The sequence below is a fragment of the Microcaecilia unicolor genome, chromosome 8, assembly GCF_901765095.1.
Source record: "Microcaecilia unicolor chromosome 8, aMicUni1.1, whole genome shotgun sequence".
Taxonomy (NCBI): domain Eukaryota; kingdom Metazoa; phylum Chordata; class Amphibia; order Gymnophiona; family Siphonopidae; genus Microcaecilia; species Microcaecilia unicolor.
The window spans coordinates 196,135,267-196,274,452 of record NC_044038.1 but is presented as its reverse complement, the minus strand read 5'-3'; the positions used below and the strand labels follow the sequence as shown (position 1 = coordinate 196,274,452).

The following is a 139,186-nucleotide window of genomic DNA, read 5'->3' as shown; positions in this document are numbered from 1 at the left end:
TTTAATAGAGTGAGCCATACTGGCATGTAAACTAAGAATTCCCTTTGGTGTCTATCATGCCTTGTACCATTCATAAGCAATAAAAAAAAATAATTTAGCTGAAGAGGAAGCAATATAGATGGCATAATGAGACACACTCCTCCTATTAATATCAGTGTAGATTTGTGAAATCTGTCTGCTTATCCCAAGAAAACTGAAGAAATGCTCTGTTGCTTAGCATCCTTCCAGAACAATCCAGACACGTGGGTTTACACACTCCAACAAGAGGGCAGGCAGCCTCATTCCCCAAGATATTTGAAAGGTGGCTAGCTGGTTATCTTTCGTGAAGCACTACTGGTGCATGTACAGGCTCGCCAAGGTGCAGATTTGGGAGCAAGAGTATTGGCAGCAGGGTTGCCTGTTTTCCAATCATAGATGACCTAGGTCTCTTCAGAAAGTATATCCTTTCCTGGCTTTGTCTGTAAGATGGTTCAAGCCATACCTTTCAGATTTAGAGACAGAGGAAGAACTTAATTCAGAACACTTAGAGGTTCTGGATTATGACTGTCCTCCTAGAGAAGGAATCACTGTTCCACTTCATACAATTATGAAAAATACCCTAATTAAAAACTGGGAGACTCCACTGACAGTTCAGGTTGCCCTGAAGAAAATGGATACAATGTATAAGATACAGAAATGTACTGGGTTTCAGAAAACAGTTACCTCATCATTCCCTAGTTATGGAATCTGCTTTAAAACGCACTCGCAGTGCAAGATCTCATGCTTCTGCTCCTCCAAGAAGAGAAGCTAGAACATTGGACTCTTTTAGTAGAAACACTTTGCAGGCTTCAATGCTAACCATTCATATATTACCGATTGTCAACATTATTCCACAATTTACTTAAAATGTTTAATATAGAGTACTCTATCCTTTGCAGAATTCCTTCCCCCTGAGGTTGAGGAATTCCATAAGCTTCACAGGAAACTTATCGACTGTCGTAAATATCTGGCAAGGCATGCCTTTGATGTCTCTTCAGTAGTAATGTGATTTCTCTCATGGCTCAGGGTCTCTGACCTTGAATCTGCTGTCCAGGAGCATCTAGCGAATGTCCCTTGTTGTGGAGAAAACTTGTTTGGTGACAAAGTCGAGCAGGTGGCCGACCTAATCAAAAAACATACAGATACTATAAACACTCTCTCCAGGCCACAAACATCTGCTACCTCTTCTACCAGAAGATTTGCAGGAGGATTTCAACTGTCCAATTACTATATGCTTAAGCGTTGTTATACTTCTCCTCCTACTCCTCCTCTACCTCAAAGGACTACACCTCAACACTCACGTCCAAGGCAGCAGCGGGGTCAAAAATCCCAGACATCCTCTGTCTAAACAGCCCAGTTTTTGACTCCTTCCTAGAGAGCATTGCCACTGCACAGTTGTTCGTGCCAAGTGACCTACTAGTCGGAGGGAGACCCAACAGAGGTGGCCTTTTATAACCTCTGACTTTAGAATTCATAAGGGCTTACCTCAAAACTACTCAGGGTTGAGCCCCCCTTCCTCAACCGAGAGCAAACATACTTCATCTCTCCATTCAGGTGTTCAAATCTACCTGAGGATCTGCTCCGTCTACTCAGTCACATGGCCTCAACAATCCATGTAATACCATTAGCTCGACACCACATCCACATTCCTCAGTGGATGCTCTCTAAGTGGTCCCAAGCCATGGGATTACTCTTGGCTTGTATTTGAGTCACTCCACAGCTTCACATCTCTCTATAGTGGTGAATGGTGTCCCAGAATCTAACCCAGGGTGTGCCGTTTCAGCCCCCTCCATATCACAAGGTCCTCATCACGGATGCCTCCATGGTAGGTTGAGGTGCTCACCTCGATGATCTCTGCACACAGGGTTCTCGTTTCCCACAGGAGAAGTGACATCATATCAATCTTCTGGAATTGCAAGCTGTTTGGACTGCCCTCAGAACTTTCCAGCACTGCATACTTGATTAGATAATACTCGTTTGCACAGACAACTAGGTTGCAATGTGTTACCTGAACAAAGAAGGAGGAACAGGTTCTTACCACCTCTGTCGACAAGCAATCCAGATACGGATATAGGCAGCTTCTCAAAATATGTAAGAGCTGTTTACCTAGCTGGCAAACAGAATGCTGTTGCAGACAAACTGAACACAGTCCTTCAGCCTCATGAATGGTCCATTAGCATGTTTGTAGCTTGTCAAATATTCCAGCAGTGGGACCCCAACAATAGACCTGTTTGCTTCTCCTCAGAACAACAAGCTACCCTGCTTTTGTTGCAGATTCTATGTTCCCAACTATGTAGCCTCAGATGCCTTCTTGCTTCACTGGGGAATGGATCTTCTGTACGCATTTCCCCCAGTACCTCTCATAGGGAAAACACTTCTCAAATTGTGTTTGAGACCAAGGGACCATGATTTTAATTTCTTCATACTGGCTGCGTCAAATCTGGTTCCCTCTTCTCCTAGAGTTATCATCCCAAAAAACATTAAGGTTAGATCCTCCAACCCTAATAACACAGAACGAAGGGTCTCTCCTCCATCCAGATCCTCGCTGTCTAGCTCTAATGGGTTGGTTCCTGACGACATAGATTTACAGTCCTTAAATCTTCCTGAAGAGGTCTCTAGAATACTACTAGCCTCTAAGAAACCTTCTATGCAGAAATGTTACCATTTCAAGTAGAAGAGAGTTTCCTTCTGGTGTGTAGACAAAGCACTCGACCCTGCTAGGTGCTCTCTTCCCACTCTTATGGAGTACCTCCTCCATCTTTCTGATTCTGGCCTCAAAACAAACTTAAAAGTACACTTGAGTGCCATTAGTGCATGTCACTTCCAGGTTGATAACAAACCAGTTTCTGTCATCCCTTGTGTTAGAAATAGCTCCTAGATAACCTGAGAACCTATACCAAGAAAGAACTTCCAAACACAAATTGGTGAAGCAAGTGTTAATTAATTTACTATTTAAAAATACACTCTTGCAAGAATGGGTGTCTCTGTTAAGAAGCAGGTACACCAGCTCTCATGCCTGACTTACATTCTCAGCCCTCAAGCCTTCTTGTCCTTGAGAATTTCATACATTTATGCATCAGCAGTTTGGGCTTCCTTCCCCCCCTCTCCTCCTACTGGTTATCTTGCTTCTCACATTCCTTATTAACTAGCACATCATGTCCTTTGAACTGCCACAGTTCCTTTTCTTAGTAATTGTAAAGCCATCTTAAAATGTTATATTAATTAATGTGGTGATCCTTATTAGAAAGGGCCTGCAATATTAGTACACACACTCACACAAATATAGTTATACCTTTATCCCCAAAGATTTCCTTTCTACAAGGGCATAAGCTATGTATTTTACCTTTGCAGTTTTGTTAAGTGAAAAAGCAATATATTTACACATTTCTCACACCTTGATAGTAAGATTCTTGTTCCTTAAAATTCCTCACATATAAAGAAGTGTTCTTAATAGCTCTGACTTCTGCCAGAAGAGTAAGCGAACTTCAAGCCCTAGTGACAGACCCACTTTACGCGAGGTTCTACCACAACAGGGTTGTCCTTTGAACCCACCCCAAATTCCTCCCTAAAATGGTATCGGAGTTCCACTTCAATCAGTCCATTGTATTTCCTGTCTTCTTCCCTCAGCCACAATCTTATCCTGGAGAAGCAGCACTGCACATCATAGACTGCAAGCATGCTGGAGCGTACAGGACCTCATAGGAAGTCCTCCCAACTTTTTGTATCCTTTCATCCTAACAGATTAGGGATTCCTATCTATATGATATCTATTTGGTTGGTTGATTGTATCTCCTATACTCAGTCTGGGCTGACCCTTCATGGCCAGGTCTCTGCTCACAGTGTAAGAGCCATGGTGGCATCAGTAGCCCATTTCCACTCTGTCTCCATTGAAGACATGTGCAAGGCAGCTACGTGGTCTTCTATTCATACCTTCACTGATTATTATTGTCTAGACCAACATGCTAGGTGGGAAAGCTATTTTGGATAAGTAGTACTGCAGAATCTTTTTACTACTTTGTTAACTCCATCCTCCAGCCCTTTTTTCAGCCAGGCTCACATGCACCATAGTTGTAAGGTTCATTATTATATTGTGAGCCTGGCAGCTAGTGAGTCCCATATGTGAGAATATCATGCCTGCTTGTCCTTAGAGAAAGCTAAGTTACTTACCCCTAGCAAGTATTCTCTGAGCACAGCACGCATATATTCTCACATCTATCCTGCCTCCTCTTGGGGTTGTCTTATTAGCTGTAGTACTGTACTGCTGGTCCCATGCTCAAGCGTTGGGTGGGAAGGCACCTGCACACATGGCAGTGTCTGCACTGGGCTCCGTGGATGATGTCATCAATATGTGAGAATATATGCCTGCCGTCCACAGAGAACACCCTGCTACAGGTAAGTAGCTTAGCTTTCTGGACTAGATGGACCTTTTGACCCAGTATGGCAATTCTTATTTTCTTATTTCCATTTTTCTATTATGATTTGGATTTTCAGTCTTCTTTAACAGGACTGTGTATAGGTTGTTATTATTAGCTCTTTATTCTAAAGGGAACTGCTACCATCAGACATTTTACATACTGGCTAAAGGGAGACCCTTGGGTAAACTGAGTTTTAACCACTTAAGTATCAAAATTAAGTCCTGAAATAGTTTGAAATGGCTGCATGTAATATCCCTTTTCTTCCTCAGCTATCAGAAGCAGATGCTCTTCTTAGAATAACTAGTTTCTATCATAAGGAATTTGTCCATTACAACATGTTATAGAAAGAAAAGTATGTGGCAGAAGCATAGAGAATATGTTTTGTGCATTCATATTATAGAGAGGTACATTTCTAATGTACCTATAATTGTATTATTATTAAATGATGGCTGATAGAGACCAGCATGGCCCGTTTAGATTGCCCAGTAAAGCAGTTAGGGTTGTAGCTGGCACTCTGTGCAGGCTATCCCTTCCGTCATGTCTTTCTTTAGAGTTGTAATAGCTGCTGTGTACAGTTTACCCTCCATACCATGACTTTGATTGATGCTGTAACTTCCACTCTGCAGGTTATCCTCCCCCATGTCTTAGTCAGGGTTGCCAGATGGGCGGTTTTCCCGCCCAATTGGGTGGTTTTCCGCTACCCGCCGCGGGAAACTTTTGCCCGCGGCGGGTTGCGGTTTTTTTGGGCTTTTTTTTTTTGCGCGGGTTTTGGGCGGTTTTTCGGCCGACGGGGGGGTGGGGCTAACGGCGACAGAGGCGGGGTTTGGTGACATATTGGGCGGGGCGATGGCGGGGCGGGGCTGATGACGGCGGGGCGGGTGATGACGGAAGGGGTGGGGCTGATGACGGCGGGAGCGGGGTGATGATGGAAGGGGCGGGATTGATGACGGCGGGGGTGGGGGTGATGACGTCGGGGGTGGGGTGTGTGCGGTTTTTGGGTGGGTTTTGGGCTGTTTTGGGTGGGAATTTTTTTTTTTTATATGGCAACACTGGTCTTAGTGTTGTAACTTCCACTCTGTGCAGGTTACACCGCTCTCCCCCATGCTTTGATTAGTGCTGTAACTACCACTCTGCAAGTTAACCCCCACCCACCATGCCTTTGATTAGGGCTGTAACTGCCACTCTGTGCAGGTTCACCTCCGGCCTTTGTTTAGGGTTGTAATTTCTGCTCTGTGCAGGTTATTCTACCCCCATTTCTTTGTAAGGCTTACCTGACATGCTCTGTGACTCCACCTGCCCAGAGCAGCTGCACTCAGGGCCAGATGCACTAAACTTAACAAGCCATTAACGAGCAAGTAGTAAACCGTGGCATACACTAAATGCTTCTCCGAGCCATTTTCCAATCACGGTAGCAGCTAACGAAAACGGAATGCAGATGAGCAAAATAGTATTATAATGTGTAGAAATTGTATTGTAATATGATGCACTACCATTTTCCGATTCCCTTACCGTGGAAACCCTAACAGGAGGTCTGGACCTCTCGTTGGGGCTGCTGTGAGAGAAGGAAAAAAAAAGTGCTTGTCAGGGACTTCCTTCTAAAGTGCCTAACTTCGACGTCCTTCATTCACAAAAACAAAAAAGGGCGTCCCGGTCGAGCACTTGGACGTTTGCAGCTTAAGAGAAGGGCTACTACTCTGCCTTCTCTCTCCAAAACACTCACGGGAAGCAGTGATCAGACGGGGCTACGAGGATGTTCTCTCTTCCTGTGCTGCTTATTTGTCTTGTCCCCTGGAAATCTGGGTAGTTTGGAGGGTTTGTGTGCCTCGGATTCTGCTGTCCCCACACAGGGTGGTGCTGCGTGGGAATCGGAAGGAAAAAAAACCATCCAAGTGCTCGTCAGGGACGTCTAACATGAGCTGGACGTCTTCCTGCAGCTTTTGTGATGGGCGTCCTTCTTGGACGTATTTTTATTATCTGCAATTAGGAAGGACTTCTCTGAAGAAAAGAAAAAGGACGTCCCTGTTTTTCTTACTTGCCTAAACTGACCACAAGCACAGTTCTCTCAACAGTCCCCTCCAAGGTTGTTTTCAGCTTGCGCCCCCCCCCCCCCCCCCCCCAAGATTGGAACGTGCGAGGACATCCAAATCAAAACTTTTTGGATGTCCCTCCCTGCAGGTCTCTCTCAGCCAATCCAAGCGCATTTAGCTAAGGAATCGGTAAGGGAAGGGCATTAACGATTGTTTTAGTTCATCTTCCCCTCACTTCTCAAACCACAGTGACCCCACCCCCTTAGAGGTGTGTTGTGAACACTGTCCTTTTGCAGTCTTGCACCTGCTGTAAGCTCTATTTTTTTTTAATAAACTTTATTCTAGACCCTCCTGACAAGGCCTCCTGCACCCCCCCCCCCAAATGTTGGGGAGGTACAACAGTAGTACAATGTACTACCTAGATTGTGAGCCCAATTGGGACAGACCCAGTACCTGTAAAGTGAAGCTATAAACTGCTTAGGACTAAGCGGTATATAAATGAATGAATGAGAAAAGGAGCCACAGCAGCTAACTGCACCCAAAAAGAAAAGGAGATTCACTGGGTCAGCTGAAGAGGAAGGAGGGTTGAAGGGAGGAGAGACCTGGAGCTACCTGTTTCTGCACCCTCAGGCATCTGTTTGACGGGCCTTTGCTCCTAAAATGTCCATTGTCACTTCCAGCAAGAAGGAGTAGTGAAGGTAGCAGGGCTCTTCCACAAAATACCAGCGGACAAAGGTTCTATGGTCAAAATCTTTATTCTTCAAAACCCGATACAGTACTGTGTTTCGGCAGAAAGCCTACATCCACTGGTAGTTTGTGGAAGAGCTCTGCTATCTTTACTACTCTTTCCTCCGCTTCTGCGGTACCCCATCATTGCCACTTCCAGGCCAGCCTCCATTTGCTGGAGGTCTACTTAACTGTATTTGCCAGAGACTGAGAAATACTGCTTAGCTGTGATGGCATCAAACCAGTGGTTCTCAGTCTCCATCTGCTGGTAGGAGAGTGTAAACCAATGTGTCTGGAGTGGGCTGGAGGGACAATAAGGAAATAATGATTGGAACCTTTTGTATCCTGTGCATGACTGGATCGCTCTAGTTCTGGGATCTCTAGGACGTGCAGAAAGTTTCCACTGTAGACAAAAACCTTCCTGCCTGCACTGAGCTCCCTGTCCTCTGGCATCCAGTAGGAAATGCAGCACGCTCTAGCATGATGAAAGTTATTTACAGATTTCAAAGTGAGAGTGTGCTGTAAAGGCCCTGTCCAGGACCCCAGTTTTTGGATCACTATCCTGTTTGCTTATCCTATTTTTGGCTAAGTGCATTATCAGAGTTATTAGACTTGACAGTACTTTCTTAAACTGGTGACACTGAGAGCTGTACACTGGGTGGTTAACACACTACCATGCTCCCCCAGGCCGAAGCAGGAGGATTAAACCACCTGATTTTGAAAATGTACTGCCCTGAGAAATTTTGCTGAATACTATTCCCAGAAGGTTATTCAGTTGTATTTCTCTGCACTTCCTCCTCCTGAAGCTAACAAGTGTGAACAAAATTCACTGGTAGAAGAAGGGCAACAAATTGGATTAATACAGAAAAGCTGTTGCTCAACAGGATCCCAAAGGAAACATGGAAGGAGGAGTTGAATATCTATCCTCGAAGTCCCACATAAGTGAGTCTTTTAGACTGTCTCCTTTGCCCTCTGTTCATTCCAGTAGTTTGCAGTGGTCCTGATGACTGGTATGTTTAACAGCTTTTGCTCAGTATAGTTAGAGGCCGTGATGACTATCCCATGTATCCAGAGCTCTATAATGAGAATAATTTTTATTAACTGTTTTCATGGAGCTACTGGGATACTTCATGGAAGCATGAGTTACATATTGTAAATGTTTTAAATTAAAACCTCATTGTTGTGCTTCTGGTTTCACTGGATTTGGACCATAGCATTTTCCAAGGCTCACTGCAAGAAGCATGCTATGGCTGTTACTAGTTTTTCTAAGAAAGATGTAGGCACCAGACATATGCTTCGCAGAGGACAGATGCACATGTTGTATGCTTCTGCAGTTTACTTTGGGTCCGACCTTGTCCCTTTTGTGGTCAGGGCTCACTATGGAAGCTTAATCGAGACTAGCTCCAGCCAGGCTGGTTGGAAATCAGAGAGATGCTTTTGCTGGCAGTTAGGTAGTGGGTTCACTTTAGGGCTTCCTACCTGCAGTCTGCTTCTGATCCCAGTTCCTGGCCTTTGGTCTAACTCCTAGAGAACTAATATGCTGTCCCTTGCTGGTGCTGTCTGGTTACAGCTGAAAAATTTTATACTAGCTGTTTGATGCTTCCTTTACTAAAACTGTTTTTATGATTAGCATCTTGAAGCCAGGTCCTGATAAAGGTGATATAATTTTTAAGTACATTTTGCAGAAAGTATGATGGATTTTGACCCAGATTTGTCAGCCAGAGGGGTTAAGCATTTCTTTGAAGGCCCTGCCTGGATTGGTTACTGCCCAACGAATGAAAATGTGAGTTTCCTTATTAGTCATAAAAACACTTTAGAATCAAATTACAAATCTAATACAATATTATTTTTTTAAAAAATGTTTATTTGCAAATGTTTTGAAAGTCAAATATGTTATATCTATGTGGAGATATGTTCCTGTTTTAATCACCAATACATCCTGGCCAGTGTGGATTTTACTAAATGTTTATTAACAGCACCACTGAATACTTAGAAGGAATGATCTATGTGTAAGTATTTAAAATACTGTATCAAATAAATGTTTATTGAAATTGTTTTTTTCATTTTGCTTGGTTAAGTTTTTTGGGATTATTAGAAACAAAAACTATATCGAAGTTGTGGATTTCCATGAGCCTTGTCAGATAACTCAATGTGAATATCAAACAACACAAAACAGGGGTTGAAGGGTGCTTATTTGATAGTGTAGGAATGGCCTAGTGGTTAGGGTGATGGACTTTGGTCCTGAGGAACTGAGTTCAATTCCCACTTCAGGCACAGGCAGCTCCTTGTGACTCTGGGCAAGTCACTTAACATTCCATTGCCCCATGTAAGCCGCATTGAGCCTGCCATGAGTGGGAAAGCGTGGGGTACAAATGGATCAAATAATAACAAATAATTATAATGATCAACCATGGTGTGAAGACAGGCAAAGACAATGTTTCTGGCTGGGAATGTGGCAAAGTGAGACTGCTCTCTACAGCCTATGAATTTCTGGGAATATTATGTGTGAGCAGGGATTGATCCACATGGATTCCCCCCCCCCCCCCCCATACCTGCAGCAACATCTTACAGATATATTACTGAGGTCACAAGCAAATTCTAGCAGGGAAAACCAACACAATCTTCTTTACAAAGATTTACAAAGAAGGCATGTATGTAGTCCCCAGCTAAAATATATTCACCTAACCACTTTCTTGGTTTGCGTTTAACTTGGGGGGGGGGGGGGGGAGTCTGTTTGCTAAGCTACATTTGCCAGTAAAGCAGCTTAATGCTCACCTTTTCACTCTACCATATGGTAAATAATCAACTAAGTAAGTAGATGCATGCAAAGCAGCTCATTAGAATGCAAAAGATTTGTTATTCATTAAAAAGTTAACTCCTCAAGAGGTATTATTAACTTTGCCCCAGCAGCATCAACTTGTTAATGTGGAAGATAATGCTCCCAGGTATGCTAGGAGTACTAACTGTTTCTTTAGATCTCTCTGCCACATTTGATCTGGTTGATCATGATTTACTGCTCAAACACCTTTCCTCCCTTGGTGTTTCTGGAGTAGTTTTAGCTTGGTTCCAATCTTTTCTCTCTGGCCGGACCTATAAGGTCAAAACTTCTACCTCCTCTGCTTCTCCGCGCTCACATGTGGTTTTCACAAAGGATCAATATTGTCCCCTCTTCTTTTCAATCTTTTCCTAAGCCCTCTTGCTGTAATATAACTGGTATTTCTTCCCATTTTTATGCTGATGACATCCTTTTTACTTTATCCCACTAGCTCCACCAGTCCTTCTCTTGGCCCACTGCAAAACTGTCTGGATTTGGTCTCGAAGGCTTTTAATCACAAATTGGTTCTCAACAAGCAAAAGACTGTGGTCTGTTGGCTCTCTGGTGGTTTGACTGTTCCTACTTCTCATCTCTGTCTCTTTGGCATACTCATCTCGCCAGTTGATTCCTTTCGGTATTTAGGAGTCATCCTAGATTCTCACTTGACTTTCTCTTCTCATGTATCGTACCTATCCAAAGCTAGTTTTTTTGTGCTTTGACAATTATGCACTATACATTGTTATTTCAACCAGAATACCTTCCACTTGGTCTTGTCCCTCCTAGTTTCAAGACTAGATTATTGCAATATCATTTACCTTGGCTGTTCTTGTACAAATAATAAGAAGCCCCAGACATAGGAGCCGGCTCTGTGGGTGCTTGAGCACCCCCAATATTGAGAAAATTCCTTGTATGTGTCCAGGGAGGGGTTATTTCCAACAGGCTTAGCACCCCCAATAATTTTGAAAAGTTGCCTCCTATGGCTCCAGACACTTCAGAATATAGCTGTTAAACTGATTTGTCATTCTAAAACATATTATCATATTACTCCCCTTTTGCAAAAATTTTATTGGATAGCTATTATACAGCAAATGTTTTTATTTGAATTTCTCACACTGACTTTTAGGTCCTTTAGAACTGGAACTCCTGACTATCTTGCCATCTCTGATCATTCCCTATTCTCCTGTACTTTTACTTTGCTCCATCAATGAATTTTGCCTAGTACTTCCAGGCCCTAAATCTGCCCAATTTGAATTTTCCTGCCACCATGCTTTCTTTTCCACACCTTTCTTTTGGAATTCTCTCCCTCTGTCTGTTAGGGCTGAATCATCTTTTAAAAGTTTTAAAATTGCATTGAAAACCTGGCAATACCAAAAATCTTATAACACAAACTTCTGAGCGGGGGTTGTTGCTTGCAGGGCTATCACTGACCTTTTTACCTTTTACTTTCTATCTTCCCTTTCCCCTTTTCCCTCCCCTCCCTTCTTCTCGGTTATGTCCTTCCCTCTTCTGCTTTTCATAGTTTGTATGTTTGATTCCTTGTTTTTATGGTAGGAATGAGGCACATCTTTCCTGTCTAATGGAGTTCCTTTCATACTTTTATTTTGTTTTGTTTCATTTCATTGTACACTGCTCAGGTCTGCCAGTTCGTTTGAGCAGTTTATTCAATTCTAATAAATAAAATGATGTAAAAAGGACCAGGGCATGTTTCAAAATAGCTCCTTCTCATCCCTGGTCTTTTTTTATTGTTTGTTTGTTAAATGTACGTGTCCCCATGCTTTTCCCCCACCAACTTTCATTACCTGATCCATGTTGAAATTTGAGCATCGTGCCAGGATCACGTACCTACTGGGGTATCCCTGGTGGATAGTGGCAGGCAGAAGTTACCCACGGTCATTGCTGCTCTACAGCTGTCTCTTCACAAATGGTGTCCACAGGCCCCTAGTGGTAGCCTTGCAGTGGCTAGTGACTCAGGTTGCCAAATAAGGGGATGCTCCAATTTAATTGTTCCAGATTTTAAACAGGTTACATTCAAAATAAAGAGACCAAAAGTGGGCATTATTCCATAAATTAACCTAGTAGCGTGGTACAGTAGATGGGAGAAAAAGACAACCTCCCCCATTTCAGTTAATGCTATTAAAGATAGATCCAGGCTGCCAGCTATAATGCATAAGAGATCAGCCTTTATCCAGGCTAGTTTTTGATGCCTTCTTAGCACTCTACCGTCTTCAGCATTTTAAATTGCAGGTTTTTACTTTTGCAGGGTGTTGATGGTACTGGCTAGTTATGATTTAAGTCCATCATATAATTTTTTTAAGAAAGGGAAGGGGAAAAGGGATTTGATATACCACTTTTCTGTGATTTACAATCAAAGCGGTTTACATATTATATGCAGGTAATGTTCATTGCTTTGTTTTTTAATCCATTGAGAACATATTGGATTGATGGGATTTAAATTATTTTAAATAAATAAGCATACAACATTCCTCACTTAGTTTACATCCAGTACTCTTCCAGATGTTGCCTAAACGGCTGATTTCACAAGTCCCATGTATAGCCTAACAGACAGGCCCTGCTATGTCAGCAGCTAAATTTGCTCCAGCATTTCACCATTACTGTACTTGGTGCCTGCCTAATAGATTCAGCAGTTACTTTAGTTTTACAGCTTCTGTGTGACTGTGGAAGCTTTCATTTAAAACCAATTACTACCTTTAAAAAACGGAAAGGAACAGCATTAAGGGGGAGAGGATGTTATCAACATGGGCTACCATTAAGATGTTATTTTACTGCCAACCCCAGTTATCAGTAACTAGGTCTCATTGCAGAAAGTGGGACCTGTGCTAAAATTGCATGAGTTAATGGTAAAATAACACATCTTAATGGTAGCCCTTGTTGATAACTACACCCCTTAAGAGCTGTCCGCCTGATATTCACACTATTTAACTGGCCAGGAACAGGTCCTAGTTGGTTAAATAGCACTTAACCGGCTATCTCCGAATATATCAGTGGAAGATAGCCGGTTATCTCCCCCTGAATATTCGCGGTCAGTGCTTAGTAGATAACTGGCTATATCTCATGATACGCATAGCCGGCTAAGTGCAGCAGCCAAATTTGGCTGCCAAAATAGGCCTATCTTTGGCCAGTTTCAAATTAACTGGCTAGTACTGACTATTGACTTGGCCGGTTAAGTTGAAACTGGCCAAAAATAAACCGGATATTCAAAGCCGGTCACTGGAAATGGCCAGGAATTGAATAGCCAGGCTCAGCGCCGAACGTGGGAGTCAGCCCAGCCATCTCCCGCAGTATGAATAGTGGGTCGCTTATGTCTATTTGTTGACAGAAGTTAGATTGGGTAATATTACTTCTGAAATTGTCTTTGCTAAGAACTTTTATCTTTAGTTCAAACAAATGAAGATTGCAATTGAAAATTCTAAAGTCTTAAGGAAAATAAAAATTAAAAGAATTGAACATGTTGAAGACAGATTAGAAATATGACAAATATTTAATAAATATGGTTCAAATTTGGCAACCAATATATGAGTGTGTTGAAAGAGAATATGGATATGAAGGAGAGATTTGAATAATTTGTAGGTATAAATAATGTATGAGAAGCTAACTTTTTTCAGAGAAAAGGCTCTAGATCAAAACAGAGACCATGGTATGAGACTCCAAAAACTAGAACAATTTTTGGCTTGGATACAGGACAATGGATTTCATTGTCTCAGCACTATCAGTAGCTAAGATTATATTGAGAACTGTCTTTGTATTGCAGATATTATTTTTTTTCTAGCATCTGTAACAGACTGGTCCAGAATATATGGGTTATGTCCAGTGACTAGCAGATGGAGACAGAAAAACAAAGTAGTTCTGTTTGATTTGCCCCTTGAAGGCACCATACAGTGTTAGCATGCTCAGGATTACTGTGTCTCCAGTGGATGGTGATGACTTCTCCAGTGTTTCTGAGAAACTCCTGACCCAACTGGAGAACAGGGCATCAGCTGAGCAGAGAGGTATCCTCTAGATTGGTTATTGAGGCTGCTCCTGACCCAGATGGAACAAGATACCTCACTTGAGGTTGTAAGTTCTATTGAAACAATAATTAAAAAAAAAAAAAGGCATAAAGCAATTGAATTGGACGTGGAGTAGGGATAACACTCGGAGTTGTCCACTTTCTCACCTCTCCTCCCTGGTTCATCGCTGCTTTTTTCCTTTCCATGAAAAGGGTTTAAATAATTGGATGGGAAGTTACTTCCTTACCTCAAGACATCAGAAGTAAGGCTGCATTTTGATTGATTAATCGCACAACAAAATTTTTAAAATCACAATTGCATGATTAAAGTTTATTTATTTTCTGCTGCAGCTCCTTGTGACTCTGGGCAAATCACTTAAATCTCCATTGCCCCAGGTACAAAATAAGTACCTGTATATATGTGAACTGTTTAATTTTAACAGCAGAAAGGCAGTATATCAAATCCCACTCCCCTTCCCTAAAGGACTGATTATCTCCCTCCCATCCTGCCCCCCCCCCCCCCAGATCCAACATATCTCTCTTTCTCTTCCTTCCCTCTTCCCCCAGGTCCATTATCTCTTTCTCTTTCCTTCCCTCCTATTGTTCAGCACCTCACCCTCCCTCCCTTCCACCCTCATGATGAGCAACATAAAGTACTTCTCGTGGCTGCTAGAGCTTACTGCCTTGGCAATAACTTCCATTGGCTACCCCTCCAGTTCTGCTCGTGGGCCTGCAGCTCACTCCATTCCCTCCACTCAGGGTATAGCATCTGCCTCCTCTCAATTACCCTCCCCCCAATCTTCCTTCAAGGTGGTCTTCTATTGGTCCCTGGCAGTGGCTGCAGCCTGATCCAAAGCTTTCCCTCTGACCCATTCCGCCTGTGCAAAAACAGGAAGTATATCAGAGGAGGCAGAACGAGCTAGAGGGAAAGCTTTGGAGCAGACCGCAGGCAGCATATGTACAAAACCGCTGCTGCTGGGGACCAACAGAAGACCACTTTTAAGATATACCAATGCGCAGTGGGGTAGGGGAGGGGTTGATGTTGAATCCTGGATGGAGGGAAATATGTTGGATCATGCTGAGGACAGGGGTCAGGAGTGGAAGGGAGCAGAAGAAACATTTGGAGAAGACAGGAAATGCTGCAATGTGATTACATTCTTTAATCACGATTAATAATTAATGCATTAATTACATAGGTAACTGTGATTAATCAGAAGAGCTTTAAACTCTGGAGCGTTTGTTCCAGTGGAAACAGGTGGGGTATGCTGCACCCATTCCACAAGAAGGGAGGGATGGGTTCTTTTCTTCAGCTAGACCTGAGAGAGCCTGGGCTAGAGGCCAAATGTTAAGACCAGCAGCAGAGCTTTTTCCAGAGTAGCTAAGTCAAAGCACCAGTCTTTCCTGCCAGCTCAACCCACACAGCTGAAGTAATTTTCAGGTCAAATTTCTGGATGTAGGCCGCAGTGGAGGAGGTGCACTTCTGGATGCACGCTTCAGCAGAGGGGAAGTAACTCAGAGGAGTCTGAGCCTACTCCCCACCCCAGTTTCTTTATTCTTCAAGCAAGAAGGGGCAGAGGTTTAGCACTTAGTCAAAAGTGAAGCAGGACAGGTTCCCCAGATTGAGCTGAGACCTGTGTGGTATATGTGGCATAAGACCTGACACTATTCCCTTTGAAGGACCCATTTCTTCAACCTTCTTATTGATGCTTTGCTTAACAAAAAAAAAAAAATCAAGTAAAGCATGCTGGGACCTTTATCTCTCTCTCTCTCTCTCTCTGTTAGAGAAATGGGAAAATTAATGAATGCTACATGTCTACCCTAAGGCATGGCAGAGCCTGCACCATTCCAGTTCTCTACGGAGTTAATATTTCAGCAGGTGACATCACCTGCATATCTGAGCACCTTTCTCCTCCCCACTCCCACCCAGCTAGGGCAACAATAGTGGGAATAGCTTGCAGAACTGGCTCTCTGACCTTCTACACACCTGAATCTTCCCAGAGTACTTGTAAAGCCAGATAAGGCTACTTTAGTTATTCCCAAACCTAGACCAGGAGGCACCCAGCCAGTCAGGTTTTCAGGATATCTAAACTATAAAGTATTTTTATACCACAACCGCCTTGCTGGTTCTGTGCAGTCTTCATCAAAAAGAACCAGGCATACCTCAGAAGTAACAATCAGAAAAAAGATAAAAATCAAATAAATTAAAAAAGAGAATCCAATATGAAACTTATTTTTAAACTAGTCATGAATATTCACAAAAGATTTACATGCAGTGGAGGTAGTGCATGCAAATCTCTCATGAATATTCATTGTGGATATCCTAAAAACCTGATTGGCTGGGGTGCTCCATCAGGACCAGGTATGGGAACCACTGGGCTAGTTGCAACTCCACTACTAAAGTTAACTTATTAAGGGGTCCTTTTACAAAGGCATGCTAGTGTTTTAGCATGTGCTAAAAATAAGCATGTGCTAAGCGCTAGAGATGCCTATATATTCCTATGGGTGTCTCTAGCGTGCACTAAAAACACTAGCACACCTTTTAAAAGGACCCCTTATTGCCTCTAAGCAATTCACCTAAGGCAGTGTACACCAAGAATAAGCTAAACATAGGCAATAGACACAGCAGTAAAAATATTCAAAATAGCAATACACATTATAACAGAGTATGCTACTTACAACATCAACACGATAAGCATTAAAACATCTTCATAGACAGCATAAGGTATAAGCAGAGGTGGAACATATAGATTAGAAATCTTTGCTAGTTAGGAAAATAAAAACTGAAATCTTCAATGTGAGAGCCAAGACTATCACTGGACAAAGCAGCAGACACCTTTTCAGTCTTTATTATCTTTTCTCCACCCCTATCCAAGCTGGCTTTCCTACCCAGTCAGTATTTAATCGCCATTACTTTTTCTGGAAGCTTATTTGAACAGTTATGCTGTTTTCTTCCAGCACCATACAGCTTACAATAAATTTGAACTCAATAGTGTTCTTTATCTTCAGAGAACACAGTGGAAATTTGGGTAGCACATAGCTCAAACTGACCAAGACCTGTGTGGTACAGGTATTACAGATCATGTTCAAGTACTCTGGCCCATTATCTTTGTGCCTTGAACATCAGACATTTAGCTCTGAATTGTACTGGTAACCGGTGAAGGTTTCAAAGATGACCTAAACGAAATAACCAACAAAATCAACCAAAGCTTCCAAATCATGCACTCCTGGGCAGATGCATTTCGGCTAAAACTCAATGCAGAAAAAACACAATGCCTCATACTCACTTCACAACACAACACAAATAACTTCACCACCATAACCACCCCCAACCTTTCGCTCCCCGTCTCAAACAATCTGAAAATTCTGGGAGTTACCATGGACCGAAATCTCACACTTGAAACTCACGTGAAGAATACAACTAAGAAAATGTTCCATTCCATGTGGAAACTCAAAAGAGTAAAACCTTTTTTCCCTAGGGCCATTTTTCGGAACCTGGTGCAGTCAATGGTTTTAAGCCACTTGGACTATTGCAACACACTCTATGCCAGCTGTAAAGAACAGACCATCAAGAAACTTCAAACAGCTCAGAATACCGCAGCCAGACTCATATTCGGTAAAACAAGATATGAAAGTGCGAAACCCCTAAGAAAAAAACTACACTGGCTCCCACTCAAAGAACGTATCACATTCAAGATCTGCACAACTGTTCATAAAATCATTTACGGAGATGCCCCAACCTACATGCTAGACTTCGTGGACCTTCCACCCAGAAATGCTAAAAAATCCTCCCGCACCTTCCTCAACCTACACTTCCCCAGCTGTAAAGGAATAAAATACAAAGTAACACATGCGACCAGCTTTTCCTATATGAGTACGCAGATATGGAACGCACTTCCAACTCACTTAAAAATGATCAACGAACTAACTTCCGCAAATCTCTAAAGACCTTTCTCTTCAACAAAGTGTACCGCGAGAACACATAACCAACTATAACACAACACCTAGCCACCTTCATTTAGAATGTATCTCTCTAAAACTCCTGACCAAAACTTCTTCTTGTCTTCCTTGACATCTTTGTAACATCAACTGTATTCTTTATCCTGGCATAGCTACGCCATAACAGGTTTTTGTAAGCCACATTGAGCCTGCAAATAGGTGGGAAAATGTGGGATACAAGTGCAATAAATAATAATAATGATGTGATCAAATTGCTTACAAGCTTCTATCAGTCAATCTGCAGCATTTTTTAATTAACTGAAGCTGGTGCACTTTATAGACAGAACAATGTACAGTGCATTATAGTAATCCAGCCTTGGTGTTATCATGCTATGGACCACTGTGATAATACTTGACTTTACTAGTAATCGTATATTGAAAAAAAATGTAGAAACCACCCATCAGTTCTCGTTGCTTTACATCCAAAAGTTTCACAAGACAATGCCCTTAAGATTTATGAGTGGAGTGGAACGGGTAGACATGAATCGTCTGTTTACTCTTTCCAAAAATACTGGGACTAGGAAGCATGTGATGGAGCTACAAAGTAGTAAATTTAATACGAATCGGAGAAAGTCTTTCTTCACTCAACATGTAATTAAACTCTGGAATTCGTTGCCAGAGAATGTGGTAAAGGCAGTTAGCTTAGCGGGGTTTTAAAAAGGTCTGGACGACTTCCTAAAGGAAAAGTCTATAGACCATTATTAAATTGACTTAGGGAAAATCCACTGCTTATTTCTGGGATAAGCAGTATAAAATGTATTGAACTCTTTCGGGAGTATTTGAGACCTGGCTTGGCCACTGTTGGAAACAGGATGCTGGGCTTGATGGACCTTTGGTCTGTCCCAGTGTGGCAATACTTATGTACTTATATGAGAGGCTATAAAGATGATGAAGTCTTAATGCATTGGGGGTTCTTTTATTAAGTTGTGGGGGAAAGGGTCCTGGTAGTGGCAGGGACCGTTTGTTCCGCACCAGGGTCTTTTTTACCGCAGGGGGTAAAAAGCTCCTAAAAGAATGGCCATGCAGTAAGATAACTCTTACCGCATGGCCAGGTAGCGGGGAGCACTTACCACCACCCACTGAGATGGCAGTAAGGGCTCCGCGGTGACCCAGCAGTAAAGATGTCCAATTACTGCCGAGTTAATGCCGTGCTATAAAAAAAATTTTCTGGTGCGCTGGAAATGGCGTGCACTTAAAGCGGATCTATCACCGATGGCCATGTTGGGCCAGCAATAGTTCTGAGTTAGCGTGCAGTAAGCCCACATTGGGCTTACCAATGCTTTTAAAAGAACTCTTGGATTCAGTGATGTAATGGCAGTAGCTTAATGTTTAAGCTTTGGCAAGGATGATGCCAAAAATATACAATACTATACTGGCTTAAAGGGTTCACTCAATTCCTCAAGTGTAGAGGACAGTAGGAAATCCTCCATTCACCACTATACATAAATGTTTCAGGAGCTGATACTGTTAAAAAAAAAAAAACTAAAATGATTTGAATAAAACATGAGTATGGCAGTTAATATTGAATGCAAAATAAAAAAAAAAAAGTGAAAACTATATATTTATAGTGGAGAAACACAGAAAATCAATACAGAATAGTTACAGAAATGCCCCAGTTTCAAATGTTTTACCCCAGTTACCTCTCCATGGCACATCTTGTTTGGTGTTTCCATAGGGTCAGACATCCTGATCAAGATGATCATCCACAGCTCTTATACCCAAACTGAGAAGAAAAGGACACATCATAGTGCTAACCATGGAAGTCTGGCTGAATCAGCATAATATGATGAAATGCAAACCCCTTTCTTCTACAGTGGTTTTTTTTATTCATTATTATAAGCAGCATTCAAAAGGATCTTTCAGTAGAGCAGGAGTTTTCAATCCAGTCTCAGGACACACTCAATCCAGTCATATTTTCAGGATATGCCTTGTGGACAAATGCAAAGTGATGCACATTGGGAAGAACAAATCATAGTTGCCTGATGCTAAAGTGCACCTTGGAGGTCAGCACCAAGAAAAAGGTCTAGGTGTCACTGTAAACAGCATGCTGAAATCTTCAGCCCAGTGTGTGGTGGTGGTGGTGGTGAAAAAAGCAAACAGGATGCCAAGAATTGTTAGGAAAGGGATGGTAAAGACCGAGAATACTATAATGCCTCTGTATCACTTCATAGTGCAACCTCACCTTGATTATTGCATTCAGTTCTGATCACCATATCTCAAACAAAATATAGAGAAATTAGAAAAGGTTCAAAGAAGAGCAATCAAAATGATAAAGAGGATGGAGCTCCTCTCGTATGAGGAAAGGCTAAAGAGGTTAGGACTCTTCAGCTTGGAAAAGAGATGAATGAGGACAGATATTATTGAGGTCTACAAAATCTTGAGTGGTGTAGAAGTGAATTGATTTTTTTTTTTTACTCTTTCAAAAAGTACAAAGACTAGGGGACACTCAATTAAGTTACATGGAAATACTTTCAAAACAAATATGAGGAAATATTTTTTTCACTCAATGAATATTTAAGCCCTGGAATTCTTTGTCGAAGGATGTAGTCACAGCGGTTAGTGTATCTGGGGTTAAAAAAGGTTTGAACAAGTTACTGGAGAAAAATTCTTTAGTCTACTATAGAGACAGACATAAGGAAACCACTACTTGCCCTGAGATTGGTAGCATGGAATGTTGCTACTATTTGGGTTTCTGCTAGGTACTTGTGACCTGGATTGGCCGCTGGGCTAGATTAACCATTGTTTCTGACCCAGTATGGTATTCTTATGTTCTTATATTTTGAATATGATAAAACTAGAGACTCTTTGAAAAAAAAACCTCATTTCAAACTGTACTGTCCTTTAAATATCTTGGAGTTGCAATCTATCAATGTTATATTCTTTTAACTATGATAAACTACTATCTCAAGTTATGACAATCTTAAAAAATGGCACAATTATCCTTCCTAACCAAGATACTGAATTAACACCTTAAAATTAATGTTTATTTTTTCACCAATTTATCTTTTTGTCAAAATCTTTTTATTTAAGAAGCCAGAAGATTTTTTTTCAAGTTTTATATGGTAGGAAAAGAAAAGCCAGATTCAAATACGATACAGTCACTTTTCCAAAGTCAATGGGAGGTCTAAGAATTCCAAATTTAGAATTATATTATTGGTTAATGTCTTTAATCTTTACAAAATCTATACAGACTATCTGAACAAACTCACTGGATAAGATTAGAAGCTCTCATTTTTGCCCAACTTACTCGAAAAGAAGGCATATTTAATCTAGATACTGTTTTAATAAATAAATGCTTGATCATCCTTCTCTTTCCTTCTTTCAGTATTTCCAGCTGAGAAATGTGGAGGACCATTTTCGATAAAATGTCTAAGTCCAATTTTGAACATTTTGCTAAAAATGTCCAAAAATCGAGTGGCAAACATAGCCGTTTTCAAGTCTGAAAAATGTCTTATCTTTTTGGTTAAAAAATCGTCTTTTTCTAGACATTTTATGCTCAGTGCGTTTTTCTTTTGGGAACATTTTGGGGAAAAAAAAGGCCAAGAGAAAAATCCCCAAAAACCAGCTGTTGTGATGTCTGGGTGCCATCATTCTTAGTAGACTGGCTACACAGACATCCCAGAACAGCAGTGGGGCAGTCTAGGGAGTTCTGCAGTGGATTTCACTTAAATGGTCCCAGATATACATCTCACCATAACCTCCTTATATTGTACGGTGAGCCCTCCAGGAACAGAGAAAACCCTATGGTGCTTCACTGTACACCATTCCAATAGCCCTCATGCTTGCAGGTGTCACCTATATGTAGGTATAGTAGGTATTTAGTGGTTTTTGGAGGGCTCACATGTTCCACCACAAGTGTACCAGTTAGAGTAGGATATGGACCTGGGTCCCCTTTTCTACAGTCCACTGCACCAACCACTAGGCTACTCCTGGGACCTGCCTATTGTTTTAACAAGAATGGCCATCATATCTCAAGCTGTCAAACAGCCTGGTATGTACTGTCATTGTCACATCTTAGGGTGGTGGGAGGGGGTCTGTGACTACTGAAGAAGTAAGGTGAGGTTATGCCTTAATCATTCCAGTGGTCATTTGGACATTTAGGTCAGCTTTTGGTCACTTATTCGTAATTGAAACAGTTCTAGCCAAAAAGTCTTAATTTTGGCCCTAGATGTTTTTGTTTTGTTTCATCTGTCTTTTGGTGCTGCCCATGTCCTGCACAAAACACACCCCCTTGAAATTTGGACAAACTGTGTAGGAAAAACGTCCAAAACTAGAGTGTCAAAAATCGCAACTTAGACATTTTTTTACAGAAAAACGTTCATCTACCACCTTATGACGTTTTTTTTAGTGTTTTTTGTTTTGAAAATGAACTCCTTAATCTCTCTTAAAACAAATAAATATAATATGTTAATACCTGCAACCAATTAGGAAACCATATTTTTTAGGAAGTTACATCAAAAGAAAATTATCTTAATTATAGTAATGTTTATACACAAATATGAATACTAATATTATTCATATGTCCACATAGGGAAAAATCATTAAAACATTGTGTAGATGATTCTGGCAAAAAACATATAGCAAATATTCCTTTAAGCGATCTATATCACTAAGGTATTAATTTTCAAAGCACATAGACGTCTCAAAATGGCCAAAAAAAGTTCCATCTTCCAAAGACATCTAAATTGAGATTTTTGAAATGCAAAATTAGGCTGTTTTTCACTGCAGCTCACCCAAATAGTAAAGGGGTGTATTTTAGGTGGGACTAGGGTGGATGTCTTTCAGCAATAATAGAAAAGGAAGAAACGTCAAAGGCAAAAAGGGACTTTTTATCTAGACCTATTTCAATCACATCTAAGTTCCAAAAAGGTGTTCTGATGGATCAGCTGACCAGAGGAGGGATTAAGGCTTGACTCCTTAGTTCCTCAGTGGATGCTGTCCCCCTCCCAACCCCATTAAGAAGTGAAACTGAAAAAGGATACCAGGCTGTATGACAGCTACAGGTATTATGGGCATGCCCAACAGAGCAGCAAGCAGGTCCCACGAGTAGCCTAGTGGTCAGTGCAGTGGACGGTGAATAAAGGGATCTACGTCCAAATCCCCCTCTGCCTAGTACATTTGTCTTCGAAATCATGAGCCCTCCAAAACCACCAAATTACCTACTGTACCTAAATATCGGAGATACCTGCAGGGTGGAAGGGGATTGTAATGGTGTACAGTCAGGAACAGTAAGTTTTATTCTGTTCCTGGAGGGCTCACAATAAAAAATAAAGGAGTTATGGTGGGAATTGTACCTGAGTGCCGTTGTTTAAAGTCCACTGCATTGACCACTAGGCTGCCCCTCTGATCTGCAGGAGCATCTATGTAGCCGAAACAAGGCCTGTGTCGAGTCCCTCAAGCAATAATGTGTTTTCCCATGTATGTTATGTGAGCAGTTGTTAATAAAAGACTCTTATTGAAGATACCTGTGGCTGCACGCTGGTTCTTTGGTCATCTCCGCTGTTCTGTTGCTGCGCTTTGAGTTGTGAAGACTGGTCCCTTTTCTTTTTCTCTTCCAGACATCTGTGTAGGCATTTTTCTCAAAATGATGCCAGACAGACATTCTTGTGCCTGTTTTTTTGGCATTCATAAATTGGATGTTTCATTTTAGAAAATGGCTTTTCTTTTCAGACATCTTCTGTGCATAGACATCCATCTTTGAGCCATTTTCGAAAGGGAAACTCAGACATTGTTCCTGTGCGACAATGCTTTTTCCAAACATAAGGAGAAAAACATCCCAATTCAGACATGGACGACTTATTGAAAATTCCCCTCTAAGTAAAATAAGCACTCAACTAAAAATATTAATGAAATTACGTACAACTCCTCAAATTATTCATAAAAGATTAACAGAAAAATCTCCTTTACATTGTAATGTTTGTCAATATGAAGGAACATTTATTCATACAGTATGTAGTGGAACTGTATATTCATTAAAAACTCTTGGGAATCAGTACACATATTAATATAAAAAACTAAAAAATGCGGATATTAAAGAATCTCTCCATCAGTTTTGCCAACTGGGAATGGATAAGGCCTAGCTCTCTGGATCGGGACTGAGAGAGGATTTCCCCTAGCTGCTCTGAAGATAGAGAAGATAATGAGCAGGTTAATTTGCTAAGCTTGAGCCAAAGGTTAAAGGATGTTTTAAAGATTTGCAGGCTGAAGGAGAGGAGAGGAGAGTTAGCCACGTGGATTGATACCTTACATAGGGACATGTGAGACTTTGGGGTCCAATGGAAAATATGAAGGCTCATGTTGAGAAGCAAGGTGAAACTGTGCTTGATTTACAAACTAAACACACTTCTTTGTAGGCACACTATGAAGAATTGCAATATAAGATGGATGATATTGAAAATAGGGGCCACAGGAAGAACCTCTGCTTTAGGGGAGTGCTAGAGAATAACAACCAGGAAGATGTTGCAAAGATCTTGCAGACATGTCATCAATTGCTGGATTTGGGGAATACTGCACCTGACATTGAATTAGATTGGGCACATCAGGCCTTGGGGGCTGCAGTTGATAATCACCCATGTGACATAGTAGTCCAATTTACCTGATATGTGGACAAGGAACTAGTTTTGCAGAAAGCCCAATCCAACACAACCTTGAAGTTCCAAGATGCATTGGTACTCATTTATCAAGGAATTTAAACCAGTGATTGAAGTATTACAGAAAGACCAATTAAAACACTGCTGGGCATTTCCTTTAGTGTTGTGCTTTCCAGTGAAAGGATCTCTCCACCCTGCCAGGAGACCAGATGATGCATGGAAGATGTTGAGAGAAGCTGGCTTGGGGTTGGATATAACACCTGGGGCTAAATTAGTCCCTTTCATCTGTGGTAAAAGCACAACAACATTGTACTTTTACTTCTCCCCACACATGTAGTACTTACGTATTGACTATATTTTTTTCAGATTCTTCCCTTAGTGGATGAATGGGACTCACAGGTATTCCGAACATAACATTTTCTGATCATGAGCCTTGTTGAGTAGGATTATTAGACATTCGGGATGAGCCCATTTCAAGGCCCTTTTACTGAGTCACGTAGGTCCAATGCGCGCCAAATTGGAGTTACTGCCCAGTTACCAAGTGGCCCTTGTGGTAATTTCAATTTTGGCACGTGTCCGCTACGTGCGTGTGAAAAATATTTTTTATTTTCTGGGGCGTGGCAGCTACGCACGTCAAGTGGCATTTGACATGCGTAGACCATTACCGCCCAGTTACCGCATGAGACCTTACTGATAGGTCAATGGCTTGCGGTAAGGTCTCAGATCCAAAATGGATACGCGGTCATTTTCATTTTGCCGCATGTCCATTTTTGGCAAAAAGAAAAAAAGGCATTTTTTTGTAGATGCGCTAAAAAATAATTCTGTGCACGCCCAAAACACACATCTACACTACCGCAGGCCATTTTTCAGCGCACCTTAGTAAAATGACCCCTTAGTATTTTTGGACCATTAACATTGGCTTATTGAGAAATGAGGAAGTTGTGCAGGAATGTAGAGTCTTTTTAAGGGATTACTTGGAACATACATTAACATCTGGCCCTCCCCTTCATCTAGGATGGGATGCACTTAAGGCAGTAACAAGAGTTTTTTCTTAAAACATGCATCTAGGAAAAAGAGGAAAAGAGAGTCTCTTAAACGTCAGTACTTGAATCAGATATCATTTCTAGAAGGCCAACATAAGCAACCTGGATCGAAACAGACTTTAAGTGTTCTTAGGGCTGCTAGGCTATCACTTAGAGTCTGTTTCGATCCAGGTTGCTTATGTTGGCCTTCTAGAAATGATATCTGATTAAAGTACTGACGTTTAAGAGACTCTGGATGAATCTGGATGAATGTATCTGGATGAATTACAGTTTGCAATGGATACGGTTAAACAGAAACATTATGAATACTCAGGAAAAGCAAGTTAAATTTTGACATATACGTTACGAAAAGCCCATGTTGAATGGGTGGTAGGGAAAATTAAGGGTTATGATAGGCAGTTAGTTACTCTATAAGTCATCACAAATTAGGGCTCATTTTAGGGATTTCTTAGAACAATTATATACTAGGGATCCTACTATTAATGGTGTTGTGATTAGTAAATATCTACAGAGTCGCCGCTTAGCCAGTCCAACTAAGTAGACTGTAAGGCTTGAGCTCGGCGTGCCATCATATAGCTTCAAAAAAACTCCACTCCTTCATATGTGTTAAATTTCAAATCACCAAATACACTTCGTGCACTGCTGTCTGCTTTGTGTGTCCACTATAACTTATATCAATGTACTGTATGCTACTAGTGGAATTCTCAAATCAACCAATGTTCTGTAGAATGCAAATAACAAGTCTATCGAGAAGGTGTCACCCGAAGCCACTTAGCTCGGTACTATCGCTCTAGTGTTCCTCTCCAGGTGGCACTGGATTAAGCTGTTAACTGAGTGGGGGTTCCACATTACAATTACACAGGGAGTGTGAGCCTGTGTTAAGAATTTCATTTATTATATTGAGCTTGCGTGTATTAATATTCATTAGTAAATATCTGCCTACCTTTCAATTGTGTATAGGGAGGGCTTAGAGGCATTGGTTCAGACTGAGAGGAAGTAATGCGTGCTATTCAATCTATGGCGGCTGGAAAGTCCCCAGAGTTGGATGGTCTTCCAGTGGAATATTATAAGACTTTTGCCTCTGAGCTGTCTCCTCTGTTAGCAGAAGTTATGAATTGGACTAGAAAAGGGAGCTTGATTCCATCCACTATGCTGGATGCATGGATTTCTGTCATATCAAAGGAAGGAAAGGACAAAGCTGAATGTCAATCTTACTGTCCAATTTCTGCATTGAATGCAGATGTAAAGATTATAGCTAAGTTTTTGGAGGTGAGGTTGAGTAATGTCCTACCTACTCTGATACATCCAGACCAGGTGGAATTTGTACCAAGCAGACAAGCAGCAGACAATATTCTTAGGATCATTAAGCTGAACTATGTATCCTATCAAAAAGCTCAACACACTTTCTTGTTAGGGATTGATGTGGAAGAGGCCTTTGACAGGATACATTGGAAGTTTTTAGTCCAGGTGCTTCTTAAGGCCTTTCATGGTTGGATTGGAGAGCTGTATTCTAGACCTAAGGCATGGGTCAGAGTCAATGGGGTAACTCCTCAATGTTTTTGCTTGCTTGAGGTACAAGGCAGGGTTGCCTTTTATCTCCACTTTTATTTGCTCTGGTGATCGAGTTGCTAGCTTCGGCCATACATTCTAACCCAAATATTAGAGGAGTAGTGATAGGGAATAATGAATATAAGATTAAAGGTATAGGACTTGATATACTGCCTTTCTGTGGTTATAATCAAAGTGGCTTACATATTATATACAGGTACTCATTATATACCAGAGGCAATAGCAGGTTAAGTGACTTTCCCAGAGTCACAAGGAGCTGCAGTGGAAATCAAACCTAGTTCCCCAGGTTCTCAGGGTGCTGCACTAACCATTAGGCTACTCTTCCCTACATCCTCAGCCTTTTTGCTGATGATTTATTATCATTGATGTCCCCTATCATCATACTGCCAAATTTACTTGTAGAACTTAGAGCTTCCTCAGTGTCAGGATTTAAGGTTAATATGGGAAAGATGGAAGCACTTAACCTCAATGTAGATGGCCCTACCTTACAATCTTTGAAGGCCTCCTTTCCCTTTTGTTGGGTAACTATAGGGTTACAAAATTTGGGTGTCTGGTTGCAGGCCAATTATAACAAACTTTTTGAGGCTAGTTATCCTAAGCTAATTTCTAGCATTCAAGCGGACTTGGAGCACTTGAAGGGCCTATCCTTACCTGGTTTGATAGGATCTCTACAATTAACATGAATGTCCTGCCTAGATTCCTTTATCTTTTCAGGTTTTCCCAGTTGTGATACTAAGAAGCATTATACGCTCCCTTCTAAATAGCCTCCTGAAATTTATTTGGTGTAACATAAAACCTAAATCCTCTAGGAAATTATTATTTAGAGATGTGGAGAAAGGGGGATTGGGGATTCCTGAGCTGTGGTATTACTATAGAGTGGTGCAGGCTACAGCAGCAATAGAATGGTTCCAAAATCGTACCTATAAATTGTGGATCCATATTGAGCAATATCAGATTGGACCAGTGCCCTTGGATTTCTTAATGTGGCTTCCTAAGTGCTATTGAGAGATTAAAGAGGGAGCTTTCGCAACTATTTTTCACACTTTTAGCATCTGGGATACCTTGAATACTAAGCCTGACTTTCAATTGTCTCAATATACGCCTATTTGCTATTATCCTTTGTTTCTGGGATGTTGCTGTCTATCTACAGAATGTGGAGATGACATGGCTTGACAAATGGGTTCAATTATGTGATGAGGTTACTTTGATTCATTTTCAAACAGTGGCACAGGAATATGATTTGCCACAAACCTATCATTATGCTTATTTGCAACTAAAGCACTTTTTGTCAGCTAAGGAATTGAAGAAGTGTTTGACAGGGGACTATACCTTCCTGGAAGATGTATGTGAGGACTTCAGGTTTACTAAACACTTGGTGGGTAGGCTCTATGTTTGTATGAGGGATCTTATATCTTGATTTAGGACATAAGCAAAAATGGAAGCAAGAATTGGGTATCTAATATAATAAAACGCACCGTGAACGTTCTGAAGTCACTCAAACACTCCCTGTAGGGTTCGTGGATTCATGGTGTGAAGCCAGCCAGCCGTCTCTGCCCCGCCCTCGCGTCAAACGTCATGACGTCGAGGGCGGAAAAAAAACCAAACAAACGGATCGCACCCACGCACGGTGCATTTTATTATATTAGATTTACCTCCGTGGTGGCGGTTCCGGCAGCGCAGCGTCAGGGAAGGAGGCGGCGCTCCAGACGTCTCTAGCCTTCCCTTCGCTGTGTTCCGCCTTCTTCTGACGTCAAGGATGACGTCAGAAGAAGGCGGAACACAGCGAAGGGAAGGCTAGACGTCGGGAGCGCCGCCTCCTTCCCTAATGCTGCGCTGCCGGAACCACCATGGAGGTAAATTTAAAAAGAAAAAAAAAAAAAGGGATGTTGGGGGGAGAGAAGAGGGTGGGCAGTAAAGTTGAACAATGGGAGCGGGAGGGCAGGGGAGAAACGACAGCATGGATGCGAAGGGGGGGGCATGGATGCGAAGGGGGGGGGAAGAGGGCGGGCCAGGCTGGGACATGGGAGAGAGAGGAGCATGGATGCGAGGGGGGGTCATGGAAGGGAGAGAGGGGAATTGCTGGAAAAGGATGAATGGAGGGGGCAGGGGCCAGAGGAGCATGGATGGGCATGGATTGGGAGGGCAGGGCTCAGGGAGAGAGGGGAATTGCTGGATAGGGATGAATGGAGGGGACAGATGGGCATGGATGGATATGGATTGCAGGACAGGGCTCACGGAGAGAGGGGAATTGCTGGATAGGGATGAATGGAGGGGGCAGGTGACAGAGGAGCATGGATGGGCATGGATTGGGAGGGCAGGGCTCAGGGAGAGAGGGGAATTGCTGGATAGGGATGAATGGAGGGGACAGATGGGCATGGATGGATATGGATTGCAGGGCAGGGCTCAGGGAGAGAAGGGAATTGCTGGATAGGGATGAATGGAGGGGGCAGGTGACAGAGGAGCATGGATGGCCATGGATTTAATTTGTGATGTGCTATCTCTCACTGTTACCAATAACCTACCCTTCAATTATGGGCTGCTCATGTCTTTGTCAGTGGGCAAACTTACAAAATCAGCAAGGGATCAAATACTTATTTCCACCACTGTATACAATGTCTTTCTGACTCTCACTCTCACACACTCTGTCTCACACTGTATCACATTCACACTCTATGTGCCATACAGAGGGGCATAATCGAACGCGAACGCCCATTTGTAAAAATGTCCATCTCCGAGAACGGGTCCGTGAAGGGGCGGGCCGAACTGTATTTTCAAAAAAAATGGACGTCCATCTTTTTTTTCGAAAATACATTGGATTAGGGCATTTTTTGAGCTGGGCGTTTTTGTTTTTTAGCGATAATCGAAACCGAAGCGTCCCAGCTCAAAAACGACCAAATCCAAGGCATTTGGTCTTGGGAGGGGCCAGCATTCGTAGTGCACTGGTCCCCCTGAGATGCCTCTATGCCAGCCTCAAATATCATACCTAGCTCCATGACAGTAGTATGCAGGTCCCCAGAGCAATTTTACTTTAGTTGGTGCTGCGCGGGACCCATGCAGAGAGGAAAAATCGGAAGAAAAAAAAAAAACAAGCAAGCAAGCAAGTGCAGTCAGGGACGTCCAAATTAAAAGATAGTAAAAGGGGGAATTGAACCAGCAACCTTTTGATTACAAGCTCAGTGCTCCAGCCAGTGCACCACTGATTAGAGGTCCTTCCCTTTCCATTAAGTCCCTCCAAGTTTCTGTCAGCCAATCACAGCTCATTTAGCTGACATCTGTGTCAGCTAAACAGCGGTGATTGGCTGACAGAAACTTGGAGGGACTTAATGGAGAGGGAAACACATCTAATCAGTGGTCCACTGGCTAGAGCACTGAGCTTGTAATCAGAAGGTTGCTGGTTTGATTCCCCCTTTTACTATCCTGGTAATTTAGACGTCCCTGACTGCACTTGCTTGTTTTTTTTTTTCTTCCGATTTTTCCTCTCTGCATGGGTCCCGCACAGCACTAACTAAACTAAAATTACTTCATGGACCTGCATACTGCTGTCATGGAGCTGTCATGAGTCATTTAAGTTGCTGAGACGCTCACAGAGGGTCCTGTGCTGGACTCATGATTCCTAAGGGAAATGTTCCTCCTGAAGAAGGAGTGTTCGAAATGCGGTCTCGCATGGAGGAACAAAAGAGAGAAGGTGTGAAGAGTTAGAAGGTGCTTAAAGTCTGGAAACAGTATGTAAATTCCAGGAAGCCCTTGACACTCTGCACTGATTCACTCTGCTGAACTAACACTACTCCAAGAAGAGTGCTGGAGAGACTTTGTTGTGAACACTGTGCTCCTGCTTGATGTGATTTAGAAGATTTTTATGATTTATAAGGACTATAATTTGAACCTTTAAGGACAATATCTAAGACACAAGTGGAAGATTTGAAATTGAGGAAACAACAATTGGGGAGCATGTACACAGATTATGGATATATAGAAATGTGCCCACACAAGGTTTATGTGAATGGGTGGTGAAGTGAAGGGTGTGACTGGGCAAGTTCCGGAACTTACACAGCATAAGTGTTTTTATGTGATATATGTGTTGTAATAAAAGAAATTAAATATTTTAAAGGAAGAACGTTTTTTGTGATATAGTTATGGAGCTGGGGATGACATTTGAGGCTGGCTTACAAGTTGGGAAAAAAGTGTTTAACATTCGTTTTTTTTTTTTGTGGGAGGGGGTTACTGACCACTGGGGGAGTCAGGGGAGGTCATCCCCGGTTCCCTCCGGTGGTCATCTGGTCATTTAGGGCACTTTTTTGGGACCTGTTCGTGAAAAAAACAGGTCCAACAAAAGTGACCTAAATTCTCTGAAAACGCCCTTCTTTTTTCCATTATCGGCCGAGCACGCACATCTCTGCTCAGCCGATAACCACGCCTCAGTCCCGCCTTCACCACGCCTCCAACACGCCCCCGTCAACTTTATGCGTTCCCGCGACAGATTGCAGTTGGAAACGCCCAAAATCGGCTTTCGATTATACCGATTTGGGCACCCACAAGAGAAAGACGTCCATCTCCCGATTTAGGTCGGAATTTGGGCGTTTTTCTCTTTCGAAAATAAGCCTCACAGTCACTCACACACTCGCTTGGTCTCATACACTCACTCTCACAGAGAATCTGTGTCTCACACACACTCTCTCTCGCACACACACACACACTCTCTCTCACACTGTGTCTCACATACACACTTACACACACTCTCATTCTCACACACACACTCTCTCACAAACACACTCACACCCAGACTCTCTCTCTCACACACACACACACTCACACTTTCACTCTGTCTCTCACACAGTCACTCTCACATACACTCTCCCAAACATACACACTCCGAGGAAAACCTTGCTAGCGCCCGTTTCATTTGTGTCAGAAACGGGCCTTTTTTACTAGTATTGTATACATCTGAATAGTGAGATTCTAAGGAAAAACCATTGGCTAACATTGGTCTCAAACGTTAAAGGGAACAAGTTTAAGATTCTGTATTGCTGATATTTAACTCCAGATCGAATCAGCCATTGGTATCCTCGGCATCACCAGCGTACTGGCGGAGATGTGGATCTAAGGGCATCCTGGGTCACTTGTGGTGGACTTGTCCAAAGGCTGGCTATGGCTTTCTGGAACAGCATACAACTCCAGACTTTTTGGATTACAGGACTGACAATATCCTGAGACCCTGGAATTTTTCTTCTAATTAGGGATATACCAGGTTTTTGTAGGACTCAGATCATCTTGATCAGACATTTACTACATGCAGCCAAGTTGACTCTCGCATCTGCTTGGAAGGACCCAGGAGGACCCTTTTTTTTTAAATAGCGAGCTAAATTATATCATGTTTACAGAATGGGAAGTTGACCACTATAAGACATAACAATGTGGGGAGATGGGAAAAGTTTGGGGGCTCTGTATGTAATTTGAATTTTTCTGAGTGAGGGGTCCTTTCTTTTTATTTATTTGTTGCATTTGTACCCCACATTTTCCCACCTATTTGCAGGCTCAATGTCGCTTACATAGTACCATCAAAGGCGTTTGTCCAGTCGGTGGATAACAAATACAAAGTTGTATAATGATCGTATGAGGTATAAATGGAGGGTCGGAATGGATGAAGATTGCGTGATGTCCTGTTCGATCATAGTCATGCTGTGTTGGTAGGTGAAGAGGGTTATGTGGGGTCGTTGGGGTAGGCCTTTTTGAAGACGTTGGTTTTTAGTGATTTCCTGAAGTTCAAGTGGTCATGGATTGTTTTCACAGCTTTTGGGATCCCATTCCATAGTTGTGCGCTTATGTAGGAGAAGCCGACTGTGTAAGTTGTTTTGTATTTCAGTCCTTTGCAATTTGGGTAGTGTAGGTTTAGGTAGGATCTTGACGAACCATTGCAATAATCTGCATGGCTTAGGACCATTGATTGTATTAGGTATCGAAAAGTTGCTCTTGGGAAGAAAGGTTTTAATCGTTTGAGCTTCCACATTGAATAGAACATTTTCTTTGTTACAGAGTTTACTTGGCTCTCAAGGGTAAGGTTGTGATCGAGTGTGACACCGAGAATACCCGGATGTTACTAAGATAACACAAGATAGAAGGAAAATGTTTCTGGCTCTCAGGGAAGAGACTAAGGCATTAGGAGCATCATTCTTATTAGCATATTCGTGTAAACGCCTTATAAGATTCAGGGGTAATAAATATGTATTTTTAGAGCCAGAACAACTTCGAACTTTTTTGGAAATGAAAAAAGTGACCAAATAGACTCTATGTATGAATGTTAACTGATTAAAGTAATTGAAAAAGATGGAAAATTCAGGCTAGACATGCTCTTTATTGTTCTCTTTTTCTTTAAAATACGATCTCCTCATCTAATATACCCCTCCCCTCATTTTTCTTTTCCTTTCATTATTGTGGTCTACGAAAGAGAGCATATAATAATGTAATAATGTACAATTTTTCATAGTACGATTTTCTCTGTATTGAAACTTGCAAGTTAATCTTATAATGTTAAACAAATATTAATAAACAAATATAACATAAAAAAAGATTTGCATGCAGTTGAGACTTCATGCAAAGCTATCTCATGCATATTCATCATGGATATCCTATAAACCTAATGGTGTATCCCAAAGACTGGGTTGGGAATGGCTGCAATCTGGAGACTTCTAGCTTGAATCTTTCTCTGCTGTCATCCACTGATATCACCACTTATGGAACTGAAATCAAGGAGGTTTTATGACAGGAGATGGCATGAGCCTATGGTATATCAAATCTATGACCCTTTGCCCAGGTGACTATCTGGCCATTATGTGGGCTAAAGGCAGGAGGCAGAGCTTGCCGCCATATTGAGTGATCCCAAACATTTGAGGATGCTATTGAAAACAATAGCAAATTTGTGAGGTTTATATTGTTTTAGTAAATCTCCATGGTTTTTGCATTCTTTCTGTTATGAGATCGTTGGGGGCATGTGTGGGAGTTTTCGAGGGGTCAGTGAAGGGGGAGAGGTTTATATGCAAAATGTGTTTGCTAGTGTTCCAGAGCTTGCTGTGGGAGCAAAGGGTCCTGCATATAGCACTATATGCAGCACTATATGCTAACATGGCACTGTTCAGCACTTCCAACCTGAACTTTAAAGTATAGACTTTAGCTAACTCCATCTCTCACTGTTGAAGCCTGTTGCTAAGGCCTGTGAATATGTGTGTGATCAGCAAAAAGCCTTGCAATACAAAAATCTCATCAAGGACTACCAGCCAACTAGCCAATGATTCCCGAGCTGACATAATGGATAGGGAAGCAGAGTGCAACAATATGTTGTTGCTGTGATAACGCACTTCTCGGTCAGAATGGCATGAATGTGATACAATGCTCTGGTTCTTTAAAACAGTATTGGAACCAGCAGAGAAATCCCTGGAAAGTCTCTGGGTATTACTAACTTGGGTAAAGCTATATGCCCTCAAATTCAAGGTCTTGAGTCCCGGGTAAGGAAAATTGAAGAGAAGGCTGAGGGTTTGGAATTAGAAAAAGAAGAAATGCTGGCTAAGATAAATTCAGTGATTGAAAACTCAGAGAAATCACGAGATTTGCAAAATAATATTGTAAAAGATGTTTCTAATTTGAGAAGAAAAATTGAAAACCTGGAAAATGCTCAAAGATCTAAAAATCTGTGGTTTTTGAATTTCCCTAGGGTAGTTACTACTACTCCTAGAGAAATGATAAATATATATTTGAAAGAAATTCTGGGTTTTACAGATGACATTTTACCTCCAATGACTCAAGTATATTACTTACCTAATAAAAATTTTGATGAACTTGAACAACAGATGGATCAATCACTGGACGTTTCTGCAATTTTAGAAACACCAACAGCAGATTTAACAAGTTCCGCAACTTTACTAGTTACTTTGGCTTTAGCCATGGATAAAACCTTAATCATGAAAAAATTCTTTAAAAGTAGATAGAAAGATTTCCTAGGACTTAAGGTCTGTATATTTCCGGATGTATGTAAAGATACCCAAAAGAGGCGTAAACAATTTCTTTTGTTAAAACCAGGGGTGCTTCAACTGGGAGCTACTTTTATGTTACGATTTCCTTGTAAATGCATAATTTGTCATCAATCGGTTAAATATGTTTTTTATGAATCTGTTCAATTATCTGAATTCACAGCCGCCAGAAGTTCTATTAGGTAAAGCTCTTAAATGAAAAAGGACACCGTCAAATAGACCGGCTCTTTTTTTCCCTTTATTTTAGTTGTAATCCCTCTTAGTAGTAAATCTTGGATCAGACGTTGTGGACTGGAGTGTACTTAGTCATAAAGTTAATTTTGGAATGAGATTTTCTTTGTAAAATTGACGAAGGTACCTTTTCTGTTTCAAATGTATTATTTGTTAAAAAATTTTTGAAACTAATAAATAATTAAAGTAAAACAGTATTGGAAAGTTCCAGGTCTATTATTCCAGACTTAGTGGCACCTTTGCACCCCAGAAAATAACTTGTTTACCTGACCTCATGGTTAAAGTGCCCTTCACTGTGGTGCCAGTGGGACAATATTATGACCCCTAGAGCCACAGCATTGGAGACAAACAAGTTGTTGTGCATCGACAGCAAGGCCAAGAAGGTATATCAGCCCAGCTTGCAGCTGGGTTCTTTCACTATAAGAGGGGCTGCAAGTTAGGATACAGGGGTTGAATTCCATCTGAAGTGCGGCCCACCTTCACGTCTGTCTGAGGAATAAGCTGACATTGGACATCTGCTGGATGCCTGTATCATCTACCAAGGTCGAATGTATGCCATATACATTTTGTGTAGTACTGTGGGTTTATAGTAATAGACCTCATTAAGAGCCTTAGGGAAATCTATGCTGTTCTAGTGATAAAATCATTGCTGTTTTATGACTTACATGTTCATTCTGTTCTTGCTGCTACTGTAAATAAATGAGCACTCTATCTTTTTTTATAATACCCTTGGGTGGAGTTAGTTCTGTTTCCCAGAGTGTCTTATCTTTGTGAATAGAATACTGGGAACACATTCTATAAACATCCATACTTGGGCAGTTTTGCCAGAATTTAATCCTTGAAGACAGAGTTTTGTTCTCTCAGCGATTGAACAGTCTAATAAACTGCTTGTAAATGAGAGATCTTGGATTTAAACCTGGAAACATACTGTTTTATACAGCCGTAGGCATGGGTGTCTAATTCACTGTAAAACATACTGTGTAAGGGTTCAAGATGTCCCCTAGAAAAGTGCTTAATTATAGTGACTAAATTAACACTAAACTGAAGTGTGAATGATAGCAGCAGAAGTGTTTTATTATTGTGAGCAGAGTAGAAGCACAAGAACCCCTTTCTGTTCATAATGAGACAGTGCAGCTGATCTTTTATTTCACTGCTGTATGTTGTAATTAGCTTTCCACAGCATTAAATCATATCAGCTGAGCACAGCAACCCTTTTGGTTTTGACTGTCACTGTGAATTATTAGTGTAACAATTAAAGTCAGGCAGACATAGCAGCTATTTTCATGTGGTGGTGTGTCAGCCATGTTTCTCTCCCCTCGGAAGCCTAGTGAGGCCTCTGTGGCTATATGGAGCCTGCAGAAGTGAAAGCCCAGGTCTTGAGAAGACTGCTTGCCCAGAATATCGGTAGTAGTAAAGCATACGAGCCACCTTTAGCCGCACTAAAAAAAATGGCTATCACTCTTGATGATGTGTTGTCTGGCAAATGTGAACTCCTCGAATAGGGAGGGAGGTAATGGAGTTGGAGAGGAGGAAGTTCCCTCTCCAATTCACTTATAAGCACCTTTGCTGCCCTCAATGCGTCCTCTAACTGGTCAGTAGCCACCATGTAGGCCAGCCCAATTTAGACACAGCCCCTATGGTGGTGAACTTGAGGGAGTGAGACGTGACCTCACATACAGACCTGAAAGGGATGTGTAGGTAGTGTGAGGCCCTCCGTGCTTCAGGGGAGCAACCTGCGGATGCATTGAAGGATTCAGCGAGATGAGAGATGTGTTGGCATAGTTTGCAGCTAGGTATATTGCAGGGAAGTGTGCCATTCTCTTCTTTTTGAGATTGTATTGGGAGTTCGCTTTTCATGTCTTGGTGACCTCACCTTTACTAGGTGAAAACATCTCTGCACGACTACAAGCAGTCCTTATAAGCAGCCCCTCCAAATGACAGAATGTTTACGATTTAGATTACTACTCTAACCGATGAAAGTACCGATACTTCCTCTGTGTACCCGTGTTTGAAAATATAAGTGTGATGATAAATAGTACCAACTGTAAAAAACGACAACATGGATGCAGAAGCGGGGGGGAGGGGAGTGTACGAGAGATTAACCTAATTGGCTTCAGTTTTTTTACGTCATGCCACTCCTTGATCACCACTGTCTGTGGAGATGGAGAACGGTGTGTGCCCTGGGAACCGGAAGTGGTGCCTAGCCTACTGATCGCTCCTGTCCTGTCCTGGCTGTTTCCACAGAAATCAAGATTCAGTAGTTTGATGCGCATTCACTTAAGAGTGCTGTCTGTGTACTCCGTAGTTTGTCCATCTCCGGTAATCGCAGCAGGTGAATGCAGAAGCGAGGGGAGAAAGCGGAGGGGAGCCGGGGTTCGCTGTCGGTGAGGTAAAATGAATATAAAAAGAGAGGAGGGTAAAAGACAGTGCTTCTGCATCCTCGCGCTAATCTGCCGGGTTAATCTTAGGGTTCCGGGACAGCGTCGAGGAGAGCCGCAGACAGGGCCCGGCTATCTCTCCCCCCCCCCCCCCCCCCCCTTATTGCAGAGCTCTGATGCCTCTGTCCCGTGACCCGTCTCTCCTGTAGGTTGTGGCTCAGCTGCCCTCCCATCCCCAATGTGCCATGTGATTCAGGCTGGAGGAATAGCTTTTCAGTACTACCGGAGAAACATTGTGAAGGATCATCTAATGGTGAAAGCAGGGGACTGAAAACCAAAATCCCAGTGTGGTAACTTGTGATCTTTATGGGCGAGTTACTTGACTCTTCCCCCCCCCCCCCCCCTTCCCTCATGTACAGACAGATTGTAAACCCTATGGGGAAATGCCCACTGTATCTGAATGTACATCAATTTGTAACCCAATTTGTGTTACTACTGAAAAAGGTGTGAACTAGATCCCCCTTCCCCGCGTTGCAGAACTCTGATGCCTTCGTCCTGTCTCTCTTATAGCAGTGCTGGTGTGGAGACTATGGACAGGCTCCTACCACCCATGAACACAAGTAAGTCACCACGGAAACGAACTACAAGCCAGTGCAAATCAGAGCCGCCCCTTCTTCTGACCAGCAAGAGGACAATCTACACAGCAGGGCGCCCACCATGGTATAATGAACACGGCACCCAATCCAAAGAGGCATTCGTCATTGGTAAGGTATCCCTTTGTAGACGGATGGGTTCTCCTGCTGTCACTTTTCTTTGGTGTGGGGTGCATGCACAGTTCCTGGATTACTACTGCTACGTTTTTGCAAATAATTTGAGATGGTGGTAAAGTGAAAACAGACCAATAAGAGAAGTGTAGTCTTATTCTCTGCCCTTGGAAACATGAGAGCAGCTCATTATATTTGCTAGAAAGTGCATTTATTGTAGAAACTCAAATCTTACAGAACAAAAGATGATGGATTTTGGTCTGACCCAATTTGTCAAAAGTCCAGTATCCTGTCTCCAGCAGTAGCCAGTGCAGGTGGTATGACGTGTTACTTATGCAAACCTGCTAAACAAAAAATGGCACATGGCAACTTTGAGAAACGTTTGTTCGTTGTTGGCTAATTTAAAATAATGTATTGCCTATCTGTCACAAGCTGGATTACAATATGTATATTAACTATAAGTGGTAGTGAACAATTTGCTATTTCCTAGTTTACCTCTTTATTCTGTTTATGCTTAAGTTTTAGGTTAAACTGCTGTACAGCACCATGGGTGAATCTCTTCATAAAGGCAGCTAATAAATCCCAATAAATAAATACATATGATAGCACAAAATAAGAAAACATTAAAACAGTCATGGCAGAACAATCTTATAAAACTCCAGCATATAAGGTTGAGAAGACTAACCCTCCTGTTTACTAAGCCGTGCACTAATGCTGACACAGCCCATTCTTATTACGACTTTGTAATTATTTATATTGTTGCTATGTAAGCTGCATTGAGGCTTCCATGTGTGGGAAAGCGCTGGGTACAAATCCTATATAATAATTCTCACCTCCAACGTTCTAATCTTGCTGCCTGTGTCTGTGGCTCCTTCGGAGTTGCTGAGCTAGGCACTGTAGTCAGGCTGACGTCACCGTTGCAATTATGCTGTAAACTTCAGAACCCGCAAAAAAAGAAAAAAAACATTCCATGCCTCACAGCTGATCCATGTCCAGCGACCCTCCTCTCCCCCTGCCCCCCCTGCAGCCACCCATGTCCAATGACCCTGCTCTCTCACCTGCCTCCGCTCCAGCCACCCAGGTTGTGTAGCAAATTCTTTGGGGCAGGTAGGAAAGATCCCCTGTCCGGACTTGGGTGGCTGGAGGGGGGGCAGGGAGAGAGGAGGGTCACTAGACATGGGTGGCTGCAGGGGGGGCAGGGGGAGGGAAGGTTGCTGGACGTGAGTGGCTGGAGGGGGGGCAGGGGAGAGGGAGGGGGTGGAAGGGGGTCCTCAGACCATAAGGGGGGGAGGGGGGTCCTGAGAGAGGGGGGCACACACTCTCTGTCTCTCACATACACTCTCTCTGACACACTCTCTGTCTATCATACTCTATCTCTCTGTCACACAGACACTGTCTGTCACACACTCTCTCACACAAACACACACACTGTCTCTCTCTGACACACAAACTCCATCTCTCACACACACTCTCTCTCAAACATACACTCCGAGGAAAACCTTGCTAGCGCCCATTTCATTTCTGACAGAAACGGGCCTTTTTCACTAGTGTAATAATAAATAAATAAAAATTAATTTTGCGGAAGATCTAAAGAGAAAAAAATGAAACAGCTTTAAAAAAAAGTTGGAAAAATTGAATATGAAAAAGATAAAAATTTTCCATTCCTATAGACCAATGAGAAGGTGGGTGTATAAATCTTACTGATTTGCAAACCTAAGTTCAGATTATTATTCCAGCACATGGGCAGATAATGTGCCGATACAATTTATTTCTGCTCAGAGCTATACTTAGCTCTAGCTGCCCAGCACACATCCCATGTTTTTTACCCCATGCTCTTCATGAAGACCACAAAAAGAAAGTTGCAGGTCTTAAAGAAGAAATAGATATTAAGAACTAGATTCAGCAAATAGTGCCCAAATTTAGGTGCCAAAAATAAATCTGCTGTGAGCGCTATTCTGTAAATGGCACCCAAAGTTGGGCGCTGTTTGTCTAATAGCGCTTAAAACCGATTTCCATGCAAACATTTGTGTGCAAGGATTTACACCAGCTGAAACCTGATGTAAATCCTGGCAAGTAAAATTAGGTGCAGATCCCCCAAATTCTGTAATACTGTGTGCATGTTTAGTGAATGCCCCTGACACACCCATGGCCATACCCCTTTTCAACTGCATGCTAAAAGATTTGCGCACAGAGCTTTATAGAATATCACTTAGCAAGATGTGTACACAGATCCTAATTGGAGCCAATTAACTGTAATAATTGGTGGTTGGTGCCCAATTATTGGTAGTTAACATCTCTTTACTCAAAATGAGCAGAAGAATGAAGTAACCCTTCAATGCCTCTTCAGATTTGTAATTAAAGCCCCCTCCTCCCCCCCCCCCGTGTTGTGCTCAGCCTTTAAGTCATTTGCGTAGTTTTCTGCATCTGATCAGAATAGCTAATAGCCTTGTTGCCATTGATTTAATATGCTGAACGCTGGTGTTCAAATGCAGGCCTTTGTTCAGGGTTAGTTTGTACAAAGCATCAGTGTGTCCACAAAATTGTGTGCTAAAGCCAAACCCATGGTTCACTGGCCCTACAGAAAGCTTGTGCACTTACCACATCAGCCCCCGAGTGAGTAAAGACTGTGGTATACCTTTGTTTGATATACCATTACTTATCTGGAGTGGTCTGGCAGGAGGGTTAGGAAGGAGAAATTTAATCTTGCCTGTTAATTTTCTTTCCTTGAGACCTGTTAGACCCCTGAACTCACCTTGGAGGACCTCGGCCCATTTTATAGGATAAATAACATGGCCTGGAGGTGGTTGAGGGACAACTGTGTCTTTCTAGGATTAGCCCTCCTATGTGGAGGGCATAACATTTGGCCGCTGCTGGTATTACTGAGTAAGTCCTCTTGCATTTGATTTCAGAGCTGGCTGAATCATTAGACTAGGCAGTTGCCTAGGTGGCAGCATGTGAAAGTTGTGAAATTGTAGCTCAGTCAAAATAAAGTACTAGGTCTAAGTGCTGACAGCCATACAAACTCAAAGAACCATCAGAACTTTTACCTGCAGGGAGGATAAGTAATATTCAAATAGCCCATATATCTATGCAAGTGTGTTTTATATATATATATATATATATATATATATCAGTATTTAATATTAAAAAATATGGTGTTATGGGAAAGATCGTGGTGGGGTTCATCATTGTTGTTTATCAAAATCTCAGGGGTTTCTGAAAGTTAACTGAGAAGCAATAAGGCCATAGGCGGTCGGTGGCCCAACTGTTTTGGAAGGCTAAAGGGGGTGGGGCCAGGGGAGGGGCTTACATCCATAATTGGAAGAGTTATGGAGCAATTCAACATCAGATCCTCCAAAATATTCTAAAACCATGTCTGATGTTATGAAAAAATTAAATTAAAGTGTTGATGTCGCCTTAGTAAGGCCACACACAATCCCTCAACCACAAAACACTATGCACAAACTTGTGCAAAAACACACTCAAAACCTTACTGTACCATAAATATTACACCGGGCAGTGGTCTAGTGGTAAGGGTGGTGGACTCTGGTCCTGGGGAACTGAGGAACTAAGTTCAATTCCCACTTCAGGCACAGCTCCTTGTGACTCTGGGCAAGTCATTGCCCCATGTATAAATAAGTACCTGTATATGTAAGCCGCATTGAGCCTGCCATGAGTGGGAAAGCGTGGGGTACAAATGTAACTAAAATAAAAAAAATAAACTATACCACTCATATGGAAAACACAGACCGCCAACAATATGAAACAAGGGATCATAATAACACAATTCTCATGTACAGTCACAAAACAACCTTTTAGGGTGGATAGTGTTCACAATGAACTCCAACGACCAGATAGAGATAAGAGTTTTTAATTTGGCATAGTATAAGTCATCACATGAACAAAATATAAGAAAACCAATAGACTGTGTTAGGGGCTTATAACCCGTTTAGTTATGTTTAAACAAAAGAGATCTGCATGAAACAAAATATTTTTATTTTGACTTATTAAACCCCTCTCTCTCTCCCTGCCACAATCCAACATTGCCCCATTATGCCATTAAACTGGCATCAGGAAACAGTAACATAGCCAATCTGTTGCCTTTACCAAAATCCACATAATATCAGTGTCTCACTGTGTATATAGCACTGAGTACTCTAATTTAGAAAAACTGGTTTAATATGTTTAATAATATAATATTGTACAGTAAGAAGTCTAGTTGTTGCATTTTAATAATTTATAAATGTGGATGTAGGTGAAAAGATGTCTGAAAGATCATGAAAGTTGCTTTTCATTTACATAATTAAATTCATGCTTATCTAATCTAATGGGTTAAAAATGGATTATTTTCCCATTCTCAGCCACATTAATGTGAATTATTGAGACTGTTTGCCAAGTGCATAATTAGCATTCAGGAAGAAGCATCTTCTTTGAGATGGATCTTTCTAGGGGAAGAATTTGAGACACCAGTTTTCCAATTAGCCCTGACCAAACAGAAAATAGAAAGGCAAAACCTCCTTCAGTTACTGCATATTCTGAAATGTACAACCAGTGTCACAAAAAGGTGTGAACCAGATTATTCAGATCAACAAAAGCAAACACGTAGTGCTTGCTCGATCTGCTGCCTCCCTCCCTGGCTCGGTGACTGACTGAAAATTAGAGCCGCGTGCTACAACATTCACAGGCGCACAGACAGTCACAGCCAAGCTCTGCCGCCAGAACGGCAGGAATTGTGTCACAGGGGGAGGTTCTGGCAGACTGCTAAGGAAGGACTTGGAGCCTTAGGGAGATAGCGGGAGTCAGGCAGGCAGCCGTTAAAAAAAAAAAGAAGTGAGGAACCGTGAACAGAGGGTGGGCGCTGGTGCCCGGCAAGGAGAGGAAGATATAATTTTGTTCCATCCTGCCTCGAATTCGAGGAGGCGGCAGGGGAAGGTCGTGATTGGGCTGGGGAGGCTTAGCCTCCCCAAGCTTCTTATACAGGGCGCCTTTGAATAAGGCTGATGGTTCATCTGTGACACATGATGCCCTTGCACCAGGCTTGTTTGATTCAGTTTATATTTGGATTATTTTTTCTAAGTTTAGCTTTCTCATGGGATTACAGAAATGCTTCTTGCTTCTCCGCATCCTAATTTTTAAACAATATTTTATTTGTATTGGAGGTATGGGAAAAACAAAAATAAGAAGATTACACACTTCTGATCCAAATGAAAATATTACATCTTCTAACAATGTGGGTGAGAGACAGGGAGAGGTGGATGGGTGATAAGAGGGTGACAAAGCAGTATAATTTTATGGTTTATAGTGGAATAGAAAGCCCAGATCTTTAAGTCCTGTCTGGTGGGTGTCAGAATATTTCATTATTTTGACTTCAAAGGTTTTACATTTCTAGATTGTCATAACATTTCCTTTTAGTATTCTCAGCATAAAATCATTGATGCAATGTTCTGGTTTTGTAAATTGCTGTCCCTCAGAGGTGACATCCTGGTTGGCATTGTGATGTGTAGTATTATGTCTCTGTAAATTGATCCTTGTCTTTAGCATCTGGCTTGTTTCTCCAATATTGCATCCTTCACACTTTTTGCATTGAATGATATATACCTCATTTGAAGGTGAGCTGGTGAAGGATCCCCTTATGCTGAACGTTTTCTTCCACGTGAGTGACTGTGAGAGGTGTTCTGTTGGCACAGTTTGCAGCTTGGTATATTGCAGGGACGTGCCATTTTCTTCTTTTTGAGCTTGTGTTAGCTTGCTTTTCACTAATTTGTTTCAAATTAGGTGTCTGACGGCAGATCAGCACTGGTGGAGCTGGGAATATCTCTTTCAGCAATTCATCCTCCTGGAATAGAGGCTGTAGATCTTTTATGATGTTTCTCAATTTTTCCGGGTCTGGAATGTATGTCACCACAAGAAGGATTCTCTCTGTGGCTTTTTTTTTCTTTGCATTGCAATAGGTTTTCTCTGGGTATTTTAAGGGAAGAGACAGATATTATTTTGGGGATGTAGCCTTGTTGCTTGATCTCTGTCTCTTGGGTCAGAGCAGATACGATGGTATTGTGTGGCTTGGCTGTGTATAATGGATTTTTTTTTTTTGTATGTGAAACTGGAGTTGTGGAAGTAGCTGCATCTGTTGGTATGTTTCTGTAAACAGATGTTTGTCTATAGCCATTGCTGATGGAAACTGTGGTGTCTAGAAAGTTTACTTTTTCTGGGGAGTAGTCAATTTTGAATTTGTCTTCTATCTCCACAGACAAATGCCTGGTAAGTTCATGCAGTGTCTACCAGAAGGGCTGCATGCCCCATCGCCATCTTGTTCGGTTTACTGCAGAGTTGTTTTCAGGCTGATTTCGCTCCTCTTTGGCATACCTTATTGGCAATCTCTTCAGTATCAAGCGCTTGGTTTCTTCGTGCTCTTATAAACCCAGAATATTAAAGTATTCACTCTTATAAGTAGTATGTTGCAAAAATTGGAAGGCCAGCCCAGAGCTGTTCCTCATGGTGTCCATCTAGGTCGGAAGCATCACATTGTGTATATGCCCCACAGTCACCTGGCCTTATGCAGATGGCAGGTAATGAGGAAACTTACAAAAAGTGACAGTTAGTAACAGCACTCTGGAATTGGATTGGCCACAGACTTCCCTTGCTTACAAGAACCAAGTTCTTTACACCGAGAAACCCACTGAAAAGATAGGGTACAAGGCTCAGATGTTATAGAAAAATAAAAGCTAATTTATTCATTGGTAGCAGTAAAACAGTGCAAATCAGAGACAATTTACCTATGCTAATATACTCAAAATGATGATAAAGTACTGAGTATTTATGTACCTTTTAAGGCAGGATAGAGAATGCACACATATGCCCTAGTCCTAAAATGATTAGGACCTCTAACTCCCCAAGGCACTAAGAGAAGAGACAGATACAACCTGACTGGAAGGCAGATGGCTCTCTCTCACTCAGGATGTTGTAGATGGAGGCAGTCGGACTGTAGGATTTCTTGGGAGAATACAAGAACCGCAGCTAGCAGGAGGGCTCTCACTCAGGCAGGCAACACCGGTAGGCAGGTGAGCAGGAACAGGTAGGCAGGAGCCACGTTTTACAAGCCTCAGATGCTGTTCATCATGTGACTGGCTCGGATCTGTCCCACAGATGGCAGCTCATGCACGAACTGCTCACCCCAATGATATTATGCTTAAGAAAGGGTTTCTTGGGTTTAGAGAGCCATTCTGTCCAGAATAACAAATCTGGGACTTTCCATTGTTGTGGCTTGAAGGACCAAACAGGGCATCAGCGCCAAGAGCAGGTTGGTCTGAACATGAAGAGCCAGTTTCTGTTAACAATGAGAAAATTATAAAACTTCGATCCACATTACCACTCAACACCACTGATCATGTAAAATTTATGGACTGCTTGGACCCTACTCCCGGTGAATACCCAGCAGACCGAATCTGGAATGATTTCGAACTGATAACCAAAGAAAACATCTCTCAAGCACTCAACAAATTCTCCAAAACCCACTCCAAACTGGATATTTGCCCCAGTAACCTATTAAGGCTCGCCCCCAAACGCTTCAACTGACCTTACGTCACATCTGAACTTCATGCTACAACATGGACTTTTTCCCAAGGACAAAGGAAACATATTACTTACACTCATACCCAAAGATTTAAAGAAAAAGCTAAATGATACAACCAACTATCGACCAGTTGCATCTATCCCCCTGATAGTAAAACTAATGGAAAGTATAGCAACCAAACAACTCGCCAATTACCTAAACAAATTCACAATACTACATGAATCGCAGTCTGGATTTCGATCCAACCATAGCACTGAAACAGTGCTAACCACTCTAATATCCAAATTTAAACAACTAATTGCAACTGGAAACAATGTACTACTACTACAATTTGATATGTCCAGTGCGTTCGACATGGTCAGCCACCAAATACTCCCGAACATACTAGACTACTTCGGGATTGGAGGAAACATTCTCAGATGGTTTAAAGGCTTCCTAACAACAAGATCCTATCAAGTGATCTCAAACTCAAAAACGTCAACACCATGGAAGCCTGAATGTGGAGTACCACAAGGCTTACCGCTCTCACCAACCCTGTTTAACTTAATGATGACATCTTTAGCCAAATCACTATCCAACCAAGGACTTAACCCATACATCTATGCTGTCGATGTCACGATATACATCCCGTTCAAACAAGACATAACTGAAATCACAAATGAAATCACACAGAGCCTTCAAATAATGAACTCATGGGCGGATGCATTCCAACTAAAGCTAAATGCAGAAAAAACACAATGTCTCATCCTAACCTCCCAATACAACACAAACAAACCCAATACCGTAAACACCCCAGATTATACACTTAAGGCCTCAGAGAGCCTGAAAATTCTGGGAGTCACAATTGACCAAAATCTCACATTGGAAGACCATGCGAAAAATACAGCAAAGAAAATGTTCTACTCAATGTGGAAACTTAAAAGAATCAAACCTTTCTTCCCAAAGGAAGTATTCCGCAGCCTAGTACAATCGATGGTGCTAAGCCATCTAGATTTCTGCAACGTCATTTATGCCGGATGCAAAGAACAAATCATCAAGAAGCTTCAAACCGCTCAAAACACAGCAGCCAGACTCATATTTGGGAAAATGAAATACGAAAGCACAAAACCCCTAAGAGAAAAACTACACTGGCTTCCACTAAAAGAAAGAATTACGTTCAAAGTTTGCACCCTGGTCCATAAAATCATCTACGGGGAAGCCCCAGCCTACATGTCAGACCTAATAGACTTGCCTACTAGAAATGCAAAAAGATCATCACGCACGTTCCTCAATCTCCACTATCCTAACTGTAAAGGACTGAAATATAAATCCATATACGCGACCAGTTTCTCATACATATGCACACAGATATGGAATGCACTACCGAAGGCCATAAAAACAACACAAGACCTAACCATCTTCCGAAGGCTACTGAAAACGGACCTTTTCAAGAAGGCATACCATAAACATCCATCTTAAATACTAAATATTAATATTATACTTGATCTATACAAGATGAACTTTTATCGCTCGACTGCCTAATCTCTATGATACTAAAGATCAAGCATTACCACTCTAAACTGTATGTCGAATAGGGTCTCCCTATAGTTGACGATCTAATGTATGGTACAATCTAATCTATTACTTAGAGATATTATTACATCACATTAATGTATTTTTCCTTATCATGTATGTCTGCAAATAGTATTTACTTACACCATGAGCTATCCCATTCAAATCATGTTCCATGTATGTCTCCACGTTTGTATGCATCCTAACGCAATACCATTTGTAATCCTGTTACACGGAAATGGCAACCGCCATTCCGGCAAATGTAAGCAACATTGAGCCTGCAAATTGGTGGGAAATGTGGGATACAAATGCTACAAATAAATAAATATTGTTATTTTTGCCTTTGCTATGTCAGCAGTGTTCCTTTTCACTGCTCAGTAGGACTGAGCCTACTGAGCCAACCAGCATTAGCCTGAGAGCTGACATTGGCCTGAATCTGTAACTTGAAAATCGGGTTCACAGTATAACCTTCTTGTAAGGGCCTCTTTTGCTTCTACAACGTGACCCCCACCACATCCTAATAAAAGGGAGTAAAGTCACCGGTGAACTTGGTCCTTGCCTCCTGGTAGAGGGCAAATACCTGCTTATTTGGACTGGCCTGGCAGAAGGCAAGGAAAGGAAATTAAAAAAACAGGATAAATTTCTCTATCATGACCGTTACCAGAAGCCACTGGCGTTTGATTGTCTCCCTACGTTATTGCTAGAAAATCACACATGCAAGTGAATTTTGTGCAATTTGTAGTTTCTACATAAACCCCAATGGGAGACCTAAATAGAAGAGTTTACAGTAATCTAGAAGAGACTTCACAAGGTCTGGTTCACTGCCCATAGTGCCTGAGATGGTAAATGCTCTTGATCTGGCAGCTCCTTTCTAATTTATAGCCTACTTTCTTTTAGTAGAGCAGAACTGTTTGTGATTATCTTTGAGCACTGTCAAGGCTTCCTTCTCTGGTTGGTACCATAGAAAATACACAAACAAGTCTGCATGAGTGATGTGCTGATGCAGCCTCCCAGTGTCTTGCAGCTGGTGGAAGTGGGTTGATAAAAGAAAACCCTCAATAAGAAATGCCAGCACAAGGCTGGTTGGTGGTCTCTGTGGGCTGACTGATTTCTGATACAGTAACTTCAAATAAATCATTTGCCATTGTCAATCGGAGGTACAGTTAATGCTTAAAATCACGTAATGGATATCACAAAGGATAAGGTAAATGAGTTTCTTTGCAGCTTTTGTCTGATTGAATGGCTCCAGTGTAGTCTCCTCTGATAATTTACAGTTAGTTCCAGCTGACTATTACTTTGTTAACCCTTTAATTGTTGATACAGGTCATGGTGCCATTCTTCTTTCATTTAACTCAGAATGCAGAAGGATCCCCTTACAAGATGAGGGCAGATTCCCTTGAGTATTGCTAGAACATGTGCTTATTTGTAATACAGTTTCAAGTGATGAACTAATGAGTAAACAAATATTTTATTTGCTTCCTATCTTGTGTGGATCAGGGCTGGGAGGCGGCAGTGCCTCAGGAAAAACCACAGTAGCCAGGCTGATCATTGAAGCTCTGGATGTGCCCTGGGTGGTGCTGCTCTCCATGGACTCTTTCTATAAGGTGAAGAACATGGGTGTTTTATGTCAGGGGTGGGAGAAGTGCTTGGAAAGAGGAAGTATGTCTCAAGGGTTGGAGAGGGGTTGGGTTTACTCGGATATATAAGAGAAGAGGATGGGGTGTATGAAAGAATATATTCCATGAGGAAGAGGAGGGAGCTCATTGTGTGGAAGAGTTTGTACATCCATGGGAGGTGGGATTTGAATGGAGGGATGAGCATGTATGTCATGATGGAGGATGTATATATCTGTGGGAGGTGGGGTTTACATGGAGGAGTTTGTATGTCATGAACTCCTTTTTCTCCTCATGACATACAAACTCCTCCGTGCAAACTCTGCCTCCCACAATGTACATGCTCTTCCCTATGAGCCCTCTCTTCTCCCTCACAGCATATATGCACATCCCTCCATGTAAACCCCACCTCCCACAGATATATATGAACTGGCAGAGAGATTGTGTGGTGGATATGAACATGTTTATCAGTGTGGGTGTGCATGGTGGGCGGTTGAGTGTGTAAATTACATGGAATATGGTTGGATAATGATGTGGGATGTTCATCCAGAGTTATATAAAAAAAAAACACATGTAGAATAAGCTGATCAAACTTAGGAATGGGGCTCGTTCTTTCGTTTGAGGATTGTTTCTGCGTTTCAGGTCAGTTTCTCTCAGTTTGGTTCTTTGCATCTGCCCTTGCTTCTCTTCCACAGCCTCATTCTTCACTCCCTCTGATCTTTCTCTTTGGCAGGTGCTGACCATAGAACAGCAGGAACAAGCAGCTAACAATGACTTTAACTTTGATCACCCTGATGCCTTTGACTTTGATTTAATTATCTGCACTCTGAAGAAACTAAAGCAAGGAAGGAGCGTGAAGATTCCTGTCTATGACTTCACCAGCCACAGCCAAAAGAAGGACTGGGTATGATGAGGCTTAGGAAATGAATGCCCAGATAAATGAATGGGTAAGGCAGGAGCAGGAGAGGAGAGAGGTGGCAGTGGAAGAGGGCAGCAAGTATGATAGAGAAGACAGCTGAGGCCTCGTGTAAGGAGGTTTTTATTTATCTGAAATCGCCACCTTGGTCAATGCAGGTTGCATCCAAAAAGACATGAAATGATAATAGGCTGTCTGAAAATGTCATCAAACAAGAAATGATAAAACATTATACATAATAAAATTAGTAGGGCCTATGTTGCCTCATACAAAGAAATAGAAGAAGTGTTTACCTTTATAGCAGAATGACTTACCTGGATCAAATACTCCTTTCTTCTCTACAGAAAACGTTGTATGGTGCCAATGTCATTATATTTGAAGGGATCATGGCATTTGCTGATAAAGAACTACTGAAGGTAAGCAGGGACCTGAGTGTTCTGTGTAGCATTAGCTTTGAGTGAGCAGACAAAGCCGCATGCCAAATGAGATCCATCCTCCGAAAGGCCCTGATAGCTCCACTGACATTTCTCTTATTGGAGCAGGAATAGTCAGATGTTGGGCAACATGTTAATGCAAAAAGCAGTGGGTGGCACAAATTCACGAGCAATACAATGGGAAAAGAGGTGAGGTGTTAGTATGGTTCATGCATTTGTTATGTACATTACTTGTGAAAATCCTGAGAACCAGACTGAACAGATGCTTCCTAAGGACTGGGCTGAGAACTGCTGGCCAGGGAGAAGTGTGGGGGGGGGGGGAGTATGACAGGCCTTCAAAGTTCAAAAACTGCAGGACCAAATTCTGGGTATGACAGTAGCAGCAGGTTATGATTTAAGCTTGGTGATTCTTGCATGGAGTAGAATAGTGGTTAGAGTAATGGGCTGAGAACAAAGGAAGCTGGGAAAGTAATTTTCAAGCCTATCAGCTTCTTCTCAGAGAAAGTTGATTGTGACCCCTGAGGCAGGCGCTTTGGCACCGAAACACGGACTGTGTCGGGTCCTTGATATTGATATGAATATTCTGAATAAACTGTTTTTGAGATTATCTCCCTATTGGTTTGCGCATTTGTCAGCCTCTACTTTTGCTGTTTTGCTTAATCTGACCCTGCCCATGCAACAGTTGCTATATGGCAGTACATGTTGTAATTTATTAACAAAGCTATTGGGCAGAGGTTATCAACCATTTTGGTTATTTGGACCTTTTATTAACCTCTCAAAAATTCAAGGACACCCAGTTCATCCCCACCACACTTCCTAATCCCTCCCCCCCCCCTCCCCTTTGGCAGGATGTCAGCCACACAAATGTGCCCTCCATCCCTTCTCAGGTGAACCTGCCTATAACTGGAGAATGCACTGGAAAGGAAATGAGCGGGGCAGTGTGCTGCTATGTGGTCTGCACATGCTTAGTTCTTTCCAGGTTTTTTGAGCTCTAGCAGAGCTAATCCTTCCATGGTACATCAGATGACATCACTAGTCAGGACAGCAGAACACCCTTTTGATTGGAGGGGCCAAAGAAACCATTCTCTAGCGTTCCCTCCACGTCTCTATTTGTTGATGTTGTGTTGAGCTGGTGGGGCCATGGTCCTAGTGCCCACACCATTCCTCTGCCTATGCAGTGTGTGGTCACCTTATCCTGCTGTCCACAGAGAACCCTTGTTACAAGTAAATGCTCACTTTTATAGCCAAGGGAAGAGCAGTCTGCCGGTTTAAAGACACCGATGGGCTGATGCTCAGAACCAAACGTGGGTGCTAGAGGTGATTTAGTGCCAGACTAGTTCCTTCATTAGTGAGCACAGAATGCTCAGAGGCTCTAGTGCGGGAGGCAACATGTGCACCAAAGATAAGCGCAAATAGCATACTAATGTAATCAAGTTGGATGTTAATGAGGTCATTTCCTATTCCCTCCCAATTCTCAGAATAGTGCTCAAAACAAAGCTGCCTTACTGCTGAAAAAATAAGCCAGCTTGGAGCAGGTGTTAAGGTGTTAGAATCATAGGAAATCCTCTCTTCATTGCGTCCCTCTGGACCGACCCAGCAAGTGGAGACAGAGACTTCTGACTCATCAGAGGTAGCCAATTAGAGCCCTTGCCAGATAGAAGACTCCAGTATTGTCAGTCTCCAGCAGGTGGGAGGTGGGAGGTGGTGAGCCCTGTCAATCTGTCTTCTTCCATAGCGTCCCCAGATCAATCCAGAGACTTGTGGGTTATGCCCCTCCTCTAGCAGGTTAGATAGAGAGAACTCAGAAGTTTCCCTCTAGAGGGCATGTGCAGCCACAGTAACTTAAGTATTCTCTCTATCTAGCAGGTAGAAGGAGCATACTGTGCAGTTCTGTGTTCCAAGGCTCCTATCCCGTTCCCTCGGGTGTGTTGAGCTATTGGTGGGGTTGAGGTGCTGAAGCACATTTGGGATACACCTGGTTGTGCCAGGTCCCTACCCTTCTCCCCCTGTCAGCCTGAAGATTTCCTGGACGTCCAGTGTTGGCTTTAACTGTGAGTCTCCTGACTCTTTAAAAAAAAAAAAAAAATTCTCTTTAAAACGAGCCTCGCTCCCAGCTCTGCAATTGTTTAGCACTGAGCAGCCTTCAGTTCGGCTTGCCTGCAGCGTGAGCAGAGCTAAGTCTGGGACGTAGTTCAGGCTGTGTTAAGATGTCTGTGCCGTCGGAGTCGGTTAAGCACTGTTCGCACTGTGGAGCTTGTAAGTCGCCGGCGGGGGTTTGCGAGGCTTGTGCTTCTTCTTTTACTAAGTCCGGGATGGATGTGGAGGACCGCGCTGTAGTCGCCGAGCCCTCGGGCGTGTAACACTAGGGGGCGCTGTGCTTATGACAACACAAAAGCCACCAGACACAATATGCGGTATATCGCTTTTATTGGTGATACATATGTGAACACATACACCAAGATACTTACAGCACCCGCAATTCAGTCAGCATCTGGGAAGACCACCAGGGAAACACTGGCTCTCCTCAGAGATTGCAGGGAAATACCCTTCACTGAACAAGGCGTCCCTACGTTCAGGCAAGCTTCTAAAGAAGGTCCGTGCTCCCCCCTCTTTTATAGTGTGAAACAAAGGTGCCTTTCCCAGACTTGCACAAGCTGGCATCCCTTAAACAACCAGCCTGTTTCCCATAACAGAGAATAACTCCCCCAGACTTGCACAGGTTGAAGGTGCCTTTCCCAGATGTGCTGGCATCCCTTAAACAACCACCATAACAGAGAATAACTCCCCCAGACCTGCACAGGTTGAAGGTGCCTTTCCCAGAGGTGCTGGCATCCCTTAAACAACCACCATAACAGAGAATAACTCCCCCAGACCTGCACAGGTTGAAGGTGCCTTTCCCAGAGGTGCTGGCATCCCTTAAACAACTAGCCTGTTTCCCATAACAGAGAATATCAACACATAATTACAGCCAAAACATTCCACTCATTCCATCCCTAGCTGACCTTCAATCCCATGTATTACAGGGCGGCGAAGCAGTTTTGGCGGGAAAAGCGGGGATTGGGTTGACGCGGGCCTCCGCCGGCGCCATTTTCTCTCAGGGGCCAGGGCAGGAGAGTACTTCAGCGGGACTTGCGGCAGCCCATTCCGACCCAGTTTCGGGGTCAGAACTGTCTGCTTTCGCGGGCTTTTCTCCGGAGTTCGTTCTCCTCATGCATGACACGTTTTTGATGTGCGCGGAGGGCGAACGTCACCCGGCGGCCATCTTAGAGGGCCCGGTGCCCTCGTGCTCGCAGCTCCTTCAGAGGCCTTCTAAGAGGTCGCGGGTGGAGCTTCCGGAGCCCTTGAGTGAGGATTCAGGCCGCTCAGAATGTGAGGATGAACAGGGTACAGGGGAGTCATGTACAGAGAATCTGCAGGAAGGAGAGCTCCCCGCGGCTGAGGGGGATGATCCCACAGCGGCGAGACTCTTTAGAAGAGAAGAACTGCTTCCTTTAATAGTGCAGACGTTGCAAGTTTTGAACCTGTCTGTGCCAGAACCCTCGGTACCGGTTGCGGTGAGTTCTTCAATAATGTCAGGTACTAGGGCCCCCCCCCGAAGTCCTTTTATATCCATGAGGCCATGCAGGTGCTCATTCGGGCTCAATGGGACTTACCTGAGGCTAGTCTGAGGGTGGCTCGTGCTATGGTTAAGCTGTGCCCGTTGCGACAGGAAGATTTGGATTCCTTGTGGCTGCCGGTCGTGGATTCGCTGATTTCAGCGGTGGCTAAGAAGACCGCATTGCCCGTAGAGGGCGGGGCGGCCCTTAGGGACCCTCAAGAGAAAAAGCTCAAGGCTTCAGTTAAGTCTTCCTTTGAAGTAGCCGCTTTGACTTTACAGGCTTCGGTATGCGGTTCTTATGTGGCTAGAGCGTGCCTTTCGTGGGTCCAGAAGGCAACGTCCCCGGCTGAGCTAATTGAGGTCCTTCCCCTATTGGAGTCAGGGCTGGCATATTTGGCTGATCTTTTGTATGATATCCTTAGAGCTTCAGCCAAGGGGGTCTCATTAGCAGTCTCAGCTAGGAGGTGGATTTGGCTCAAGCATTGGGCCGCGGATTTGCCTTCGAAGTCCCGGGTAGCTCGGTTGCCTTTCAAAGGTAGGCTACTGTTTGGTCAGGAGCTAGAACAGATTGTTAAGGATCTTGGTGAGTCCAAAGGGCGGCTTCCGGAGGAAAAGGCTAAGAACCAGGGGAAAGCCTTTCGGCCACGTTTTAAGGAGGCAAAGAAGTACAGGCCTGGTAGGCTCAGGGGTTTTGCAAAGCCCCGGTTTTCTCAGAAACAGCAACAGCCCTTTCGTCAGGAACGTAGAATCACTCAGGCAGCTTCCAGAGAACAGCCTGGGGCCAGAGGTCCGCAATGATGGGGCCCTGGTCCAGCCCTCTCCGCCTATAGGAGGACGGCTGTCCAAGTTCGGAGAGGAATGGGCCAGGGTGACTACAGACGATTGGGTCTTGAGTATTATAAGAGATGGGTACAAACTGGAGTTTGCTCGCACTCTAGGAGACAGCTAATGGTGGTTGTTGCGGCGTATTTGCGGACCAGAGGGTTACAGGTTCACCGTTATCTCGACGATTGGTTGATCCGGGCGCCATCTTACTAGGAGTGCGTGCAGGCCACTCAGCAGGTGGTAGATCTTCTGCAGTCTGGGTTGGGTTATCAATTTTCAAAAGAGTCATCTCGTACCTACTCAGACATTGGAGTACTTGGGGGTGCGCTTGGATACCGCTCAGGGCAGAGTTTTTCTTCCGACTCAGAGACAGTTCAAGCTAGTCGAGCAGATTTCGTCCATTCTGCAGAATCCGGCCCCAAGGGCCTGGGATTATGTCCAGGTGCTGGGGTCAATGGCGGCGACGCTGGAGGTGGTGCCTTGGGCACGGAGTCATATGCGTCCTCTTCAATGGCATCTTCTCAGTCATTGGTCTCCTCTGTCCGAGGAGTATGCGGTTCAAGTTCCCTGGTCTCCGCAAGCTCGTTTTGCGCTCCGATGGTGGCTCAAGGCAGAGAATTTGCTTCAGGGAATGCCCCTGTACACGCCCGACTGGTGTGTAGTGATGACAGATGCCAGTCTGTCGGGTTGGGGGGCTCACTGTCTCGGACATTCGGCACAAGGGATTTGACCTTATCGGAAGCAAAACTGCAGATCAATCTTCTGGAGCTGCGGGTGATTCGACTGGCGCTGATGGCGTTCGAATGGTTGCTGGTGGAGAAGCCAGTTCGGGTCCTTTCCGACTGCGACGGCGGTGGCTTATGTCAATCGTCAAGGGGGGACGAGGAGTGCTCCACTGGCGAAAGAAGCGGCAGTACTGTGTCGTTGGGCGGAGGTCCACCTTTCGCAACTGTCGGCGCACATTGCAGGGGTCTTGAATGTGCAGGCCGACTTTCTCAGCCGGAACCACTTGGAGGCCGGAGAGTGGGAGCTGTCCCCGTCAGCCTTTCGGCAGATTTCGGATCGGTGGGGCACGCCTGTGATGGATCTGATGGTTCGTCCTTCCAACGCCAAAGTGACTCGGTTTTTCAGCAGAACTAGAGAGGTCGGGTCCGAAGGGTTGGACGCTCTGCTTCAGCAGTGGCCGTTGGAACTTCTTTACGTCTTTCCTCTGTGGCCGATGATCGGTCGGACGGTGGGCAGGATAGCTCGTCATCCAGGACCAGTGGTTCTGGTTGCCCCGGATTGGCCACGGCGTCCGTGGTATGCGGATATGATTCGTCTCCTCATCGACGACCCATTTGGGTCATCTGCTGGAACTCCTGTGGCAGGGTCCGGTAGTCATGCAGGATCACGCTCACTTTCGGCTTACGGCCTGGCTATTGAGAGGTCGCGTCTGAGAGCTAAAGGTTACCCGGAGGAGGTGATTACCATGATGTTGCATGCGTGTAAGCGATCTACTTCCACTGCGTATGCTAGAGTTTGGAGAACCTTTGTAGCCTGGTGTTCGGCGGCTGGGATTTCTCCGCAATCGGCTTCTCTGGGAGCTATTTTGTCGTTTTTGCAACAAGGCATGGACAAGCAGTTGTCGCTTAACACGTTGAAGGTGCAGGTTGCGGCTTTGGGGCCGGTTGTGTGTTTTAGGGGCCGGTTGTGTGTTTTAGGGGCCGGTTGGGGACGCATTCCCTGGCCTCCCATCCAGATGTACATTTTCTGCGCAGAGTTGGGCGTTTGAGGCCTCCGAGAGTGCCGGTGGTGCCGGGGTGGAACTTCAACTTGGTACTTCGAGCACTGCAGCGCCCTCCCTTTGAGCCTCTGAAGAAGGCATCTTTGAAGGATTTAACGTTAAAAACAGTGTTTCTTGTGGCTATGGCGTCCGCTAGGCTGATATCGGAAATTCTGGCACTCTCGTGCAGAGATCCCTTTCTTCGTTTTTCGGAGGCGGGAGTTTCAGTTAGAACAGTGCCGTCTTTTCTGCCTAAAGTGGTTTCTCGTTTCTATGTGAATCAAGAGGTAGTGTTGCCATCTTTCAAGCGGGAAGATTATCCTGAGGATTTTTGAGTTCTCCGGTATCTGGATGTTCGGAGGGCTCTTTTGGAGTATTTTTTTTTTTTTTATAACTTTTGAAAATAATACATTCATATCACTATAAATGCAAAGTTTAAGATTAAATTAAACAATATTATCATATCAATGAAAAAAGGAAATTAAGTCATATATATAGTGACCACCATAATTGGGAAAACAAGATATCGGCAAAAAAGATAGGAAATAAATTCAATCAATCAAGGTGGAGAGCGTTATCCACACACTAGAAGGCACTAACAGTATCATTTCCTATGTTGTCATTCAGGGTTGAACCTTCCCCTCTTCCTTGGCTTTTATGAATACAGCCATTTTTTGAGGGTCTAGAAAAACATAACTAACATTTTCAAGTGTAACCAAGCATCTACAGGGATACTTCAGCATATACAATCCGCCTAGGGCAATAACCCTTGGCTTTAAGATTAGAAACTTGCAACATCTTTTCTGGGTGTCCCTGTTGAGGTCTGGATAAATTTGAATTTTGTCCTCCATAAATTTGGCTTGCATATGCTTAAAATACAAACGAAAAATATTATTTCTATCCACTTCGAAAGCAAAGGAAACTATAAGAGTCAATCTTTGTGTCACCGTCTCTAAAGAGTTCTCCAAAAAAGCGGATATATTTAAGTCAGGTGGAGATTCTGGTAAAACAGATTTAACTCCAAAAATATACTGCGCCTTGGCAACCGGTGGTAAAGCATCCTTAGGAATATTTAAGACTTCTTCCAAATATCTCTTAAACATGTCGACTGGAGGAATTAAAGGTATTTTAGGAAAATTAAGAAGTCTAAGGTTATTCCTTCTTGCTTGGTTGTCTAGGTATTCCACTTTTTTAACCAGTATCTCCTTATCCTTGAGCATTATAGTTGTTAAATTATGGAGAGATTTAATTTCACCATTCATTATCCCAATTTGTTCTTCATTTTTCTGTGCTTGGGAAGCGGTAAGAATTTGGGAAGTTTTAAGGGAAATTATGTCCTCTTTCATAACGTCAGTTACCTGGAGTAGGTTGTTGTTCATGCCCTGGATGGCGTCCCATTGGCTCTCGAGAGTGAGCACTGCAGGTTTTACAGGTCCACGAATACCCCCGGAGGCACCTCCCGATTCACTGGTGAAGAGAGGGTTTTCTACCCCTTCTTTCCAGGTAGTAGTTATAACTGGGGTCGCCATTGTAGAAGGCCCTCCTCTCACAGCCTGTCGGCTTGACTCTTCGGGCAGCTCAACAGGCTGGAGTCCCGCTGCAAGCAAACTGCTTCCGGGTCGTGGAGGAGCAGTGAGTAGAGGCGGGCTTAACGAAGCCCCCTCGATACTGCAGTCCGGCGATCCAACGTCGGAACTGGCCTTCGTGTGTGTCTGCGGCTCAATTCTCTGTACTCCACAACTCTCAAGCGTCAGCTGCCGGGGAGTAGAGCTTACGGGAGCTGAGGAGGTTAGCATCACCGTCTTCCCTTTCCTCTTACCCATGATGTCCGTCGGGTAGGGAAGTGTCGACCTAGAGCTTAGCGGGAGTCAGGAGCTCAGAGACCAACATTCTCCTTGAACGCCATCTTGTTTTCTTTAACCTTTTGGAGTATCTTGAAGCGACTAATGCGTTCAGGAAATCAGATCATCTCTTTGTTCTGTTTGCAGGCAGTAAGAAGGGCAGTATGGCATCGAAGGCGACCATTGCTCAATGGCTGAAGGAGGTCATTTCTTCCTCGTATCTGTTGATGGGAAAATCTTCTCCACTGAACATAAGGGCACATTCCACAACAGCTCAGTTGGCATCGTTGGCAGAGTCTCAACTGGTGCCGTGGGAAGACATTTCGAAGGCAGCGACTTGGTCGTCTCTGCATACATTCACGAAGCATTACCGGATTGATGTAGCGGCGCGTCGGGAAGCGAATTTCGGGGCTTCAGTGTTGGCGGCTGGTGTAGGTCGGTTCCACCCTGATTGAAGTGTGCTTTGGTACATCCCACAAGTCTCTGGATTGATCTGGGGACGCTATGGAAGGAGAAATTATGTCTTACCTGATCATTTTCTTTCCATTAGTCCCTCAGATCAATCCAGAGGCCCTCCCTGTTGCTTGCCTACATAATTTCAGATAAGATCAGGATGTTAGCTACTGCGGTTTGTCTTCGTGATTTCAGATAAAGTTGGTATAATCAGATAGTTCTGTTCACGTTCTGGTTTGGGTTGAACGGTTGCTTGGTTAATGTGGATTTCAAGTTAAAAAAAAATTTTTTCTAAGTATATCTGTGGCAGCGTGGAGGATTCTCCTGATTGAGGCTGCTTTTACAGAGGCAGGAGACCATGATTTGGGCTTTTCATACTGCTTTGGTATCGTGTATACTGAAGTTACTGTGGCTGCACATGCCCTCTAAAGGGAAACTTCTGAGTTCTCTCTATCTAACCTGCTAGAGGAGGGGCATAACCCACAAGTCTCTGGATTGATCTGAGGGACTAATGGAAAGAAAATTATCAGGTAAGACATAATTTCTCCTTTTTTCTCTTTTTGTGTGTGTGTAAAAAAAATTAAATTAAAATTACACTTTATGTTCCTTCCCTTCTGTTCACCTACTGGTTGGGAACCTTGTTGAGGTAGTGGTCCGCAGGTCCTTGAGATACCTCGGGAGTGTTACACCCGGGCGGCCGGGTCCCTCCCCCCACCCCAGTCCTCCCTTCTCTTTGTAGGCTCACACTGTGGGTCTTTCAGCGGCTCAGACTCTTCTAGGGAAGAGATTCTGGGAGAGGCAGCCGCATTTAGCTGGGTGTAGTTTAAAAAAAAAAAAGCGTTCCCAAGAAAGAGGGCTCTTTTTGGCCGATTCTGGATCTCAAGGCGGTCATTCAGGCTCTCAAGGTTTGACGGCTCTAGATCTGACAGAGGCCTATCTGCAGATCCTGATCCATCCCTTACATCAACTCTTCCTACGCTTTGTCATTCTTGGGCAGCATTTCCAGTTTTGGGCTTTGCCGTTCAGTTTGGCGACAGCTCCCTTTACGAAGGTGATGGTTGTTGTGGCAGCAGCTCTCCGGAAGGAGGGCATTCTGGTTCATCCTTATCGGGACAATTGGCTCATCCGGGCCAAGTCGTTTCAGGAGAGTCAGCAGGTCACGGACAGAGTAGTCCAGTCCCTTGGGTGGATAGTCAATTTCCAGAAGAGTCGCCTGCACCCCTCTCAATCCCTGGATTACTTGGGGGTGCGCTTTGACACTCTAAAGGGGTGAGTGTGTTTGACGGAAGCCCAGATTCTCAAGTTGCAGACCCTGGTCCGTCAGTTCTGATGGTCAGTTCGACCATCAGTGAATGACTATCTCCAGGTCCTAGGTTCTATGGCAGCCACGATAGAGACGATGCCCTAGACCAGGGCCCACATGAGGTCGCTTCAAAGATCCCTCCTCTCCAGATAGTCTCCACAGAGGGATTATCTTTGGAAAAAGCTACCGCTCCCAGCTTGGGAGCATAGTGCCCTACTTTGGTGGCTTTGGACATCCCATCTCTCCAGGGGAATGCCGCTGGATGCTCCACAGTGGACCATGGTCACCACAGATGCCAGTCGGAAGGGCTGGGGAGCCCATTGTCTGAGCCAATATGCACAAGGTCTGTGGTCACCGGAGGAGGTGACCAGTTCCATCAACCTCTTGGAGATGCGGGCAATCCGCTTGGCGCTTCAATCCTTTTGTCCGCTCCTGGAAGGCGGTGGCTTATGCCAATTGCCAAGGAGGAACAAAAAGTCTTTGGTTAGAACAGGAAGCTGCTGAACTGCTGGAAGGTGGAGATTCATCTGCTAGCGCTTTCGGCGGCTCAAGTAGCAGGAGTGGAAAATGTGCAGGCGGACTTTCTCAGTCGCACCACCCTGGATCCCAGGGAGTGGGCTCTAGGCGAGGACGCATTCCAGATTCTCGTGCGTCAATGGGGTCTTCCTGCCATGGATCCTTTTGCATCAGCGGCCAACGCGAAGGTTCTGAAGTACTTCAATCGCTGGAGAGACCCCAAAGTTCAGGAACTCGATATTCTCCTTCAGCCATGGCTGGAGGGTCGTCTCTATGCCTTCCCTCCTTGGCCTCTGGTTGCTTGATCCAGAAGATAGAATCTTACAGAGGTCGAGTGATTTTGATAGCTCTAGACTGGCCTCGAAGCCCTTGGTAATCCAATCTTCACAGTCTGTTGGTTGGTCCTCCTCTGCGGTTCCCTGTTCTCCCGGGGTTATTGGTGCAGGGACCGGTTCTTCATCCAGACCCTAGTTGATTTTTGTCGTACGGCTTGGCTATTGAGCAGGTGAGGTTGACTAAGGTTATTTGGCAGGAGTGATTTCCACCGTGCTCAGATCTAGACATCGTTCCACTTCTCTAAATTATATCAGAACTTGGAGAGTTTCTGAGGATTGGTGTGAGGACAAGGGTTCTTCTCCGTTTCATGCTTCCGTATTACAGATTTTGGATTTTTTGCAGCGAGACTCAACAAAGGTTTAGGCCTGTCCTTGCTTAAGGTCCAGGTTGCGGCTTTATCTTGATTTAGGGGTCGGGTTCAAGGTAAGTCCCTGGCCTCACATCCGGATGTGGTGCATTTTTTTGCGGGGGGGGGGGGGGCAGGTCTCGTACAGCCTCCCTTTCGGAGTATTTTTCCTTTTTGGGACCTCAGTTTGGTACTTTCGGCTTTGTCTCATCCTCCCTTTGAGTCTCTCTTGTCCTGTACTTTGAAAGACTTGACTCTCAAAGTGGTTTTCCTTGTGGCTGTTGCTTCAGCTAGGAGAGTTTTGGAGTTGCATGCCCTTTCTTGTCGGTCACCGTTCTTGGAGTTCGCAAAGGACCGGGTAGTTTTGTGGCCGGTTCCTTCCCAAGGTCTTGTCGCGTTTTCATGTTTCACTGTCATCTTGCCAGTCCTGGAGTCTTCCTCAGGTTCGGACGAGCAGCACTGTCTCAAGTGTCTAGATGTTAGAAGGGCGTTCACGTTCTATTTGAGGCTTACAGAAGATTTTCGGAAGATGGATCGCTTGTTTGTCCTTATCGGGGAAGCCCGGAAGGGGCTGGCTGCTTCTAAGCCCACCATCTCTCGTTGGCTCAAGATGATTGCTTCTGCTTATCTTTTGACAGGAAAGCCAGTTCCCTCGGGAGTTGAAGCTCACTCTACCAGAGGTCAGACTGTGTCTTGGGCCGAGCGGTGTTTGGTACCTCCTCTTGAGATATGCAGAGCAGCGACTTGGTCCTCGTTGCATTCTTTTTCCAAGCATTACCGGTTGGATGTGCAGGGTCGACAGGATACCGCGTTTGGGGCACAGGTACTTACAGCGGGGCTGCTGGGGTCCCGCCCTTGACGTCACTGCGTTGTTACTTCCTATCAGTCAATCACTGGGCCGGTCCGGAGGGATGCTAAGGAAGGAGAAATTAGGCCTTACCTGCTAATTTACTTTCCTTTAGTCCTTCCGAACTGGCCCACATCCCTCCTATTCAGCAGTTTGTTTTCTATAGTGGTATTTAGTCTTGTTGACTCTGTTGAGGAGAGCTGCGTTGTCGATTTATGCCTTTTTTTTTTTTTGCGATTAAGAAAAAAAAAAGACATGTTCCTTTTGTTCCAGGTTTGCAGGCATTTCAGGCTATGCCTTGGGGCCTAGGGACAGTGCAGCACCTTCTGCTTTTTACGCAGACCTTTGATTAACCTGATGTTCCCGGGTGCATGGAATGTAGTTTTCTTTCCTTTTGCTTTGGTACTGTATACTGCAGTCTTCTACCTGGCAAGGGCTCTTATTGGCTACCTCTAATGAGTCAGAAGTCTCAGTCTCCACCTGCTGGAAGGTGTGCACAACCCATCAGTCAATCATTGGGCCGGTCCAGAGGGACTAAAGGAAAGTAAATTAGCAGGTAAGGCCTAATTTCTCCTTCATTTTTTAAAAATCTGCTAGTTTTTATATAATTTGGAAGCAGAAGGAAGCCCATGCAAGCTCCTAAGCGCTGGTAGTGAGAGACAAATGTGTGCGAGTCAGAGCAAACCCAAAAGCGAAAGTACACATTGGCACCTGTTTCCTGCGTTTAAAAACCTGAAATGTTTATATTTATGTTATGTAATGTGTTTTCCGGGCTCCTTTCACCATGCGTGCCAGCATTCCCCCAGGCCTATCTCCGTATCGCTTTAGGGCATATTTCCTCATTATTGTGGATCTCATAGTTCGTTCATGCAGTAAACTATTTAACTCAGTTCTTGCACTCATTAGATTTTCAAATGACCCCTGTTGGGAATCCCTACTATATTGTCTTCTCAGGAACCTAACCCGTCTTTCTAATACTATAATTTTTTGCGCCATTTTCTTATTCCTGAAACTAGTGTAGGCTATCACGTCCCCTCTAATCACTGCCTTTGCCGTCGACCAAAATAGGCCAGGCTCTTCCTCATGTTGTATATTGTTTACTGCAAAATCCTCCCACTTGTCTTTTAAAAAGGATTTAAATTCAGGCTCGGTAAACAAGTATGCCGGGAAGCGCCATCCCCTCCGCTCCTGGTAATATGGCTGCATCTCCAAGTCTACCCATATTAGCGCATGGTCTGACACTCCCTCTACCCCGATTTCTGTGTTATGGATCTGGGGGATCATGTCTTGTGTTACCAAAATGTAATCTATTCTCGATTGGGTTCGGTGGGCCCGTGACGTGTGCGTGTAATCACGCTCCTCCTCATGAAAGAGTCTCCACGGGTCCACCAAGCCCAGCGAATCACAGAACCCTGCCAGCAACGTGGTTTCTTCTGTCACTCTTCCTTCTCTTATTTTTGACCTATCTAACTGGATGTCCATTACTTGGTTCATGTCTCCCGCCATTATTATAGGGTCTTTTCCATGTCTCTGGCACTCCGCCATTATTTGGCCAAAAAATTTTTTCTCCCCTGTTTGTGGGGCATAAACCGCCACCAATGTACGTGTCTTCCCTTGCAGATTCAGGCTTATCCCCACATAGTGGCCTTCTGTGTCTGCAAATAACAGTTTAGCTTTAGCCGCAAGACTTTTATGTAGCAAAATTACTACTCCACCTCTTCTACCTCTGGAAGGGGAGCCAAAGATTTCTCCTACCCAATGTCTTTTTAGTTTATCTTGTTCCCCTGTTGGCAAGCGTGTCTCTTGTATACAAGCTATATCTACTCCCTGTCTCTTCAGAGTATCTAAAATCTTTGCTCTTTTTATCGGGGATGTGATTCCCCCTACATTCCAGGAGGCTATTCTTATCACGGGGTTTGTCCCCTTACCCATATTCATGTTTTATGTCTATTTTTATAGTTAAATCTATTTCAACATCCCTCCGGGAGCCCAGCCTCCCCCTTCGGGTTACTATCCCCTCCAAGCATTCCCTCATATGATTTTTAGCGGCATGTTCTCCCATTCCTTGCCCCTGTTTAAATATTTTCCCTATATCCTGGATCTCAGACTTTCCTCTGCTTTCCATTCCCCTCCCCTCTCCGCTGTTCTTAACCCCCCTCCCTCTACCCTTCCCTTCTACCCTTCCCTGTGTCTTCCCTTGTACTCCGCCCATCATACAAGGATAGGCTCTGGGGGCTTTCAGTGTCTCCGGGCCCCTGCTCTCACATTAACATTTTTATCTTCAGTTTTACATTATACATTTCAACAACATCTTACCATAACTTTCTAACCTTCAGTTTTTAGTTTCCATAAAGGTATCAGACGCCCCCTTCTTCTTGCTCCATGTTTGATCTGTTCTCCATTATCTTTTGTGCACATTGCTGTGCGTCGGCAGGATTTCCAAACTGCTGCCATGTTCCTTCTATTTTGATCTTTAGTAATGCTGGGTATAATAACATAAATGGGACATGTTGTTCATATAATTTCTGACAGATAGGTGTAAATTTTTTCCTCTTTTCCTGTAGCGCAGCAGAGTAGTCTTGAAATATTCTAATTTGATGCCCATCATAACGCACTTCATTGCGCTTCAAACGATATCCTCTCAGGATCTCAGTTTTGTGTACATAATTGTGTACCTTGATGATTACTGTGCGGGGCGTCCGCCGGCCATCTTGGATTCGTCCAATTCGATGTGCCCTTTCTAAACAAATTTTCCCAGCGTGGTCCGATAGTGCAAATTCCGCTGCCAGCCATGCTTCTAATACAGAAGCAAGTACACGATCACTCACAGATTCCGGCAATCCCACTAGTCTTAAATTTCCTCGCCGCGATCTATTTTCAATTTCGTCAAGTTTTGCTGTTAGCGCTTGCACTGTGTCTTCCAGCCCGCGCATTTTCCTCGTGGCGGGGCCTATCTCCTCTTCTACTGCAGATACTCGCGTCTCGAGTTCCGTTGTTCTTCTGACTGTGTCCGTAAGCAGCGCTTCAAATTCCGCACTACGCTCACTTAATTTCTCCAATTTCGGCATTAACGCTATGCCCACCGCCTCTGTTAGTTGTCTCAGTTGTTCTTCTGTGAACTGCACACTGCCATTTTGCGTCGGGCCTTCTCCTCCAGTGCTCACAGCTTTCGTTTTGTCTTTCTTTTTTTGTATTTCTGCTTGCCATATTTGTCACTGGCGTGCCCAGATATTTTTCCATGTACTTTCTTCTATCAGGTGAGATGTTTTAAAAGCGTCTTCTTTCAGCTTTGCAGGTAAGTAGTTGTTTTATTCGAGCAGGGGCCTCAGAGAACACAGAATCACGTCTTCTCCGTTCAGAGCATCACGTGACCCCCCAAATGTTTATATTTAAAGGCTCAGAAAACAAATGCCCATGTGTGCTTCACTTTTGGGTTTGCCAGATGCATGTGCATAAGAGATGAGCTTACCGCAAAACTCTTCTATGCATGCACCAGGCATGTTCTCCCACCCCCCCCCCCCCCCCCCTCCACTTTCGCTTTTACAGCATGCATATAATTTTGAATATCATTTCCTTTGAGCATTGGTGAGCTAAGTTTCTTTATTGTTCCAGTGGTATGATTTCTGCACTGTTGGCGTACAGCAAGAATTCTGAGCATCGTCCCATGAGAAAGCAGAGTCCAACAGAGTTTAGGATCGAGGGATATAGGAAATTTGCCCAGCAGGCCCAGGGCAGGCTTTGTGACTAGGGCTTTCTATTACATTTTGGGAATACTTTTTGGTGTTTGTAGCAGGAACAGTTCTGACTTGCTTCTCGTGGTCTTTCACACCATCTTTATGTGCCTAGTGGCTGAATGCTGTGAACACAGCTGTGATTCTAGTATAATTTAGACAATTTTATGCAAAAGCAATTATAGTTGAACCCACAAGAGAGACCTTGCTAACAGACAGGAACAGATCATAAGAAATAATACTTAGATTATGAGCCCACCCATTTGGGACAGAAATTACCTGTACAGATATTTGTGTGTGAACCGCTCTATGCCTATGTGTAGGCTTGAGTGGTATATCAAATGCAATAAATACAATTTTTTTTTTTTTACAGATCCTACCAGTAGAAGTTGTAGAATGTCCTAGATATAGGAACTAAGGATGGTTCTTTTTTTCTTTTGGCCAAGATTGAAAACTTGTACGCTGACATGTTAATGTCCTCATAAAGAGGGTTAAACTTGTTGGCAAGGGATTATGGAGAAGTACCTGTTTGAGTGTGCACACACTGGATGAAAGGCAGGAATGTATTGTGAAATCTGGCATATACAGCAGGCTGAGACACTCTCTGGGATGAGACCCTGAAATTCTCTTGTGTGTACATGGCTGACCATAAGGCTAAGTCTTTGTGTGTGTTTTTAGCTATTGGATCTGAAGATATTTGTGGATACTGACTCTGATATTCGCTTGGTAAGACGCCTGCGGAGGGATATTGGTGAACGTGGCAGGGAAATCGAGGGTGTCATTAAGCAGTACAACAAATTTGTGAAGCCAGCCTTTGATCAGTACATACAGCCAACGATGCGACTGGCCGATATCGTTGTCCCCAGAGGTAAGGCATGAGATCCTCAGTGCACATGTGCATAGATCTGCTGAAAAGGACCTCTGAACTGCATAACCTCATCAGTAGATTAGCTGATGTCATAGCACAGTGTTAATAACTGTTCCATTACATAGCTTCCCAGTAATCCAGAACCTGTGGGATAATTGAGTTCATCAAGCAGCAGGTGGAGATAGAGAATTGAAAACTGAGCTGAGCCATATCTCTCTTGGCAATTCAGTCCAGTTTGTAAGTATTTTCTATCTCCAACAGGTGGATGGACACGCTTTTCAGCATCTAGTTCTGAGTGATTTGTCCCTGGTCCAGTTGGTTCCTAGTTGAGCTTTGTGGGTGGTTTGAGTTTAGTGTCATGTCTGGAGGTCTACAGATCCCTGTCTGTGGTGCCCAGTGAGTTTACTTCTTTCCTCCCTTTACTTTAAAGATAGAAAACAGAGTGTAGGATTAAATGGTCAGTATTCTCAATGGAGAAGGGTAGTTAGTGGGGTTCCCCAGGGGTCTGTGCTGGGACCGCTGCTTTTTAACATATTTATAAATGACCTAGAGATGGGAGTAACTAGTGAGGTAATTAAATTTGCTGATGACACAAAGTTATTCAAAGTCGTTACATCGCGGGAGGATTGTGAAATATTACAAGAGGACCTTATGAGACTGGGAGACTGGGCATCTAAATGGCAGATGACGTTTAATGTGAGCAAGTGCAAAGTGATGCACATGGGAAAGAGGAATCTGAATTATAGCTACGTCATGCAAGGTTCCACGTTAGGAGTCACCGACCAAGAAAGGGATGTAGGTGTCGTCGATGATACGTTGAAACCTTCTCAGTGTGCTGCTGCGGCTAAGAAAGCAAATAGAATGTTGGGTATTATTAGGAAAGGAATGGAAAACAAAAATGAGGATGTTATAATGCCTTTGTATCGCTCCATGGTGCGACCGCACCATGAATATTGTGTTCAATTCTGGTCGCCGCATCTCAAAAAAGATATAGTGGAATTAGAAAAGGTGCAGAGAAGGGTGACGAAAATGATAAAGGGGATTGGACAACTTCCCTATGATGAAAGGCTAAAACGGCTGGGGCTTTTCAGCTTGGAGAAAAGACGGCTGAGGGGAGATAGGATAGAGAGAGAATAGATAAAATAATGAGTGGAGTTGAACAGGTAGACATGAAGCGTCTATTTACGCTTTCCAAAAATACTAGGACTAGGGGGCATGCGATGAAGCTACAATGTAGTAAATTTAAAACGAATCGGAGAAAACTTTTCTTCACTTGACGTGTAATTATACTCTGGAATTCATTGGCAGAGAATGTGGTAAAGGCAGTTAGCTTAGCAAAGTTTAAAAAAGGTTTGGATGGCTTCCTAAAGGAGAAGTCCATAGACCATTATTAAATTGGACTTAGGGAAAATCCACTATTTGTGGGATAAGCAGTATAAAATGTTTTGTACTTTTGTGGGATCTTGCCAGGTCTTTGTGACCTGGATTGGCCACTGTTGGAAACAGGATGCTGGGTTTGATGGACCTTTGGTCTGTCCCAGTTTGGCAATACTTATGTACTTCTCCCCTGTTCCTTGTGGAGCTTTCTTTTTCCAGCACAACAACCTAAAAAAAAAATAGGAGGAAAGAGGTTTACTGGAGAGCATGGGACAGAGTATCAGTCCTGATTCTTTCTCATCTAGGGTAAGACTTGTGGGAGAGCAGTTGACCGTGGTAAGTCCAACTAAATTTGATTTGGAATCTCTTGAAAGGCTGCAAGTTCTGCTTGGTGCAGGGGAGGGATCCTGACTCAATGCTTGGGACTGCGTTGTGCTGCCTTTGTGCCAATTGGGGTGAGTGGTGACTTCTGTAGAGACAGTTAAGCGGTTTTCCCGTTGTGGGACCCACCAGCCAGCATCGGGGCGTTTCATTTCTTACAAGCTGGGAATCCAGTAGGACATGGGAGGAAATGATTGGCAGTAGAACATCTTCGCACTTGGCGCAGCATCCGAATACGCCATGGACGAGTCTCTCTGGCAGGGCCGGTGCACAGTTTCAATCAGGAGAGTGCGGGAAAAGACGCCATTTTTGGGGGGCCGACTGGCAGTAAGGACTAACTTCTGTCTGATCATGCGCAGAACACAGCTGCCGTTTTACAACTACAGGGTCCAAAAGAGCATTCAGCTGCATCAGAATCTTTGTTTTCTCTGGAATTTATATTGCTCTTACACCAACCCTATTTACTGAAGCAGGGGCAGTCAGAGTTGCTGCAAGGTGCTTCAGTTTCTCGCCCTGCTGCCCCTCCGTATCCTATGAGATCTTGTTTATTTAGCCTCATCTGCCCTCTCCTGGAGGTCTATCTCTGTTTCTCCTTCCTTATCTGATGTGGCCTCAGTCTGTTCAGAGGAGCCATCATTGAAGGAGCTATTAGAGGAAGGAGATGACCTGAAAGTATTGAGGAGGTTTCATAAAGAGAAGGTCCGTAATCTCTTATTTTTGAGGCATTGACAGTGTTTTCCATTGAGGAGCCTTCTGCTTTGTCGATCATGACTGGGCTTAAAGGGCCTTCTAAGGCCTTCCTGATGCATCCAGACATTCAAGATGGGTCTCACCAGATGTGGGGCTGAGAGTGGGAAGAGCCATAGCTCGCCTCTACCCGTGGTTCCAGAGGAGAAAGAAAAATTTGCTACTTCCCAAAGTGGACTCCCTTGTTACGGTGGTGACTAAGAAGGGGACGTTACCCTAAATCAGCGTTTCCCAAGTTGGTCTTGAAAACCTGACTGGCAAGGGGGTACTCCAGGACCATCTTGGGAAATGCTGTCCTAAATTACCTTCAGGATAGGAAGCTAGAAGGCTCACTGAAACAGGCTTTTGAAGTGGCCTTTTTGGGCCTTCAAGCGACAGTGTGCTAATCATTGTGGCTAGAGCATGCCTGAAGTGGCATCAGCAGTCTGCAACACAAGACGGGCGCCATAGCACCCAGCTGTAAGCAGGGTTGGTCTACTTGGTGGATGCTGTTTATGACATATTACAGCTCAAAGTATGTCTTTGTCTGTCACAGCACATTAGCAACTCTGATTGCGACATTGGGCAGGTCTAATTAAATTTCCCTTTCGGGGCAAGTGTCTATTTGGAGAAGGTCTCAGTAACTTAGTGAAAACTAAGCCACAGAGGTTGCTGGAAGGTAAGCTGAAAGACTCTGGTCATCTATCTTCAGGGAGCTCTTGATCTTGATTTCAAGACAGCAGATGATATTTGCCTTGTCATCAGCAATGTGGTCAGAAGTCCCACTTTCAGGCATGTCAGTCCTCTTTTCGTCTGGAAAGGAAGTCCTCCTCTAAGTCAGCTAGAGTACACAATATCTTCTATCAGTCAGCTAGAGCACCCAATGACTTCCGAGCTTTGCAATGAAGCTAGGCTGGTTCACTCTTCTTTTGGTGGGAGGACGTCTTCAGGATTTTCAGAAGGTGTGGGCCAAAATCAGGTCGGACCAGTAGGTTCTGGATATTCTTATAGAAGGTTACAAGTTGGCATTCATCCAGTCACTCCTCTCTTCTTGAAGTCTCCTTGTTGAAAGGGAACCAAGGTGGTCAAGGTTCAGACTACTGTAGATTCCTTGCTGGCTTTTATTCTAGTTCCTCAGGCTGAACAGGAACATATGGAAACACTAAGAGCAGTCATTGCTTCATTTCAAGCTGGAGAATTTCTCACCGTCCTCGATCTCTAGAAGGCATACTTGTATATACCCATATGACCGCTGCATCAGAAGTTTCTAGATTTTGCGGAGCTGGACTGTCACTTCCAGTTCAAGGCTTTGCCCTTAAGTCTTGCCACAGCACCAAGAACGTTTACCAAGGTTATAGTTCACGGAGAGGGTGGTGGATGCTTGGAATGCCCTCCCGCGGGAGGTGGTGGAGATGAAAACGGTAACGGAATTCAAACATGCGTGGGATATGCATAAAGGAATCCTGTGCAGCAGGAATGGATCCTCAGAAGCTTAGCTGAAATTGGGTGGCGGAGCAGGTGGAGGGAAGAGGGGTTGGTGGTTGGGAGGCTAGGATAGGGGAGGGCAGACTTATACGGTCTGTACCAGAGCCGGTGATGGGAGACAGGACTGGTGGTTGGGAGGCGGGAAATACTGCTGGACAGACTTATACGGTCTGTGCCCTGAAAGACAGGTACAAATTCAAGATATGAGTTTATCTTGGGCAGACTAGATGGACCATGCAGGTCTTTTTCTGCCGTCATCTACTATGTTACTATGAGGCATATTTTCAAAGCACTTAGCCTTCCAAAGTTCCATAGAAACCTATGGAACTTTGGAAGGCTAAGTGCTTTGAAAATATGCCTCTATGTTACTATAGTGGTGGTGGCACACTTCTTTCACAGCCAGGAAATCAGTGTTCACCCATATTTCGATGACTGGCTCATTCATATGCCATCCTATTTGGACATCATGGTGGCGATGGACAAAGTTGTCTGTCTTTTGCAGCTGGTGGGTTAGGTGATCAGTTTCTAAACGAGCAGACTAACTCTGTTGCAGATGCTGGAGTATCTGGGCATTCTATTCAACAAAGCAAGGGAGATGTTATTCCTCAAGGAATGCAGGAGGTTCAAGCTGGTTCAACAGATTCGTCTTCTCCTTAGTCAAGGCAGGTCTAGGGTCTGGGACTAAGTCAGTGAGATGGAAGTGGTGCTATGGGCAAGGGCTCATGTGCGGCCATTACAGGAGTATCTTCTCAGCTGCTGGTCTCCGGTGTCATGGAAGTACAACCTTCATCTTCCTTGGACACTGGTTGCCAAATGGAGTATGCAGTGATGGTTGTTACCCAGCAATTTGACAGTTGGAGCTTCCTTTCTGATAACATAGTGGGAGGTGGTGACAATGGAAGCCAGCAAGTCAGGTTAGGGAGCTCATTACAAGTTCCATCTGGCACAGGGCACCTGGATGGAACAGGAGTCTCAGTGGTCGATAAATTGCATGGAGATCAGGGCATTGAAAAAATGCCTTACACGACTTTGTTCCCTTTCTGGCGAGGACCCTGGTCCAAGTTTTCTCCAACAATGTGATGGCCGACCAGTGGCTTATATCAACAAGCAAGGTGGGACCTGCAGCTGTCCGGAGACGATCTTCTTCATGAATTGTATGGAGAAAAATCTTCTCTGCTTGTCGGCAGCTCACATCGCTGGGTCCTTGAATGTGGAGGTGGACTTTCTCAGCAGGCAGTCCATGGACCCTGGAGAAGGGGAGCTATCTAGCCATGGTTTTCAACTGATACTGGACTGATGGAGTTCTCTGCTTCTGGACTTGATGGCAATGAAAAGGAATGCCAAAATGCCCAAGTTCTTCAGCCATTGGAAAGAACCAGGCTAGATGGGTATCGATGCCCTACTCAGCCCTGATCGGAGACGCATCTACTGTATGTCTTTCCTCCTTGGCCCATGATGTAGGTCACATGTTGAAAAGGATCGCATTGCATGGAGGTTGAATAATTCTCATAGCCCCATATTGGCTGCAGAGGCCATGGTATGTGGACCTGATTCAGCTGCTGGATGGGGATCCTATCTGTCTTCTGCAGGTACATGGCCTACTGATTCAAGGTCCAGTACTCATGAGGGATCTGTGCCCCCTTGGTCCAACAGCTTGGCCATTGAAATAGCTTGGTTGAGACAAAATGATTATTCTCCGAGGACAAGCAGGCTGCTTGTTCTCACTGATGGGTGACGTCCACGGCAGCCCCTCCAATTGGAACACTTTCTAGCAAAGTCCTTTGCTAGTCCTCGCGCGCCGATGCGCACCGCGCATGCGCGGCCGTCTTCCCGCCTGAACCGGCTCGTGCCGGCCAGTCTTCTTTTGTCCGCGCTCGGTACGGTCGTGTTTCGCCGTTCGCGCCCCAAAAAGTTGACCTCGCGCATCGTTCATCGACTTTGTTCTTTAAAAAAAAAAAAAGGTGTCGGGAGGAGGCCTCTTGGTTTTCTCCCTTCCCATACTTCGAGTTTTTTGCCCCGGTAAGTTTTCTTTCGTCGTCGGGGTAGGCCCTATTTAGGCCTCGGTCGAAGTTTTTCTTCTCTCTATTTTTGTGGTGCCATTTTCGCCATTTCGAGTTTTGATCTCGCCGGCGTCATTTTTCCGCCCATGACATCGAAGTCTTCCAGCGGCTTCAAGAAGTGCACCCAGTGCGCCCGGGTAATCTCGCTCACTGACAGGCACGCGTCGTGTCTTCAGTGTCTGGGGGCTGGGCCCCGCCCTCAGGCCTGTAGTCTGTGTTCCCTTTTACAAAAGCGGACTCAGGTAGCGAGGTTAGCCCAGTGGAACATTTTGTTCTCGGGCTCTTCGTCGGCATCGGGAGTATCGACTGCCTCGACGTCGTCGGCGCCTGGACTTTCATCCTCGCCCCCGATTGCATCGAGTGCATCGGGGCGACATCGGAAGGCTGCGTCGGTGTCGGTGGCATCGGACGGTGGTGCTTCGTCTGGAGTGCAGGTGAGGGCTGTCCATTCCCCTGTTGGTGGCGGTGAGCCTTCGGGTGGGTCTTCCCCTACCCTGAGGGCTCCTGCGGTACAGCCCCCCCGAGACCGACCGTCTTCGGCCTCGGCCCCGAGGAAGAGACGGCTGGATTCTACGTCCTCCTCGTCGGTGCTGGGAAGCTCCGGTGACGTGCTTCGCTCCAAAAAATCGAAGAAGCATCGTCACCGGTCCCCTTCCCGTGTCGGCACCGAGAGCTCTGGGTCGCCGAGGGAGTCGGCACCCAGTAAGCATCGGCACCGAGAGGACCGCTCGCCCTCTGTTCAAGAGGTGTCGATGCGCTCCCCTTTGGACAGCCCGGAACAGCCTCCACGGCCGGAACAGGTTCTGACATCGACTCCTGCATCGGCTTCCATGTCTTTTTCTACAGCCGCTCTGCACGAGAGCCACGGAGTCGAGTCAGGCACGGTTGCAGACACAGGTCCGTGAACTTGTGTCTGACACCGGTGGTGAGGCCTCGTGGGAAGACGAAGGAGACATCAGATATTTCTCTGACGAGGAGTCTGAGGGTCTTCCTTCCGATCCCACTCCCTCTCCTGAAAGACAGCTTTCTCCTCCTGAGAGCCTGTCTTTCGCTTCCTTTGTCCGGGAGATGTCTACGGCCATCCCCTTCCCGGTGGTTGTGGAGGACGAGCCCAGGGCTGAAATGTTTGAGCTCCTGGACTATCCTTCTCCACCTAAGGAAGCGTCCACAGTACCCATGCACCATGTCCTCAAAAAGACATTGCTGGCGAACTGGACCAAGCCTTTAACTAATCCCCACATTCCCAAGAAGATCGAGTCCCAGTACCGGATCCATGGGGACCCAGAGCTGATGCGCACGCAGTTGCCTCATGACTCTGGAGTTGTGGATTTGGCCCTAAAGAAGGCCAAGAGTTCTAGAGAACATGCTTCGGCGCCCCCGGGCAAGGACTCTAGAACCTTGGACTCCTTTGGGAGGAAGGCCTACCATTCTTCTATGCTCATGGCCAAGATTCAGTCCTACCAGCTCTACACGAGCATACACATGCGGAACAATGTGCGGCAGTTGGCGGGCTTGGTGGACAAGCTCCCCCCTGAGCAAGCCAGGCCTTTTCAGGAGGTGGTCAGGCAGCTGAAGGCGTGCAGAAAATTCCTGCCCAGAGGGGTGTATGACACCTTTGATGTTGCGTCCAGGGCCGCTGCTCAAGGTGTGGTGATGCGCAGACTCTCATGGCTGCGTGCCTCCGACCTGGAGAATAGAATCCAGCAGCGGATTGCGGATTCGCCTTGCCGTGCGGATAACATTTTTGGAGAAAAAGTCGAACAGGTGGTAGAGCAGCTCCACCAGCGGGACACTGCATTCGACAAGTTCTCCCGCCGGCAGCCTTCAGCCTCTACCTCTACAGGTAGAAGATTTTTCGGGGGAAGGAAGACTGTTCCCTACTTTTCTGGCAAGCGTAGGTACAATCCTCCTTCTCGACAGCCTGCAGCCCAGGCTAAGCCCCAGCGCGCTCGCTCTCGTCAGCAGCGTGCGACTCAGCAAGGCCCCTCGGCTCCCCAGCAAAAGCAAGGGGCGAGCTTTTGACTGGCTCCAGCAGAGCATAGCCGACATCCAAGTGTCAGTGCCGGGCAACCTGCCAGTCGGAGGGAGGTTGAAAGCTTTTCACCAAAGGTGGCCTCTCATAACCTCCGATCAGTGGGTTCTCCAAATAGTCCGGCAAGGATACACTCTCAATTTGGCCTCAAAACCTCCAAATTGTCCTCCGGGAGCTCAGTCTTACAGCTTCCAGCACAAGCAGGTACTTGCAGAGGAACTCTCCGCCCTTCTCAGCGCCAATGCGGTGGAGCCCGTGCCATCCGGGCAAGAAGGGCTGGGATTCTATTCCAGGTACTTCCTTGTGGAAAAGAAAACAGGGGGGATGCGTCCCATCCTAGACCTAAGGGCCCTGAACAAATATCTGGTCAAAGAAAAGTTCAGGATGCTTTCCCTGGGCACCCTTCTCCCCATGATTCAGGAAAACGATTGGCTATGCTCTCTGGACTTGAAGGATGCCTACACGCACATCCCGATACTGCCAGCTGACAGACAGTATCTGCGATTTCGGCTGGGCACACGTCACTTCCAGTACTGTGTGCTACCCTTTGGGCTCGCCTCTGCGCCCAGAGTGTTCACCAAGTGCTTGGCTGTAGTAGCAGCGGCACTTCGCAGATTGGGGGTACACGTGTTCCCGTATCTCGACGATTGGCTGGTGAAGAACACATCCGAGGCAGGAGCCCTGCAGTCCATGCAGATGACTATTCGCCTCCTGGAGCTACTGGGGTTTGTGATAAATTACCCAAAGTCCCATCTTCTTCCAGTGCAGAAACTCGAATTCATAGGAGCTCTGCTGGATTCTCGGACGGCTCGCGCCTATTTCCCAGAGGCGAGAGCCAACAACTTGTTGTCCCTCGTCTCGCGGGTGCGAGCGTCCCAGCAGATCACAGCTTGGCAGATGTTGAGATTGCTGGGCCACATGGCCTCCACAGTTCATGTGACTCCCATGGCCCGCCTTCACATGAGATCTGCTCAATGGACCCTAGCTTCCCAGTGGTTTCAGGCTGCTGGGGATCTAGAGGACGTGATCCACCTGTCCACGAGTTTTCTCGAATCCCTGTATTGGTGGACAATTTGGTCCAATTTGACTCTGGGACGTCCTTTCCAAATTCCTCAGCCACAAAAAGTGCTGACCACGGATGCGTCTCTCCTGGGATGGGGAGCTCATGTCGATGGGCTTCACACCCAAGGAAGCTGGTCCCTCCAGGAACGCGATCTGCAGATCAATCTTCTGGAGTTACGAGCGATCTGGAACGCTCTGAAGGCTTTCAGAGATCGGCTGTCCCACCAAATTATCCAAATTCAGACAGACAACCAGGTTGCCATGTACTACGTCAACAAGCAGGGGGGCACCGGATCTCGCCCCCTGTGTCAGGAAGCCGTCAGCATGTGGCTTTGGGCTCGCCGTCACGGCATGGTGCTCCAAGCCACATATCTGGCAGGCGTAAACAACAGTCTGGCCGACAGGTTGAGCAGGATTATGCAACCTCACGAGTGGTCGCTCAATTCCCGTGTAGTGCGACAGATCTTCCAGGTGTGGGGCACTCCCTTGGTAGATCTCTTCGCATCTCGAGCCAACCACAAAGTCCCTCAGTTCTGTTCCAGGCTTCAGGCCCACGGCAGACTGGCATCGGATGCCTTCCTCCTGGACTGGGGGGAGGATCTGCTGTATGCTTTTCCTCACATACCTCTGGTGGGGAAGACTTTGTTGAAACTCAAGCAAGACCGAGGCACCATGATTCTGATTGCTCCTTTTTGGCCGCGTCAGATCTGGTTCCCTCTTCTTCTGGAGTTGTCCTCCGAAGAACCGTGGAGATTGGAGTGTTTTCCGACCCTCATCACACAGGACGAAGGGGCGCTTCTGCATCCCAACCTCCGGTCCCTGGCTCTCACAGCCTGGATGTTGAGAGCGTAGACTTTGCCTCTTTGGGTCTGTCAGAGGGTGTCTCCCGCATCTTGCTTGCTTCCAGGAAAGATTCCACTAAGAGGAGTTACTTCTTTCTATGGAGGAGGTTTGCCGTCTGGTGTGACAGCAAGGCCCTAGATCCTCGTTCTTGTCCTACACAGACCCTGCTTGAATACCTTCTGCACTTGTCTGAGTCCGGTCTCAAGACCAACTCTGTAAGGGTTCACCTTAGTGCAATCAGTGCATACCATTACCGTGTGGAAGGTAAGCCGATCTCAGGACAGCCTTTAGTTGTTCGCTTCATGAGAGGTTTGCTTTTGTCAAAGCCCCCTGTCAAGCCTCCTACAGTGTCATGGGATCTCAATGTCGTTCTCACCCAGCTGATGAAACCTCCTTTTGAGCCACTGGATTCCTGCCATTTGAAGTACTTGACCTGGAAGGTCATTTTCTTGGTGGCAGTTACTTCAGCTCGTAGAGTCAGTGAGCTTCAGGCCCTGGTAGCCCAGGCCCCTTACACCAAATTTCATCATAACAGAGTAGTCCTCCGCACTCACCCTAAGTTCTTGCCGAAGGTTGTGTCGGAGTTCCATCTGAACCAGTCAATTGTCTTGCCAACATTCTTTCCCCGTCCTCATTCCTGCCCTGCTGAACGTCAGCTGCACACATTGGACTGCAAGAGAGCATTGGCCTTCTATCTGGAGCGGACACAGCCCAACAGACAGTCCGCCTAATTGTTTGTTTCTTTTGATCCCAACAGGAGGGGAGTGGCTGTGGGAAAACACACCATATCCAATTGGCTAGCAGATTGCATTTCCTTCACTTACGCCCAGGCTGGGCTGGCTCTTGAGGGTCATGTCACGGCTCATAATGTTAGAGCCATGGCAGCGTCGGTAGCCCACTTGAAGTCAGCCACGATTGAAGAGATTTGCAAAGCTGCGACGTGGTCATCTGTCCACACATTCACATCTCATTACTGCCTGCAGCAGGATACCCGACGCGACAGTCGGTTCGGGCAGTCAGTGCTTCAGAATCTGTTCGGGGTTTAGAATCCAACTCCACCCCCCTAGGCCCATGTTTGTTCTGTTCCAGGCTGCACTCTCAGTTATTTGGGAAATTTTTTAGGTCAATCTCAGTTATGTCCTCGCCATTGCGAGGCCCAGTTGACCATGGTTGTTGTTTTGAGTGAGCCTGGGGGCTAGGGATACCCCATCAGTGAGAACAAGCAGCCTGCTTGTCCTCGGAGAAAGCGAATGCTACATACCTGTAGAAGGTATTTTCCGAGGACAGCAGGCTGATTGTTCTCACAAACCCGCCCGCCTCCCCTTTGGAGTTGTGTCTTCCCTTCTCTTTGTCTTGCTACATATGAGACTGGCCGGCACGAGCCGGTTCGGGCGGGAAGACGGCCGCGCATGCGCATCGGCGCGCGAGGACTAGCAAAGGACTTTGCTAGAAAGTGTTCCGATTGGAGGGGCTGCCGTGGACGTCACCCATCAGTGAGAACAATCAGCCTGCTGTCCTCGGAGAATACCTTCTACAGGTATGTAGCATTCGCTTTCTGATTCGGTCAGTGCTATCTTGCTTCAGACTTGGAAATGCTCTACATCCATGCTGTATGTGAGGGTGTGGAGGACATTCAAGGGCTGGTGTTCTGACTGTTGACTTTATCTCTTCTCTGCTCACATCCTAGCATTTCTCCAGGCACGTCTTCAGAAAAGATTAGCATTGGATCTCTAAAAGTTCAGGTTGCAGCTTTGGCCTGTTTCAGGGGCCAACTACAGAAAATGTCTCTTGCAGCTCACCCGGATATCATTTGATTCTTGTGGGGAGTGGGCGCTTGCAGCCTCCCTTTCCTAAGCCACGTCAAGAGTGGAACCTTAAGAGTCCTTTGAGCTCTTCAGAAGCCTCTTTTTGAGCCACTCCAGAAGGCCTCCTTGAAAGACCTTATGCTAAAGGCAGCATTATTAGTGGCAGTTGCATTGGCAGGTAGGGTTTCGGAGCTTTAGGTTCTCATATGTTGGGATCCCTTTCTCCGCTTTTCAGAGGCTGGGGTCTCCCTGTGCATGGTTCCTTCTTTTCTTCCAAAAGAGGTATCAGCATTTTATCTCAACCAAAATCTGTGGAGCTTCTGTGTAGTGTATGGTGGATGTTGTGGCGCACTCGGAAGCCAGTTTTAGTGCTTTTGTCTCTAGGGATTGCTTTTAAACATCCCACGGTTTCTTGAACAGTGGGAAGCTACGTAATGGAAAGAGAAATTAGGTCTTTATTAGGCCTTCCCGCTATTCCAGAGACTCACCCAAGGTTTCTGATATGTTTAGTCGTTGCAAAGTAATGGGTCAAATGACTGTCACCTTGCATGGTACTTCCTGCATAGCTCTTGTTTTCTACAAGTTGTCCAGAGATGAGAGAGGTTTAGTTAGTGTTAGGTTAACGAGTTGTTTAAGGTTGTATTTTATTCTGAGTTTCTTCTTACTGCTATCACGTAAATACTGAGAAGCTGGACTGAATGCCAAGAGATGTCTTGGCTCAGTTTTCAGTTCTGTATCTCCACCTGCTAGATGATGGACACAACTATCCCGCAGGTTTCTGGAAGAGTGGGAAGGACTAATGGAAAGAAAATTTAGATAAAATCTATTCTCAGAGGACAAGCAGGCTGTATTATACTCACATGTGGGTCGGCGATCCGCGCTTGCCCGGTAACCGTCATTTTGCATAGCAAAAAGTTTGCTAGAGCCTTCTGAGCGCACCACGGGTCGGACTGTGTATTCATTGAGCATCTTCCCGCCCTCCTTAGTTTTTTTTTTTTCTTCACTGAACTGAGGAGCGTGGCTGTGCGGTGGGCAGGAAGATGCTCGGCGCATGCGCAGTTCGGCGCACTCAGACGGCTCTAGCAAACTTTTTGCTATGCAAAATGCCGGTTTCCAGGCCGGCGCGGATCGCCTGCTGTCCTTGAAGAATACCTGCTACAGGTAAGTATCTTCACTATTTCTGCTTCTTGATGGAGCAAGCTTTATAGGGAAAAGTGGTTCGTTCAATAAAATCACAGTGGCTTTATTTCAGGACTGTTTTATGCATGTGAAAGTAGTTTTATCAGCTGAATATAATTTCCTGAAACATTTTGACTTAACTTAATCTCTGTTCCCTTGATTAATAATAAGGAACAGTAAAAGGTTTTCCATTTTTCACATCTAATATCCATTGCAATATCAATAACCAGTGTAAAAGACACATACAAGGAATGTAGTAAAGGCTTTCAAACCTGCAGTTGCTAAAATGCTTGGTCTGCAGTAAGATAACATTGTCCTTGAAAGAAGTTACTTTTAGAGAATTTATGTCCATTGAACCACTTACTTAGGTACTCTTCCTTCTCTCCCCTCTGTGTGGCTGTGATACAGGCAGCGGGAATACAGTGGCCATTGATCTGATTGTACAGCATGTTCACAGCCAGCTTGAAGAGGTACGTAAACATGAATGTACCAGAAAAGACTTCACTCACAGAAGGCTGAGGGAGCTAGTATACCAGTATCCAGTAATACTGTTTTCCATTTTCCTCCCAAGTCTTACTGAATCCACTTCTAGTTGCTCAATTCTTGTGAGTAACAGCCAAGCTGTGTGTTTAATTTATCTGCTGTTTATAGATAATGGCCTGTAACAGGAAGGCCACAGTGAAACGAGGAGTTAATTCGTTTTTCATTGAAATTCAGAATTTGCAAAGGAAATATTTGTAACACCATTCTGTCCCAGAACAGAGCAGAGTTTGTTTCTTTGGTGAGTGGTACACAAAATCTTTTTTTGAGATATTTACAGTGAAAACTTATGGGAAGGGCTGCATAAGAAGGTTGTATGGGTAATGCATTTGATATACCTCATTTATTTGGTACAACCAAAGTGGTTTTCATATTATGTGCAGTACTTGTAGATTCTGTAGCAGGTTGTCCCCCTTCTCGTACACTTCATTACTGGTCCTGCAATGTCTCCTCATCCCAGTCTTATCAATCTGGGAAGTGTCCCCTAGCAAGAGGGAGTTTTATCATTCAACAGGCTCACTGAACTCATCTTCTATACTTGCCCTCCTCAGCCAGAGCACCACATATGCTTAATGAGATGTGTGTAGGTAATTTTGTGCCAGAAACTTGGGCAGCTACAAGTGAAGCTGATGGCTCTGTAGCTTCAGTTGGCAAATGTTCTGATTTTAGTTAGAAAATGAAAGGAGCAAGAAGGAATTTCCAGTTAGGCACAAAATAAAACTATGAAGCTATTTTGTAATATGGTACATGGTAAATTCTACATGGAAGCGTACAATGATTTTCCTAATACAGGACATATTTTTAAAATACTTTGGGCAGGAGTGAGAAGAATAGTCTGTATTTGAGCGAAAGATAAGGAAAAATCTTTTTGGTTTGGTTATTGAGCACAGAAGAGCTGATGTCCTATAGAGGCCATGGAGAGGGAGAGCAGCACTGATGCTGAGGTACCACCACTGCCCTTTCAGGATGGATGCTTGACCTTTTCCATCAGAAGAGAAGCATCTGCTCTCTTCCACCCCTGTCTCGGCACCTTTAAATTCCTTCTACTAATTGTACCTTTATATGAGTTCTGGCAAGCTATTATCTCTTTAACAGCCAAACATGGGGGAGGAGGAGTGGCCTAGTGGTTAGGGTGGTGGACTTTGGTCCTGGGGAACTGAGGAACTGAGTTCAATTCCCGGCACAGGCAGCTCCTTGTGACTCTGGGCAAGTCACTTAACCCTCCATTGCCTGCCGCATAGAGCCTGCCATGAGTGGGAAAACACAGGGTACAAATGTAATAAAAATAAAAAATTTATAGCCTTCATTTGTAACATGTGCTAAGAACCATTTCAAGGATACATGTCTTTCTCTGTGCGAGGAGTGCAATTACAGCCTCTCCATAACTATACAATAAAAGGGGATGTTATCCTTACCCTGGGGATCTACCTAGTTTAATGTATATTGAAAGTGTCATTTCTCATCCTGTCTTGTTTTTAGTGCAAATGCTGTTGACAGTGCTTAATTCTGACTGCATTGTGTCTTTCCATGTTGTTGCTGCAGCGTGAGATAAGCGTCAGGTAGGCAAGTTTGATGGTAATGCGCTCCTAGCTGCAAAAACAAAACAGAGGCATTTCCAATATCGGGCATTGCTGAGCACTGAGGAAATATTAGCCCCACCCTCCAAACTTTCCAGATACTGTAAGGTCTTTCTACTAGTGCCTGTATACAGGGAGTCCCCCACAATCCAATCCTTCTGCACTTGGGGATATTCTGCTGGCCATGGATTCTGCTCTTTCTTCTACATAAATGAAAATATAGATATAATAGATATCTCTGAGACCTGGTGGAAAGAAGATAACCAGTGGGACACTGTCATACTAGGGTACAAATTTTATTGCAGTGATTAGGATGGATCAAATTGGTGGAGGGCCTTGAATCAAATAGACTAAAAACTCTGGACACAAAATACATTGTGGAATCCTTATGGATAGAAATTCCATGTGTAAAGGGGAAAAGGATAGTGACGTGTTTCTACCGTCCACTATCCTCCAGGATGAACAGACAGATGCAGAAGTGTTATCAGAAATTATGGAGCCTAACAAAGTGGGGAACACAATAATAATGGGTGATTTCAATTACCATGATATTGACTCGGTAAATGTAATATCTGGGCATGCTAGGGAAGCAAAAGTCCTTGATGAAATCAAGGACTGCTTTATGGAGCAGTTGGGTTCATGAGGGAACGGTTCTAGACCTAGTCCTTAGTGGCGCATGTAATCTGGTGCAGGAGGTAATGGTGCTGGGGCCACATGCTGTGATCATAACATGATCAGATTTTATATAATCCCTGGAGTAAGTACATACAGGAAATCCGGTACGTTGGTATTTAACTTTCAAAAAGGAGACTATGATAAAATGAGAATGTGTGGGTTTTTTTTTTTTGTTTTTTTACCAAACGTAGAGAAGCAGCTGCAGTGGTCAAAAATTTACATTGGGTGCTATTCAAAAATATCATCCTGGAAGCCCAGACCAGATATATTCCTTGTATTAAAAAAATGAGAAAGGAAGGCCAAACAGCTGGCATGGTTAAAAATGAGGTGAAGGAAGCTATTAGAGAAAAAAAAATCCTTCAGAAAATGGAAGAAGGATCTGACTGAAAAAAATAGGAAACAGCGTAAGGAATGGCAAGTCAAATGCAAAGAGCTGATAAGGAAGGCAGAGAGATGTTGAAAAGAAAATTGCGTTGGAGGCAAAAACATATAGTACAAATTTTTTTAGATATGCTAGAAGCAAGAAACCAATAAGAATCAGTTGGATTGCTGGATGACAGAGAGGTAAAAGGTGCACTCAGGGAAGACAAAGGCCATAGCAGAAAGATTAAATGAATTCTTTGTTTTTTTCCGAGAAGGATGTGGGAGAGATACCAGTTCATTCTTTCATTTAAGTATTTATATACCGCTTAGACCTAAGTGGTTTACAGTTTCATTTTACAGGTACTGGATCTGTCCCTAGTGGGCTCACAATCTAAGTAGTACATTGTACTTCTGTACCTGGGGCAACGGAGGAGTAAGTGACTTGCCCAAGGTCACATGGAGCTGCAGAGGGAATTGAGCCTGGTTCCCCAGGTCCGCAGCCCACTACACTAACCATTAGGCCATTAGGGCTGATGAGTCAGAGAAACTGGAACAAATCTCTAAACCTGGAAGATGTATTAGAGCAATCTGACAAATTGAAGAGCAGCAAATCGCCTGGACTGGATTGTATACATCCTATAGTACTAAAAGAATTGAAAAATGAACTTGCTGAGCTATTGTTAGTAATATGTAATTTATCTTTAAAATTGAGCATGATTCTGGGATAGGAGGGTAATGTCCTTTTGTGGATTAAAAACTGGTTAAAAAATAGAAAACAGAGAGTAGGGTTAAACGGTCAGTATTCTCAATGGAGAAGAGTAGATATTGGGATTCACCAGGGGTCTGTGTTGGGACCACTGCTTTTTAACGTATTTGTAAATGATGCAGAGGTGGGAATAACTAGTGAGGTAATAAAATTTGCTGATGACACGGTTATTCAAATTTGTTAAATTTGCAAGAGAATTGTGAAAAATTACAAGAGGACCTTACAAGGCTGGGAGACTGGGCATCCAGATGGCAGATGATGTTTATTGTGAGCAAATGCAAAGTGATGCATGTGGGAAAGAGGAACCCAAACTATAGTTACATGAGGCAAGGTTCCACATTAGGAGTCACTGACCGGGAAAGGGATCTAGCTGTCATTGTTGATGTTATGTTGAAACCCTCTGCTCAGTGTGTGTGGTGGCGGCTAAGAAAACAAATTGAATGTTAGGTATTAGGAAAGGAATGGAAAACAAAAATGAGGACGTTGTAATGCCTTTGTATCGCTCCATGGTGCGATCACACCTCAAATACTATGTGCAATTCTGGTCACCACATCTCAAAAAAGATATAGAGGAATTAGAAAAAGTACAGTACAGAGAAGGGCAATAAAAATGATAGGCTAAAATGGCCAGGTTCTTCAGCTTGGAGAAAAGACGGCTGAGGGGAAATATAAAAATAATGAATGGCGTGGAACAGGTAGACATGAATCGCTTGTTTTTACTCTTTCCAAAAATACTAGGACTAGGGGGCCCGCAGTAAAGCTACAAAGTAGTAAATTTAAAACGAATAAGAGAAAATATTTCATCACTCGAGTTGTTATTAAACTCTGGAATTCTTTGTCAGAGAGTAGTAAAAGCAGTTAGCTTAGCAGGGTTTAGGAAAGCTCTGTATAACTTTCTAAAAGAAATGTCCATAAGCCATTATTAAGATAGTCTTGGGGAAAATCCACTGTTTATTTCTAGGATAAGCAGCATAAAATGTATTATACTGTTTTGGGATCTTTCCAGATACTTGTAACCTGAATTGGCCACAATTGGAAACAGGATACTGGGCTTGATGGACCTTCGGTTGCTCCAGTGTGGCAATACTTATGTTCTTATGTTTTCTGCTTATCTCTGTTCTTCTTCTAAGTCTATCCTCTCTGCTCTTTAACATTTGGAGTTCTTCACTTTCTTTTAATTATTGATTTTATTTTGTTAACCGCTCTGATTTTATGAAGGGTGGTATATTAAATCAACAGTAAACTAAACTAATATGAGCAAGTGCAAAGTGATGCTTGTGAGAAAGAGGAACCCAAACTATAGCTACATGAGGCAAGATTCCACATTAGGAATCACCGCCTAGGAAAAGGATCTACGTATCTTCATTGATAATACATTGAAACCCTCTGCTCGGTGTGCAGCAGTGATAAGAAAGCAAATAGAATGTTAAGAATTATTAGAAAAGGAATGGAAAATAAAAATGTGAATGTGGGATCACACCTCGAATACTGTGTGCAATTCTGGTCACCGCATCTCAAAAAAGATATAGCTTCCTCAGCGACCCTCCAGACCGGTCAAGACGCGTGGGTTATGTACTCCTACTAGCAGAGGGAGACTGAGAAAACACTGAGCTTTGAACACTGCCTATATAACCTGTGCAGTACCTACAGTAGCCAGTATTTTCTCAGTCTCAGCAGAGGTAGAAGGACAGCCTGTGCAGTCTTCAATAGTCTGGTGAGGTAGCTTTGATTTTAGGGATTAAGGATTTTGGTTTTCTTTCAGGGGATTTTTATCCTTTAAGTACCCTGTACGTGGTTTGCCAAAAAAAAAAAAAAAAAAAGTGCTTCGGGGCCCTGGGTCCGGTGGGGCCCAGTAGTTCCCCCTGGGGTATCACACCTGCTTTGTCGGGTCCCTCCCCCTGTGCTGCTCTCCAGTACTGGGTTACTGGTAGCTTTGTGCCTCGGCTGCTGTCTGTGTACTGCAGCCTTGAGAGCCTTGCAATTTTCAGCTGCCAGACCTGTCTCCTGTCTCTTTAAGGGAGATATATTTATTTATTTAGTACGGAACGAACGGGAGTTCTTTTCCGTCTTAGCAGCGAGAGAGCAGTGTTTCTGGAGCTTGTCTGACATTGGGGCCGGTACGGGGAAGCGCTGGCTTTACCTTTGTAGTTATGGCGGGCAAACTACTCCGTTGTCGCTGCTCGCGCCGGGGCATTGAATCGCCGGGTGGTCAGTGTCGGTTGTGCGGTGAGCCCAAACGTTTGGAGGCAGTTCCCCCGGAGTTAACTGCGGAAGTCCCGGCGATATCGGCGGCCCCTTTAGCTGCGGCAACTCAAGCGGGTCCGGCAGCGGCACTTTCAGTTTCGGCGGGAACGGCCGCCATTTTGAATTCGGCGCGATCTGCAGAGGCTTCTGTGGTTGAGCCAGTTGCTCCCGTGGGGACACACAAAGTGCCTAATGAGGGTCCAGGAGGGGTTAGCTTTCCTCCAGAGTTTGTATGGACTCTTTTCCAGGCTTGGAAATCGGGCCCCCCCCAGGGAGTGGAGGGGGTTAGTCCCATGCTGCCTAAAAGACCCCGGATAGAGTGGACAGAGGATGAGGAATGTCTGTCTCAGGTGGGCACGGAAGGCCCATTTAGTGATGGGGGAGAGTCTGAGGGGTTTGAGGGTCCGGTAGATCCGGTGGACTCCCTTCCTGGGGAAGATCCCTCAGTAGTTAGGATTTTTCATAGGGATGAGCTTTCGGAGCTCATTGATCAGGTCACAGCTACCCTTAAATTTAATCCTGAGGTGGCTTCAGGTGAATCTGGGCAGGATCCCTTGGTGAAAGGAATTCAGCGTAGAGCTCGGACCTTCCCTATGAACAAGGATCTCAGGGAGATGATTAACCAGGAATGGGATTCGCCAGATTCGCCGTGTAAGGTTTCTAAGGCAATGGCGAGACTTTATCCCCTGCCGCAGGAGGATAGGGATTCCCTTAAGGCTCCTACGGTAGATGCTGTGGTTACAGCGGTTACTAAAGCGACGGCTATTCCAGTAGATGGTGGGGCCGCACTCCGTGAACCCCAGGATAGGAGATTGGAAGCATTTCTTAAGCGAAGCTTCGACTTGTCGGCGCTAGCTCTCCAGGCCTCGGTGTGTGGGGGCCTGGTGGCGCGGGCGTGTTTTCGCTGGGCCGAGAAGCTCCTGGATGATCCCGGGGAGTTTGGGACCTCGGGGTTACAGGATTTAGCCAAGTTGGAGATGGGTTCGTCTTTTTTGTCTGACGCACTGTATGATTTGTTGCGTGCGTCGGCTAAAAATATGGCTATGATAGTGGGAGCGCGTAGGGCTCTCTGGTTAAGAGGTTGGGTCGCGGATGCGGCCTCTAAGGCTAAGTTGTGTTCTCTTCCCTTCAAGGGTTCTAGGCTTTTTGGCGAAGAGTTGGATAAGTTAGTGAAAGGCCTTAGTGAGGCAAAGGTGCCTCGACTCCCGGATTTTCGCCCCAAGCTGGGAGTTAGGGGTAATTCCTCTCGAGGTAGACTTAGTGAGGCTCGATGGTATAGGCCTGGTAGGTTTAGTGGGGCCTCTAGAGGTAGGTTCTTCCAGCGCACCCAGTCCTTTTGCGGAAGTCGTCGCGGACGCCGGGGCTCGTTCGGGGGAGGTCAGCCCTCGGGGCGGCTTGCCCAATGAAGGTGTGCGGACCCAGGTTCTGGTGCGTGTAGGAGCTCGGCTGAGTCAGTTTTACCAGAACTGGGTCCACATCACATCAGATCAGTGGGTTCTCGGTGGTTCGAGATGGTTATGCCCTGGAGTTCGAGACCTCTCCGCCCGAACGGTTTCTGGAGTCCCCTTGTCTCTCGAGGCTCAAGAGAGCAGCAGTACGAGACACGTTGCGTCGTCTTCTCAGTCTGGGAGCAGTGGTTTCTGTTCCACCCGCTCAGCAACGCTCGGGGTGTTACTCAATTTACTTTGTGGTGCCAAAGAAGGAGGATGCCTTTCGGCCTATTTTAGATCTAAAGAGAGTCAATGCAGCGCTCAAAGTTCCCTCTTTTCACATGGAGACCTTGCGGTCGGTCATTGTTGCAGTCCGGCAGGGAGAGTTTCTAACTTCTCTGGACTTGACGGAGGCGTATCTTCACATTCCCATTCGAGCGGCGCACCAGCGTTTTCTTCGCTTTGCAGTTTTGGGGAAGCACTTTCAGTTTTGTGCCCTGCCCTTCGGTCTGGCAACAGCTCCCCGCACCTTTTCCAAGGTCATGGTGGTGGTGGCGGCAGCTTTGTGACGGCAGGGTATCTTAGTGCACCCGTATCTAGACGATTGGTTGATTCGGGCCAAGTCCCGGGCGGAGAGCGAGGGGGCGACGTCGCGTGTGGTACAGTTTCTCCAGTCACTGGGCTGGGTGGTGAATTTCAGCAAGAGTCAGTTGGTACCGTCGCAGGCTCTGGAGTATCTGGGGGTTCTCTTCGATACGAGGTCGGGTCGAGTGTTTTTGCCCCCCCCCCCCCCCCCCCCCCCCCCCCGAGAATCAGCAAGTTGCAGGACCTGATTCGGCGGTTTCTTGCACTGCCGTCTCCGATGGCCCGGGCTTACCTGCAAGTTCTGGGGATGATGGCGGCGACCATAGAGGTAGTTCCTTGGGCCCGGGCGCACATGCGTCAGCTTCAGTCCTCTCTCCTCAGTCGGTGGGCTCCTCTGTCGCAGGAGTTGGAGGTACGGCTGCCGATGTCACCGGTTGTCCGCCGCAGCCTCCGTTGGTGGCTCAGAACTTGCAATCTGGAGAAGGGAATGCCGTTGGAGTCCCCTCAGTGGGTGGTTCTTGTCACAGACGCAAGCCTGCTAGGATGGGGAGCGCATTGTCTCGGTCAGGTAGCGCAGGGGCGGTGGTCCCAGGCGGAAGCAAGGTGGTCCATCAACCGGTTGGAGACTCGGGCCATTCGGTTGGCTCTTCAGAGTTTTCAGTCAATGCTTCTCCACAAGGCAGTCAGAGTGCTCTGCGACAACGCCACAGCCGTGGCCTATGTCAGTCGGCAAGGGGGCACAAAGAGTCAGGCGGTCGCGGAGGAGACGGCACTATTATGCCACTGGGCGGAAGGTCATCTTCAGGCGCTCTCGGCGGCTCATGTGGCCGGGGTGGACAATGTGGACGCAGATTTTTTGAGCCGGCATACTCTGGATCCCGGAGAGTGGTCTCTGCATCAGGCGGTGTTCGGCCGAATTGTGTCGGTCTGGGGTATGCCAGTTATGGATCTGATGGCCACGGCGCGCAATGCCCAAGTCCCAAGGTTTTTCAGTCGTTGGAGAGATCCGCGTGCGGAGGGTCTCGACGCTCTGCTGTTACCCTGGCCGCAGGGAGTGCTGTATGTGTTTCCTCCGTGGCCGTTGGTAGGTCGAGTAATTCAGCGCATCGAGCGGCACTCAGGCCGGGTAATTTTGATAGCTCCAAACTGGCCGCGTCGACTGTGGTACGGAGATCTGGTGCGGTTGGCGATCGTAAAGCCCCTTCAGTTGTCGGAAACGGTACTCTTGTGTCAAGGCCCGATAGTTATGCCAGACCCGGCTCGGTTCTCGCTTATGGCTTGGCTCTTGAGAGGCACAGGTTGAGGAAGAAAGGGTTTTCTGCCAGAGTCATTGATACAATGTTGAAGTCCCGCAGAACCTCCACCTCTTTGGCGTATGTTCGCGTTTGGAGATTGTTTGAGCACTGGTGTGCAGAGCGGACGGTGATGCCTTTTCGTTCCTCGGTGGCAGAGGTGTTGGAATTTTTGCAGGATGGTTTGGACAGGGGTCTGGCCTTGGCTACCTTGAAGGTTCAGGTGGCAGCGTTGTCGTGTTTGCGGGGGAAGGTTCAGGGGAAGTCCATTGCTTCTATTCCGGAGGTTGTTCGTTTTTTGAAGGGTGTGAAGTTGTTGCGGCCGCCTCGTCGGCGGTTGGTTCCCCCGTGGGATTTGAATCTCGTTTTAGATGCCTTAGTCAGACCTCCATTTGAACCTTTGGTTGCGGCTTCCTGCAAAGATCTTTCCTTGAAGGCGGTTTTTCTGGTAGCTATTACCTCAGCTCGGAGAGTCTCGGAATTGCAGGCTTTGTCGTGTAGAGAGCCCTTTCTGTCTTTTTCCAAGGAAAAGGTGTCTTTGAGGCCGGTGCCTTCCTTTTTGCCAAAGGTGGTGTCAGAGTTTCATGTTAATCAGGTCATTTCGTTGCCTGTTTTAGGTAACTTGGAGGGAGATTCAGAACAGCGTCGGCTGGCGAAGTTAGATGTTCGTCGCATCTTGCGGTGTTATCTGTCTAGAACTCAGGAATTCAGAGTGTCGGATCATTTGTTCGTGCTTCATGGTGGCCCTAAAAAGGGCGCAGCGGCATCCAAGGCGACTATAGCAAGATGGTTGAAGGAGGCGATTGCGTCGGCCTATTTGGTGAAGGGCCGTGAGGTTCCTAAGGAGTTTTCTGCTCATTCTACCAGAGCAGTTGCGGCCTCCTGGGCGGAGAATAGTATGATTCCTCCTTCAGATATTTGTCGGGCGGCGGTTTGGTCTTCGTTGCATTCCTTTGTGAAGCATTATAGGATTGATGTGCATGCGAAGGAAGAGGCGAGTTTTGGAGCAGCAGTGTTGACCTCTGGCCTTCGTAGATCCCGCCCATAAGGTATTTACTGCTTTGGTACGTCCCACTCGTCTTGACCGGTCTGGAGGGTCGCTGAGGAAGGTGAAATTAGATCTTACCTGCTAATTTTCTTTCCTCTAGACCCTCCAGACCGGTCAAGGACCCGCCCAGGTATACTGTAGGCCAGGAGGTAGTTTTTCGGTGAGCATCTCTTGGCAGCTGATGATTGTCATAATTTCAGACTCTTGTTACCAGTGTTTGGTTGGTGTGGGTCTGGTGCAGGTGTGGCGTTGCAGACAGTCCACCTGTGGAAGCACGAATTGACAGTCTCTACAATGCAATTAAAAGAAACAGTGATTGTTCTTGCAGTTGGCGGAAGCCATGTACAGGGTTGCTGGTTAAAGTTCAAGTTGTGTTTTTTGTTACTCTGCTTTGTGAGTGTTATACTGGCTACTGTAGGTACTGCACAGGTTATATAGGCAGTGTTCAAAGCTCAGTGTTTTCTCAGTCTCCCTCTGCTGGTAGGAGTACATAACCCACGCGTCTTGACCGGTCTGGAGGGTCTAGAGGAAAGAAAATTAGCAGGTAAGATCTAATTTCACCTTAATTAGAATAGGTATGGAGAAGGGCAACAAAAATGATAAAGGGTATGGGAGGACTTCCCTATGAGGAAAGGCTAAAGTGGCTAGGGCTCTTCAGCTTGGATAAGAGATGACTGAGGGGAGATATGATAGAGGTCTATAAAGTACTGAGTGGAGTGAAATGGGTAGAGGTAAACTGCTTGTTTACTCTTTCCAAAAGTACTCAGACTAGGGGGCATGTAGTGAAGCTACTAAGTAGTAAACTTAAAACAAACCAGATTTTTCTTCACTCAATGTGTAATTAAACTCTGGAATTTGTTGCCAGAGAATGTGGTAAAAGCTGTTAGCTTAGCAGGATTTAAAAATAATGTTTGGATAATTTCTTAAAAGAAAAGTCCATAAGCTGCTATTAAGATGGACTTGGGAAAATCCACTGCTTATTTCTAGGATAAGCAGTGTAAAATCTGTTTTACTGTTCTGGGAGTCTTCCAGGTAATTGTAACCTGGATTGGACACTGTTGGAAACAGGATACTGGGCTTCATGGACCTTTGATCTGTCCCAGTATGGCAACGCTTGTTCTTACATAGCTCTCTCTCTCTATTTATGGCAGGTGTTGCTATTAGTAAATCTTTATTGCATGACAACATAGCCAACATATCAAACCGCAGTGCAGGATTTTTGCAAATAGCCTAATAAACACAAAAAAATACAATATAAGATGTGTATCATTAGCACCCCCCTCCCCCAAAGAACAGTCCCACAAGGAGCATACAGGACTCCACAGTGAAAAACAATAATTATAACCAGAGGTCTGGACTCTTATGACCTCGGGCTATCTTAACATTAACTCCAACTCCTCAAAAACACCCACTTTCTCCGGAGCCCTGAAGATGTAAAGTACCACCCTAGATGTATCCTGTTCAAAACTTGACTATGTACCTTTGGGGAAACTGATTGTAGATAAGACTCCCATATTGCCAAAAAAACTCTTGCCGTTTTGAATGGTCATGAATCCCATATGACTCCCACAACATTTAAGGCATGGAGCTTATTCCTCCAATACCAAAACGGAGGCTGAGTCTGTAACCAGTGGATAAGTATATATGTTTTCCCAACAATAAAAGCTTTGTCCAGAAATAATTTTTTCTCCCTTGCCTCAGACTCCATATAAATTAGATTTGTTAAGAGGACACCCTCAATTTTCATATTCAAAGAATGGCACACTAACTTTTGTAAATAAGTTAAAAGAACTATCCAAAAGGATTTTTATCCATCGCACACCTGCCATAAGCCATGAAAGTGTTGTCACATGACTTGCATTTTAGCCATAGAGAGGTGTCAACACATCCTGCATGAAAAAACTTGTTTCTGAGAGAAGTATGCTCTATGTATTACTCAAAATTGATGCTCCTGTAATTCAGCGCTGTACACCACCCCAGGTATCAAGCAACTCCAGAAGTGACGGGACCCGTAAAGTTCATCCTATATCTTTACCTTATGCTTCTAATGAGGGAGTATATATTTTATGGGTAACTTACTATATAGTTTCCTATGAAACCAAGAAACGAATACTTGACCTGTGACATCGCCCTCCAGAAAGTCCCATATCTGATTCCCATACTAATTAAGGATAAACTCGGACTTAAACGGGCCAGATAATGAGAGTTGCAAATATGCATATCAATCTGCTGGGCCAAAAGATAACCATTGATATAAATCAGGAAAGGAAAGATAGATCCATCTTTCCGCAGTACATGTTTACCAGTGAGATGCTCTGAGCTTCCCAACAATGGAACACTGCATTTTCCATCCTAGGAGAGAAATCGGCTTCCTCCACAAGTGATAATAATACACTATAACTAGGGTCTTGCTGCCAGATGGAGAGCAGTTCTTTCCATAAATATCATAATGGCTGTAGCAATAAAGTACAACAAAATGGCATTTGGATCATGGAGATCCTAGCATGTAATACGTTGGATGCCAGGGCTTAAAATATTCATAATAAATCATTGTAAAGGCTAGTCTCCAAGACCCAGTCTCTAAGATGCCATAACACATGGTTGGCTGTATAGTGCTTTCTCTGAGGACAAGCAGGCTGCTTGTTCTCACGACTGGGTTGACGTCCACGGCAGCCCCCACCAACCGGAACAAAACTTTGCGGGCGGTCCCGCACGCAGGGCACGCCCACCGCGCATGCGCGGCCGTCTTCCCGCCCGTGCGTGACCGTTCCTGCTCAGTCTTTTCTTTTCCACGCTGGAGAGAGCCATGTTCGTCTCTCTCTCTGTCAGCCCCGGAAACCGGATCGCGCTTTTGCCGCAAGTTTTTTCTTCTTTGTTGTTTTCTCTGTTTTATTTTGTTTCAAAAAAAAAAAAAAAGAAAACTTTGTTTCCCCCTCGTACTTTTAGCGGGGGCGTCTCGTTGTGGCCTTGTGGCCGCGCGGTCGATTTATTTTTCGAGGTGTGAATTTTACCGCCACCATCGACGACTTTGACTTCGCCGATGCGATTTTTCCGTCGATGTCCTCGAAGGTCCCGAGTGGATTTAAAAAGTGTGGTCGGTGCGGCCGGCATATCTCGCAGACCGACACTCACGCTTGGTGCCTCCAGTGCCTCGGGCCGGAGCACGATACCAAGATGTGCACCTTGTGTCTCGGTTTACGGAAACGGACACAGGTGGCGAGGCAAGTTCTGCGGGACCGTCTTTTTGGAACTTGCGCCGGCCCCTCGACGTCGACTTCAACGGCATCGGTGTCGACGGCCGGATCTTCGGTACCGGTACCGATGTCCACGAAATCGGCACCGACCCCAGGAGCACAGGTCCCGTTGGCCCGCCGGTCTTCCGGAGATGGCAGGGGTGAGCGGCTGCGTGGGCAATCGGCCGAGGGGGATCTACCTCCTCCTCTTCGGTACCGCCGATGACGGGCACTGAAAAAAGACAAAAAAGCACCGTCATCGGTCGCCCACTGCACATGTGGCTACCGGCTCCAGAGATGATTTGACGCCGAGGAAGCGGCAGCGCCGGGAGGAGCATTCCCCCTAGGTGGTAGAGGTATCATTACATCAGGGCACCAGCACTTCGGTGCCGTCTCCTGGATCCGAACAGCTTCCGGCACCGACACCTCTACCGGCCCCCTCGCCTTTCCCGACAGCGGGCCTGGACGAGTGCCTCCGAGCCATCCTTCCGGGGATCCTGGAAGGGCTGATGCGCCAGACTGTGCCGGCGCCGGGGGTGCTTGCGCCCTCGGCGCCGTTGATGGAGGCGCCGGCGTGCTCTAGCCCGGTGCCGAGGCCTTCGACACCGACGCCGCTTGCGGTGCCGGTCTCGACCGCCACGCAAGTAGAGTCCCCGTCGACGTCGATGGAGGAAGCTTCATCCCCGCCGGCGCGGGAGTCCACCGCTCGACGACACCACCGAGGACTCGGTGCCTCGAAGTCGAGCCGGGCCCGGTTGAGGTCTGAGCTACAGGAACTCATGTCCGACACCGAAGAAGAGGCCTCGTGGGGGGAGGAGGAGGACCCCAGATATTTCTCCTCAGAGGAGTCTGTGGGCCTTCCCTCCGACCCCACTCCTTCACCAGAGAGGAAGGTCTCGCCACCTGAGAGCCTCTCTTTTGCCTCCTTCGTCAGGGACATGTCTATTTGCATTCCCTTCCCCGTGGTCTCTGTGGATGAGCCGAGGGCCGAGATGCTCGAGGTCCTCGACTATCCATCACCACCTAGAGAGTACTCCACGGTACCGTTGCACAATGTCCTCAAAGAGACACTGCTTCGGAACTGGTTGAGACCTTTATCTAATCCCACCATCCCCAAGAAAGCGGAGTCCCAATACAGGATCCATTCAGACCCAGAGTTAATGCGGCCTCAATTGCCTCATGACTCGGCGGTCGTGGACTCTGCTCTCAAGAGGGCACGGAGTTTGAGGGATACCGCCTTGGCGCCCCCGGGATGGGAGTCTCGCACTCTGGACTCGTTTGGGAGGAAGGCCTACCAATCTTCAATGCTCGTGACCCGCATCCAGTCCTACCAGCTCTACATGAGCATACACATGCGGAATAATGTGAAGCAACTGGCGGACCTGGTCGACAAGCTCCCCCCGGAGCAGTCCAGGCCTTTTCAGGAGGTGGTCAGGCAGCTGAAGGCGTGCAGAAAGTTCCTGTCCAGGGGTATATATGACACCTGTGATGTGGCATCTCGTGCTGTGGCCCAAGGTATAGTGATGCGCAGGCTCTCATGGCTGCATGCCTCTGACCTGGACAACCGCACCCAGCAGCAGCTGGCCGATGTCCCTTGCCGGGGGGATAATATTTTTGGTGAGAAGGTCGAGCAGTTGGTGGACCAACTACGCCCTCGACAAGCTCTCCCACCGCCGGCCCGAAGGCCTCCTCAGGCACAGGGACAGTCCCAGCGCGCTCGTTCCCGTCAACAGCGTGCGCCTAAGCAGCCCCCGGCGCCTCCACAGCAAAAACCGGGGACGGGTTTTTGACTGGATCCATGGGAACATAGCCGCCATCAAAGTGTCCGTGCTGGACGATCTGCCAGTCGGGGGGAGGTTAAAACTTTTTCACCAAAGGTGGCCTCTAATAACCTCCGACCAGTGGGTTCTCCAAATAGTGCGGTGCGGATACGCCCTGAATTTGGCCTCCCCTCCACCAAATTGTCCTCCGGGAGCCCAATCCTTCAGCTCCCAGCACAAGCAGGTACTTGCAGAGGAACTCTCCGCCCTTCTCAGCGCCAATGTGGTCGAGCCCGTGCCACCCGGGCAGGAAGGGCAGGGATTCTATTCCAGGTACTTCCTTGTGGAAAAGAAAACAGGGGGGATGCGCCCCATCCTAGACCTGAGAGACCTGAACAAATATCTGGTCAAAGAGAAGTTCAGGATGCTTTCCTTGGGCACCCTTCTACCAATGATTCAGAAAAATGATTGGCTATGTTCCCTGGATTTAAAGGACGCATACACTCATATCCCGATACTGCCAGCTCACAGACAGTATCTCAGAATTCCGCCTGGGGACACGGCACTTTCAGTATTGTGTGCTGCCCTTTGGGCTCGCCTCTGCCCCATGGGTGTTCACGAAGTGCCTCGTGGTGGTTGCGGCGTATCTACGCAAGCTGGGAGTGCACGTGTTCCCATATCTCGACGATTGGCTGGTCAAGAACACCTCGGAGGCAGGAGCTCTCCGGTCCATGCAGTGCACTATTCACCTCCTGGAGCTGCTGGGGTTTGTGATAAATTACCCGAAGTCCCATCTCCAGCCAGTCCAATCTCTGGAATTCATAGGAGCTCTGCTGAATTCTCAGACTGCTCAGGCCTTTCTTCCCGACGCGAGGGCCCACAACCTCCTGTCCCTCGCTTCCCAAACCAGAGCGTCTCAGCAGGTCACAGCTCGGCAGATGTTGAGACTCCTAGGTCATATGGCCTCCACAGTTCATGTGACTCCCATGGCTCGTCTTCACATGAGATCTGCTCAATGGACCCTAGCTTCCCAGTGGTGCCAGGCCACCGGGAATCTAGAAGATGTCATCCGCCTCTCCATCAGTTGCCGCACTTCACTGCACAGGTGGACCATTCGGACCAATTTGACCCTGGGACGCCCATTCCAAATTCCACAGCCCACGAAAGTGCTAACGATGGATGCATCTCGCCTGGGGTGGGGAGCTCATGTCGATGGGCTTCACACCCAGGGACTGTGGTCCCTCCAGGAAAAAGATCTTCAGATCAACCTCCTGGAGCTCCGAGCGGTCTGGAACGCACTGAAGGCCTTCAGAGATCGGCTGTCCTGTCAAATTATCCAAATTCGGACAGACAATCAGGTTGCAATGTATTACATCAACAAGCAGGGGGGCACCGGATCTCGCCCCCTGTGTCAGGAAGCCGTCGGGATGTGGCGTTGGGCCTGCCAGTTCGGCATGCTTCTCCAAGCCACATACCTGGCAGGTGTAAACAACAGTCTGGCGGACAGACTGAGCAGAGTCATGCAACCGCACGAGTGGTCGCTCCATTCCAGAGTGGTACGCAAGATCTTCCGAGAGTGGGGCACTCCCTCGGTGGACCTTTTCGCCTCTCAGACCAACCACAAGCTGCCTCTGTTCTGTTCCAGACTACAGGCACACGGCAGACTAGCGTCGGATGCCTTTCTCCTCCATTGGGGGACCGGCCACCTGTATGCTTATCCTCCCATACCTTTGGTGAGGAAGACCTTACTGAAGCTCAAGCAAGACCACGGCACCATGATTCTGATAGCGCCTTTTTGGCCCCGCCAGATCTGGTTCCCTCTTCTTCTGGAGTTGTCCTCCGAAGAACCGTGGAGATTGGAGTGTTTTCCGACTCTCATTTCGCAGAACGACGGAGCGCTTTTGCACCCCAACCTTCAGTTTCTGGCTCTCACGGCCTGGATGTTGAGGGCGTAGACTTTGCTTCGTTGGGTCTGTCTGAGGATGTCTCCCGTGTCTTGCTTGCCTCTAGGAAGGATTCCACTAAAAAGAGTTACTTTTTCAAGTGGAGGAGGTTTGTCGTTTGGTGTGAGAGCAAGGCTCTAGAACCTCGTTCTTGTCCTGCACAGAACCTGCTTGAATACCTTCTGCACTTATCAGAGTCTGGCCTCAAGACCAACTCAGTAAGGAATCACCTTAGTGCGATTAGTGCTTACCATCTTCGTGTAGAGGGTAAAGCCATCTCTGGAGAGCCTTTAGTCGTTCGCTTCATGAGAGGCTTGCTTTTGTCAAAGCCCCCTGTCAAGCCTCCTGCAGTGTCATGGAATCTCAACGTTGTCCTCACCCAGCTGATGAAACCTCCTTTTGAGCCACTGAATTCATGCCATCTGAAGTACTTGACCTGGAAGGTCATTTTCTTGGTGGCAGTTACTTCAGCTCGTAGGGTCAGTGAGCTTCAAGCCCTGGTAGCTCATGCTCCGTATACTAAATTTCATCATAACAGAGTAGTGCTCCGCACTCACCCTAAGTTCCTGCCAAAGGTGGTGTCGGAGTTCCATCTTAACCAGTCAGTTGTCTTGCCAACATTCTTTCCCAGACCGCATACCCGCCCTGCTGAACGTCAGTTGCACACATTGGACTGCAAGCGAGCGTTGGCCTTCTATTTGGAGCGGACACAGCCCCACAGACAGTCCGCCCAATTGTTTGTTTCTTTCGACCCCAATAGGAAAGGGGTCGCTGTCGGGAAACGCACCATCTCCAATTGGCTAGCAGATTGCATTTCCTTCACTTACGCCCAGGCTGGGCTGACTCTTGAGGGTCATGTCACGGCTCATAGTGTCAGAGCCATGGCAGCGTTGGTGGCCCACTTGAAGTCAGCCACTATTGAAGAGATTTGCAAGGCTGCGACGTGGTCATCTGTCCACACATTCACATCACATTACTGCCTCCAGCAGGATACCCGACGCGACAGTCGGTTCGGGCAGTCGGTGCTGCAGAATCTGTTTGGGGTTTAAATCCAACTCCACCCTCCAGGACCCGAATTTATTCTGGTCAGGCTGCACTCTCAGTTAGTTGTTCTTCGTAGGTCAATTTCTGTTATGGCCTCGCCGTTGCGAGGTTCAATTGACCTGGGTTCTTGTTTTGAGTGAGCCTGAGAACTAGGGATACCCCAGTCGTGAGAACAAAGCAGCCTGCTTGTCCTCGGAGAAAGCGAATGATACATACCTGTAGCAGGTGTTCTCCGAGGACAGCAGGCTGATTGTTCTCACCTACCCTCCCTCCTCCCCTTTGTAGTTGCGTTTTTACTCATTTTTTGCTTGTCATTCAACTGAGCGGGAACGGTCGCGCACGGGCGGGAAGACGGCCGCGCATGCGCGGTGGGCGTGCCCTGCGTGTGGGACTGCCCGCAAAGTTTTGTTCCGGTTGGTGGGGGCTGCCGTGGACGTCAACCCAGTCGTGAGAACAATCAGCCTGCTGTCCTCGGAGAACACCTGCTACAGGTATGTATCATTCACTATACCTGGTACGCCTAGCCCACCCTGACCCCAGCTACCCCCCCATATAATACCTCTTAGGCAGCTTCTATCTCCAACAGAAAACACTCAATAGCTTCTTCAGGACCTTAATATCTTTTCCTAGAAGGCGAAGGGATTGAAATACGTACAACCACTAGGGGGAAAATAATCGTATGAAAAAGATTTTATTCTTCCCATTAATAAGAGAGGTAAACTAAACCAACGCTCAGCTGAAGTTTCGTATCATGAAGTAATTTGTCCACATTCAAACGATAGAGGATGTATCCACAGATAACAAAAATCCAAGATAGTGAAAAGATCCATTCACCCACTGAAGAGGAAAGGACTCCCCTATGCTCTTTAAGGAATCAGTCCCTGCAAAAGCTTCAGATTTTGTAAAATTCAACTGAAAACCAGAAAAAGGTGTTGGTGACAATGTATTTGTATTTAAGTTTAAATATATTTTTTTGAGTCAGCATATATAACACATTTAGCTCAAGTAACATGAACATAATGGTAAGGAATATAACCAACAAAGTAGTAGATCAGCTAGTGTCAACAATGTGTCCCCCTCCCAACCCGCTTCCATATTCTCAAAAAAATTCCACTATGTCCTCTACAGAAGTGGTGTGTCGATTGTTAGGGAGCATAATAGCAACCCCCTATCCCAACCCTCAGTACCAGCAACAAAGTCAAATCTCAGTCATTCAATAAAGCAGATCGAACCCTCATCGTCAGGGTAGTCGGATAACAATCTCGTATCTTAAGAAATCATGTTTTTGATTTCTGATCGCTCGTGTATAGAGCTGCATATGTCTAGTAGCACTATAATGATTAGTAGTAGTAGTAGTATGACTGCTGTCACTTTTTACTTTCTCAACAGCTCATGCATTTGATTATGCCATTGAGCCAAAGTGGGTGGAGCTGGATTTATCCATTGCAACATAATGCATCTTTTTGTGATCAAACATGCTTTCCATAAGAAAAGGGGTGGATACTCGTGTTCCCTCTGTAATATCTATTAAGTCCAGAACACAGCTAGATAAAGTTTGCCAAAAATCCAAAATCTGAGCACACTGCCAAGCACAATGTTTGTATGTGGCATTTTGATAGCAACAGTTAGGGCATTTACCATCTGGGAAATCCCATCTTTTGGTTTCGATCGGATGAAGAAGAAATTTATAATGTAGTTCACGTAACTGTACTCTCCACTAACACTGGTCCACGACATAGGCTTGCTTTTAAATTATCAAGGGAAAATGAGAATAGATACAGGGATGGAGGTGAATTGCTTTTCCATCTTTTGTCTAGAACGCATCTTGCTGCTGTTAGCCAATGACAAATAAAAATCAAGATATGTTCTTGAATTAATCTTCAATGCGCCTTTCCCAATGCAAATACTTGATGTAGAAGAGGAAGATGAGTTTTAGTAATGGTTATAATATTCTTCTGAATTCCCTTCCAAAATGATTGACTTTTTGGACAGCCCACAACATGTGGTCAAAATTCCCCAATTACCCACAAAGCAGATAATTAGCATGATCCTATTTATGGATCAGGGTTAGGATAATATGTTCTCATTAAGATCTAGTTTTGTACCACAATTAAATTTAATGAAATTAGATACTTTTGCTATATAGACTCTTGTTTATTTTGGATTGGGCTCAAATTTTTGTAGGCCTTTATTTTCTTTTTCTAAAAAAAAAATAATTTTTCCAACATTTTAAGGGGTTCCTCATTGAGGTGTTTCATATTTGTTTTGGTAGCAAAATGCAATTTAGAAAGAATTGATATCTAGTTACATTTTTCTCCCAGATTTTTTTATTTTTATTTTTTTTAGAACTGTATGCAAAATATTCCTTTTATTTTAAAAAAAATGCTGAAAATTAGCTCCCAATTGTCTATCTCAACATTTCCCAAACCCTGGTGCGCTGCAGCGAACTCTCAGGGGTGCCGTGGCAAATCTTGACCTTCCGCTGCCCACAATCCAGCATCACTCCCTATTTTCCCCTCCCGCAGGTCCGGAATCTGCTGTTTCCTGCTTCTGCCGCTGCAATGGTTACAGCTTACATTTTCAGGCCATCCGTGATTCACACAGGCACTGCGGGGACTTCCTTCTGCCATGTCTGGCCCGCGCAACAGGAAGCTGCATCACAGAGGGCCGGGCGCAGCAGACTGGGAAGGCCCTGGAGTGCCTGCCTGTGTGAATCACGGTCGTCCCGAAAACGTAAGCTGCAAGCACTGCAATGGCGGCAGGGGAAGAAGAAGGAAGCAGCAGTGATCCTGGACCTGCAGGAAGGAAGGTAGTGAGTGGTGCTGGATTTGGGGAAGGCAGAGGTGTTCTGGATTTATGGGAGGAGAGGGGCTGCAGGGAATGGTGTGGTGGACTTTCTGGGAAGTGGGGGCTGCAGGGAAAGGGAAAACTATGTGGTGGGGTGAGTGTGGAGACCCATGTGGCGGGGGGAGGGTGTGCCACAAAAAATTGCTCAGACACTAAGGGTGCCATGAACCGAAAAAGTTTGGGAATCCCTGGTCTATCTTGTTGCCTTTCCTGTTTTGACCCATATTTCTAATGAATGCTTGGAGTTCCCAGCCTATTGATTCACATCCAAAGATCTCATTGATAGGCCATTTTACAAAGGCGCACCAAAACGTGGCCTGCGGTAGTGTGGGCGTGTGTATTGAACGCGTGCTGGACCATTTCTCCACCGCGTCTGGAGGTGTTTTTTTTTGGGGGGGGGGGGGGGAGGCTGGGAAATGGGACATGTGTCAAAATAATATCATTGTGCATTTGTTTACAGCCTGAGTCCTTAACGCCACCCATTGACTTAGCGGTAAGGGCTCACATGTTAACTGCACGGTAACCATCCAGTGCATGCCAATTACCGCTGGGAATGCCGCCGTGGTAGAAAATAGAAAATGATTTTGTACCACAGGTTTTCAGCACTCACCAAACTCGAAATTACTGCCAGGCGCATGTGCTAGCCAGGCTAATTTGATGCACGTTGCACGCGCATAGGCCCTTACGCACCTTTGTAGAAGGGCCCCTCTATTTCCTTCATTCTTCAGTTCTAGCTCATGCCTCAATACTGCAACCACTCCTATACCACTTGGATTTGACTCCCCTGGGTCTCCGGTTGCAACCAGCCCAGGAATGTGATTTTCCACCTGTGCTGCTGGCATATTCAATCCCCTTAGTAGCGGGGGCTGAAAGAGATATGCCCAGGCTAAAGAAGGCTTCCCCCTTCTCTTTAGCAGTGGGTTCAGACACCTCCAACTGTCAGGACCACATGGTCATGGTTGTATATGCCTCAATCTTATTCTGAGTTGGGGAAATCATGGCTCCTGCCTCAAGGAAAATGGGACCCTCCCTCCCCTCCTAGGCTGCATAAGGAAATCTTAAGGTGAGAAACAAATTGAGGCAATCTGCAGAGCTCATTCCATGACCACTGACGTTACCATCTTACATCTCTCCTCCTCCCGGTCCCTCCTCCTAAGCCCCACCCCCACCCACACAATTTTAGGGAGATTTTGGGTTTACTTTAGTCCTTTTTCAATAATAGCTCAAGGTGAGTCCCTGAATGTATTTTCCTGTTCCTAGAGGGATTCTGTCAGGCATTTGTGACTTGGATTGGCCACTGTTGGAAACAGGATATTGGGCTGGATGGACCTGTGGTCTGACCCAGTATAATCTTGGCAGGATGACTGTTCTTGAGTAGAGTTTAGCTTGTCTTCAACTTCCCCCCTCCCCCACCCTCCCATTGATAGACTTATCTGTGTGATGGTGGATCTCTGGAGCTACAGATACTTAGAAGTGGTCTCTCAAGGCATCTTTTTAGTATGTCCTCTGAAATTTATTTTGATCATGGTATGAGGAGTTTGTATTAAATTTATGGGGAAGACTAAAAGTCAGAACTTTTAGGATCTTTATACTTATCTGAAAAGCCAAAACACAGTAGCTGTTAAATATGTAAATATGAGAAAAGTCTAAACATCTGATTTCTTTGAATAAATCCCCATAATATAATTCTTGGCCAAAACTAACACAGTACTGTGTTCTGGCTTAACATATGCCCCATTTATCAAGACATTCTGTGATTTGGACTTTTGCTTCAGATTTGAAAATGCATCCAAATGTTAAATGGCTTCCATATTAAGAAATAGATAGTCACTACAGGACATCTGGTGAGTTAGCTTAGTTTTCTGAGAAAATTTTGAGTTGCTGTGTTCAGGCTGTTCAGTAACCACCCTGCAGATTTACTCTGCAGGGTGGTTACTTGTTAAGCAATTATTTAAGCATCTGATTCAATTAGCTAAGCAAGTTCCAGAGGAGAGCAGAGTGTCAGATGGTGAGCAGATTTATTGTGTACTGTCAGGAGAAGATTAGGCAGATAATAGACTATGGGAGAAATAGTTTAAGGTTAGGGTATCCAGGCTATAGAAGAAAGAAGTTATGCATTCATTTTTACAAATGGCATTAAAAATGATGCAGTCTTGGTGTCAGATCTGGTTACTGTTGATTTGATCCCTGTGTCTCTGATTTGATTAGGAAAAGTGGAGGTCAGGAAAGGCTTTTATTTGTAGGTTCATTTGCAGCATTGCTGCTGTCCATTACTACATGTTAAGAACAATTTTATAACTGGGCTTCCGCATTTATGTACCACTTGAGTGCGTAAATGTACAAAATGCTATCATTTTGAGGGTAAGTGTATACTTACATGCATTAAGTAGCAGCAGAGCAGCTAAGAGCTATTCTGTAAGGGGGGTGTAAGTGGCATAGTGTGTAAATGCAAGGCTGGGTGTTTATATAGGCGGAGCATGGATAGTGTTGCTACTTATATGCAGCACTTCAGACTAGTGTTAAGTTGCACTTGCTGCAATTACGTCGAGTCCATGGAGTGTCCCGATACTGGCTTGTGCTTGTGTCTGGGTGCCCAGATGCAGTTATAGGTTGTCACCACCCTGTATTGGCATGCCTAGAAGGAGACACCCACTTATAGAATTATCCCCACTGTTTGTTTCTGTTGTGAATTGCATTGGGTGAACTTTGTGGTTGCAGTGTATAAGTTTTTATAAATGGTTTATTTAAACAAGGGAATTGAAATAAGCACTTGTACTTGAGATAAGCTCATACTTTAGTTTATCTTCTTGCTCCTCTTTGGCTTTCCAACTCAGTTAAAAGCCCCTGGAGTTAGAGCACCTGAAACCTTCATGTTCTGTTGTCTAGGTCTCCCCCTGCCACCCATTTTGATTTCCTCATCCTTCTCTTTGTGTAATCCAGTTATCACAGTGAACACACTCTCAGCCCATTATGTGCCTCACTTCAGATTCCACTACTTGTACCCTGAGTCCTACCTACAGAGTCGAGGATGATGTTTAAGATGAAGACATTGAAGTTTGTACTGTTAACTGCACACAGCAAGCCCAGTATTAGAAGTGCCTCTTGAACCATTCTCTTGAGTTCTTTCTGTGCCTTTTGCCCTTCTGTCCACTGCCTTTTTTATCTTTCATTTTAAAGCAGAGACAATCTTAAGAATTGTGTGAGCTGTCTGTATTTCCTTCCCCCATGCTCTTTTCTGCTGCTAATTGTACCGCAGACAGTGGAGTGACTTATTAACCAATAGCAGAAGTTCTGTCTCTGGTTTTTCCATTTTTAATCAGCCACACTGTAACTATGACAGGAAGGTCACCCACCCTTTTGTAGAGCTGCTTCAGACACAGGAAGTTGTAGGGTCTCTGCATATAGTGAGGAACCAATGCATACCTTCTGATATTTTGTCCCCACTGCCAGGCTTCTGAAACAAAATGTGTGCCTATCTGGAGAAGAGAGGAAATTCCACTGAATAAAGACACACAAATACATTTATCAAACAAATATTGAGATTATAAAGCAAGTTTTGGAAGGAAAGTTTTAATCTACAGTAAATACCATGCAAGTCTCTGTGTGTAGGAGTTAAGGAGATGCCAACTTTTGTTGGTGTAGACTGAGGTGATGAAGTCCCAGAGAGTCGGCTAGCCCAATTGATTAGAGCACAAGAGTTCTCATAGGCGGAGTTAGTCTGTTTTGCAGAGCATACTGGTAGACAGTGCCCTTGTTTCAGTTGCACCACTTTTCTAAATTCCTCAGAATGGATATGTATATCTACAAGATCAACACCTTAGATGTAAGAGTTTCAAAAGCTATAATGGCTTTCTCCAGCCTGGCCTGAGTAGAGCTTGGGTACATCCCACTTTTCTGGAATGGTCTGGCATGGGCGATAAGGGGAAGGTTGGGCTTACCTGTTGATTTCCTTTCTTTGAGTCCTGCTAGACAAGTCCAGAATCTACTCCTGGAAGCAATGACAGTCGGGTTCTTGGCCTGACAGATTGAGAAAGCTAACAGTGAGTATGTTGTAGCACATTCTGAAGGTAGTTCTTTTGTGTATGGATAGTGACTGCACTAGGTTTGGCTTTTTTGGGTGAATTGGAAACCCAAAATATAAGAATTGTCTTGAAGTAGGCTTAGCTTTGATATAGGATATGGAGGAGCTGGATGCACCACCAGCCTCCTAAAAGGGAAGTGAAGTCAGCTGTAAGCTGTTTTTCTCTTGCTCCATCTGCTGGCAGGGGGACATACCCAAGCATCTAGACTGGTCTGGCAGGACTCGAGGAAAGAAAATTAACAGGTAAGTCCAAATTTCTGCATGTGGTCCTGTTTCATTTTTGCCCCACTACAGGTTGATATATAATCAGGATGAGGAATCCTAGATAAAGGAGAAGCCAGTGCAGTCCTCTGGAACTGCTGTCATTCCTTGTTGCAAGATGTCCATAATGAATATTCAGTGGATATGTTTGCTTTCTGTTGGCTCCCCTGATAAGCAGATTGCTAATGTTTGTTTAAAAAAAAAATTCCCCACACTATCCTACCATTCTTTGCAAGGTTACAGGCAAAACACACATAATAAGAACTTATAAAAGAAACAATGCAGTGTCAGCAAAAATCATATAACAATAATCAAAACATAAAATGAGCAAGATGGCTAAGCTTGCAAGAATAAATAAGCTTTCTACCATTTGCTAAAATGAATGACAGAGCTTTATGAATTAAAATTAAAGCCTTAAACTTGACACGCCATTGTATGGGCATCTAATGTAATTCTTTGTGCTGGAGTAATGTGGTAAAATCGAGACAAACCAACCAAAAGACATGCCACTGAGTCCTGTGCTACTTGCAACACGCAGAGCATGTAATTAGAAAGATCCAGATACAGAGAATTGCAATAACATAATAAAACTGTTCTAAAATTAATAGTAAACAAAAAAATCTTTAAATTTTCTGATCATCTTTAATTTTTAAAGGGTCTTCTGAATCGTACTTTTAATTTGAAATGTCAATGATAAAGAGGAGTCCACTAAAATACCAAGATATTTAGTTTTGAAAACAATACGAATTTCAATGACAACACAAACTCCTAATGGAATTCTAGTTGATGAATAGCAGGTAAAAATAACATTTCTGTTTTGGCCATGTTTATTTTGGATCTGTTCACACACATTGAAATTCGCAGCATATTCAAACACATAGATATTGAATTAATAAGAAAGAAAAACTGAATATCATCTGCATATAATCTAAATTGCAGACCTAAGTAAGCTAGTAAGTGACATTAGAAATCATGTAAATGTTGAATAATACCACTGATAAGGCAGAAACTTGGGAAACTCCAGTGGACAAAGTTCTCCAATCTGACTGATCAGAACCTTGTTGAACACTAAAACATTGCTCCAAAAAAATTTAAACCGCACTAGTTCTCTCCCCTCTTTTCCTAAAATTCTCGTACAGTTTAATTTTAATTTAATAGACATTTGTATTCCGCTTAACCAAAAGTTCTAGATGGATCACAGATATAAACCCCTAAACACAAATACAAAAGATAACAGTGAACCATATCTAATGAAGCAGTAATGTCTGAAACCTCCGAGCATTACAGTGAAGGGTTTGCTCTTATACTGTGCTTGTAACAGAGAAGAGTATGATGAGCAGGGTGATGCCTAGTGCTCCTTCAGCCAGGTTTTCTCTCCAGCAAAGGCTTTTCTGCATCTTTCTTTCCCATTTTGATTACTGACCATCTTCTTTTCTTTTTCTTGGACCTGAATGTGTTCTCTGCCTTCTCCTCCCCTGAACCTAATGTGCTGTCAGAGGAAGCTCCGCTGGCATATGTGAGCTGCTGAAATCTTACTCTTCAGTGCCTGGTGTGAGATCTGCATGGTCTAGTCAGTACAAACAGTGGTGCAATTTTACAAGCCAGAAATACTCATGTTTATACATTTATAGATGTAGAAAAAATTTATACCACTGTTTTCAACATTGTAAATAAAGAGGTGAGAGTGCATGATGTGTGCTAATAACATATCTGGATCATTGCCAGAGCCTACCAGAAAGAGTAACTAATCTACTTACCAAGAGCGGCCAGTACATCAGTGTGGCTCATACCTGGGGCGCTAAAAGGTGTTAGCATTGGATTATATAGAGGGGAATAATCGAACGTCACTGGTGAAATAGGTCGACGGCGATCTATTTTGACGGCGGCGCAACAGCTGGCCGGAACCGTATTTTCAAAAAAGATGGCCGGCCATCTTTTTTTTCGATAATACGGTGTGGGCCTCGCCGGGTTTGAGATCGCCAGTTTTGTTTTTCCACGATAATGGAAAAAACTGCCGTCGATCTCAAACCCGGCGAAATCCAAGGCATTTGGCCATGGGAGGAGCCAGCATTTGTAGTGCCCTCACATGCCAGGACACCAACCGGGCACCCTAGGGGGCACTTCAAACATCTTTTATAAACAACCAAATTAGCTTCCAGGTGCATAGCACCCTTCCCTTGTGTGCTGAGTCCCCCAAATCCCCCCCAAAACCCACTGCCCACAAGTGTGCACCATTACCCTAGCCCTAAGGGCTGAAGGGGGGCACCTACATGTGGGTACAGTGGGTTTTGGGGGGGTTTGGGAGGGCTCAACATTACCCACCACAAGTGGAACAGGTAGGGGGGGATGGGCCTGGCTCTGCCTTTCTGCAGTCCACTGCAACCAACAACAATTGTTCCAGGGACCTGCATACTGCTGTCAGGGTGCTGGGTATGACATTTGAGGCTGGCATACAGTCTGGCAAAAAAGGTTTGTATTTTAATAATTTTAGTGTGGGAGGGGGTTGGCGACCACTGGGGGAGTAAGGGGAGGTCATCCCCCATTCCCTCCGGTGGTCATCTGGTCAGTTGGGGCACCTTTTTGAGGCTTGGTCGTGAAAATAAAAGGACCAAGTAAACCCGGCAAAATACTGCTTATCGCCGGGTTTTATTTTTCCATTATCCGCGAAAGCCAGCCATCTGGTAGCCACGCCCAAGCCTGCCCATGTCCCGCCTTCGCTTCGCCGCCAACACGCCCCTTTGAACTTTCGCCGGCGAGGCGAAGGGAAAGCGGCAAAGCTATCACAAATGTAGCTTTCGATTATACGCTTTTCGCCGCTTTTGCGAAATCGACGGCCATATCCCGATTTGTTTCGGGAAATAGCCGGCGATTACTTTCGATTATAAGCTGGATAGTAACATAGTAGATGATGCCTGATAAAGACCTGTACAAGTCCATTCAGTCTACCCAACAAGATAAGCTCGTAGCATAAGGTATGATGTGATACTACATATGTATACTTGTTTTGTCCTTGCCATTTTCAGGGCACAGACTGTAGAAGTCTGCCCGGCACTGACCTTGTTCTCCAACTTCTGAAATTGTCATCAAAGCCCCACGCCAACCCATCCAGATCTGTCCAGCCATGATCAGGGCACAGACCATAGAAATCGGCCCAGCCCAGGCCTTTAGCTATTGAAGCTGAATCTGTCAAGCCAGGATCAGGGTACAGACTGTAGAAGTCTGCCTAGCACTGGCCTTGCTTCCCAATTACTCATGTTGCCATCTAATCACCACTAAGCTTGTTTGGTTCCATGCCTTCTGTACAGGGTTCCTTTGTCTTTATTCCATACATTTTTTAATTCTGTTACCGTTTTCATCACCACCTCCTACGGGAGGGTATTCCAGGTATCTACCACTCTCTCCATGAAAAAGTACTTCCTGACATTGTTCCCGAATTGTCACCCTGCAACCTCAGTTCGTGTCCTCTAGTTCTACCACCTTCCCATCTCTGGAAAAGGTTTGTTTGTAGATTAATACCTTTCAAATATTTGAATGTCTTAACATATCACCCCTGTCTCTTCTTTCCTCCAGGGTGTACATGTTCAGGTCAACAAGTCTGTCCGAGTAAATCTTGCTATGCAAATCCCATACCATTTTTGTCACTTTTCTCTGAACCACTTCAAGTTTTTTTATGTCCTTAGCAAGATATGCAGGTTTATTTTCGAAAGAGAAGGGCGCCCATCTTCCGACACAAATCAGAAGATGGGCGCCCTCACAGGGTCGCCTAATCGGCATAATCGAAAGCCAATTTTGGGCATCCTCAACTGCTTTCCGTCATGGGGACAACCAAAGTTCACGGGGGGGGGGGGGGGGGGGGTCGGAGGCGTAGTGAAGGTGGTACTTCGGCGTGCCAAACACATGGGCGTCCTCGACCCATAATGGAAAAAAGAAGGGCGTCTCTGACGAGCACTTGGGCGACTTTACTTATTCCATTTTTTCTTACGACCAAGCCTCAAAAAGGTGCCCAAACTGACCAGATGACCACCGGAGGGAATCGAGGCTGACCTCCCCTTACTCCCCCAGTGGTCACCAACCCCCTCCCACCCTAAAAAAAAAAAACTTTAAAAATATTTTTCCACCCTCTATGCCAGCCTCAAATATCATACCCAGCTCCATGACAGCAGTATGCTGGAGCAGTTTTAGTGGGTGCAGTGCACTTCAGGCAGGCGGACCAAGCCCCCCCCCCCCCCACCACCTGTTACACTTGTGGTGGTAAATGTGAGCCCTCCAAAACCCACCAGAAACCCACTGTACCCACATCTAGGTGCCCCCCTTCATCCCTAAGGGCTATGGTAGTAGTGTACAGTTGTGGGGAGTGGGGTTGGGGGGGGCTCAGCATACAAGGTAAGGTAGCTATGCACCTGGGAGCTTTTTCTGAAGTCCACAGCAGTGCCCCCTAGGGTGCCCGGTTGGTGTCCTGGCATGTGAGGGGGACCAGTGCACTACAAATGCTGGCTCCTCCCACGATCAAATGGCTTGGATTTGGTCATTTCTGAGATGGGCGTCCTCGGTTTCCATTATCACCGAAAATCAGGGCGACCATCTCTAAGGATGACCATCTCTAAGGTCAACCTAAATGTCAAGATTTGGGCGTCCCCGACCGTATTATCGAAATGAAAGATAGCCGCCCATCTTGTTTCGATAATACGGGTTTCCCTGCCCCTTCGCGAGGACGTACTCAGGAAAACTTGGGCGCCCCATTCAATTATGCCCCTCCATGACCTCCAAAACTGAACTCAAAGTGGGGCCTCACCAGTGATTTGTACAAGGACATCAACACCTTTCTTCTGCTGGTTATATCCCTCTCTATGCAACCTAGCATCCTGGCCGTGGCCATTGCCTTGTCACATTGTTTCATCACCTTGAGATCCTTGGACAACATCACCATCACTCTCCTGAGCTGTGCTTATCAGTCTCTCTCTTCCTATCTGGTACATCTCTTCTGCTCATTTCTATTACTTTATCTGACACCACCTCGGTCCACTTCCCCACTGAGCCCCTTTTTCTCTTCTGGAGGTGTTCTAAACAGGAGGAAGTAAAACAGAAGTGTAACTCTCAGAATGAACTGGACTGTAAGTTTAAAAAGAAAACACCCCCAAATTATGTGTGAGAACTAATTTTTAACCTGGTACAAGCATGCCGCTCGATCATGGCTTCTTAAGTAGACTAGGAATGCAGAATGCAGCACTGGCCAGCCAGTATGATTCTTTGGATGAGCAGAACTGCACCGAGTGAGTCTTGTCTTTCTTGTAACCACATGTGATTGAAGGAGAGTGGGAGGTGAGGGTAGAAGCAGTGAGATCATGAAGGTGCTTCAGTTGTCTAGAGCAGAAAATGGGTCACTCCCTGGATAATCTGTGCTGGAATTTCTCTTTCTGTACTGCAGTGGTCTAATCCTCTATTCAAAGCCTTCTGTCCTGTCGCTCTGGGATACTCTCAGTGCATGGCTTTACTACAAAGAGTACATTTGTTTTTAATTAGTTTTCTAATTTGAAAAGAAAGATTAAAAGCTTCAATCATATGGAAACCTGGTATTCAGTTGGTTTCAGTCATTCCTTACCTCCAAGAATCAAATGGACCAAACACACATCACCAATCTGGAAATTGCTTCACATTTTTCACATCCAGAGCACAGGAGACAATATCCTCCATTGTATCCCATTCAGATCTCTGGAAGATCTTGCAGGATCTCACAGTACAGGTGATGCTGTCCTGCACTGGGTCCAGTAATTCCTGCAGGGCCTTTCTTCAGATTTAAATGAAGCAGTAATTTCACTGGTGATGAGCGGTATTGGGGATCTATATGATTGAGTTGGATTGCTTTTATGAGTGTGAAAACTTCTTCAGAATTTCTGTCTTCCTGCTCTAACAGGGTGCATGTTAGAAATACACAAAGGTATGTTTTGGATTTTTCTTTTTTTTTTAATACAGCTTTGATACTGTGCTCCTTTCCAGGGCAGCATTGGCTTCTGCTCATCAGTTCCAGCCTCTTCCCAAGACACTGAGTGTGCTGAAGAGCAGTCCTCAGGTCCGAGGAATGCACACAATTATCAGGTAGAGGTTTCTTGTCCCTGGCTGGAGCAGGGGAAAAAACTGAGACCACTGGTTTCAGCAGCTCTGCTGTGATTTAGTAACTTCTTTTCAGCTTTCTAGCATGCCACTTAATGAAGAGCAAGTCAAGTGTGTTCTCCATTAACTTAAGCTTCTGCAGTGTTCGTGCTTCACGGCTCATATCCAGTGAAGTTATGCTTGCTTGGGTCATTAGTTCCAGTGGCTTAGTGTTGACTTTTTGTGATGTGATAAGAAGAGAATGACACGGGGACCCACAGTAACTGCGGGGATGGGAGTGGGGATAGATCCCACAGGGACAAGGCTGGGGTGGGGACTGGGGACAGGCCCGTGAGGATGGGAACAAACTTTGTCCCCATGTCACTTTCTAATTTTAAGCCTCTTAATGAACTGGACTGTTATTTATGTTTGATTGAGGCAGACGACAATATTTTGATTTATTTTGGAAAAACAAGCAAACATGCTGGTCAAAGCTAGAAAAATTTGCATGGGGGATCCTGTACATCCTGCTACCAGCACATCTTCTAAGAAGACCTCTTCTATTGCAGGAGGGGCTGTGGAAGACAGGAGAGCTACACTGAATCCTGAGATTGTTGTTGACTTCTTATTCATCCACAGATCAAAAAATCATAACAGTGCTTCATAAGGCATATTTCTCCCCTCTAGGGCATACAGAATGGGTTGTATTTTGTACCCCTGGACATTTTAACAGGGTGGATTAGGATTCCTTGGGGTAGTAGAAGTCAGCTATTGTTGGGGTTAGGAGTGTAGAGGGTGGTGGTGGTGGGAGGTTTATTATAGCAGCTCATTGTTGTTATTGTTTTCTATTTGTAATTTATACATAAGTTGCACAGCATATTTTTCCTTTTTATACTTTAATAAAAAGATATATAAAATCATAATTGTTCGAGGCTTCTGCAGATGAGAACAGAGACCACGGGATGGGACAGGGACAGAACCTATGGGGACAGAGACGGGGCCTTTGGGGACAAATTTTATCCCCGTGTCATTCTCTAGTTATTGTAAAAAGATGTTCTATTCTACCTGTGCTGCACTGCCTCCCATCCCCCCCTCTGTCTTTTCTGTACCTGGCTGCTAGTCACTGCTGGTAGCCATAGACAGGAATACAGACATCCCTGGCTAATCACAAGTTGTGATAAGCTTTCATTACTATGGCAGCCCAGTATCTGGAATACACATCTTTTTTTCAGTTACAAGATGGTAAGGTCAAATGTACCAATAGGGTGTTGGCAGGACACCTATGCTACCTTCGATTGGTGTAGGAGGGGGGAGAGGTGACGACATCACTTTTTCTATAAGAATACCTGCACACAAAGAAATCTTCAGAATTAGCCATATTTTGCAAGAGACTTTTCTCTGTCCTGAATAAGAGTTCTCCTTCGTTGTTGATCCTAGGAGTGGATTGCAGTTGGCACTTTGTAAAGAAATTCTTCTGCAATTTAATTTGATTCCATCACATCGCATCACAGTTTGTCCACTGTGTTCCATCTTCTTGTGTTAGGGTCACTGGGGACAGGCTAATGTAGTCCTTGTTTTCCTCCCCCATTACCCATAAGTACTTTTGGGGGGGGGGGGGGGAGGGTGAAGATACAAACTCCATGTGATAAAATCAGCAGTTTCACTTGTTTGATAGCCTGTAAGAACTCTTATTGTAAGGTTATGAACCAGTTTTTGGGTACATGGATTAGGAGATGAGTGAGCTGAGTCCTGTAAATCCTGAAATCGCAACATGACTTGAAGCTGCTTGATCCCCACTGCAGTGCTAGTTAGCTTGATTTTGAAGACCCAGATGCTACTCTTGCATTTCTTTATTTATACTTCAGAATTCAACATTTTCATTTAAAAATTGTGTGTCCTACTTAAGTTCAAAGAAGTTGGTACAATGAAAACACCCATATGTATTTGATCTGAGAAAGCATCTTTGTTTTTGTTGTTCCTTAGAAACAAGGAAACAAGTCGAGATGAATTTATTTTCTATTCCAAGAGACTAATGCGTTTACTGATCGAGCATGCCCTGTCCTTACTGCCCTTCCGAGTAAGTGACACTATCATCATCTGCTTTCCTGTACAGGATCTGGCAGTGCTTTGAGTTTGACTGTATTCCACACAAAAGCTAGTATGATTAACAGCGTGTACTGTATATATATCAGTGTGATCACACAGTTTTGCAACATGTTCTGTTTGTTTTACACCAGAACTGCACTGTACAGACTCCCCAGGGACAGGACTATGATGGAAGAGCCTATGATGGGACAAGGGTAAGCATGGCGACCTCTTAACTCAAGTGCAAAAAGTGACACACAAAAGGCTTGTAATGTGAAGCTGCCAGGTGTCTGATAACCAAGACCGCCGAGAGACTAGACCAGGGCAAGGCCGCCCCCCGTCACTACCCCTGCCGCTGAAGCCCGCGGTCTCACCTGCCTGCCTCCATGGCTCCAGGCCCCCTGCATTCGAAGCGGCAGTCACAGATCGCCTCCTTTCGGGCCTTCCCTCCCTGTGTCCCGCCCTTGTCTGATGTAACTTCCCGTTTCCACAAGGGCAGGACCAGGGCCGCTGAGGGGGGGGGGGGAGGGCAGGGGGGACAAAATTCCCCGGGCCCGGGCCTCCAAGGGGGGCCCGGCGCCACAGTCCCACCCGCCCTCCATCGTCGACCGTCTACCACCGGGCAGGGCCCCCTGCATTGAAATCATAGCGCCTCTCACCTCTGTGTGAAAGCGCTGCAGACAGCAGCAGATCGCCTTCCTTCAGGCCTCCTTCCTTCCCTGTGTCCCGCCCTCGTCTGACATAACTTCTGTGAGGGCGGGACACAGGGAGGGAAGGAGGCCCAAAGGGAGGCGATCTGCGTCTGCCGCTTCAAATGCAGGGGGCCCGGAGCCGAGGAGACAGGCAGGTGAGACTGGGGACTGCAGTCCCGGGCCCCCCTTGGAGGCCCGGGCCCAGGGAATTTTGTCCCCCCTGCCTCCCCTCTCGGCGGCCTTGCTGATAACTGAGGAGAGCACTGCAGACTGCAACTTCTGTCCTCCCTCCTTCCCTCCTCTACCGTCCCTCCCCAGTTAATGCAGGCCTGTGTATTTATTTATTTACCACCTTTTTGAACGAATTCAATTCATTCAAGCTGGTGTACAGCAAGAATAAGTTAAACATAAGCAATAGACAATTACAGCAGTAAAAATATTCAAACAATAAGACATACTGTTGAAAAGGGTTTATTTACTATGAGGGCACACCAAAAACTGGTAGAACAATAAACACTATCAAAGGAAAAGTTGCAAAAAACAACTGATGCTAATTTTAAGATCTCTTTGGAACAAATTGTTCATCTCTCTTAATTGGAAATGTTTCTTTGACCATACTGGTTTACTTTTTATGAAAGAAAATAATTTTTCCTACCACTAACCAAACAGTAGCTCTGGCTCAGTTTGCAAACTGCTTGATTATGTGCTTGTGTAAAGCTGGTTGAGGACTGTCCAGTGTTCCTTTCCTCTCCTCCCACCAGTGTCTCTTTGTTACTCTAGAGCAGTGGTTCCCAAATTTATTCGGTTCACAGCACCCTTTGTGTCTGAGCAATTTTTCATGGCACCCCCCCACACCTCTACACATCATGTCCAATGTTTCTCTCTCTCCCCCATGCACCATCTCGCCCTTCCTTACACTCCATGTCCAACATTTCTCCCTCTCCCCTCTCCATGCATTATTTCTCTCTCCCCTCAACCCCCATAGTAACATAGTAGAAGACGGCAGAAAAAGACCTGCATGGTCCATCCAGTCTGCCCAACAAGATAAACTCATATGTGTATACCTTACCTTGATTTGTACCTGCCTTTTTCAGGGCACAGACCGTACAAGTCTGCCCAGCAGTATTTCCCGCCTCCCAACCACCAGTCCCGCCTCCCAATACTGACTCTGGCACACCGTATAAGTCTGCCCTCCACTATCCTCGCGTCCCAACCACCAACCTCTCTTCCCCCACCTGCTCCGCCACCCAATTTCGGCTAAGCTTCTGAGGATCCATTCCTATTGCACAGGATTCCTTTATGCATATCCCACACGTTTGAATTCCGTTACCGTTTTCATCTCCACCACCTCCCGCGGGAGGGCATTCCAAGCATCCACCACCCTCTCCGTGAAAAAATACTTCCTGACATCTTTCCTGAGTCTGCCCCCCTTCAATCTCATTTCATGTCCTCTCGTTCTACCGCTTTCCCATGTCCGGAAAAGATTTGTTTGCGGATTAATACCTTTCAAGTATTTGAACGTCTGTATCATATCACCCCTGTTCCTCCTTTCCTCCAGGGTATGGAGGAATAGGGGTGATATGATACAGACGTTCAAATACTTGAAAGGTATTAAACCGCAAACAAATCTTTTCTGGAGATGAGAAGGCGGTAGAACGAGAGGACATGAAATGAGATTGAAGGGGGGCAGACTCAGGAAAGATGTCAGGAAGTATTTTTTCACAGAGAGGGTGGTGGATGCTTGGAATGCCCTCCCGCGGGAGGTGGTGGAGATGAAAACAAGATATCGCCCCTTTGCTGTCTCTCTCACTTCCTCCCCCTCCCACCTATGATTACTTCATCCTCGAGACTGGGAAAAAAAAAAAGCCTGAAGCCGTTATTTAAAGCCAAGCCGAGCTAGAATGATGTTTGAGAATCAAACAGTGAAGCTTTTGCTGGAGAAAATGTATGTCATGTTTGGATCATACAATTTCAAAAAGACCGTATATTTAAACAGCGGTAAGTAGATGGCTAGTTGATGTTTCTTTATTATTATTTATGAAGCATTCTTTACAGATTGGGTTTTATGGTAAGTAGCTCTAAATATTAATGTTTCCACATCTAAAACTCGTTTTTGCAGTAATTGCCCCCAAACAACAAAATCATTGCAGACAACAGGGCACAGCTCAGATATTTATTTATTTATTACATTTGTACCCCGCGCTTTCCCACACATTGCAGGTTCAGTGCGGCTTACATAGCAAATAGAATTACAAAGTCTTGAAGGAGAGTATTACAAGTTGTAATAAACATAGTAATAAGGGTTTTTTAAGGATATGTAAATTGAACATTGAGAGGTAAAACAAAGATAGGATGAGCAAAGGAAGAGAGATTGGGAGGGATACGGAGTGGGAAGGATGGAGAGGAAAAGATTGAGGAATAGTCATAAGGAGATTGGGAGATAAGGTCAAAGGTATGATAATCGTCAGAACAGAATCATGTGGGTGGGCTTAAAAGTTAGGTAGGGTCATTAGGGTAAGCTTTCTTGAAGAGATGGGTCTTCAACATTTTTCTGAATGGTAGATGGTCGTTGATTTTTTGGATGGACCTTGGCAAAGCGTTCCAAAGCTGGCTGCCCAAAAAGGAGAAACTGGATGCATAGGAAGTCTTGTATTTAATGCCTTTGCAGTTGGAGAGGTGTAAATTGAGGTAGGTTCGAGAAGACAGTGATCTGTTTATTTAGTTTGCCTTCATTCTTTTTGTATAATGCTATGAAATATTTTCCTAACAGAAATACGTATGATAATCTTGCTTCTCCTTCCTCTGTAGACACTAACGCCAGCTCTGAACACAGGAGAGGAATAGGAAAGTGACCTCATCAGCATCCTTTTGAATACATTTGCGTGTTCATTGTGCTGTGAGCCGGCGAGCTCGTTGGTTCACATGCTTGTCGGCTCTCAGCATTGTGTACTAGCAAATGTGGGCACTAGTCTGTTGCTAAAGGCCTCTAGTGCCCGCGTTTACTTCTGAGCATCGGCCCCTTTGAGTGTGCAACTCCACAGGGAGGAGGTGTTGAACTGTGGAGCCTCAGAAGGTTCACATAGTTGGGAATGTCTGCCAGAGTGCTGCACTTGTGGACATCCATGAAAGAAAAGAAAGTCAAGAGTGAAATGAGAATTAAGGGCAGGTGACTTGAGGTTGTGCAGGTAGAGATTTTAGAAGTTCTGAGGAGGTAGTTATCAAATTCAAAAATGAGCCACTTGTGATTGGGATGTTAAGTACTAAACCCAATTAAGGAATAATACTGCAGGTGTGTTAGGCATCACACTGCAATTCTCAGTACATTGTGTGGCTTGAGCACCACTCTGTACGCAGAGAATCCTACTTCCAGGTAAACAGGCTCACTTTCCCCAGGGACTTGGCATTCTCACCTGAGTCTGGCATTTGCAGAGTGATCCTGATTTGTTTTTAACAATTTCTCTCCTCCTACTGTTATCAGTCAGGATGTTAACAGATTGGAGCCATCTCCATCCAGAAAATCTGCTTTTCTGTGTTTTGCAGATCACAGGAGTGTCTGTTCTGAGAGCAGGGGAGACAATGGAACCAGCATTGCGAGCTGTCTGTAAAGATGTCCGGATTGGCACAATCCTTATCCAGACAAATCCATACACAGGAGAACCTGAGGTAAGATCCTGAGCTTGGGCAGTGCAGTTGATGCAGGACACAATTCCTCTGCCACATCTGATGGGCCAGAAACAGCTTCCGAAGTTCTGTCAGACTAAGATGTTGGATTTCAGAATTTTTAAATTCCATTTTCTGAAAATCCATGTTATTCTGTTTCAAAACCTGAACTTACAGCAAAAGAAATAACCTCCTTGTAGTGCAATATATCATTTATATTCTGCCAACTCCCAATATGGTCCAAAGTGGATTACAAACACAAATTAACAGAAAAAGTCATACTAGATATTTTCTAAACAAATCTTTAAACAGTTCCAAAAAGCACTATAAGAATGAAATGTGGTTCAACATGGAGAATCACAAAAATGAATTCAAAAAGAGGAAAAATAAATTATACTAGATATATCCTAAATAGATAAGTATTTAAATATTTTCAAAAGGAGCTGTAAGAATGCATTGTTTTCAAATCATTGGGTAAAGAGTGCCAGACTTTTTTTTTTTTCGTTTTTTACTTTACTTATTTTTTATTAAGAATTTCAGTGCAAGAACATTTGGAAACTGGCAAAAGAACAACTTCCCAACCTTCCCCTCAACACTAGTGTACATATAGCACCAAAGAAAAGAAATTCAAACAGCTCAGATTTAGCTCAGATTTATCCAACTGTGAAACCTGTAGCCGCTACTGAATTCAAGAGGGGAAACAAAATGTACAAAAATAATAGACTGTAACCCCAGGTCCTCCCGCCCCACTCAAGCCATCTTCAAACTTGCAGACTGCATCAGGATGAAGCTATCCATGCTTTTATTCTACATAATAGACCGCCATATTAGAGAGCTGAAGATAGCAGGATGATATCGCAAAGCAATTCCCCCAGCCCCCTCAGGTTAGCATTGGGAAGAATGGAACATTTATAAAGGTATAGAGGTCTATGTCTTTTCATGGTGCAAGTTCTTACCTTTCAAATTACTGGAGATTTCATCCTATCTTCTCAACTCAGCACAGATAGATCTCCAAAATGGAATATAGGCGCCTCTGTGGATATTCAGGGTCTGGCAAATGCCATCTTTGCAGCCAGTAAAAAAGTCAGTGCCAATTGTTCCAAATCCATAGGTAAGGCGTTGGACTTGAATAGCATGATAGCGCACTGAATTTTCTAAGATCTTTTAGCGAACTCTCAATACTGAAGGAAAAATAAGTGAGAGTAGCCTGCTCAAGATGACTTAACATTCATTGGAAATGAAAACAGGTCTATAAGGTATTCAAGGCTAGAACCTTCAAAGGTTTTGTAAATCATATATGCTAACTTAAAATCAATATGAGCCTGTACAGGCAGCCTGTGTAAATGCATTAGAACAGGAGTCGCTCTATCAAACTTCTTCAACCCAAAAATCAGTTTTGCTGCAGTGTTAATGTCTGAAGTTTGATGTGAAGTTTCGTCATGATAGCTTATATTAAACTGTTACAGTAATCTAAGTGAGATTTAGCAAGTGCCCTAACCAGTAGGGAAAATTGCTCTTAGAAAACAAAATAATGAATGGCACGAAGGCGTAATTTTAGGAAGACAGAACCTACTACTTGGTTAACCCTTCAACTCAGAAGAACGATCAAAGCTCGCACACGTGACACTGCAGAGCAGTACATGTCTGAACTCATTGACCAGATGTTGGAATCAGCAGCAGTCTCAGATTTGCCCCAGGAATTTGTGGGGATTCACGCAAAGGCAAACACCAGTTCTCTTGCATGTTATAACATAGTAAATAACAGCAGATAATGACAAATAGACCAATCCATTCTGACAGGTTATGCCCAAAGTAAGGATTCAGCCCTATAAATTGATTACCTGCTGGATGTCTAAGCCAGTTTTATTATCTTCTTTCTTTGTTGGTCCTCTACTGTTCAGAGTAAGTAAGCAAGCAAAGAAGCTCATGTCCAGAATTTGGGATCTCTCAGCCTCTTAACCCTGTTCTTGCCTTTGCAATCTGTCACAGTACCAGCCTCCCCCACCCTCTCTAGAATGTACCATGCACAGTTGCTGCTGCTGCAATTTCTGATGCAGTAGTAAAGGTTCTCAGATCTGCATTTTGGAAACGGATAGAGCCCTGGGAAACTCAGGAATGGCTTTGTCAGTGGATATTTCTTACTGGTGTAACCAGCAGTGTTTACTTACCCTCCCTGTGTCTTTCTAACAGTTCTGTTTCTCTCTCTCTCTTGCTTATCCTCCTCCATCCATTGTGTCTCACCAGCTGCACTACCTGAGGCTACCAAAGGACATTAGTGAAGATCATGTTATCTTAATGGATTGCACAGTTTCTACAGGTGCAGCTGCAATGATGGCAGTGAGAGTGTTGCTGGTAAGGCAAAAGCAGCTGTTGAGATCTCTGAAATAAGTTTTTTTTTTTTTTTTATGTGATCATTTCTTTTTCCTCTCTTAGTGAAACACAGCTCTGTATGTGTTTTCTTACTAGAATAGCAAGGGATGCTGCAAGGCAGCCGTGAGGTGCATTGGCAGAGCTGTATGTGTGGTTCTCATTACTAAAGTAGCAGAAGTGCTACATAACAGGACTAATGTGCATTGACCATGCTATATGTGTGATTCTCAGTATTAGAATGGCAGGGGATGCTTCTGTGTAGGACTAAATTAATTCTTTATTGAAGAAGATATAAGGGAACTACCCATGCCAGAAATAGTATTTAAGGGTGACAGTACAGAGGAACTAAAAGAAATCCCGGTGAATCTGGAAGATGTAATAAGTCAAGTCAATAAGTTAAAGAGCAGCAGATCACCTGCACTGGATAGTGTACCTCCAGGGGTATTGAAACTCAAAAATGAAATTGCAGGTCTCCTATTTTGTAATTTGTAGTTTGTCATTAAAATTGTCTGTGGTACCTAAAGATTGGAAGGTGACCAACATAATGCAGGGGTGATCCTGGAAGTTACAGACCATAAAAAAGACTGCCCCCAAAGCACAGCACAAGATCAAAGAAAAACAATTGAGGGAGACAAATATAATTCCAACCAGGGGAAACAATTTATTGCTAATACTAAAAATGTGTAAGATACAAAGGCTGATAAGTCCAAAATATCAAGACAACTGAATAGGCTCGATGCAGTCATGCGTGTCGGCCTACAAGTGCCTGTCTCAGGAGTCTGAGGTATTCCAGTCAAGTTGACAATGGAAAATTGTTAGCCAGTGAATGGTAGTACAGGGATATCAGCCAATAAGTCACACTATAACATAAAAATGAAAAACTGTCAAAATGCTGTCTTGTTTGACACTCAATCAATCTCATTTCTACACGTTGTTGAGTCATCATTTTGACAGTGTTACAGCTTTGTTATAGTGTGGCCTATTGACTGATATCCCTGTACTGCCATTCACTGTCTAACAATTTTCAGTTGTTAGCTAGACCGGAATATCTGACTCCTGAGCCAGGTGCTTGTCGTGCTGAAACACAGGACTGAGTTGAGTCCGTTCAGTCGTCTTGAAATTTTGGACTAATCAGCCTTTGGGGCTCATTTTCAAAGCACTTAGACTTACAAAGTTCAATAGATTACTATGAAGCTCATTTTCAAAAGGGAAAAACGTCCAAAAAGTGGCATAAATCTGCATTTGGACATTTTTCTCACAAAAACGTCCAAATTGGTATTTTCAAAACCGATTTTTTTTAGACCATTTTCTATGAAGTCCATCAGAAGTGCGTTCAAATCACAAAGGGGCGTGCCAGTGGCATGTTAAGGGTGGGATCTGGGTGTTCCTAACACTTGTAGTTTTTCAACTATAATGGAACAAAACAAAACCATCCAGAACTAAAACTATGACATTTTGAGCTAGACCTGTTTTTATAACAAAGCACAAAAAGGTACCCTAAATGACCAGATGACCACTGGAGAGAATGAGGAATGACCTCTCCTTACTCCTCCAGTGGTCACTAACCCCCCTCCTACCCCCCACAAATGTAATTTAAAATATTACTTGCCAACCTCAGATGTTATACTTGGGTCCATTAGAACAGCATGCAGGTCCCTGGAGTAGTCTAGTGTTGGGTGCAGTGCACTGCAGACAGTTGGATCCAGATCCAGACCCATACCTCCCCCTACCTGTTACACTTGTGGAGAAAACTATGAGCCCTCCAAAACTCAACAGAAACCCACTGTACCAACATATAGGTGCCCCCTTCACCCTTAAGGGCTATGGTAGTGGTGTACAGTTGGGGGTAGTCGGTTTTGGGTGGGTTTTTGGGGATTCTGCAGACAAGATAGAGGAGCAATGGTGAGATGTATACCTGGGAGCATTTTATGAAGTCCACTGCAGTGCCACCTAGGGTGCCCTATTACTTTCCTGGGAGATCTGGGGGACCAGTCTACTAAAACTGCTGGCTCCTCCTACATCCCAGTGGCTTGATTTTGTGCATTTTGCACTTGGACATTTTTTTTTCTGAAAATGGACCAAAAAAGCGAAATGTCCAAATCACAAAACCTTGTTCAAAACAGTGTTTAAGGAAAAAAGAGATGTTTTTCTTTTTTGAAAATGATCACTTTGCCTATTCAGATTTTGGACAGATGTCATATCGAAAATGTCCCTCAATGTAATTTTGTAAGTCTGAGTGCTTTGAAAGTACACCTCCACATATCTTACACATTTTTAGTATTATCAATAAATTGTTTCCCCTGGTTGGAATTACATTGGTCTTCCCCAATTTTTTCTTGGTTGTAGACCATAAGCCTGACATCAGTCCTGGGCAAAATGGTAGAAACTATTATAAAGTGCAAAATTACTAAACACATAGACAAACATGGTTTAATGGGTCAGAGACAGTATGGATTCAGCCAAAGGAAATCTTGCCTCATCAATTTACTACATTTTTTTTTGAGGGTGTGAATTAATATGTGGATAAAAAGGAGCCGGTTGATGTTAAATTTTCAGAAGGCTGACTCCTGAGAAAATTGCTGACTCCTGAGAAAATTAAAAAGTCATTGGATAGGAGGCAATCTTCTGTGGATCGGGAACTGGTTAAAATAGAGAGTAGGGTTGAATGGTCAATTCTTTCAAGTAGAAGAGGAAGGTGAATAGTAGGCATCTGTACTGGAATTAGTGCCTTTTTTAAAAATAAATTTGTTTACAAACAGTAATAGACTATTCTCTATGGGATTAGTGCTTTTTAACGTATTTATAAATGATTTGGAAATGGGAAGAATGAGTGAGATGATCAGATTTGCAGATGACATAAAACTATTCAAAGTTTTATGAAATTACAGGAGCACTCTGTGGGATTGGAAGACTCATCCAAATGACAGATGAAATTTCATGTGCACAAGTGCAAAGGGATGCACATTGGGAAGAATAATCCAAACTATAACTACATATGCAAGGTCCCATATTAGGAATTACCACCAAGGAAAAGGATTTAGGTGTCATTCTGGACTATCGGTGAAATATTCTTCTCAGTGTGTGGGAATGATACAAAAAGCAAACAATGTTAGGAAGTATTAGGAAAGGAATAGAGGCTAAAACAAAGAATATTATAATGCCTCTGCATTGCTCCATGATAAGAGAGTATTTTGTGTAATTCTGGTCACCACATTTCAAAAAAGATGTAATGGAACTGGAAAAGGTATTTTTATTTATTTATTGCATTTGTATCCCACATTTTCCCACCTTTTTGCAGGCTCAATGTGGCTTACAATGTATCGATCTTGATGGAAATAGTTTAGAAAATAGACAATTATTGTTACATAAAGATCTTGAATAGTATAGTAGTAACATTTAGACAAGCAGGTAAATGAAAACAGTTGGAGGAGATGTGTTACATTAATATGTGTTGATCTTTGTGGTATGCCTTATTAAAGAGGTGGGTCTTCAGAAGTTTGCGAAAAATAGTCAGTTCGTAGATCGTTTTTAAGTTACGCGGCAATGCGTTCCATAACTGTGCACTCAAGTTGGAAAAGTTTGCATACGTTAGCTTTGTATTTTAGACCTTTGAAACTGGGGAAGTGCAGATTAAGGAATGTACGGGATGATCTTTTGGCATTCCTGGGTGGTAAGTCTATCAGATCTGACATGTACTACTACTACTATTTAGCATTTCTATAGCGCTACAAGGCATACGCAGCGCTGCACAAACATAGAAGAAAGACAGTCCCTGCTCAAAGAGCTTACAATCTAATAGACAAAAAATAAATAAAGTAAGCAAATCAAATCAATTAATGTGGACGGGAAGGAAGAGAGGAGGGTAGGTGGAGGCGAGTGGTTACAAATGGTTACTGAAGAGAAGACTAGACGATTTAATATAAAAAGTTTATTTACAATTGTACTGCATACCTTTTATGAGGTATGCAGGAAGAGTCAAAAGCAATGTTAAAGAGGTGGGCTTTCAGTCTAGATTTAAAGGTGGCCAAGGATGGGGCAAGACGTAGGGGCTCAGGAAGTTTATTCCAGGCGTAGGGTGCAGCGAGACAGAAGGCGCGAAGTCTGGAGTTGGCAGTAGTGGAGAAGGGGGGGGCAGTAGTGTAGGCTGGGGCATTTTATGATTTTATGAACTAGGGAGCATATCTTGAATGTGATGCGTTCTTTGAGTGGGAGCCAGTGTAGCTTTTCTCATAGGGGTTTAGCACTTTCATATTTTGTTTTTCCGAATATGAGTCTGGCTGCGGTGGATAGCACATAAACTTACAAAGTTCCATAGGGTACTATGGCGCTCATTTTCAAAGTATTTAGACTTACAATCAATTGTTTACTCTTTCAAAAAGTACAAAGACAAGGGAACATTCTATGAAGTTACACAATAATACTTTTAAAACAAATAAGAGAAAATATTTTTTCACTCAATGTATAGTTAAGTCTGGAGATCATTGCCAGAACAAGTGGTAAAAGCAGTTAATGTAATTGGGCTTAAAAAAGATTTGGACAGATCCCTGGAGGAAAAGTCCATGAACCATTAAGGCAGACCTGGGGAAAGTCACTACCTATCCTTGGAATTAAGTAGCATAGAATCTTGCCACTTTTTGGGACTCTGCCAGTTATTGTGACCTAGACTGGCCACTGTTGGAAACAGGATATTGGGCTAGATGGACCCTTGGTTTGACCCAATAGTGCAACTCTTATTTTATCTACTAAGGTGCAATGGTGCTGTATGTGTATTTCTTGGTATTGGAATAGCTGGGGTGCTGCAGGGCAGGAGTGAGGTGCTTTAGCAGGGTTATACGTGTCACCTAGTACTGAAAGCAGTTCTCTTTACCTCTTTAGGATCACGATGTCCCTGAGGATAAAATTTTTCTGCTGTGTCTCCTAATGGCTGAGATGGGTGTACACTCTGTGGCTTATGCCTTCCCACAAGTGAAGATAATCACAACTGCAGTGGATAAGAAGGTGAACGATCTCTTCCACATCATCCCTGGTATAGGTAAGTGATATTCTCTTTGTCCATGTTGCAGAGTCTAAAGAAGGCTGGGTTTGCAATGGAGCACAGTTCACTCAAAACAGAAGCATGTCAAAGTACTTAGTAGAAAGTACAGGTCATTGAGAACAAGAGCTGTATGTTGTACTTGACAGTGAATGGGCTGCAATGTGTCACATCTGACAGGTTTAATTCTGTGCACATCCTGGATGTGTTGCCTGAGGGCACTCACTATTAGCAGTACAGAAATAAGCGGAGTCTTTGTTAGAACTGCAGAGTATTTTGCAAGTGTGACTTGAGCAATGGCAGACTTCTATCCACTGATGATTAACTTTGGAAAAGCTTTCATTATTTCTTCATGATTGCATGATTTTTCTGGAGCTATGAGATAATGCTAGATGAAAACTTAAGCACTGAAGTGTAATAACCCTTTCTTTCTTCCTCTATCCTTCGCTTGTCAGGTAACTTTGGGGATCGCTATTTTGGGACAGATATGCCTGCAGACTGGAGTGATGAGGAGGATGTCAGCAATATCTGAAGGAGCCTTCTCCCGGAAGTCAGAGACGGCACCTTCCACAATTTGTGTATGGTGCAGATAAATTCAGGGTGGTCTTTTTTTTTTAGCCAAAAATAAATGGAAAAATGTATTTGTGAATCGCTCCTGAAGAATTTAAACAGGATATTTGATGCACAGATGCTACAATTAGCACTACAAATCTTAATCTATTTAAACTCCTTATCTAGTTGCACAAGTGTTTTTAAAATTAAAAAAGAAAAAAACAGTTCATGTTGAAGGAGTCATGTTTTTTTTCCTTACAGACAATTATATATTTTGTTCTGCTGTGTTGACAGATTGGAGTAGTTGGGTGGGGGGAGGATAAAGTAAGGATAAATAGTAAGGGAGACTATGTGGGCATGTGTGTAAAGGTAGTGCTTAAGAGAGAGAGAGGGGTAACAGGACTGAAGGAACAGTGAGAGGGTAGATTGGTAGTGAGGGGGGGGGGCATGTAGTAAATGAGCTACAGATGGGCAACAGAGAGATGGACTTGGGAGTGGTTGGGTTTCATGTTGACTCAGATAAAGCTTTTTAGGGGTTAGAGACTTTTGCAAGCAAGTCTTTGGCCAGTAAGTCTAACTGATATAGTTCCACACAGGATGTAGCAGACCACACAAGATCTGTCACCATAGAAACAGCAGGTTGAATCTTTCTACTGTGACGGTTTCTGTGACATCTCTGGAAGCAAGAGTCCTGTATCACAGCCATGACCGGGACAGTGTCAGAGGTTCATAGTTTTATTAGGACAGGCTCCTTTTACCAGGGAAGGCAACACTGCACATGACAAATGTACTGAGCAGTGAATGCACACGATCCCATCAAATTCTTTCGTTTCTTTGCCATATACCAGTCTCATCCTCCCTTGGTTTGTACTTCTGCCTTCCAAAGTGTGACTATACCCTTTTCATATTGAATCTTAAGCATCAAGCACTCACGCAAGCTGTCGATAGCTTTTCATTTTCATATTCATCAGAAGTGATCATTCAGTTGCAGATCTTGGTATCATCAGCAAAAAGACAAACCTTTCCTAGACATCCCTCTGCAGTCTTACAAAATCCACCCCAGGATGGTTCTTGGTGGCTGGAGCAGTTACATGTACATGTTAGAATGCACCTTTATTGTAAATCTTGTTTTCTCATTTAAATTAATAGAAGTCAAATGATTTTTGCACCTCATTGCAGACCAGTGTGTTAGTATGTGTGCAGATGTCTGAGCTGCTTTCTCCACTTAAAAAATATGAGACTTTTAACATTTTCAGTTTGTATGTAGTGAATATGCAAGCAACATTTTATAAGAATATTAATAAAGAGGCATTTTGTATTACTAAGTAAAGTAATGTAGTAGCCGTGTTAGTCCACTTTTAAAGGTAATGAACAGGGCCGCCCTCTGTCGCTCCCTGGCATTGAACTTAAGCGCCTCACCTTCGAAAGCACAGCAAGCAGCAGCAGACCACTCCTTCTTTCCGTGTCCCGCCCTCGCCTGACGTAACTTCCGCAAGGGCGGGACACAGAAGGAAGGAGTGGCCTGCCGCTGCTTGCGCTTTCGAAGGTGAAGCGCTTAAGGTCAGTGCAGAGGGCCCGGGGGTGGAGAGAGGGCCTGGTGGAGGGGGGGGGGGGGGTGGCCTTGTCCCGGGCCTGGCCCAGTCTCTCGGCAGCCCTGGTAATGAATATAAATAAAACAAAACAGAGAAAAGAAAATAAGATATCTTTTTTATTAGACTAATTTAATACATTTTTTGATTAGCTTTCAAAGGTAACCCTTCTTCAGATCAGAAATAAACAAATGTTGACAAATATCAAAATGTAGAAGAGAGACACCAAAGCATTCCAATGACAGTCTCATAGGAAGAGGGTGGAGTGGGTTAGGTGAGAGACAGGGAGAGATGGATGGTTGATAAGAGGGTGACAAAGCAGTAGAATTTTACAGTTTATAATGGGCTAGAAAACCCAGATCTCTAAGTTCTCGCTGGTGGGTGTCAGATTATTTCATCATTTTGACTTGTCTTTCCTTTTAGTATTTTCACCATAAGATCCATTGATACAGTATTCTGTTTTGTTTTTTTTTTTGAAATGCTGTCCCACAGAGGTGACATTCTGGTTGGAATTGAAATGTTTAATATTATGCCTATGTAAATTGAGTTTCGTCTTTATCATTTGGCTTGTTTCTCCAATATAGCACCCTTGTTCACAATTTTTACATTGAATGATATATACCATATTTTGAATTGAGCCAGTGAAGGATCCCAAGCCAGATTCTAAAGACAAGACTCAATTTACATAGACAAATTTTTAAACATTCCAATACCAACCAGGATGTCACCTCTGTGGGACGGCACTTTGGAAAGCGAGAACAGTGCATCAAAGATCTTATGGTGAGAATACTAGAAGGAAACTTTAAGACAATCTAGGAACATAAGACCTTTGAAGTCAAAATGGTGAAATATTTTGAGACCGACCAGACAGGACTTATAAGATCTAGGTTTTCTAGCCCATTATAAACCACAAAATTCTGCTTTGTCACCCTCTTATCAACCATCCATCCTGTCTCTCATCCACCCAGTTCTCCCTGTTTCTCACCTAACCCACACCACCCTCTTCCTGTGAGACTGTTATTGGAATGCTTTTGTGTTTCACTTATATATTCTGATAATGTCAACATTTGCTTATTTCGGATCTGAAAAAGGGTTGTCTTTTAGAGCTAATCAAAAATTTATTAAATTAGTCCAATAAAAAGGTATTATCTTCTTTTCTTTTCTTTGTTTTGTTTCTGTTTATTACCTTTAAAAGTGGACTAACACGGCTACCACGTCACTTTACTCAAGATGGAAGATACTGCATACAGTGGCATGAAAAAGCAAATGAACAAATTTATGGAGAAAGAAACAAAAGTGAGAACAGTCACCTTTACTTTCTGACAATCAGCAAGAAGAATGATGTCGTTCCCAAAGAACTCAAGATTAGAAATCCTTCAGCTGCTACTTACAATTCTGACTATATAGGCAAACTCTGCACTAGTCAGAAACTAAGAAATGATTTTATAAAAAGTAAAAAATGATAAAAAGCCAAAGAGAAGAAATTATAAGGAACATGGAGGAGCTAAATCCCCCTACCTTATGAGCCAACTAAAGGAAGACCTGGAAATAATCCAAGCGAAAAAACAATACATTGCTATCTGCAAAAAAGGAAAAAAGCTGACTTCTCTCCTGCAACACCACAGAGAGAACAGCATCTCATCTCAGAGCACAGGCAGCACAACACCTGCAGCCTCAAACAACTTGGATACACTTTGCAGTCCATCTGAGGTATACAAGGATCAGAAGCCAAACAAACTAGGAGATCATAAAATTCAGCAGATGTCCTATGGGCAAACCCCCACTGACCACGCTGATGGGAGTGCAAATCAAATGGGGATAGTAAACCTCTGGAACTACCAATTATCATAGTCCAAAGGACTTCTATTTTGTCCCTCCAGCAAATTAGATGAAATGAAACTATTCTGAGACCTGGAAGAATTCTTTAGAAAACTCTACTGGAAGTACATTTCCACCAAAAAAGAGACTCACAACAGACTGGAACACAGTTTTAAACAAAAGAACACGAATTTCACCCCACATGATGGACAAAACAAATTAGACAACTACATAGAAAGTTTCAGACATAGGGTGAAATTACAACTTTCCAGCAAACAAAAGAAAATTCTGTACAACCTCTCTTCACCAGAAAGAGCGGCCATAAAAACCCTACAAAATAGCCAAAACATTTTCATCAAACGTGTAGACAAAGGAGGCTTTATAGCGATTATGGACACACAAAAGTACATTGAAGGATGACGCAGACAACACATACTACATGAAACTAACTGAGGAGCCTATGCAGGATTATACAAAACAGCTGAAAAATCTTATCAAAACACTTCCAAAGCAAGTACAGCCACATGTAAAAAAAAAAAAAAAAAAAAAAACATTCTACATGCTACCCAAAATCCACAATCCTTGAAACCCTGGCAGATCAATCATATTTGGCATTTGCACACTTGCAGAGGAAATATCTGGATTTATAGAGGGGATTCTTAAACCCTTTGTGCACAAGACAAACAGCTGCATACCAGACACCACAGACTTTCTGAACAAATTAAAAAAAACATCAAGCAGTTACTACTGGGTGCTCTTCTGGTCACAATGGATGTAGAATCGCTATACAGCAACATTCCCCATGCAGATGGCATAGCTGCATGTGATAAGTTCCTAAAAACATCCATCCTGGACCAACAGTACTCAACGGAAACTATTACAAAATTAATTACATTTATTCTAACAATTATTTCGCTTTAACAATGATATGTATCTGTAAATCATGGGCACCAGGATAGTACCGTAATATGTTAACCATGGCAAAACTGGAAGAGACGTTTTTGAATACATACCTCATAAAATACTACCGGTATATTGATGACAAAACAATTTCACAGTTTCAATACATACCATTCTACAATCAAATTCAAGATTAACTACTCTCCAATATTTCCTCATATTTGGACACACATTTCCATCAGCAATGGCTGTATACAAACATTTATATACAGGAAACCTACGGACAGATGCAGTTACCTCCACAACTCCTGCTTCCACCCTTCCCATACAAAAAAAAATCCATTATACAGCCAAGCTACAAGATACCATCGTATCTGCTCTGACCTAGGAGACAGAGATAAACACTTCAAAATCCTGACTGAGTCCTTCAAGTAAAAAGGTTACAACCCCAAAATAATCTCCAAGGACGTTACCTCTTCCTTTAAAATACCCAGGGAAAACCTATTGCAGTACAAGGAAAAGAAAGCCACAGACTAGAATCCCCCTTGTAGTGACATACAATCCAGAGCTAAAAAAATTGAGAAGAATCATAAAAGATCTACAGCCTCTATTCCAGGAGGATGAACTACTGAGAGAGATTCCCAGCCCCACCAATGCTGGCCTGACAACCACCCATCTTAAAACACAAACTAATGAAAAGCAAGCTCCTGAAAGAAGCTCAAAAAGAACTGTGACACACATCCCTGCAATTATATAGCTGCAAAGTATGCTGACACATTTCACAGGATCCCATAGTCATTCACATAGGAAAAATATTCAGCATCAGGGGGTCCTTTACATGCTTATCTTCAAATGTGGTATATATCATTCAATGTAAAAAGTGTGAAGAAGGGCACTATATTGGAGAAACAAGCCAGATGCTAAAGAAAGACTCAGTTTACAGGGCTGGTCTTAGGGCAAGGCAACCGCATAGGGCTTCGCGCTCAAGGGGGTCCTTCGCGGCGCGCCTGAACTCCGCCCCAACTGCCCGAGTTCCAGTCCCCCTCCCTCTGAATTTTAAAAGTCATCTAAGTTACCTTGTCGGGGTTACGGCAGCAGGCAGCAGCAGTGAAAAGCATGTGAGCTGCTCGGCGCTTCAGGAGCCTTCACTTCCCTCTCAGCTCTGGTCCTGCCCTTGCGGAAACAGGAAATGAGGGCGGGTATCGGCACCAAAGGAAGGCTCCTGAAGCGCCGAGCTCACATGCTTTTCACTGCTGCTGCCTGCCGCTGTAACCCGACGAGGTAAGATGATTTTTAAAATTTGGAGGGAGGGCAGGAGCCCCCTGGAACTGGGAGGGAGGGGAGCCTTGGAGCTGGGAGGGAGGCAGGCCTTAGAGCTGGGAGGGAGGGGGATGGCTCTGGAGGGAGGGAGGGGGGATGGTCCTGGAGCTCGGAGGGAGGGATGGCTGGCCCTGGAGCTCAGAGGGAGGGGCCCTGTAGCTCGGAGGGGTGGAGCTAGGATGGGGCCCCATCAAATTGGTCTGCACAGGGCCCTGCACTTGCTAAGACCGGCCCTGTCAGTTTACACAGACATATTAAACATTCCAATACCAACCAGGACGTTACCTCTGTGGGACAGCACTTTAGGAACCTAAGACCTTTGAAGTTAAAATGATGAAATATTTTGACACCCACCAGACAGGACTTAACAAAGATCTGGGTTTTGTAGCCCATTATAAACCATAAAATTGTACTGCTTTGTCACCCTCTTACCAACCTGTCATTCACCCAGCTCTCCCTGTTTCTTACCTCCTCCACCCCACCCTCTTCCTGTAAGACTGTCATTGGAATGCTTTTGTGTTTCACTTATATATATTCTGATAGTTGTCAACATTTGCTTATTTCTGATCTGAAGAAGGGTTACCCTCAAAAGCTAATCAAAAAATGTATTTAGTCTAATAAAAAGGTATCATCTTATTTTCTTTTCTGTGTTTTGTTTTATTTCTATGTATTACCAAGCAAATTTTACTGCAGTTTCTATATCCACAAATCTGTAGAAATATAGAGAATATAAAGGCTCCCTTTACTGACATCTTTCGTGTTTACTAGGGAATTATAACTGGTTCATGTCTGGGTTCTCCACAATATAATGTGATGAGCTGTTGAGAAGATACTACTACTACTATTTACTATTTAGCATTTCTATAGCGCTACAAGGCATACGCAGCGCTGCCTTGGCTCCTGTGCTTGTATAGAGGCAAATCAGGTCTAAGGTACAGGATAAGAACTGAAGAGCAGCCATACTGAGTCAAACCATTGATCCATGAAGCCCAGTATCCTGTTTCCAACAGTGGCCAAGCCAGGTTACAAGAACCTAGCAGAAACCTGAATCGTGATAACATTCCCTGCTACAAATCCCAGGGCAAGCAGTTGCTTTTCCTTCCATGCCTGTCTCAAGAGCATACTATGGACTTTTCCTCCAGGAACTTGTCCAAACCTTTTTTTAATCACAGATACACTAACCGCTGTTACCGCATTCTCCATAAAAGAGTTCCAGATCTTAACCATTGAGTGAAAAATATTTCCTCCTATTTATTTCAAAAGTATTACCATGTAACTTGCTTGAGTGTCCCCTAGTCTGTACTTTTGGAATGAAATGGAGGAGTGGCCTAGTGGTTAGGGTGGTGGACCTTGGTCCTGGGGAACTGAGTTCAATTCCCACTTTAGGCACAGGCAGCTCCTTGTGACTGGGCAAGTCACTCAACCCTCCATTGCCCCATGTAAGCCGCATTGAGCCTGCCATGAGTGGGAAAGCGCAGGGTACAAATGTAATAAAAAATAAATTCTTTGCTATTTTAATAAGTTCTTTCTACTCCTCTCCCCCTGCCCACACACCACGTGCATATAATATTTTTTTCTATGCTTTTAATCTTTTTGTCTTTTGTTCAGAGCATAATAGGGGCACTGGCAAGAGCATCTTGGTGGAAAACTGTGTGGGTGGTGTAGAGAATAAGGCCCTTTGTTTCCTGGCTAGAAGACACACATGCACACGCCACAGCAGTGTTTGCAGAGTGTTATCTCATGCTGGATAAACTCAGCAGAGCTCAAGCTGTCTTATTCAGAGGCACTCTTTAAAGGACTTTTAAGCTTTTGTTGACGGGGAGCTGGGTTAAACTTTCTTGCTTGGGGTGTTGATTATAGCCAGTTGGCAGTCCTTATTTTTTTGTTTGAGCATGGTGCTCTTTCTATAAATGTTTTGTTAATTTTTCCTATTTTAACTCTCTTTTAATTTTTTAAAATTCTTTTTGTTTTATTGAAAATCTTCAAAACAGAGTAGCGTAAACCAGATAGCAGGTATACAGAAACTAACTTACTTGAGCCTGCCCCCTCTCCTGTATCCGCCAACCCATCTCTGAGATACCCTCCCCAAGGCTCCACATGAGAGAAGGGCATGGAAAAGAATAACCACTGAATAGAAAGGTTCCTAAGAACATAAGAACTGTCATACTGGGTCAGACCAATGGTCTATCCAGGCCAGTATCCTGCTTCCAGCAGTGGCCAATCCAGATCACAAGTGCCTGGCAGAAACACAATTAGTAGAACCATTCCACGGTACCAGTCCCAGGGCAAGCAGTGGCTTCCCCCATGTCCATCACAATAACAGGCTATGGACTTCTCCAGTAACTTGTCCAAACCTTTTTTAAAACCAGATACACTAAACGTCATTACCACATCATGAATTCCAGAGCTTAACTTTTCTTTAAGTGAAAAAATATTTCCTCCTATCTTTTTAAAAGTATTCCCATGCAATTTCATTGAGTGTCCTCTGGTCTTTGTACTTTTTGAATGAGAGAAAAAACGCTTCACCTCCAGCCGTTCCACTCCACTCAGGACTTTGTAGACCTCAATCATATCCCTCCTCAGCCATCTCTTTTCCAAGCTGAAGAGCCCTAAGCTCCTTAGCCTTCCCTCATTCAGGAGCAGTTCCATCCCCTCTATCATTTTGGTTGCTCTTCTTTGAACCTTTTCTAATTCCGCTATATCTTTTTTTGAGATATGACGACCAGAATTGAACACAATACTCAAAAGTGAGATTGTACCATGGAATGAAACAGGCATTGTAATATGTTTGGTCTTATTTTGCATCCCTCTCCTAATAATTCCTAGCATCCTGTTTGCTTTTTTTGGCTGCCGCTGCATACTGGGCAGAAGATTTCAGCATATTTGTCTACAATGACATCTAGGTTTTTTTTCTAGAGTGCTGACTCCTAAAGTGTACCCTAGCATTAGATAACTATGATTTGGATTATTCTTCCCTATGTGCATCACTTTACATGTGTCTATATTAAATTTCATCTGCCATTTGAATGCCCAGTCTTCCAGTTTCCTAGTTCTTCTTGCAATTCTTCACAATCCGCATGCGTTTTGATAACTTTGGGTAGTTTTGTGTCATCCGCAAATTTAATCACCTCACTTGTCATTTTGATTTCCAGATCATTTATAAATATGTTAAATAGCACCAGTCCCAGTAGAGATCCCTGCAGCACTCCCAGTGCATTCTTTCTAGCAAAAAAGGTGCCGGTACTCAAATGCTAGGCTGCCCTTCAGGGATGGGGTGATCACTGAGGGACCCACCCCATAATAGCCAGGCCCCCTGTAATCAGACATAGAATCTATGACAAGGCAGAATTGGTGTGTAGAGCCTGAGCTCTTTCATTAAAACTTGGGGACCATGGGCCAATTTTAGCAGACAATGGAAAAGGTGCCGATACTTAGTACCCGCAAATACCCCCTCAAAAAAAGCCCTGGGCACTCCACTATTCACTCTCCTCCATTGAGAAAAATGGCCATATATCCCTACCCTCTGTTTTCTGTCCAATAACCAATTCCTAATCCACAACATAACACTGCCTCCTATCCCATGACTCTTTAATTTTCTCAGGAGTCTCCAGTCATATCTGATTTGCTGGAGCAGACCGCAAATTGTAGCCATCCCAGATGGCATGAAATTTGATTAATTCAGTGGCGTTCCTAGGAGGGCTGACACCCAGGGCGGATCGCCGATGCGCCCTGCCCCCCGGGTGCAGTGCCCCCCCCCCCCGGATGCAGTGTGACCCCCCCCCCGGCGAAAGGACCCCCCCCCCCCACGAAAGAACCCCCCGGGTGCATGCCGCTGGGGGGGTGCCTGTCCTTCCTTCGTTCCATGCTCCCTCTGCCCCGGAACAGGAACCTGTTCTGGGGCAGAGGGAGCATTGAACGAAGGAAGGACAGGCACGCGCGGCACCCCCCCCCCCCCAGCGGCGTGCATCAGGGGCGGGCCACATCCACCGCCCCCCCCCCAGGAACGCCACTGGATTAATTGTCTCATTCTGATAGCTGTCAGTTTTGACATCAAGTAGAGATAATCCAATTTACGTAAAGTCACTGACAAATCCAAAGCAGAAGAGTACTTCCATGCCGCTGCCAGTGCTAATCAAGTGGCAGTAAAAATATAAATTGCTAAGTCTGTCCTTTAATGATGTCGCATGTTCAGAAATCATAACCATAAGTATTGATAGTTACATGAACTTTATCTCATCTCAACATCACTCTGTATTTGTAAACACCGGAGACTGCAAACGCACCTTCGGTACGATGTAAGCCACATTGAGCCTGCAAATAGGTGGGAAAAATGTGGGATACAAATGCAATAAATAAATATTGTAATTCCAACTCGTTTGTGGTGAAGAAGGCAAGATTCCGCTTGTAAGGGATATGGAGCCCCCCAGTATTTGCTGTACCAAAGCATATACCTCTCTCCAGTAGTTTTACATCACAGAACACATTCACCACTCATGATACATATATCCCACCATACTGCAACTGTGCCAACAAAGTCCTGTACCATATTTAAAAAGTTTCAAGAGCTGGGGGCGTGACAAGATGGCGGCCTGAGCATGTTAGCTATGCGGTCTTGGTTGTTCTCTGGCATTTCTACTTACAATTTCTTCTGCCTGATGCCTCATACAAAAAGGAAGGGGATGGTTAAAGGCCAACTGCCGCTGGCCAGAACTTCATCTCCGGTCCAGCAGACGCTAGACCAATATGTGATGAGCCGCCCACTAATTATCGGATCGGTAGCCCCGTTTTCAGCGCCGACAGAGGAGCGTCGGCCCTACTGGGGCCAGAAACAACTTTATCTTCTCCAGAGCTTAATCCTCCACCATGTCCTGCGATTTTTAGGAGTGAAGCAGGAGGCCTAGCTGAATCAAATCCGGTAACAGCAGGTCCCAGGTTGGCAGTGCAACACCCAAACTCACAAAGGAAGTAAACTTGGAGCCTGGTGCTCCTGTGGTGGCTACATTGGAGTCTATTTGGAAAGCAATTCAAGATTTAACTGCAGCTGTTACAAAATCTGCCCAAGATACATCTCTTCTTGTGAGTAAAGTAGATAATTTAACTGAATTGTTGGAAAAAGTTAATCTTGACTCATCAAACCAAGTTTCGCAGATGGAATCAGAGGTTAAAAATTTTAAATCTATAATGGATGTTTTGGTAAAAGATAAGACTGTGACATATCGGAAAATAGAGCAAATAGAGAATTATAACAGACATTTAAACCTTAGGGTATTGAACTTTCCTATAGCTACAGGTATAAACTCGACGGATTTCTTCAAAAAATACCTTGTTGAAATTTTACAATTTCCTTCTTCAGCTATTCCCCCATTTAACAAGATCTACTATCTTCCATTATCTCCTCGGAGTGGAGTGGAGCCTGTGGGTTCTGGAAATTTGCCTCAAATTCAGGAAACTGAACCTGGAATTCAGGATTTATCTGCTTTATTAGAAGATTTCTTTGACAGAAGTAACCTTGTGAAGGACATTAATTGTCTCGTTTGTATTTGAACAAGACCTAAATTCAATAATGAGACTATAAGAATTCCTTAAAAACATTTTGCGGTCATAGAATATGGATATATCCAGATGTGACAAAAACTACACAGGACAGAAGGAAGCTGTTTCTTGCTCTTAGAGAAGAGATGAGGGCTTTGGGCGCATCATTTCTACCGCATATCCATGCAGATGCCTAATTCGATTCTTGGGCAATAAATATATTTTCTTTGAACCAGAACAACTTTGAACATTTTTGGACATGAAGAAGCTATCTAGTAGACTGAAGGAATAATTAAAGGAACAACTGATTGTTAATAATAGGGTGGGATTATTCAGGCTAGGCCGCTTTCTAATTTTTGTTTTTCTTATGGTATTTTGATCTCCTCATCTGTAAATCACTCCCTCTAGGTTTTTTGTGGTCTAAGAAAGAGATTTGTTGTATATTTTCTGAATAATTTCTTTTTTTTCCTTTATATTCAATTTTTCTCTGTATTTCACTTTGCACGTTATACTTGTAAGAATATAAATTGCTATAAATAGTAAAAAAAAAAAAAAAAAGTTTCAACAGCCTTTGTGGGGTGTTGTACCAATGACACAAAATTTTATGTCCATTTTCAGTCAATGTACTGCTGACAGGTAATTTAAGGAGATATTTAAAACTCATTTCCCTTTTCTTCCACTCATACATTGCCCCCCAAGTCCCTCTCCCAACAATGAATATAATAATCCAGGGAGGAAGAAGCTAGCTTAATATAATTGGGAAATGCAACCTTTATCTCCTCCCTCTCTCATAGCCCTTTCCAGTAGAGGTCTTCATGTGCTTTCCTATGGATATAATCCCGTATTTGTGTATATTGAAAAATCTGGGGGTGGGGCAATTCATATTCTTCTTGTAGATCTTGAAACGATAAAAGGTCCCCCTCCTCCCATATTTGTCCAAGCACATACAGCCCCTTGGACTCCCACTGTCGATATACTCCCTCCTCCCGCCGAGGGACAAATCCAGGAGCATAGCTTATAAGCATTTGTAAGAAATAAGCCCTATTAGGGAAAAATGTTTTTCCTTACGCCATACCACGTCTGCAGTGGACTACCAATTCCCACAGGTACCCTCTTAACACCCTGAAGAATTTCAGGATATGAAAACTAGAGAACTGCCCACAAGGGCGTTGAGCCCATCCACTGTTGTTCCATGCTCACCCTTACCTTAGAGGAATGTGTTAGCCAGTCCGTCAGAATACAGAGCTGAGCAGCCTGGTACTAGAGAAATAAATCAGGTACCATCATTCCCCCTGCACTGTAGGATGGTGCAAGGCTTTAGCTTGCATCCTAGGTGGGCGTTTATATCAAATATATCTAAGTACCCTCCTTTTAAGCCTGACAAAAAAAATGTTTTTGGTATTGGGAGATGTAGGGCCATGCCATTAATTCTACCCACTCTTGAAAGACTAAGGCCTTCCTATCTAAGTCCCTAGAAAGCTCCTCTACTTTGGAAGGCAAATTTGCCTCATAAAAATCATTGATATTGGAGGTCAAGTCAACTCCAAGATATCCAATATGATGTGGTTCCCAATGGTATGGAAATCGAGCCTAAAAGGATGCTGCTGTTCCCACATCCAAATTAAGATTCAATATCTCGGACTTTTGACATGTTTATCTTAAAGCCTATTAAAGTCCCATATTGCTTCAGCTCCACTTCAGGTGCAACAGGGAAGTACTCGGGTCTGTAAGCATCTGTAAAATATCATCCGTAAAAAGCTGTAATTTATATTTCTCCACTCCCCACCAAAGCCAAGTAATC

General features: G+C 44.5%; 1 protein-coding gene across 5 annotated transcripts; it reads left to right on the top strand.

Annotated features, from left to right (window-relative positions):
• Positions 1–37,624: 37,624 nt before the first annotated feature.
• On the top strand, positions 37,625–126,455 carry UCKL1 (uridine-cytidine kinase 1 like 1). 5 transcript variants are annotated; one of them, XM_030212306.1, is made up of 15 exons: positions 37,625–37,786; positions 38,403–38,596; positions 49,215–49,321; positions 50,064–50,234; positions 50,591–50,662; positions 66,920–67,109; positions 80,468–80,529; positions 107,245–107,264; positions 111,743–111,841; positions 113,819–113,912; positions 114,073–114,135; positions 118,153–118,275; positions 120,517–120,624; positions 125,518–125,674; positions 126,130–126,455. In XM_030212306.1, exons 2-15 carry the CDS (start codon positions 38,422–38,424, stop codon positions 126,204–126,206), a joined length of 1,518 nt encoding a protein of 505 aa, XP_030068166.1. In that variant the 5' UTR covers positions 37,625–37,786; positions 38,403–38,421; the 3' UTR covers positions 126,207–126,455. The 5 variants fall into 5 exon arrangements, with proteins under 5 accessions (XP_030068166.1, XP_030068164.1, XP_030068165.1 ...); XM_030212304.1 differs by having other exon boundaries at positions 37,625–37,843; XM_030212305.1 differs by lacking the exon at positions 107,245–107,264 and adding an exon at positions 82,142–82,158 and having other exon boundaries at positions 37,625–37,843.
• The last annotated feature ends 12,731 nt before the right edge of the window (positions 126,456–139,186 follow it).

Bases quoted from the DNA above. Each gene is read 5' to 3' on its own strand.
- UCKL1 (XM_030212304.1), top strand. From the start codon at position 37,791: ATGCAGAAGCGAGGGGAGAAAGCGGAGGGGAGCCGGGGTTCGCTGTCG. The intron at 67,110-80,467 runs GTAAGGCATGAG...GCTGTGATACAG, and splicing joins CGATATCGTTGTCCCCAGAG to GCAGCGGGAATACAGTGGCC. The intron at 80,530-107,244 runs GTACGTAAACAT...ATGTGCTGTCAG, and splicing joins TTCACAGCCAGCTTGAAGAG to AGGAAGCTCCGCTGGCATAT.